This window comes from Dicentrarchus labrax, unplaced genomic scaffold, assembly GCF_905237075.1.
Source record: "Dicentrarchus labrax unplaced genomic scaffold, dlabrax2021, whole genome shotgun sequence".
Taxonomy (NCBI): domain Eukaryota; kingdom Metazoa; phylum Chordata; class Actinopteri; family Moronidae; genus Dicentrarchus; species Dicentrarchus labrax.
In genome coordinates this window covers 23833783-23977961 of record NW_026136715.1, presented here as the reverse complement: position 1 = coordinate 23977961, position 144179 = coordinate 23833783, and the positions used below count along the sequence as shown (strand labels likewise).

Below are 144179 nucleotides of genomic sequence, written 5' to 3'. Positions count from 1 at the left end.
AACAAGCCAGATTAATGACTAACAGTGGCCCTGAAGGCAACACACTAATGTACTGAACACACAATCGCTTACAAAAACACACCCATTACAGGAACATGGAAAACTACTAAGTAAACTATTGACAATCCAGTTAAAATCTGTTTTACATATTTAAATTGTTTGTGGGCCTGAAGAGTAAGTATAGCTTTGACAAACTTGGGTGAAGTTGTCTTTGTGTTTGTGAGTATCATTATAATGTTGCATTGTAACATTGTAACATGATAATGTTATTTCATTTATTTCGTCACAAACTATTAAAAAGGAACACTATGACATTTTGGGAAAAATACATAGTTGCTTTCATCCTGAGAGTTAGATGAGGAGATCAAAACTATTAGTGGTTTTGATCTTCTCATCTAATGTTTGGCAAAGAAAGAGAATAGATGTCAAATTATTCCTTTAAATTTGTCATTACATAATAATGTGTAGAGTTTTAGTTTTTTTTCCCAAATATATAGCAGGCTGCGAGACACACACTATGTCTATTGGCATATAGAAGAGAAACTATTTCCCACCATGGGTCATTTCAGCTGACTGTTGCCAGTTGTGCAATGCTACAATATCCTTACTTTACTTTTGGGGAAGTGTGGTGGTGAGTGTCTCTGCAGAGATCACCTGTCAATCAAACTGTTTGCAGCAATGTGACATCTTTCTTTCTGTTTGATGACATTTCAGCTTCTGTAGATGGTGCTGTTTGTTTTTTTTGTCTGTTCAACAGTGGTGGGTGTTGCAGCTCATGCTCATACCGACATCTTGCTCTATTTGTTCAAGACAATGATCTAGGCTTCTGGAAATCAAAAAAATCCTGTGAACCAAAGCAATTTTCCCAGGAAACCCCAATAAGACAACTATAGTTTAGAAAAACTATTTTATTGATATAGTTTGATTCACTCTTGCTTTGTGTTTAGTGTAGGGCCAAATACATTCATCAGTATAGAAGTGATTATTGCTCAGATAGAGTAAAAGGTGCAGGAGGTGAGGGTGTATTCACTAAAAAAAACTCTACAGAGTTGCTTAATGAGCCTTGTGAAACACAGGATCTCTATGAATAGTCTGGTACTGACAGTTAGGATCACATGTTCTTTACTCTGGGAGCTCTCTGTCTCATCAGACCTCAATACTACTTCCCCCTCAATAAGTACCAACTACCATGGGAATATTCTTCAGTCATTCTTAAATCACATATTGATGTATTCAATTAATCATTGTGTTCATTTTATTCATAATTTAAGATACTTAATTTAGGAAAAGCAAAAGTTTTTGTCGACAGACTGTCAGTGAAGTAAGGGGAAAGTATAATTGTGGTATTGCTCAATACTGAAAGTTACGGTTTCAGGTTCTATACTTTGTTATTCCAATCTGCTTTATTGCAAAAGAAAAGTCAAGCTGATGTACCTAAATCTGGTTGAATAGAAAGGAAATCATTATATCATTAATAAATCAGTCATAAGTGTTCCTGACGCACTAAACCTCTTTTCATTCCTCCTCGTCTGCGTCTTTCTTTGCCATTCAGGCTCCGCTCTCTCTCCAGCTCCCGCTCCCGCTCCCACTGACACACACTAATTTCTCCTCCAACTTATCTCCCTCTCTTGCTTTCTTTCTCCTATCGCTCTCTTTCTCCCTCCTTCATCCTGAGGAATCCACAGCTGTCACTCCCATTCAAAACCTCTCGTCTTCCCATAGCAGCTGGCCAGACTTTGGTTTGTGTGTGTGTGTGTGTGTGTGTGTGTGTGTGTGTGTGTGTGTGTGTGTAGGCCTGCCTGCCTAAAACTGTCAGCCAAACTATTTCTATATTTATGGTGTTGCTCTGTTGGTGCATACTTGAGTGTTCAAGTGTAAATGCTAGTGTGTGTGGCTGTCGACAAGTTTAAGAACTACCCTCTGCTGTGTGTGTGTGTGTGTGTGTGTGTGTGTGTGTGTGTGTGTGTGTGTGTGTGTGTGTGTGTGTGTGTGTGTGTGTGAGAGAGAGAGTGTCTGATGAGGACGACCCTCTTGAGTGAGAACATTTTGCTGGTGCTCACATCTATAGAAGGTTAAGTTAGGACACCAGAAGAGCCTAAATCATCCATGTGTCTCTGGTAGATCTCTGGCTCCAGGATTCAATGTGAGCCTTCTCTTGTTGGATGATTTTACGTTCTCATCATGCACAGAAAGAAATCAACACTCCTCAAACTCACCTTTCATGTTCAATATGGAAGTACTGTATTCATGAATGTTTATCTGACTTACTTTTAGGGTTGCAAATGGGCGGACATTTTCCAGTAAATTTCCGGAAACTTTCCGGAAACTTTCCATGGAAAGATAAGCTGGGCAATTTTGGAAACATTCCAATTTGGAAACTTTCAGGGAATTAATGGGAAATTATGGGAATTAACGGGAAATTATGGGAATTAACTGGAAAAGTTGAGTAATTCATACAACATTGAAATGTATTTTCTTTGTATTTGTACAACGTTGGTCGTTTTAATGTCGATTTTAAATGCTCTTACACACTTGTTTACATTGCTGCTTTAGTCCGGTCACCAATTTATGCATTGCACGGTGTTGTTGTGCGTGCAATACAATGTAAAGTTTTGTTTTCGAGCTGGTTTGCCAAATAGGCTAATGTAGCTAACAATAACACTAGCCTGCCACTGCCCCTGGTGGCTCGAGACGAACGCCACAGCACTTGTTGAAATTGAAATAGGCGAAAATGGCAAAATATTATTGAAATGTAAGACTTGCAATAACGGAATTACTTGAAATGTTAGTGTTTCTGTAGAAAAACATTATTATTTCACATTGAGCTTGTTTAGATGAGCCACAAGCAATAACAACACAGCTGCTGCACTGGTGGCGTCCATGTTCTTTCCGACTCGTAATTCGTAAGACAAATGGAACGCTATAAGTGGTACAAGCCAGGCAATTACGTCACGTTCTCGCTTCAGAGCAACTCGGGCAGGGGATTTACGAAACAAATGGATAGCACCATAAGTAGTAGCCCAAACCATTGACCTTTAGCTTAACATATGATGGTAGCTAGCATGCTGCCTTTGATTTACTTGCTATGGTTATGGTTATGGTTATATGCGTACAATACCATTAAGTCAAATAGGTTAACAGCGATAGGTTATGTATTAACCCCCCCAAAAAAAAGAAAGAAAAAAAAATGTTGGCAAGTATGTAGTAGCCTATGCTGATTACTGCGTGTGTTCATGTCATTGACGAATATAGGGAGAACATTCAACTGAAGTTGCATCCTGCAAGATGTTTCTTTTCAACTACATATAAGTTCCCTGTTATAGAATAACAGTATTATAACAAGCAATATTAAAAATATCCAGTTTATTCCCATTAATTCCTGTTTATTCCCGTTAATTCCCATGGAAAGTTTCCAACTTTGAAAATTCCCAGAATTTTGCAACCCTTCTTACTTTGACTGCTGGTTACTTACATTTTGCAGAATTCCTTTTGACAGTGAGTGTCAACGTGTTGCATTCAGGAAAAAGTGGAATAAAGTATTCTAATAATGCATTATTTATTGGTTACTTAGAGATTAACTTTTATAACCAACATCAGCACTGTTATACTAGTTTTTTCATTGTTTCAATAGCCACAGCTGCCTCAAACATACAGCATACAGCAGTATTAGCATACTAATGTTTAGCAGGTATAAATGTTCAACATGTTCTGCAATGCATTCTGGTCTGCTGAGGCTACAGTGAGTGCAGTGGTTCTCAAACTTTTTCGGTCATTCCCCACTTTGGACAAGGGGGAATTTTCAAGCACCACCTGCCCCCATCGCCCCAACACAATGCTAATGAAATACACAAACAAGCTTAAAATGTTCCAATTTATTGAGGTAACAAGTAGTATCAGTATAGTAACAAGATGTATCTAAATACAAACTATCTACATCAAATAACAGCTAAAGTTCAAAAATAAAGAAAATAAAAGTGCAGCTGTGTCATAACTTACATGAAATTCAAAAATAGAGAAAATAAAAGTGCAGCTGTGTCAAAATTTGTATCAAGTTCAAAAATAGATTATAATACATACATACATTTTTCTTAGGGTCTCATATCTAATGTTCTTTTAATTTAGACTGCATGTAGGCTAGTAATGATTACTTTGTTTGTGGGTGTTTTGTTTTGAATGTATGATCTTTGCTGTCATTAAAGAAAGGCATTGATAAAGCAGACATCCCAACCTGCAAAAAGTCATTTCAGGGAGGTTCGTTGCGGGGGGGTGGGGGTGGGGAGGGGAATTCCTGTTACACTTGGTGCCGCCCCCCGAGGGTGATCGGTCTAATAAGCGGCAACATACAGGTATAAGGACGGTTTGCTCTCACACGCGCTGCATTTATAGTCACACAAACACACACACACACGCACAGTCACTCTCTAGTCTAGTGCGCGGTCTTGCTCCATATTCTGGGAGATTGGATCTCATTTGCGGGCGTCAAGGAGCCGCTATCAATATGCGGGAGACTCCCGGAACTTCCAGGACAGTTGGGATGTCTGGATAAAGACATAAAAGGCATGAAAAGGAAAATTTCCTCCCGTTTGGCACGCCCCACCTGTCACATCTCTATTCCCCAGCAGTGGGGCGCACCCCACACTTTGAGAACCCCGGGTGCAGAAGCTGGTCTCTTTTTATCATCTACAATGGATGTACCTATTTGACTGCTTAATGTCAGATTCTGAAGAGTCAATCTTACTCCTTAGCGTGTTGTTTATACCTATGTTAGGAACAAGAAAACACAATAAAAAGCACTGTCTGTACTAAGGATGGGGCCGATCCAATCCAGTATCAGTATCGGTACCGATACCAGCGTAATTCACGTATCGGAATTTCCCGATCCAACCTGCGCAGATTACCGATATCCATGAGCCATGTCTGCACTTTAACGTTGTCTCCTGAAATGACTCCACGGGTGATTTCTGCCGGCCAGTCTGCTAGCTGGCTGCAAACTGTGGAATGGATTTTCTGAACGGAGGCACAGCTCAATGAGACAGAGTTATGAGACTCGCCCCCGCTCTGGAAATCCATTCCGCAGTTTGCAGCCAGCTAGCAGGATAGCATTGAGCAGCATTGTGGCTAGCCAACATGTCCGCTGTGTGGAAATACTTTACACTGGAAACACCGCGGAGCAAGACAGCAAAATGCAATGTTTGCAAAGCCGTAATTCAGAGACGTGGAAGTTCCCTCACGTCGTACAACACTACGAATGCAATCAAACAAGCACTACACGAAACAGCACGAGGATTTTTCAGGCGAGCTGTCAGGAATCACTTCTGGAGTCATTCCAAAAACAAGTTAAACTCCAGGCAGACAACGTGAAAGCTAAAGGGATTACTGAATGTGTGTGTGTGTGTGTGTGTGTGTGTGTGTGTGTGTGTGTGTGTGTGTGTGTGTGTGTGTGTGTGTGTGCAGTTATTGCACTTTTCTTATATTTCAGATAATTGACATTTAAAACCTTGATTTGTTGATGCTACACGAGCCAGTGTACTTGATTTGTGCTGTTCAGATGCACACTGTTTTATTGATAGTGTGTGTGTGTGTGTAAGATGTTTACACTTATTGCACTTTTCTTATATTTCAAGACTCAAATATTTGACATTTGGGGAATTTAATAAATATTGACATGACAATAAATTTGAAACCCTTACAGTTGCATATTTGTTTTCAGGATGGGATTTTTCCTGTTAACAGGATTTCCTGTTTTTCTGATTTCCTTTTCTGATCTTATACTTGCCTCAAATTGCCTTTTGGGACATACATGCATACATACATATACTTGCCTGTTAAGAGGAGTTTATTTCAGCCTCATATAAAATCAACAATAATGATAATAATATTCTCTCTCTCTCTCTCTCTCTCCCTCTCCCTCTCCCTCCCTCTCTCTCCCTCTCCCTCCCCTCTCCCCCTCCCCCTCCCCCTGTCATGTTTTGCTTGACTAAGTGTTGCAATTCGCCTGAAGCTGGAAACTTTACAACAATTCATTCATTACACACCTACACACACACAAACAGACATGAAGTAATGAACGTGGATGCCTCTGCCTGTCAGAGAGAAGACACCAGGTGTGCTGTCCGGTTTGACAAATGACTGCTGCACACACAACAGAGGCAAAGCCTTTTTTTACAGTCTCAGGTCTGTTTCCTGTCTTTGACACTCTCTGCTGTGTGCTACTGAACGCAATACACCAGAAGATAAATCTGATTGTACTCTGGTGTAATTCAACCTTTCCAGGTCATGAATGATTCTCCTCGGTTCTAAACACTGTCGGGTAGGTTTTTCCTGAGAAAAAAAACAACAACAAAAAACTAAATTCCTTTCAGTCATGCTTTGAATCAGCTGCTGATAGAAGCAAATATCTTTGTTGCTTCTTGTGGGTGAATTCTTTTTTTTCAACTGGTGCCGTCCTCCATGGGGAGGTCAGAGGTCATGAGCGGTCAGAAACAGATGTCCTGAGACTGGAAGGTGTTTGCTGCTTTGCCTGTGGCACTGAGAACATTTGTCAACAAGGAGGCAGCATAAGTATCTAATCATTTTGCTGAATGTTTAACCTATCAGGAATGTGGAGTCTTATGGAACTACTGACAGGAATAAATACTGTGGAAACGCACTTTGGCAAAGCAATGTTTCCTCCAGCCGCTGCAATACAGCTGCTCGACAGCCAACAGTAACACTGGCCATACTGGGCAGCTCCCAGCGCAACATGAGGAAACCTGTCCTCATCCAGTTAATACAGGTTATACATAGGGTGTACACATCAGGTTAGAAATACACCTACACAGCCCCACTTCACAGATCTCAAGAAACTAATTCTTTCATAATCACTGCAGTTTTAGCTGCACTAGACCTAAAAGTCAAGAACTTCAAGGTTTGATCTTCAAAAATTTAAGATGACAAATTAACTTCAATATTTCTACACATCTGTCAAAGCTCTCTCTCTCTCACACACACACACTCATACTCCTGCTTTCCGTAACATCAAACACATTCCCCACATTTCCCAACAGAGATAAAGCCACTCAACACAGCAGCTCACTCAAAGGGATCTCCCCCTTTATCTTTTATAACACACACACACACACACACACACACACACAGATATCAGTCCACCTTTATCATCACAACCCACAATACACTCACACGGTACTCACACTTCCAACTTAGAAACACAATGCCTGATCAGGCAAACAAACACTAATGCAACACAACTCAAGTCGCTCAAGTGTCCATTGTTTAATCTCCTCTAACAAATACTTTGCAATGTCGTGAGGGAAATTATTTCAAGTGAACGGAGTGATCTTGTTGGATATCAGTGGTGAAAACAGTGGTGACTGATACACTGATAGCCTGTGGTAGTGGTGGAGAGATTGGCAGCTACAAAAGAACTACAATCTGCAGCAAAGGCTTTTGTGCTGATAAGAACGCGATCTGCTTATACTGCTCAGTCAACCCCACAAGTGGGAGACAATTTGATTTAACTCAGAATTGGACATAAACTCATGTTCAAACATAGTTCATTTGATTATGTTGTCTGCTGGATAAAGAAAGGGGCAGTCAAGGTTCTCCATCCACTTTCAGTTCAATAACTTGTTTCAAATATTAAAAAAAGGGAAATTAATAAATGCTGTAGACTGAGTTCTGTGAGTAAAGACAAAGACTTAGTGCCAGAGCAACTACAGTAGCATAGAAAAAAAAAACAACTTTGGCTGAAAAACATTAATGAACTGAAGTGTATGTGTGAAACAGGATTTGCTGAGAGGACTTTTGACATCTGCCTCCATCTCTTACTTCATGTTCTTATTTTGATCTCTCTCTCTCTCTCTCTCTCTCTCTCTCTCTCTCTCTCTCTCTCTCTCTCTCTCTCTCTCTCTCTCTCTCTCTCCAATTTCTTCATCTTATTTTTTATCTACTTTCTTTTCTTGGTAAAAGTTAACGTGTTCCAGGAAGGCAGCTTCATGAATATGCACAGTCACACTCGGCTGTCTGCACGGACAACAAAGGAAGAAGACATTAACATTCCTGCACATGCTCTGCTCTCTGGTCAGGGATGAACACACTCACATACACTCACATATACACATAGAAACAGACAAAAAATCCATACATAGCCACAGTCCTGGACGGGTGTCCCTTTTTTTTTTTTTTTTTTTTAAAATTCAGCCACAAGGTCCAGTTTAGAGTCATTAATCGATCGGCAGAAAAGTAACAACTATTTGATAACGGATTCATTGTTTGTCATTTTCTTAAGAAAAACAAATTCATCGATAATGATCATTACTTGCACTTAACTTGATTGGATTCCAGTGAGAAATGGCAGGAGTAGCAGAAATTACACTAATGCTCACTACACAACTACCTTAATTCTGCAAGTGGTCAGATTTGACCTGGTTTATAACAAGTCTCAGACCACAAAAAGCACAAAGTATTCACTGCTACTGGTAGAATATTTGAATTTCATTCTATTTGCCAAGCAGACATTAGGTTAGACATATGCCAGATGTTGAATATGGGATACCTTCAGTCTATTACAGCAACTTTTTAGCTGTGTCAATACAGGATGTAGAAGTATTTATTAGCAATGGGGAAACAGTAAGAGAAAGAGCCTGCTTAAAAAAAAAAAAATCACTGCATGCGTATTATTATGCATCTTGTGTACTTCCCCCTTGTGATATTGGACATATTCCACCGATCACATCTGTGATTTGCACAGTTTAGTGCACAACATATTCAACTACTCCCCAACTATTATCACCTTTGCTCCCTGCAGCACTGTTGACAGGTTTCTGTGCCGTCTATGTATGTATCTCAAAAGGGCGTCTCTGAGAATCCTGTCCACACACACACACACACACACACACACACACACACACACACACACACACACACACACACAACACACACACACACACACACACACACACACACAGTCAGATGTAAAGTCAGGAGTCCATCCAGATGGGAGGAGATCCTATTGCATCTGCTCTAACAACAGGCTATCTGATCCGAGGTCAGTGTCAGTCACCTCGGTGATCTGGAGTGAATGTGAGCCGTCCATTACTCTCTGATGCACTTTAGGTCGAACTATATCAAAATACAGCGAGGAGGAGTCTGGTTTGGAAACCTTGTGATTAGGGGTAGACTGATATATGGGGTCTGTATTGGCCTTTTATCAGATATCACATATTAGTCACATCATCTATGTGCAAGATGATCAGCATTCCTGAGAGCTACATATGTAACACAGCAGGATTTGAATTTAACAGATGTTAGATGTAAATATAATCTTTTCATGATGTCACCCAATAATTTTATCACTGAATCAGAAGGGTTTCAGAGCCTTAATGAGCTACTAACAAAACACCTGATTGAATACGGGCAGAAATATTCAGTATGAATGGTTTCAGTATGAATTTTCACAAGCCTATGAGCCTGGAGCCCAAGCTGTGATCAAGATAAATGTAGTTGTTTTTGACAGAAGCAAATCACAAATCACTGGAGGCTGAAACATGTTTTTTAGATCCAAGGCTTCTTGTCTGGAGCAGTGGGTGGCACTGAGGTGAAAAGGTCTCTTTTTTTTTCCCCAAATGGCACAGGAATAAATCTTTCTGAGAATAATTCCATTGATTTAAGGAAATTTCAATGGGATTAAGTGTGTCTACGTGTATGTGCTTGTGTATATGGAAGAGAGAGAGACGTCCCGAAGGGGATACAGACTGCGGCTGGAGGCCAACAACAGACCAATTACCCAGCTGACCACAGCAAGGAGCCTTTAGCTCAAAGGTTTATACAACATGAATTGATTTGACACACTAATAAAATGTTAAGAACAATGTTACCTCAGGCCACGACACACACACTTACACACAGCCTCTCTGTCCTATTTACAAAATATGTGCAGGGTGATACAGAGAAGCAGAAAAATACACACAATTAACAGGCATGAAAAGTAGAAAACTGCACACACACGCACACACAGTGCCATGGGGCCCCTTGGAGGGTATTATATAACATTACCCCTGACATATCAAGTGATTTCACGCACCTAGAGGCAGGACAATCGAGCCATTTGTTCAGCAGGTCAAAAATAGCCGTCTCCGTCATTGCCGTCTACTATTACTACCATTACTACCACAACTAGTATCTACACTGCAGTTTGGCTTTAAGGGGACCCAGAGCTCAGAATGACCATAATATATCTGCAGAGGTTAATATGGCTGTTGATCAGTACAAATAGGTCAATTTTGGGGGGCAGCTGCTGGGATTTAATGACTTTACAGTGTTTTCTAACAAAAACGCCACACACAGGAAATTCAAGATGGTGCACAATTTAGTGTTATATAAATAGTGTAGTAGCTGCAGCCGTATTACCATTCCAGTATGTTGTTTAGTGATATATTACCTCTATACCAATGAACTCTAAACCGGCTGATTAAATGTTAAAGTGAGGTCAGGTTACTCAGACGTATAAAGAAGTGAGGAAGATTAGTTGCAAGGGGAAAAAAGAGCATTAAATCAGAGTTAATGCTCAACAGAAGCTCATTCACTCTCTCTAATTACTGCAGTTTAATGTAGAAATGTATAATATATGAAAGAATGTATTTGTATATTAACCTATAGAAATATAAAATAAACATTTAAATGTAAAAATACAAATCCAACTCTCACACGCATATACAAATAATCTATTGTAACAAACTCTTCCTCTATCAGCTCTCCCATTCTGCAGAAACCAGTGACACAAAGAAGAAAAGCCCTTACATCAGCTGACCTGAGTGTTTGAAAACCAGGACCAGGAAGAGGATATGTCCTCTCTGCTGCAGCTATTACAATCATGCCTGTTGTTATCTGTCCCTGAAGTGTCTCCCTTTAGTTTAGTGAACCAGACAGGACAGAATACAAGACATAGGAACATTTATAGAAGAAAAAGAGTGTACATGTGAGAGTGAGTCTGTCTGTACGGTGAAGCAATTTGTTCCAAAAATATTATCATTTTATTCTATTTCTATTTTGTGGATATGATAGAGATGGCTTGATTTGTTTCAATGCAACATCTGTTGATTCAGAAAAACACTGAAAACAAAAGCTACTTTCTCAACCTATTAAAAGATTCTTTTCACTTGTTATGAGGAAAACAACCTTTAAAACACTAGATCTTATTACTTGTCAAAACTTCAACAACTGTTTGTATCTGTTGCTGGAAGGACTGGAATGTGACTCAGATGTGGAAGTTTTGGTTTCATGGTATTATAGAAGATTTATTAGGAGTGTCCAACTTGTCTGCATCATGCATTGTCCCTGCACCCGTGGTCTCTTCAGGTACTGTTTCCACCTGTTGATTTCATTTTTGTGTATGTAAAAAAACTGAAACAAGAAGAACATGCTACAGTATAAGTAAGAAGTAAGCCTGGAGGCCTGCAGGTCTATTATAGCAGTCCTCTGTAGTTTAAAGGGCTGTTTGAGCTCTAGAGGCTTTTAAAATGGTGGTGTCACGTCTTACACACATCTGGTGCAGACTGCTGCCACCTTAGGCTGCTAACCAGTCTCTAACTTCAGAGACGCCTGGCATCGGGGTGATATGCTCAACAGTAAAAAAGGTTTAAAGTGAGGTTGTGTGTCTGTATGTGTGTGTAGGGGTGTGTGTGTGTTAGTAAGGAGATGGAGATTAGAGAGGAAGACAAAGGAGAGAGAGCCAGTGTCAGTTGCCCTGTGTGGACAACACACGTGTAACCAGACCCTACAGCCATGGCCATGACCTCACCGGGTTTTTCCACAGGCACGTACACACACACACACACACACACACACACACACACACACACACACACACACACACACACACACACAATATACAAACACACATAGCGAGTCCTTGGTTAGCATACAGTCAGCGGAGCCTGGCACAGCGAGGGCAAGCTTCCATTCAGAGAGTCATGCATTGTAATCCTACACAGTGTGATCACAGAGGCATGCTTCACAGAGGAGAATGCTAATCTAAACTAAAAGGCAGGAAACAAAGAAACAGCCGGGTGACTCGTTTCTGACGGGTGGAGCAGTGGATCAAATTCATTTTGATCTCAGGTTGAAGAAAAAAACCTTTGAGTGTTTCCCATGTGAGTCAGCACTTAGCGCAGCTGGCTTGTGGTGATGTTTCTAAAGTTCTTTACACAGAGAAGAGAAGCAAAATGGGGAGAAATTTGCCAGACATATACATGACTGCTGCTATTAGGATGGGAATTGATTGTGGGGTAAAGGCAATCCTAACATGCCCATCGTGGTCATAGATTCTCCTGAAAGCGGAGCGAGATAAGTGCAGGGTTAGCTCAGGTTCACATCCTGTATCGCACTAGCAGTCACTGTTGACATTTTCATTGTTGTCATTCACCATGACCACATTCACATGCGAATGCAGCAATTATGTGATGAATGAAAAACAGTTGAAAATCCGTTGGAAAATGTCTGTAGAAAATAAATTTAGATAATTCCAGATCTTTGTTTCAATTGCATCTAAGATTAAGGTTCGGACCACTCCACTGCTAAGACAAAATAACACAATTAGGGAAGGGATATTGAAAAAAGTAAACTAAATCCTACAAGTGTATATTGGCACCATATGCAGATTTTTAAAATATCCTTCAAGACTAATTTGAACTCAGGATGGACTGACAGATAACTTTTTTTAGAAAAAAAGAACTGCAACTGGATATTGTTCACAAAAGGTAGCCAAAGCCGTGCAGCAGAACAATGAATGCTGAATTTAACTTGCACACATTTTGTAGGACATTTTGACACATAATAAACTACACTGCTGCATGACCTGCAGCAAACCCACACATGAAAAACACAGCGGCCAGACTACGTGTTTCCAACTAGGCCAACAACACCTCAACACCTGTTCTGTACTTTACTGCACTTCTCTGAGAAAATCAAACAGCTTAGATCATTCTACACTGGAAAATCTGCTGTCACCCAAGCTGTTTAATGTGTGTGTACGCTGTAAAAATAAAATGTTGTAAAGAGGACAAGATGTAGACCTGAGGGGAGTTGACAGGCATTTTTCCACATGAATGTTTCAGTGTTGATGACTGTGGTCTAACTTTAACACACTTAAGTGAAATATTACCAAGCCACAACACAACTACTTATTAAGTCCCAGTTGGTATTTAGTCAAATTTCTTTAGAAGTTGAAAGTTCTACCTGCCACCGTATGAAATATGTTGTCCTGTCTGTCAGTCTCTATGATGTTTCCAGAGGTGCTGATTCCATCTGTGGAGACAAACAGAAAATAAATGAGTGAAAAGCAGCTCAGACACACAATATAAAAAACAATAAGAAGTTATCAAAACAAGTACAATTGGCAAGTGGCAGCTCATGAGCTGGATCAAAATGCTGAAATTCTCCTTTCTATTGTGAAAAATGTCAACTGCAGGCTGCCATAAACTGTCCCAGAAAAGTTGTTGCAATCCCTGCTGGCAGCCGACACAGATGACTTAATGCTCCTTAAAGGTTTGTATTAGCAGACTTGGCCACCTGATGGGTGCGGCTGGGCACAATCTGAGCTGCCCTTGTGATGTAAGCCCCGCCTGTCATGTTTAATATTTGACCCAGAGCTGGATATAAAGATCACAGAATGAATATGGCAGTGCTGGTTGGGCCAGCCGAAATAACACACACACACACACACACAAGACAAATAAAGTAGGCAAGTAGTGCGTGTGTGTGTGTGTGTGTGTGTGTGTGTGTGTGTGTGTGTGTGTGTGTGGTGGAAGACCTGTTGAACTCCGCTTGCTGGTTAACATCTGTTGAGCAGCAAAAACCCAATTGGGGTCAAACACAAGGGCCAAAAGTCGGCTAAATAATATTTGAATAACATCTGAGAAATGACTGATAAGACATGGCACGGTTGTAGCTCACAGACCACAAACAATTTCAACAAAACATTCATTTCTCTGTTTACGAAGACAACCAAAAAATGACGACCTTTCTTTGGCGACCCACGGCGTATCTAACTTAGTGACTTTATCCTACTTTGTGACACGTTATGTGTTGGCTTATTTCTATAATATCCCGCAAGGAATATCGTTTCTGAGAGAAAAAAACGAGCTAATAGTGACTTTGTGGTAGTCATGTATCACTAAACGACGGCTAAAATAACACTATAGAGACCAGAAGATGGTATTCATCAGTTTTAATAAGAGGTCTTATTTTCTGACGCGCTTTACTTCTAAGCGCTCGTGGGCAATTAAAACAGAGCAAACACCTGCGCAGGTTAGCTAACCACTCATAGCTTTTCTTAGCATTAGCAATGCAAAACTCCGACACAAACAACAGCACATTTAACAAGTAAAGCACATGAAACAAACTTCCAGCGGTTCCCACATCACACTCTGTCTCCAACAGTGTTTCCTACCTTTGTAAGACAGAATCCGTTAACACCTAACAGCCTCTTGAAACGGTCCAAACCTTTAATGATATAATCCAGCTAAACAAAGTCCCTGTGCAGGAGACCGAAAAACCCTGACGGGAGGTGATGGCGAGAGCCGCTGGTGTTGTCAGTGGAGCAGTACAGAGGAGGAGGAGGAAAAGAAAAGAGACTTATCGGAGGCAAGTTGCAGAAAAAGTCCGGCCCCTCAAGTCCTGCCCCCTCCCCTCCGGTCTCCTGCTGACAGAAATAGCAAGCAAGGCGGGTCCCACCAAAAATAGCCTTGACTTCACACGGACCTTCAGGACTATTGTTTTCCTGCACTGACTGACTCCCATTGGGTGCAAACTGCAGCCAATCCGCGCTTGGCTCCTTATAACTTTGGAAAAGAGTCCTAACTTTGTTTCCACAGTGTGTCAATTCCAATAATGCCCCTACGCTGTGGCTCCATCTGCTGTCAAAACCCTCCAAACCAGCGCTGTAGTAGCAGCAGGCAGAGTGATGTGGTTCTGTGGGTCCCGACACCCTCCTCAACCCCTCGGAGGTCCCCAGACAAATTAGTTTAACTTCACTTCACTTTTGTCGCTCTTGAGTGCTAGGGTTCAATTCCCCATCCCCCTCTTTTTTTTTTTTTACTTGATTCTCCAAAAGTCTGTGCTGACATTTTACGTTTTCAAGAGTAAATGTTTCCAAAAATGATAAATCCTTCACTCAGCACGTTATTTTTGTCTGGGTGAGACAGCATGTGACACTCCAGGTTGAAGCACATGTTACTGAGTCTGCTGCTTAAAAGTAAAGGAACCTCCAACACATTCAGTACTGACTGCCAGCACTCTGATTTGTAATAAACTGCCATTATTTGTCCATTGTATTGAGACTGTATTATATAGTACATGGCATAATGTATACAACAGCACTGAATAGTCCCGACAATTGGCTATTCAGATTTCTGAAGTCTGTTTAGGTACCCAGGGGCGGAAGCAGAGGGGTGGCATAAATGCCTTGCCACCCCAGCTGCCGCCCTAGTTTGGTGTCAAAGGCAGTCAAATTTAACACGTTCATTTAGATTTTCCTTTTTTTAAAATGTGCTAAAAAATGGAAATGAGCACATATAATTTAATGATGTGCCTCACAAGTGATTGGCTAAAGTTAAATGAAATGTGTATTTGGCAAAATGTCTGATTTGGAAATAAAACTATTGGTTTCTAATGCCACCTTTGGATATATCCATTTATTGCTTTACAAATTTGCCACAATAATGTAATGTAATATTGTTAAAATCTTCCTTTGGGGGCTTTTCTAAGAACATTTTGATATATGAGATTGTTTGTGATTAAATCAGACTATATTTTCTGGCACCTCATGAATTTCTCTAGGTCCGCCCTTCCATACCAATTAAGCTATGTCTAGCTAATGTCTAATAAAACCAAAATAGCATTTAACAAACAATTATTTTAGCCGGGGTGCAACTTCAAACTGTATATGATAAAAGTTTCTGCACAAAACCATATCCACCAAGGCTACAGACATTCTCAGGAAACAAAAAATGTATCTTGAACCCAATTTGGTTTCCTGCCAGTAAAACATGTTTTGGTGGATTTGACTGCAGTTACTTTAAACGGTACTCCAAATACATGATTTTACTATATATATATATACAAATAATTCTCATAATAATTATTAAACAAAACCAACAAATGACTAATACACACCCTGCTGACTAATATTGTAATTTTCACGCTAACAGTCATTTCACGAGAGCTTTTAAATTTGATTACAAAGACTGGAGCAGTTTGGATTTCTTTCAATACATTTAACGCCACAGCAATATTATTCCCTTTAATTATATAAAAACTTGCACTTCCATTTAATGAGATCAACCACCCTAAATGACCTCATAACGTATCTGAAGTAGAGACCTAACAGGAGAAAAGACTCTGATAGGACTCCTGAACATTGTTTTCACGTCCTCGCCAACAGTAGAAGAAAGGACCATCATGAGGAAATGTTTGGAATAGTTTCTGTAGGCCTAATAACAATGCCATATATTGTTGAGCTGATTGTATAAATAGCTTTACTCACTACTGTACATTAAATTCATGGAAAGGCCCAAACCATGCCACAATAGAGTTGAAATAGGATTAAAACTGTAACTGTTGTAGGATTAAAGATTATAGTAGAGAATACTAGAGAGTACTGTACTATTGTTACAGATCAGCTGTAAGTATTGCAGGAGGAAAGCTTGGTTAAATAACATGTTATTTAAAGTCAACAAACCTTTATGTGTGCTGTTCTGTCCTATGGAAAACCAGATCTAATCACGGGAGTGGATATTCCTACCATGTGGAAAAAGGCTGTTAGATTTCTGTAAGCATGGTATGCACAATCCCTGAGCACGATCCAAATAAGTAGTTTGTTCCTGTCCAGCTAATAACAATAAAGGATTTTCAAGGACTTACTGCAGTAATTTAGTGAAAATAATGAAAAAAAGGAAAATAGAATTTCTTTTTCAATAGCAGAATATTTTGTATATTTACAGCATTGCAGGAATAACTGATTTAATTCACCGCAATATATCTGTTGTTGTTATCAAGTACACAGTATAACATTACGCACCACTGCAGTAGCAATAGATACAATATCATAAAACAACATTATAAACACACTATGATTAAATCATTGTGGCTCATTGTACATGTAACTATGAAGTCAACTTATTGTAAATGGTTTTACAGTAAATCGAGTGAGAATTGAACATATTGCACTTAATGCATGCTCACAAAAAGACATACTCCTCTGAAGAGACCATACCACAGAATGATGAGAATCAGACAGTACGTAAAGAGGAAGCTCTGAGGTAATATGGTTGGGAAGATTTGCCAGCAGTTACTGTAAAGCCAGCAATGAGGTGGAAGGTAAAGCAACCATCACCACCTTTGTGTGCTGACATAATCCCTTAACAAGGTTCATCATCACATCACATAATGCTTTTGATTACTGCTATAGTGACAGACTGGAGGTTGTATATATAAGTTATAATTCACAGCTGCTGTAACACACTTTTTACATGGAAATAAAGGCAGTTAATTAAATAATGTTCTGACATTGCAGGTACAAATCTTTCCTTGCTGTTGTCAGACCACCTAGTGCAGGGCACCCATGCGGGAGGCACATTCAGGGAGGAAACAGAGCATCCTGTCTGTGTAAGCCTCGATGTTCTAACATACACACATCTGCATACGTTATTGTGGCAGCTTGACGCAGGAGCGTCGTCTCGTCAGTTTTTCTGGTCCAAAGTCTTCCTAGAATCAAGAGGCTGTTTGCTGTCAGCAGCCGCTCACACTGTGTCACGTACATCGTTCAAACGGCGTCACATGGAGTGTGGTCAGCATGACAGGAGCCCTCAGTCTTTTCTCTGTTTCATCAGAGATTCCGTAACATCATGAAAATACATCTATACGTTCTGCAACACAAAACTAAATCCCCAAACTTTCACGAATAAAGATAATAATTGGATCCTAAAATGAAAATGGTCACAATTAGAAGAAATACATAGACAGCCACAGTAATTATTCATGATTATTAATAAGTCTCTACAGAATATCTATTTTTGTACATATGAGAAAAATCTTTTTGGAGGTACTTTTTTTGCCCACCTCTATGTCTTCCCTACTGTTCTTACTTTTTCTGAAATTAGCTCTATCTGCATGTAACTGTAGGCTACAGTTTCTAAATGTTTTGATGCAGAAACTGACATTTATTATGGGTTTCACTAGCACTTCTCAGTGTTTTTCCCCACTTTCAACCGTCCTTTTGTTTCCACAGTGCACAAGCGTTTGTACGTTTTATCCTTTTTTCCGATCTCAGCGTCAGCCAGGTCAACAACCGATGTTTCAGACCAATATTGAAACCAAGAAGCGTGCGTCTGTCTACTGCTGGTGGTGCTCCATCGTCCGCTCGCTCACCCTCGGGTGCCTCTGTGAACGGGGGGAGCCCAGCACCGTTCCCAGAAACCCTCACTGTGTGGGTGTACAGAGCTACAAAACTGTGTGTGTGTGTGTGTGTGTGTGTGTGTGTGTGTGTGTGCACGCGTACGTTTTCTGTGTGTTGTCTGACTGCATGTGTCTCTGTGTGCTGACATAAAATGTGTGTGCAAGTGTATATAGGCCTATGTGTATGTGTGTGTGTGTGTCTTTGAGCACATGTGTGTGTATGTGGTTAGTCCATTCAATTACACAATCTACCATGCAGTCTGAATCACATCCGGTTTCGAGCTGAAAATAACAAAACCACAGGGTGACAGAAAAGCAGCGCAGCAGGCAACCGCCCACAGGGAGAGAGGAATACATACATATACAAACTCACGCAGTCCAGCACTGGTCAGTTAGTATTTTCCACAAACAACATCTATCTATCTAAAGAAGAGCTTTACTTTACAGAGCTGACTTTCTTGTTTTTTACTCTGATTACAGAAATTTTAAAGATTTACTAAAAACTGCTTTTCAAATTATTGTAAAAGCCTCCCTATGTAACTTTATAAAGTAACTGCAAAATGTAATTATTTCAAGATATATTGGTGAGTCCAAATGTGAGAATAATATGGAATAATCCAATACTGGACAGTCTTCACAGTCTAAAGACAAAGGAAATCACTGATTTAAATCTCCAGTGCAGGTTAAGTGCAAAAAAATTTTGGAATCTGTATTTTTACAAACATGATGAGTCAAACCTTAATATAAATTATACTGAAATGACACAGTTAAAAACAGTCACTCTGACGTATGTACCATTTTTGTCAGTATACACGGAGCAGGATGTGGTCAACTGTGTGCTACATAGTTGCCTCCCACCTGCAGAGACATGCTCTTGCTTCAACACAACATCTAAAGTGATCCGTCACAAAATACAAAAAGCATCTGCAAAACTTGGTTGAAATCCTCACAGAACCATGGTCAGAAGAACGTACGTATAAATATATATATAAATAAATATATTTATACGTATAAATATAAAAAACTGTTAAGTAATGAATTAATGTTTTTGAAAGTACTCTTTCATCAGGGAGATCTTTATTTAAAGGCTTCTTGTAGGTCTAGCTTTGTTCAACATTTAAAGGAACTTTACTTTTTTTGTTTAATGATAAAAAAAAAATATTTTGGAAGACAACAATATTTACTGTAAAGCTTAATTTAAAAGCAGGGTTCCAAATAGACACAGGTCTCTTTTACTAGCCTGGTGAGGATTTTACAGAAATTATCCGGATGTATAAAACCTCTTAGAGCCCACCGGGTCGCCCGCTTGAGTGAGTTCCAAGCTGCTTAGATCACCTACACAAAGATAAATGTTTAAACTTTTGTCAATATGGACATGTTACAAATTTAGATCAGTTAGATTCTCCACAGTTCAACCATTTTATTGAAACCATGAGCATCAAACGTGCAAAACGAACAAAACGCCTGTCCCACATAGACGCCTGTTCCAAATATAGGCAGGTTAAAGTTCACTGACTGAAGCAAATAAAAGCCCAGGCTATTTATTTTTCTAAATCTCAGCGTACATTTTCAAATGATACCCAGGCCTACCCATGACATGTATGGACACACATATGCAGATGCACATTCATTCCTGATATCAAATCAGAAATCCACTATTCTTCTTTCTCTATTTCACTACACTGCACATCAAACTAAAGCAACTGGCTTACTGCTTTCATTTCGAATCTGTTGTTTCAGTTCTCCTTAGTGACGGTGTATCTCTGTGTGTAACATAATGAGGTAATAAAACCTGAGCACAATTCAGGCTCATCTAGCTAAAACTAAAATGTTTAACGTTAATTTGTGGTGCATTCAAATACATGCAGACACAGGGAAATATTCTCGAAACCTCACTTAATTGAGAAAACTGACGGGGCTTTGTAAGTGCGGGGGGTGTGTGTTGAGCCTACTCTGTGTGTCTGATACTTTATCTCCCATGTGCGGACAGTGTGTCGTTGTTAAAAAACACAGCACATGCGCTTGTATAAACATGAATGAGCCTGTTTTACGTAACAGAGGAGGGTATGACCCTTATTTCCACTAATTATGAAACACAGCGGTCTCAGTAAGCTGTTTTAACACAGTTAAAGTACAAGCATAAAGCAACTATCTGTAAAATGGAATTAGCAGGGATGAAGAAAAAAAAAAGAGAGCGAAAGAACAAGGGAAGGGATTTGAAAGATAAAGTGACTGAGGAGGAACAGAAGAAAGTCAGAAAGAGAATAAGAGAGGTAGGATCAGTGGGAGAGGGAGAGAAGAAGAGAGATAGGATGAAGAAACAGAGAGAGAGGCTGAGAGCACTGTAATAATGTTTGGCCTTGGTCTGCCAGCGGGGTCCTTCCCCCTAAGAAGCCAAGAGGAATGTGAGGAATGCTGCATGAGAAGAAAAAGAAGGAAGGAGCGGAGGAGAGGGGGAGAAACGGAGTTGGTGATGTGAAAGAAAGAAAGAAAAGCAGAGGAGAAGGAGGAGGGAGGAAAGTGGGGGAACGGAGAGCAAGATGAGGATAGAAAGAGGGAGACAGGAAGATGAAGAGGGAGAGAAATGTGTGTGTGTGGGGGGGGGGGGATCTGGGGGGTAGACACTGAGGAAAAGACTTATTATCTTTAGTGGGCTGAGTAAACACAAGAACAAAGAAGATGAAAATAATAAGGCTGGAAAATATTTGGAAGGAAAACTTGAGCTCCATTTGTGTATTTCTTTTTTTTTTTTTTTTTTTTGAGCTATTCATGTATGCACACGACCATGTGTTTGTGTGTGTTTACGTGTGTTTCGTGTGTGTATGTGTGCGAGAGAGTATCAGGGTGTGGTCAGCTACAGCACTGAACTATACTCAAACGTTTTCTAAATGCAGCTGGGTTTCCTTTCAGAGTTTCTCTTTGCCAGTAATCTCAGTGCCAGAAACTTCACACCTGCAATATTCTACAGAAAATATTTCTTTCCGTGTGTGATTGCTCTTTCAGCGAGAGTCTGCTTCAGTCTTGCGGCGGTCAGTTGATAATCATGAGATACAGACAGACAGAGACTTTGTACATCAAGCACGTACACGCTCAAATCGTGTGTGTGACCCTCCCGCTTCATGGAAGATAACGTGGAGGCTACGGGGTTATTTAAAGCGGCGAATACGCAGAATTGAAGAAAATTACACATTTGGTCTCCAGAGACTGAGCTCACTGAAGACATATTTACAGAGCTGCCCTGTACACCAAAATGCAGAAACTACCAATGGAGCTAGGACCAGAAGCTTTTTTTTTTTGCATTTGATTTACCATACCAAACATTATTATCTCATGGGACTGTATCATTTCCGTTAAAACAGTCAAATCTGCGCTCTTGTTTAGTAATCTCAGCTCTAGGACCACACCCGTCACTCTTACTGCGCTCTCCTTCACAGAAAAAAAACACAACAGCATTTCCATCGCTGTTGTCCCGAGGAAATAAAATAGTGGCTAATTTGATTCATGATGAGCCAAACCTGCTAAAACTAGCCTTGCTTAGCAGAGTATAGCAGCAACTCACATCTCTGCTTTTACTGTAACTTTATTGAAATTCACACAATTTGTGTTTAATTTACATCTAAATTACAGATTAAAAATATTTATAATATAATTCAATTCAATTCAATTCAATTTTATTTGTATAGCGCCAATTCATAACAGAAGTTATCTCAGGACACTTTTCAAATAGAGCAGGTCTAGACCGAACTCTTTAAAACATTAATTACAGAGAATATAATATAATATAACTGTAGATTAATTCATTTTATCCATTTCAATATAGTAATTAACAGTAGACGGACAGGAAACAGGAAAACCTCCCGTCGGTTAATCCGACTTGTGATCACTAATTTATTCAATATGGTTAACCCCACTGCTAGCCTTGCATTCGCATCATTTAATTAGCCCAAATTGGTTGCTTTTGCTGTGATAATGTATTTGGAGCTCTTAGTTAAAAACGGTCTAGAAAATGTGTGTAAAGCCCAGTTTAAATTAGATGAATCGATTGTATTAGTGTTGGATTTGTGTGCTAACATTACATAGTTGCCACAGCAGAGATGCGGTCCAGCTACAACACGACATTTGACTGTGTGGTGATCCACACAGAAGTGAAATCCTCACAGAATGACAACCAGAAGGACAGATGAAGGCTTCTTGAACATCAATATCGCTTTTATATCTTTCATTTCATATCTCTATATCTCTCCGTTTTGTAAGATAATGTTGACACACTTAAGCATGTTTAAATAAAATAAATAAAGGTGTGATCCAACATCTGTCAAAAAAGTTTCACACACATCATACATGCCTAAATAAATAAATAGCCTACATAAATCTATACAGCACAGACCTTAATGGAAGCCCAAAGAAGACACAATCATATATTCCCTCAATGTACACTGTTTAAAAAAACACAATGTACAAAGAAAAAAAACAATGTACAAAAGTTTCCACGGCGTGTGAAAAAAAAAAGGAGACAGCGGATTTCTGAAAAGACGAGGCACATCGAAAGCCTTGTGTGCTCTAACACAATAGATCGCTGACAGACATTTTCCACAACATAGCAATGGTGTTGTGTGTGCAGTCATCACTAACCACTGTTGACAGGTATAATAAAAACTTAATGTGAGAAGAACAGTAAATATTATAATGAATTTGAGAAAAACCTTAGCAGCTTTGCCGCCTAAAGCCAACTGACACAAGATCTCTGGGAAGTGTAGTGCAAAAACACCACAGCAAAGAAGAAGATAGAGAAAAATGTAAAGATGGTCGTTTGATCTGGTTAAATTGAAAGTGAACTGAGGTCAACCCCGGCAACAGCACAAGTGGAGTGTATAATGAAGGGCTGAAGATCCTTTACACCCTAAGGATGTTTGGAGTTATGGCAAGTTGTTCAAAACACAGCAAGAAACCATAGCAACCACAGGAAAATCCCAAGGATATCAACAAGCACACACACACACACACACACACACACACACGACAATGCGCACACACACATACGCATACGAACCCTCAAAACACAAAGTCAAATCAAATCAAAACTCACCCTTTTAACACCCACCATTCTGAACAACAACAAGCCTGAGAAGCGTGAGTGTGTGTGTAGGAAACACCCAGACAGGCCAAAAATAGCTCTACACTCTCGTTCCCCATCTCTCGCTCTCGATCCCTCGCTCTTTCTCTCTCTCTCTCTCTCTATGTCTCTCACTTGTGTCACTATAAACCATTCATAGGAAAAAAATAAGTTAATGTTCCCATACGGAAAATATCACCCACTTAAGAGCGAGCTTGAATGTGAGAATATCAGACTGAGTATATGATTGAGTGTATGGAGAGAGTAATGACTATTTTGGCGTAACTGTTGCACAAGGGGAAACATAAAGCTCCTCACAAGAGGAAAACATTAGTAGGTTGAAATTTGTCTGACACATCGAGCCGACGAGGGAGAAGTCAGACATTCCTTGAGAATACCGTAGAAAATGATCAATGAAAGCTGGTATCTTTATTTTTTTCTTGTGTCAAAATCAAGCTGGTTCAGGATAAAATAAAATAAGCCACACAGATCTCCATCGGGCTCCATATTCCTGCTGCATCTTTTTCACATTTTGAGGATGCTGTTACACCCACAGATATGTTGCTTTGGTCCAAACCATGGTGGCAACGTTGTCAGTTTGTTTAGCTTTAGGATATCCAATTACAAGTGAGGCAGGGCTCGTAAACAAAAGTCACATGGACTCACAAGTAGCGTGTTTACCGGACCGTTTTAGTAACCTGTCATCCTGCAAGGTTAGAGATTTTTAAACAAATGTAATTGCAGTCTTTGTTAAAAGCAAAGCAAGTTGGCATGTACTTGCTTCTCCGGTAATGTCAACCTAAGCTATTTTAAGCCAACGGAGTGTGTGCTTTAAGGATAATTCTGATTTATTACGACCTGGACCTTATTTTCTAAGTTTTGGACACAATATCTTTCAGTTACAATAACACTGGATTCTCAAGTAATTGTGAGATCTGGGAATGTGTCGACATCCCTACAACAAAGTCTGATGGGGAAAAACGCACACTCAGACGGCCAGACAGGTTGTAAACAATAAACAATCAACATTTTACGATTATTTTTTTCTACACCTATATTACACAAAGACCCACTGCCACTCTGCCTCTGATTGGCTCCCTAACCCTAACTGTCTTATGCCAGTGGGGGAGAAAAGTCACTGGTTTGGGTAATAATTTTACTGTTCATCTTTGTTTTCTCGTCTAAATAGGTTTGGATGACCTGGAAGTTTCTTTACAACCTGTCTGATGATCTGACTGCTCCTGTCTGACTTCTTTTTAGTGATACAGCCGCATTGCCAGATCTCAGCAAAGAACCTGGTAAGTACAAATTATTATCTTAGTGTAATTACTGGAGTTTAAATGTTATTGTTCGCACAGGTTTAACACAGGAAATTCTTGTGGCTATGATTCTTTGATCCGAAGGCATCCCCCTTTACTACACAGGACACAAACACATCTAATAAAAAACTGATCTATTTGATAATGATAATAACCCCTAACCCTAACACAGGTAAGGCGGGGATTAGGTTCGACCATAGTGTAGGCAGGGATTTAGTACCTTGCAATAAAGAAGAGAGGCTTACACCAGAGGCTCTGAAACTTTTAGGCAACCTGAACCTGAACCACATGCAACATCATTCTAGGATAATGCTAATTGTAGCATTCAGTATCTCACAAAAGACATACAATTTTCAATACCACAACTGGATGGCAGCATTTACCAGGGTCCAGCATGCTGATATATCCCTTAGTATATTTAAAATAAAACGGGGATGTTTCATAATTGTTTTACACACTGTCTGCCTGGCTAAGATAAGATACAGTAAGATAAACTTTATTGTCCCTGCAGGGAAATTTATCTTGGCTGTTGTAGCCACTGCAGTGAGTGGATGAAAACAGCAACAAACATCAGCACAGGATGGGAACATCACACCGTTATCATCACACCATAAAACACTTCATACACTCTCAGTTTGTCAGCGCAAGACACATCAGGCGTGCATATCTTGCTATCTGTCTTTGTCACCGATGATGGATGCAAGTGAAGCCCCTCAGTTGGGAACTTGTGTTTTCTCTGGTGTTTTCAGTGAAAGGTTACACCTCTCCTCTCCGCTGTGCCCTCTGTGGGAATTTAAGACACAGAACGAGAGAGAGAGAGAGAGAGAGAGAGAGAGAGAGAGAGAGAGAGAGAGAGAGAGAGAGAGAGAGAGAGACAGATGGGTTTTCCTCGCAGGATATCCTGTTCTAAGTAGAGCTGCTGGGCCCACTCTGACCTCTTCGCCCCTCTTGACCCCTGACCTGCTCATAGTTTAGGCTCACATCTCCAACGTTTCCTAATCGCCCCAAATCTCTTCATATTCTTGCAGTTTTGCTTTGCTTTGTCTCCTTCCTAACTCCTCTGTCACACTCACAGGTGTCACTTGAATATTCCCTTCTTCCTTTTCCTCTTTGTTCCTTTCTCTGCTCCCACTCAATCTCTTGCCAGCCTTCTTCTCCCTCCTCATATTTAACTAACAGCCACCACTACAAAACCACAGGCAATACATGCAGCAATAACCATTAGCCTACATAAAATGCAAACTTAGTCAGGAATGCTGTCGTTCAATTTAAAAACTAGTCATAAAGTCTAGTTCTTCTGAAAAGAAAAGAAAGTCTTTATGGTTTTAGTTGTACTAAACAAAACATTTGACACATTACTTTTTGTGGTATTTTCCACTATTTTCTGATGTTTTATAGACTAAACAAGTCTAATAAAATAATTAATTGATTATGAAAATAATTCTTAGCAGCAGCCCTGCTTCCAGTGCTTCCAGATTGATTTGATTTTCATGATAATGAAATAAGGTGGGGGACTGGTATTTGAAGGCAAATTAAAGCTCACCGTATTGGAAACTATGCAAACTCTCATCCTGTTAATTTGCTTAAACAAAAACAAAAATATTTGCTGTCTTCACCTTTTGGCAATAGGTGACTAATGCACCAATGACCTATGTATATTCTGCAAGACCAGTCTGGCCTAAATGACTTTAGTCAGTTCATTGACCATCTGTGAAGTGTAGATCATCACATCACACTCAGAGGAATGAACTTTAAATGTATTGTACGGTTGGTCAGTGACTATTTTCACCTGTTTTGATCTGTTTTCTTGTCACTGACTCCTCTTCTACCATACAAGATGTTACTTTATTGATCCCACGTAGGGGAAATTCAGATTTGGCACAGCAGCACAGTGGACATTTTGTGCAAAGAGATGGATTAAAAATATAATATATAAAACATATATATACTATATACAATAAAGTGGAGTATGGTCCAGATGGATAACTGGATGGATACCTGTTACATGTGCAATGTTTCATGGTATTGTACAAAAAAACAGAGGTTAGAAGTCAAACTGATGTAGAAGCCACAGCCTTAAAAAAGACTGGAAAAGAATTGTGTTCAGAAAACTCTATTTGTCCTTGTTCTCATAGTCTCAAAGTTCCCGCTTTTTTAGGTTTCTCTTCTAAATCCCTCTATTTTAAACACTGATCCATCCACTTGTTTTTCTGAACATGCTGGAGTTCGTGTGCGTCATGTGCTGAAATCGAATACCCTCCTAATACTATCTTGGAAGAAGTGAACGAAAATCTGTCAATGAACTTGAAATTATTTGTTGGAAACATTTTCCGGAATAATGTGCAATTTTTCTCTGTGCTTTTGGTGTGTTCTGCCTTGTTTTAAATGTTTTGTTTCCTGAACTTATTTATAACAGCAGATTTCTCAAAAAAGGGATGATGTCACTGCTTTGGCTCTAAAAAAAAATTGAAAATCACACACAAGGAAACCACCACCACAATTATAAAAATCTTAATTTGACTACAAATGGGAGTAAGGCTCTTGCTTAGAAATAAAATCCATCAGGTAGCGTTTGGTGCCCTCAGACGCCCTATTCTTTGTCTTCCTCCACTTTCTCTTTATGTCAGCTTCCCTCCCTCCCTCCCTCTTTCTCTCTCACTCACACCCAGCCCTCCCACCCTGCAGTATAACTGGAATCCATTAGCTGATGAATGGTTGTTTGTGTTTTTTTAAGCTCGACAGCGCCACCCCGCCTGCGTGGCCAAAGAGGGAGATAGCAAAACATTTGCTGTGATTAGAGGAATAATTAGCCAATCATCCCCTGACCTGCAAGCCAACCCTGAGGCCAAACAGACACAGAGTGGACGGCTTCCCAGGTGGTTTCCCATGAAAACCATCAGGCAGGAAAATATATAGTGGAGTCATTGTCTGCAGAACAGGTGACACACACAGAACTCATGCATTTCTATGTCAATATCCCAACTTCACTGCATGTTGGAGTGTGTGCAGTTTGAATTTGAGTGTGTGTGCATCAGAATCCCAGCGGACCTAGCGCAGAGTTTGCCCAGAGAGGCTGTGTTGGAAATCAACACTTCCTGCTTCCTGTGGCGAGAGGAAGTGCTACCGTCGCTGTCCCCTTATCGCTGGATACACAGGCAGCGCGGAGGGAGGAAGGCAGGGAGGGAAGGGGAAGAGGAGAAGGAGACGGAGAGTGGTCAAGCAGGCCAGACAAAGGGAGAGCACAAGCGAGCCAGATATGGCTGTGTAAGTTGTTTTGTGTGTGGGGTTTTTTTTTTTTGGGTTTCTGGTAGTAAATGATAATAGAAGGAGGATGAAGGGGGGGAGGAGGAGGAGGAGGAGGAGGAGAACCTGTGTAAAATGTATTCTTGTAGTGCATTTGCAATGATTATGTAAATGATTTTTTCGGCTTTTTAGCTGCTTGGTTAACTTCACCTCTCACTCTGGTAGACCACAATTGCATTTGGCTACAGCTTGCTTTATTAGCCACTGAGCTGCGAGAAAACATAGCATTTGACATGCATTAAAGCCTACAGCTTATAACATATAGGCCTACATCTTAGCTGTCCATGCAAACCATGATACAAATTACCCAGAACTTTATTCTGCCGGTGTGTGACACCATCAACACTTTTGCATGTCAGTAGGAATGTGGGAGAACAAAAAAAGCAGCTAAGGCGAGACTGTTTATAGTTTAAATCACACAGAAATACAGATTTATCTTGCATTACGTTGCAGGCCATAATATACTACAAATATTATATAAAAATATAGTCTACACTGAAAAGAAGAGCATCCCCATACTCGATACAAATGAGCTGCAGGCAAGGAGAGAAGAGGAAAGACAGTGACAAAGATTATCAGGAAAAGAAAATAAAGAAAGGCAGTAAGGCAGCATGTGTCTGTCAAAAGAAAATATGCAGCAAGTTGAATGCTTTTTGCAGGTTGCAACCAAAATGTACCCACATGCACCTCATTGTGAGGAAGCAACAGAGAGACAATGAGAAAGACAGAGGGAGAGAGGGGGGAAAGAGATGTTTGGGATCAGGGTGGGGAAGCTTTCAGCACTTGGGATTGTCCCAGATGGACACAAGCCGCTCCCTCCCTTTATAAACAGCCTCTGGCTTTACCTCTCCTCCCCTCTCCTCTCTGTCAATCTCTTCTTCTTTCATTTAATGCCTGCTGCAGCTCAGCTCCCACTTTGCAGGGATTCTAAGACCCTCAGCAGAAAATATGACGCTTTCTGTTTGTTCCTCTTTTCTTCTGACAATTTCATCTGTCCCCCAGCACCAGCACCCCCACCCCCCCACCCCCAATCCCTGCCATTTCCAAAGTCAACACACCACTAAATGCCGGGCTGACTCACTTCCACTGTGGGTGGTTCTGTTTCCAATTTTCTCACCACCTCAGCCACCCCACCACCTCAGAAGGAAAGAGAAAACTTTTGTCCAGAAAACAAAAAAACAAAAAATAGCCAACCAGACATGCAAAAGACAGAGATATTTTTCCAAGTTTCTTAGAATTAAAGGGACAAAAGCGTGCATGTTGATGCCCAGGGGAGACATGGGGCAAAACCATGCATGCTTCTCCCCACTTCTTTTGTGGCTCTGAAATGGTTATCGCTGTTTTCCTTCCTTTCTTTCTCTTTGGGAGAGCGTGGGAGCGCCCTCAGAGTGCTGCATAGAAACCACGGGGCTCATAACAACAGGAGGAAGCCGGTAACTTGAGTAACTTGGGCCGGGTGGAGAGGGGGGATAAGGGGAAGAAGTGGGAATGGGGGAGCGGAGCAAAGGAGAAAGACAGGGACAGAGAAGCGTTTCACATCTTTACATGTCTCCATATTTTGGAAATTTGAGCTCACACAAATATGGAAACAAAACCCGCATTTACAAATAACCTGTTGCATTCCAAACAAGCATTTCCCTCATGCACACACACACACACACACACACACACACACACACACACACACACACAAAAGTGGCATTCTCCCACACACTCATCCCTCTACGACCCCAAACACACTCTGCATGAATATATATATAATATAAGACAACTTTCCCGACCAGAGCGCTGCCTTACCAGTCTGTGGTGTGAACATTCAGCATGAGGAGTGTGTTAGAAAGTCCCGTCAGTCATGTTCACGTACAGTTCAGTCCAGAGAGATCGCGAGTGGTGAGAAGGACACCCAAACTACACACACACACACACACACACACACACAGGCACAGTATCAGTTCCCTCTGTCCAAGTGTTGAGAAAGTGAGGGGCCGCAACAAAAGGCAACAGAGGGAGGGAGGGAGAGATCGAGGTAGAGAGAGAGAGAGAGAGAGAGAGAGAGAGAGAGAGAGAGAGAGAGGCAGAGAAAGAGACAGAGACAGAGAGAGAGAGAGATTAACCCCTCTGAACTGACTGGCGGACACTCTCCCTCCCTCTCATACACACACACACATACACAGTTGGTTTGCCGTATCACTGACTTCTTGTGTTTTCTCTCAAGTGCCAAGAGGAGGAAGGGAGAGCAGTGTCTGTGTGTGTGTGTGTGTGTGTGTGTGTGTGTGTGTGTGTGTGTGTGTGTGTGTGTCTGTGTCTGTGTATTGTAGTGTGTGTGTGTGTGTGTGTGTGTGTGTGTGTGTGTGTGTGTGTGTGTGTGTATTTTTAAGGTAGGAGGGACTGGCTGGCTCAAGTCCAGAGTCAGCCAGCCTGGTAGAAAAAGACAATAGCAGGAAACACTATATCAGGAGGAGGCAAAATACCAGCTCAAAAATAATGAACAGACAGTGAAAAACAATGACATGCACCGTGGAAAACACAGCCTGCAGCCTGCGCCCAACAATGATAGTTGTTGTTATTGTTGTTGTTGTTGTTACCACAGGATATAGAAATGCCAAATCCAGAAAGATCTGAGGGGTTAGTGGCGATGAATGTCAGAAATGTTGGTGTTATTTTTGTATGCACAAAAACTTCATCACCATTTCAAATATTTTTTTAGAAATGACTCTCATACTCACTGATGCACAATCACAAGCATGTAGACGTACATTCCCCATGCAATCAGTCAGCCATGACTCCCACACAAATCTCACCACCACCCACACACACACACACACATTCCCCCAGCTGTAATCATATCTAGTGATAAGGGCAGCTTCCCCCAGCGGTCGCTGGCTCTCCGGCTCCGACCACAGTGACTTACAATGGCTCTGTATTCTGAGCCCGCTCTGATTACACACACAAGGAGCTGCATTACACCCTGCTAATTCAATTTCCTCCCCCCCGGGTCAACCTTTGTGTGTGTGCGTATGTGTGTGAGTGCATAGGGAGGAACTGATTAAGCAGTTGTTGAACGGAACAAGCTGCTTGCACAAAAACTGACTGTAATAATCTGTGGGGGGTTGATAGGGTTGTTGATCAATACCATAGCTCTTCAATTCCTGAGATTTCTGCTTATTCTGTGGTGGAAGTAAAGCTGGAACACTGAAACACTGAAAGTCAGGTGCTCAGTGGTGCCATTAGCAATTAACTGATGTAGCAACATATTTCTACTAATGTACAAACTGTATTGTCTTTTAGAGTAATTTAAAACTACAAAAGCATCAAATTGTGCCACATCAACTTTTGTTGCTTCTGTTGGATCCAATAAACTCTCTTCCCATTTTCTCTTAATCTGGTTTAAGAGTAGGTCAAGTTTTTGACCACTAGTAGTGCTACAGAACAGAAGAAGACAACTAGATTAAACAGGATGCAAAGTAGAGAGAGACCATCAGCTGGAGAAGCCTGCATATCAAATCACCCAGTTGTACTAGATTCAATAATGCAAACCAATTAAACGCCAAAACCCATTGTAAGTTATTTCCCTCTAAACCATACGAATGAGTGTCCGTTCCTCTCAAAACTTAAAAAAAAAAAAAACAGATTCATATGTTTTCTGATCTTACATATCTATAGTTAAGGTATGGTTACTTTTATCCACAAAGATAACGTGGTAGCTATTCGGACCAGGAGTCTGCAGCGATGGTAGACGCTCAGTGAGGCGTCACTTAGGTGCAGTGTTGCTCTGAGGTAAATGCTAACAGCGTGGTAACATGCACACAATGACAATGCTAACATGCTGATGTTTAGCAGGGATAGTGTTTACCATGCTCACAATCGTGTATTTGCTTGTTAGAATGCTAACAATTTCTAATTAGCACTAAACAGGAAGAACAGCTGGTGTAGTCAAGAAGACCACCTTTGTGGAGTCCAAGTACAGGACTAGGCCAGACCGAGTGCGAAGAGCTTTGAACCCAAGTCAAGACTGAGTGCAAATGAGAGAGACAGAGACACCATATAACAATACTATTCAGCTGCAAATGTCTTTAAAGTCCACTCTTGTTCAAGTAGGGTGGACGTGCCAGACATTCACTGTTGTTGCCAAAAGAGTTTAAAGTCTATAAATATTACTGTAACAGCACTATGATACAGTACAGATTTAATTGCAAAGCAGTGAAACGTCTTTTTTTACTTAAAATAGAGAAAGACTGAGTATGGTTTGGTTTGGTGTTTAAGATTATGACAGATCACTTTGTGTTCAACTGACTGGGCCCTTATTTATGCAAGCTCTCTTGTGACAAGTTAAGTATGGAGGGTATTGAATAGCCATATGAGCTGGGAATGAAAACCATCCAACAACATCTATTTTTTTAATGACATCAACACTTCTAATTTATAGCTTTACAGTCCAGTTGAAAAAAAAGCACTGAACACTAATTAAAGCTGAACCTTTTTTTCTCTCTGTGGAGGTTTCTCTGACAGCCTCCAAAGAAAATGATGGTTGATGAGTCAAAATCACTAACATCGGGGTGGAGATGCAGAATGCAGAGCTACATCAGCTTATATGATGAGAATCAGTTGTTGGTCTGACTTTGTTCCCCTCCCAGGTTTCTTAAACTGGGGTTACGGACCCAAAACAGGTTGCAGGCCTGCTTCTGGCATGTCCCACCAGAACACAAACTAGAAAAATGTAATCCTGGGTCTCACAGTAAGACACTCAAGTCTCATTTGGAAATATTTTAATAAAAATCCTTGCCTTAATTTAAAACAATAGGTCAGATCTGCAGGCTTTTCCGCTGATTCTGTGTAATGCAGGCTGATGAAGCGGCTGGCTCGCTGCAGGTTGTTTATCAGACTTCTTCAACACATCTGAGTCTCATTTTGGCCAAATAAAACAATGCCGTGCATCACTGTCAAATGCATGGCAAACATAAGGAGTGTGTGTGTCCACGTGCATGCGTGTGAATATGAATGTGTGTATTGAAAAAGAGAATGAAAGTGTGTGTGTCTCCAAAAGCTGAGAATGTGTTTGTCATTAAAATGACTGAATACAAGGGCGAGGTCCCTCTGGAGGGGTGGGTAGCAACATATCTATACGCACTCACACGGATTTGCACTTTGACGTTAGATGTCACTTTTGCCAACGTCATTTGCAGGAATCAAACCAGCAACGCCTCTGACCTCCGTGCAACCTCAACACATCACAGACACAATAATCTTTGTCCTTATCACACACACAAACCGTCATAGACCTTTTCTGTCAGTCTCTCTGACTAAACTCCTGTTCGCACTTGTCTCTCACTCACAGACATGGAAAGATGACTCCAGATGTGGGTGTGATGCTTGTACGGAGTGATTAGTGAGTGAGTGCGCTGCTGTGTTGTGTATTTCCACCTCCCCTCCTCTGTTTTGGTTACCAGCCTTGTCTGCTAAGCCTCACTAATCAGTCCCACTGTCAGGAAAAGAAACACAAGATACCGACGCCCCGATCGTTCAGAACAATTCACACACAATAGGCCGTCTTGTCAATCACAAAATTCCCCATACACCATAATGACCTTCATACAGTAATTCACTACATGTACACTCATTTTTCATAGTAACAAGAGTGTCTGATCATTTAAGTCACAGATGAGCTGCTGCTCTGGATACAGGTTGACAATGGGACTCCAGTAAATCCAATCAGATACAATAAGAAATGTATGGTCACACTCACCAGCTTAAGACAATAGGGCAGTGTATTGGCAAGAATTTGGCAATATGATATGCATAACAATACAGGGGTTACGATTCATTATATTGCAATACTATAAACAAGGCAATATACAGCACATTTTAAATCTAATTTTAGAAAGAAATAAAAGAACACACCAGCATATTCATAAAATCTGATTAAAAGAAAGTTTACTTTTCACACTTCAGCTTCGGTCAATCAGTCGTGTAGAGCTGCTGAAAACTGTGGCCTTGCATGTGTTGATTTGTTTAAAAATGTTCTGGGAAAATTATCAAATATAATTTGGCTCACTGGTCAAAACCAAAAATTTGGGCTAGGGCTTAATTTTTGACAGAAATGTATCATTTTATCAAATTGAAACATGTGAAGTCTCAAGTCCAAATGTCTATCTCGTATGATGCTCCAGCATCCAAACACCAATTAGCTGGTTTAGGTTCCTCACAGCTGATAACCATGTTGGCAGAAAACAATTCATTCTGAGAGAACAAAGTGATGCTGAATGCAGAAAAATCATAAATACAAGAATATGACATGGAAATATCAGAGACTGAAAACAGGCCATCGCTCTGCAAATATCAGCCTGGTATAACTTATTTATCATATGTCACATATGGTGAAGTAACTTACATACTTAACTGACATAACTGATGTACTGTACTGTACTGTAATGTAATTATTTATAACATAAATGTTAAAATCATGTTCAGTTTCCTTGATAGAGGTTGATTTGCATCCTTACTACAACGAGCCCTGTGCTTTACTGCCTTATCTTTGACTGAAGTTATATTCTAGCTTGTTTTTCAGATAATATTGACTGTAACTTGAAATACATAACTCCCTTCAGTCTCCATACTGCTCCAACAACCTCTAGCATTAAGTCAGGGCAGGCTGAGTTCTGTGAGTTGAAACCCAGGGCAAAAAAAGTCCATCAGTCACAGCTGCTTGTTTTGTTGCAGACCAAAATCTGCGTGGTGAAACTGACTCACGTGGTGTGGCCAAAAGCAGGAGGGGACAGCCAGGAAATAGTGTGTGCTTTGAACACATGTTAATAACTGAAGGTGATTCAGATAATTATATCAACATTTGTATCCCTATTCCTTAACCCCTCTCTTCTCTCATCTGGACTAACAGTGGCCTGACTGTTGGAGGACAATGATGAGAGAGATTTCATAGCATGGGAGTTGACTGTACCGCCTGACACACAACATTAAAGCTGCTATTCAATCATTTTATACCAACAATGGATCAAATGGCTAAAATATGTGTAATGTAAAAGGGGTCATTTGTATGTAGACTTATCTGCAGTTCCCTTTAGCTCTATGAAGCTTTTTATCCTCTTTTAGCCTTATTGTTTTGGTTTTCTGGCCTGCAAACCGGCTAATAAACTTAGTGGAGCATTTAGCAGCTGAAGAGGAAGGAGAGTCGATATTGTACTTGCATTCATGGTATGGCCAGACACATGACTCCAAGTTAATGCTTATGTTGCTTTGTGTCCATTCGATGCATAAATAAACAACCTGCCACTTGCCTCCGAAGTAGAGCTTTGATCGGGCCCTAACGGGCCCTAACCCTAGCCCTAACCCAAAAAGTCAGGTCCAACCCAACCAAAGCTGAGGGAGCCCGAATTTCTGCTTTAAATATATGAATAATTTAAATTGTTTATAACGGACTAAACTACGTTGTCCATAGTGCAAAACCTATTATCAAAACAAATCAATAACAAATTCACTTGCATGCATTATTAATAAAATCTTACATATATAGTTTTCAATCTAACTCTGTCTGAGCCTGACCCGAGCCTGACCTAAGGCAGCAGTTTGGTGCAGAGAATCAAAGCTCTACTCAGAAGCGTACAGAGCGCTTTAATCTTTCAAAACCTTGCTTTGGTTTTACTTTACTGTTTTGGTTCACTCTCACCAGACCAGAACAGGGCTAAAGGAAAGTGAATACTGGACTAACATTCACCAGGTGGCCGACAGCACGACTCCAGATAAATGCTAGAGCTGTGCTGTTTTTACTGGATGTGTAAGCAGGCAAACGTTTGCCAGCACGTTCACCACAAGAACTTTACAGCTCGACAACGTCCATATTGTGTTTTAATCAGCCCTGAAGTGAGCAAAACAATCTATTAATGCAGCTTTAAGAGAGATCAAGCTCCTCACCTGTTGCCCGGCGCGTCCACTGTTGCTGTCGTCACCTGGAACACCTGTGTCTCAGTCCATCCATCAAATGAAGGGGTGGGAACTTCCTCTACAAGCCAATGCAATGAAACCCTGATGTAAACAGTGTGGCCCAGTTATGTAAACCTAAAAATCAAGATTTTCCACACACCTTTAAAGGTAATAACTTCAGTCAACACAGTCTGCCCAGTCCAATAACACACTCTGCATGAGAGAAATAATGAAGGCAAACTAATCCATGTTTGTTTGCAGGGAAACGATGCAGGTAAAGTTTAGACAAGTGAACAGCTGTGGTTATGGATAGGTTAGGCAACCAAAACTATTTAGTTAATGTTAGGATTAAGGTAATACTATGTTGACAGCAGTACTGACAGAGAATGATGTAATGATGTGGATGAATTCAAGCTGAATAAAGAAAAGGAGCAGCAGGACAAAGAGATGGAGACGCAGGAGGAGGAGGAAGGAGGGGATAAGATGGGGTCCAGACCCCTGATCCCAGCAGCTGCTGCTGTTTTGTAGGTCAGCATTACATCAGTAGGTTTATGGAAAAGGCTGGGAATCACTTCTCTACTTGACCTACTTAAAGAATGTTAGTGTTAGATGACATGCAATACTCCCCGGCCTCCCAGCACTCACTCACTCGCTCACTTCCTACCCAACACACACATTGTTTTGTCATCTTGTTTTATTAGCAGTTGCTGAAAGACTGCATAATCTAGGAAGCAGGGCCTTAAAATGTCTCTAAAACTTTGGCTATGTGAATTGTTTTGAATTTTGAACTATTATTTTCATCGCTTTTATGTCCACATTAAGTTGTGCTGATGGTTTTTAATGCGGCGCTTGTCAACTGAGCTTATGGTACAACATCTGCGCAGTTCATTATTGTTATTAGTAAAGAATCAAGTGCAACGACAAGAACATAATCATTCATAAAAAATAAAATTTGACCAGCTTATTTTTGCTCTTTAGCAAAAGTGCTAGCACAGTCACTCAGCCCACACTTTCTCACTTCTTATCGAAAATGCAACAGAGCTGTTTGAACCCCTGGAGTGTACGGCTCGTCAATATCATGGTCGATTTAACATGCCAGCTGTCTTTTTGGTCTTTTTTGGAGAGAGTTATGGTTTAAACTTCTTATAAAAAACAGCATCAAACCCAAAGGAGCCAGAACAATTCTGCTGAAAAAAAAAACTGAAATGTGTTGCTCAAGAATTTATAGGTCTGTTTGAATTTATAGCATCCATATGTTGGGGGATTTTACTGTGAATGGATGTGGCGAGGACTCTGTGTGCATACGTGTGTGTGTGTTGCAGAGGTTAAGTGGTGTGGTTCTGGCCTCTCAGGCAGCAGCCTTCCAACACGGGTCATGTCTTTTTCATCACTGCTAGTGAACCCGTATAGCTCTCTCTCAGACACACACACACACACACACACACACACACACACAAACACACTACACACTCGCTCTGAACCTATAGCACCTACGTAGTCATCAGGAAAGTAGAGCTGCTGCACTGTAAATATTTGACTGACAGTGTGAATTATGAAGCAGAGGATGTGGCCAAAATCACCCATGGGTGCTGATGCCGTGACAACAAAGCCGCCATACACTCGTTCATACACGTCTAATGAGGCGTATCCAGGATTTACTTTTTGACATCATGAAGTCAGTGCTGTCTCTGAGGAAACATTGTTGATATTCTCAAATCTAGCTTCCAATGTGCCATACAATAAAATACTTTAAAGCAAAGCAGCTTGCGCACCAGTTGTGTAACAGTATGATCTGATGACCAATGTGATAAAAACAGATATTAATCAGCCCCTAACAACAGCACACTATTAGGAGTGCACAGTCTGCACAAACAGTCATTTTTCAGTGTGTTTAACAGCTTGTTGTTAGGGCCTAACTTGAATGTAAATAAACCCTGGTTTCATCTAAACATCAGTGTGTACATGATGCTGCCAGTGATGTACACAAGCTTCGTGGAGGCAGCGAAGACAGTTCATTCTGTCCAGCCCATTACAACTGTTTATAACAGCCACAGAGTCATAAAGCAGTGCTGGAAATTACTGAATGGACATAAAACCTCATTTGCTCATAAAAAAAACAAAATGAAAAAGAAATGAACTCATTGACTATTTAAAGCCCCCCTCCACTCAAAAACATGTTGTTATTCTTCTTCCTACAGTTGGATGTTTGGAGTTCACTGTGCAGAATGCTGTCAGTGCAGAGTTTGACACTAGAAGGATGTTTTCACATTCATCTGCTGAAAGTGGAAAGTTTCTCTGTGCTCATTGACAGTCTAATTTTAAGGGCCAGGGCCTACAAGCATGTCAGCTGACTGGTCGCTGGGTATTTGTTAACCAGCCTAAAATCCCGTCGATGAGAAATTAACATTAAAGTGTGTCATTGCATGTGCGCTCTATGTGCACAAAGTGATGTGTGTGTAATTTAGGGTCTATGGTGAGATAGCAAGTGTGAATTCAGACATCTGGATATGACATGCATATTTGATATAGTCCATTAAAATGACACTAGGTTATATGGCACCTCTGTGGATACAATGACAGCACCTGCATGAGATTTATATAGAGAAAGAAAACTATGCAATGATATTCTGAGCCTGGAAGCCATTTAGTTTCTTCACCACTAGAAAACTGGGGCAGAAAACAGAAGTTTTAGGTAATTTTTACCAGCTGGAATCAGAGGTGCTTAAGACACTATGGAGATCAAAACCACGAAGATCACTACCGAATGCAATGCAATCCGTCACATGACAAACGGAGATAGGCTATGGTTAGCCTTGCTAATCTGAGCTAGTGGAGAAGCTCACTAGCACTGGTGCTAGCTCAGCTTACACCTCGCAGCCTTCCCCTGAGAGTCTCCCAGAGTGATGCTGCTGTATGGGTTCTACTCTCTCTCTCTTTACCTCCTGATGTGGTCTGGCTAATCTGTTGGCATTCCAATTGCAATGCGTTTTGCATGCATATACACTGATTTTATCCAGATACAAATCATGTGTTAATACCAGGTGTGAATTGAGTCTTTGTCCCAAGTATGGGTCAAGCTCCAACAACACTGGATCCTACATCTCCCATAATGCAACACAACAGCATCTAGTCTGGACAACATGTTGTCTGACCACATCGGAGGGGAAAAGTGTGTATAGGGGCTACACTCCAAGGCGGGGTAAAACGTGTGCTTTCATACAGAGGGAGGAGACAATGCGGGATAACGTTGTACATTTTCAGACTGTCTCTTGGGCGGCATTCATAATGTTGCACTTAAACACTAAAAGTGACAGAAATGGTTGTGTCACAAATCAAAAAGGAAAGCTGAAGTTCGGAACGCGGTTCCTCACCTCTGTACAGCTGGCCAATCACAGCGTGAAGTGGGTGTGAATGTCAGATTGTTGGTTTTGGAAAGTTATTAAAACTGATTCCGACGTGGGAAAGGTGTGAGTGGAGGGGGGTTTCCCAAGCTGTTCGAGCATCCAATAAGCAGTTCCAGCCAGTGTACTGGCACCTGTAGTGGCTGTGAATGGCAAAAAGTAAAAAACAATTGCTTTATGTTCTGTTTTTGAGCCAGAAACAAAACATTTTTCAGAGAAAAGAAACCAAAATGGAAAAGAGAGCGATTAAAAAGAGATTTCCTGTGTCACTGTGTCTTAATTTGGAAACAAATCTACTTTATCAGACTGTTCACTTAGAACACGACAGAAATGAACTCCGTCCAAACCACAGCCGTCTTTTCAGAGACATAATATCCCTGTTATATATTTAGCTATTATTTGCACACAGCCAACTCTCCACTCGACATCCATGATGAAGCCAGATGGGGCTGATAGATTTGTGATATCCGAAAGCAGAGCGCATATTTGCCGAGGATGTGGAGATGGATGGACGGAGGAAGGAGGTGAAGAGGGAACACAATGGGTCTGGGAGAAAAGGAGGACGGAGGCTCTCTCAGGGGAAAATTGGAGGGGAATTTTTCTCCCACCTCTCCATCTCCCATCCTCTCATTCAGATCTCACCCACCTCCTTCATTCAGAATCTAGCTCTCCCTATCTGTATCTCCGTCTCTCTTTCTCTTTCTCCCCCCCTCTCTCTCTCACACACACACACACATACACACAGATGAGGTTTTGTCTGGAGGAGGCAGCAGTGTGAGTAAGAGCAACAGCTGCAGGGATTAGAGACAAGGGAGGGAAAAGGAAGGGGGATGTGTGTGTGTGTGTGTGTGTGTGTGTGCGTGTGTTTGCATGCGTGGGCGGGTGAGAGTGAAAATGTTGTAAAGTGAGGTGTGTGTGTATTTATATGTGTGTGTGAAGAGAAGACTTGTGGGTGTGAAAGACAAATGTGCAAATTGACGGAAAGAGAAGAAAATAAACATGTCTGTGTCTTCTTGCATGTCGTGCGCAGATTCAGAATGCAGATAATGTGAGCAGCAGCACACACTCTGTACATACCACAGCTCTTTAGGGTCTATATGTTGGTTTCTCTTAGTGGGGGGGTCGTGGTTTAGAGGCAGTGGGTGGGAGGTGTGTATGTGATTGTAAACTTTGTTGTTGGAAACACCTGTAACCTCACCGAGCCAGAAGTCAGCAATGTGTAGAGATGTAATCAGCGCTCGTCTCCAGCAGCTCACTTCTTTCTGCAGGAGTTAATGTTTTCTTTGGTTTGTCAGCAGAACGTCTGAAAAACTTACGAGAAGTTTTGGGCAGATAACTGTGGGGATTTGGCCAAAAATCACATGATTAGACATCTGGGTCTGGGATTTCTGCCACGAGACGATTATCTGTTTTTTATCATATCTATGGAACGAATGAAGATAACGGCTTGATTGCAAATCTTAAACAAAGGGAGGTTTGCATGGTTAATAGAGCTGAGAGTGAGAGGACCGAACCTCTGATTATGTAACGTTTCTATGATTGTTAATTGTGTTGTTGCATAAAATAAAAGATTTAGAAAAAAAATGATTAAGTAGATATTCTGGAGCATATTATATGATCTTCATCAGTAGATGCAGTTACCCAATCATCGTGGAACTTTAAGGACTTCGAATCCAATTAAAGGGCTAGTGTGTAGGATTTAGTGACCTCTAGCAGTGTAGTTGCTGCCTTGCGGTCAACATGGTGGCCTCGAAAGGTCCACAACAACAACTAAATAGACCTTGTGATGAGACTGTCTTTTCAACCCCCGTTCCATAAGTGAAGAATGAGTTTCTCTATTGATTTATATGCCGATACTTTTCTTGATTGTTTGAATAACTGCTTTTGTATTCATTGATTTTTAAAATAGTTGCAGATTCATTTTCTTGGATTAATCGAGATTAATCGTTTACAATGTCAAGAAAGAACTAATGTATGCTGCTTCCATGACTTTGAACTCTCTTCTAACTATTTCTTTTTGGAAAAGTTGATCATTGTCTCTTCCAGCACTCGTCACTGACACTCAGAAGCTGTATTCACTCACGGCTGGGACCTGCCAGCACAACTGGCCACTCTGCAGCTGTATTGGAGCAGGTGGAGGTTCAAGCTTGCTTCTGTAACCTCCCTACCATTACACTGCCACATACAACTGGCTGACAAAAACAACACGCTCAAGTGCCATATGACGAGCTGTTGCACCACCAGCCATCAAGAACAGCTTCAATTCTCCTTGACAGAGCCTCCAGGGTCTGCTGGGGGGGGGGTTAGATTTCGTTCCCAATTATACATTTCACAAAAAAAAACATATGCCTACAGTAAGATCACCCCCTGAGTGTTGTTTTGTTGACTCAGGAGACTCACTCGAGTACCCAGCAGGAGTGGGACCTGCAGTCTAAATGTGGGTCCTGACCTGCGATTTGAGAAAATATATCATACTGAAGAAATACTGGAGTTTGAGGGTATTATTTTAAGAGCATCTGCTGAAAGTAAACGAAGTGGCAACGAGAGTCCGGTACCATAAAAGTGTCCGTACAGAGATACACTTCAAATAAAGCAGAGTGCTTTCTTCCTGTTCTTGTGGTGACACAACTGTACACACACACACACACACAAATAAGAGAGACAAGCAACAATGCAACACAAACAAGAGGCCATCCACCACTGTGCACACAAGCGAGCAGACTGCTGGGGAAAATGTGAAATAACACATACACAAAGAGGATAAACTGGAGTCAATGTACACAGTTTATTTAGACACAAACACACACATTTTTCCTGTGTGTCAGACTGTCATTATTACGTGGTGCTCTGGGACTATTTAGCTGAGGGAACCGCTCAGCGAGGGGGTCGTCAAAACAGGAAGTGTTTTATGTAGCTGAAACATTCCATTTTTAACTCTCACAGGCCAGCTAAAATAAATAACACACTCAGCACCCGACCTGGGGTGACAGGCCAGAGTGTGTGTGTGTGTGTGTGTGTGTGTGTGTGTGTGTGTGTCTAGGTGTGCGTGCATGCGTGCATGTATTTAAAGAGCCAATATGTGTGTTCCTGCCATGTTTTGTTTGCTTGTCTGTTTACACTTGCAATTGTTAACTTATGTGACGAAGCCTGCACATTCATGCATGCTTGCATGGGTTTGCAGGTGTGTATGTGTGTGTGTGTGTGTGTGTGTGTGTGTGTGTGTGTGTGTGTGTGTCTGAGCGCACGCATTCCAGCCCTCCCCCCTGGCACTGCAGAGGCCTCAGAGTCTCGTGAAGTCATTTCCTCTTTGATGGAGGACCTTGACTCTGTGGCTGCACACACACAGACTTACAGCCCTCTAGACCAGGACTCACTGTGGCATCTGGGTAGTTTTAAGATGTATAGACACGTATAGACCGGTGGAGCCCAAAACCAGTCCAGTCTGTATTGTGATGATGGATATGATGCAGTTAGATCGTAGTAGGCTGCAGCCGGGGTGTTTTTAAACGTTTAAAGGTAATTGGTTCGTACTCACAATTTAAAAACCCCACATCTGTCCAGCAGTAGTTCTCACCAACTCAGTATCTGAGGTGACATGTCGCTTTTAAAAACGCATTAATCCTCGGACCAGGTCGGAGGCCAGAGACCTTGTCCCGACCTGCAGAAAAGGAACTCCAAGAATGCTCTCCACTCTGTTTCGGGGATTAAAGGTTGTGGTCAGTTATAGATGATGAAAACAGCTAAATAAACAATCTTGAAACATCTTTCATTCATATTTTTCCAATCATATCCTTTCCTTTCATATCCAAAGCCAGTGATTCCTAAGCCTGGTACCTTTAAGCTTCATTTAGTTTGATTACATTTCAGCTGCACCGTACTGTTTTCACTAATGTGTGGTCTCCCTCCTTTAAGACAGGTTGTGATACTCTGGATGTCATATTTCATAAAAGAGTCTGGCTGGTTCCAGAATTTTGGGAAAAAGATTTCTGATATCGCTCACGTGTTTGTACAGTAAAGTTGTAGCCAGAACCAGCCCCTGGTTAGCTTAGCTTAGCATTAAGACTGGAAAACAGCTAGCCTGGCTCTGCTGTCTTTTTAACCTCAGGAGGCTAGCTTTGCTCCCCCTGTTTCCAGTCGTGATGCAAAGCTAAGTTATCTTTCCCCCTGCCCCAGCTTCATACTGAACATAGAGTGGTATCGATCTTCTCGTCCAAAGTCAATGAATAAGTGAACCTCCCCAAAATGTCAAACTATTCCTTTCATGTGAAACTTAACCAAAAACATAAATATTCATATATACACCATCAGATGGATTTTCTTGTCCAGAATTTTTTCAAAATTAGTGAGATTTGGTATATTGTATCATTTTGACAAATAAACAGCCATTAGATGTGTGTAATAAAAAATAAGAATATTTTATGTACTTTATATACTTTATATATACATATACTTTACTTTGTATCTATTTTAAAATGATTAACAAACATCAGATCTTACTGTAAGTACGATAAAATGTCATTATAACAACACTTGGTACCATACAAGCTTCAAGTCTTTAATGGACTCATTCTAGGTGTTTTGTTTCTGTGTGCTCCTGGTTTCTGGTTCCAATCACTGCTGCAGCCTTCACACAACCACTTTGTATACCAAACAGAATACAAACTATGTTTTGAATATGAATTTCTCCTGCAAAGACTTGCGAATGCACTGTGCAGCCTCCTCTTTAAGGACCTGTGTATATGAGTCAGCCCTAGCACTTGTGCAATATATAACGGTCTGTACATTTGTTTATGTTTTTGTGCGTGCACATGTTTCTTATTAGTCACAGTGACAGCAGTCTGCTAAGTCCCAACCACACCCAAGTGACCGGCTGAGTGAAGAAAGCTGTGGTCAGTGCTGACGTGGACATAAAACTGCTTACAGACAGTGTGCTATAGAAAAGTAAGCCGTCGTTATACGAACGATAAAATATATCAATAATCTATAGACAGACAAAACCTGAAGCAGTGACCAGTAAGAAGAATTAAGTTGTGCATTGCTTGTCTTCATAGTGATGTCGTGTTCCTATAGTTTGTACATTTAAACTGCAGTTTTCCCAGAGTTTTTACTGCATCACACTTCTCCCTTAGTTCACCACATCTCTGCTCTGCATGATACTAATATCTGCTGATGGCAACAGAACAACTGCTGCCAACCACAGACATCCCCTTTTTGGTTCCAACTAAATTTCTGTTCACAAGACTTACTAGCACATATCTGTCAATTACAAGACAAGGTAAGATGAGATGGGAAATGATCCTTTTAATACTATTGTTACTAAAAATAACTGAATTTAGCTGTTTCACCTTCCCACTTGCTGCTGTTACTTGTGCAATATGTACTGACTGGTCCCTAGCATGTTTACATTTTGTATATACAGAAAACGCCCCAGTTTGTCAAATATTGACGCTGTTTTTAATCACATAAGCACAAGTTTCCTTTTATGAAACGCCTTTTTCAACACGTGGTTAATGTTGCGAAACGGTCGCAGTTTGTTTAGGTCAGATTAACACCATGATTTAGGTTAAAATAAGTACATGACATGACACAACTCACGTTTTCATTACTGTGGTCACTTAATGCAAGTCATTTACATGTTATAAAACGTCAAACTTAAAGTGAGTTGTGGTTACACACAGGACACAAACTACAGTCTACTGCATGAATGTCCTGTGTTTGTCAATCCACCCCAACCACAACCACCACGACTTTCTAGTTCTTTACACTACGTCACCTGATGTGGATGGGTTACACTGGATTTAGATGACAGCTCCCTGCATCGCAAACAGGTACCCTGTGTGTCTGTATGGACCAAGGGGTGTGACAAAACGTCGACGAGCTGGTATATAACCATCCACATGATAATGAAAAAATAATTATTGTCAGAAATGGAATATAATATTCATAGGTGTGTAATCACCTGAATATAGAAATCATTCTGGGTTTTTTTTACCTTAGAATGAGACGTTTTTATCTACAGGTCGCCTTCCATGGAGGCCGCCATGTTGAACCGCCATGTTTCTACAGTAGCCAAGAAGGGACAAACCAAACACTGGCTGTAGATAGGGGTGTTTATGTGTTTTAATGCATGAGATTTACCCTAGTGACATCACTATGACATCATTAGATGTTTTTGTTGTTATTCTTTGTATTTTTTTTGTCTGTTTGTTTTTCTAGGTATGTCCTTCAGTAAATACATTATGTAACTGTTTTCACAGGCTGAGTAGTACTCCTTGTGACTAGTACACTGACTTTTATAGACTATGTAAAATGTATCCCTTTATACAATTTTTCTGGATTTTTTAAATGCTTTTAAAATAAATGCACCACCTAAGCACAATGGATATAAAGAGTTATGGTGAAGACAATAAGTGAAGAGGGATATGGTTAGGGATACGGGAAATAGGGATGTAATTTAATGATTTTTTTTTAGGTTGAATAATTGCAAATATTCAGTGTTTAGTTGCAGGATTTAGAGCAACGCGGGCACTAAAAATCTCCCTGAAAACCAGAGAACTAACATTCTTTTCTAGTGTGCTGACAGCTTCATGGCAAGGAAAGCTTCATATTAATTCACTGCTTGGAAAACTCACATCCCTGCCTTTAAGTGAAGAATGAATTATCAAAGGTCAAAGGTCTGCAGGGAGGAACCTCCATCATATCGATGACAGGTCTGGACGAAGGCCAATATCTGCAAAGTGAGCTATTATAAAGACTTCCGCAGGTTAGCTGCAGTGAAAATCTGGGTGAACAAAACTATTTACTCGCCCACCATCCCCCTTGATGCAATCTGAGCGGGTCGCCCACCCGGCAAAGGAGCAGCTCCAATGAATGCAGCAGCAGCAGCAGCAGCAGCAGCAGTAGTAGTAGATTGCCGTAGCAGACAGCATGTTAAACACAGGTCAAACCAAGAAGTCAGAGCGGAGGAGGCTTTTTCCTATCCCAGAATTCCTCACAACCCACACACACATCCTACAGTGACAGCCATCGAGTTCAGCTGAAAGAAAAGAAAGAGGGAAAGTGCAGAAGAGTCTCTGAAAAGGATGACAGAGATTAATCCTCCCGGGGAGTAGATTTACATACAGCAGGAGGAGGAGGAGGAGACGGGGAGTGATTCATTTAATCTGTTAAAAAAAAGTGTTTTGTGCAAAGTAATTATGTGATGTTTTGGTGCTAATTGGTCTGAGAAATTACAGAGATATTAAAAATGGCGAACGGCTGCTGTGGTGTTTTTCTATTGTGTCTAAAACAAGACCCAAATTGCTGTTTTCACATGCTCTGCGGAATGGAAAGAGGGGAACAAAAAAGACAAACAAACAAAGGAATAAATGAGTGATGATCTCTCCCGTCCTGTACCGGCTTCGAGAGAGTGGGACCCTCGGGAAGCACTCACCAATCCTTAATTCCATTTCCCAAAAAAGACTTTCCTATTTTTACCCTGCGCCGTGATGATCCCCAGAGGGAAAGCACCCGCTCCGGGCCGTTTGGTTTTCCCGCAGATATGTCGTCCCTCAAGAAAACCCAAAATAAACACGCGGAAAACCACAAGGATAAATTTGGCTGCTTGTGCGGAAAAGCTTGGAGTCTCCGTGATTGCGCTCTCACATACTTCTTAAAGAAATAAAAAAAATATATATATATAACAGAAGAAAGATAGCTGAGAGGCAGCGAGTTGGAGATGAGGGGAACAAACACAGGAATGGAGAAAGTTGTGAACAGATGGAACTGGATGACATGAAAAGAAAAAACAGAGGCTGATGGGGCGATGTGAGGACTCCTGTCAAAAGTTTGTGACTCACAGTAAACTACAATAAACAGATTCAGGATGAACACTGGAAAAGTACACTCGGGACTGCAATATAAAGATGATAAATGCACCATATCATGTTTTGGTCAACAACTTCCCCCGAGGCTCAAACATCACATGCTTTAAATATCTTGATAAGTTGACATAAAGGAAGGAAAAGATGATACCGACCCAAGTATAAAAAAATACATCTTTACTGTGCCAAAACAAGAAAGGTTACCTCATGTCACTGGAAGATTTCCATCACCTGTTTCTGGAAAACATGAGAAAGATGTAAGTCCTTATATTGAGCTACAAATAGGCCCTCCTGCAGAGCAATTCTTCCTTCCATTCCTGTTTATATGACCTCTGATCTGTTGTATATCTGCCTCGGCAGGAAATCAACCACATGCTTTCCCGCAATGACACACATACCAACCCGGTTAGGACGAGAGGAAGAGCTGGGTGGAATTTATGATTTGAAATGTAGATACAACCATAGAATCAAACAACAACTAAACAAAAATAAATAAACAAAATCTGGAAACTGAATTTAGATGGTGTGAGAGTTTAAGGACGGAATCACTCTGATGAGGAAAAGAGAAAATAAGGAGTTCTGCATTTGGTAAGTAAAAAAAGATGTTTACTGTATGGTATGAATCCCTCCATCTGTCAGCTCCACCCAAAACTTGAACTTCTCTTCCCCAACGAGAAAGCATAATGTAGCTCGATGCCAGACGACTCAAACTGCAGTCAGAGGAATGAAGTGCTATACTTTATAGCAACGTTTTCATCTCAAGAACCGAAATGCATGAATTAGACAAAGATGATAAGATGTTGACTCTCATGAGGAAGGTTTTTTTTGTTTTTAGGTTTGACTCCAGAGTAGGTGGGACATACTGTAAGAATGAATGTGCAAATGAAAATAGTGCTCGTCATTTTCGGTCAAACAATATCTCTAATATGTTCGGTGAAATTCTGGGAAACTATTAAGGGCCCCTGTGGAACTCTGAGTTCACATTTTGGACAGATAGATGAAGCAAAACGATGATGCTCTCCTCAGCTGGAGTGACTCAACAATCTAATTTAACATGGCGGGTATCTTGTAGAGATACCAATGTAGAGCAGGGAGGATCAGATTAACACTTCTTACTCTGCTTATCACTGTCAAAACTGCTCTGGTCTCAGCACTCCCGTTTCTGTTCTGACTACCAACACATCACCAGACTGTCTGGTTTCTCAGATGACTTTAACTCCCTCTGTGATTCACAGGACTGAAGCTAGCAGGCCATCATGTGATGAACTAAAATTGATGGAAAGACTCAAGAATAAACGCATTAAAAACCCCCTCTACAGGATGGTTAGTGTGTATCCTACTGTAGCAGCCTGATGAGCTGGTGATACTCATACACTCAAATGCCATTAAGATGTACACTATGGGGACCATAAATCCTTCCACTAGTTGTCCTGATAGTTAACTCTGGACAAACCATGGGCCGACAGACGGATATTTCATTCTTTGAGTCACGCCACTAGTTTGGATAAAAAATATATCTGCTCACATTAAGGACAATAGTGTCCCCAATAGCCGATACAAGAGCGGTCCTAGCATTCACCCCACTAGTAGATGCAATAAATGGTTTTGTCATGATGGTCATTTTTCAATTTCAGGCAATCACTGATTAGCTACTCAATGCTATTAAGCCACAGTGGGATCTACCACCTGCCTGCGGTGGCCATAAACAACATTATGAAAGAAGTGGGAGTGAACCAAAACAGTTAAGTTTTTTGACAGCTAAACAATGAGCGGAAATGAAACTACAAAACCTGCCAGCAGAACTGAATATTCAGGTTACAAGTCTCTATAGGTTCATCTCCACAAGCGTCTCCTCTCACATTGTTTTCACATTGTCATTTAATATATTGTTATTATATAAAGTTTCGATTATAGCTATTTTAGGGTGTAGCCCGATCAGAATTTGCAAGGTGAAATTTATTTGCAGGCTGTGGTAAAAAGCGAGACAAGAAAACAATGTGGAAAGGTTTGTTAGTGTACTCAGAGTAAGGAGCAAGGTTAGCGCAAAGTCTCAAGTTCTGTGTGAGGCAAAGGAGGCAGTATCTGTTCATAATAGTGAATGCATCTTACCATGTTCCTCATTGAAATGAATGTGGGGAGAGACGCACACTTTTGAACTTCAATTACTAACTCAGCAAAGCACAAATCCATTGAAATGTTTCAAATCAGTCAAAGTATGAGGCTACAGTGCAAGTTTTTCTTGCTTTTTTATTATTTTACACAGAGCTGGTCCGCTGCGTAGGGCCCCGCAAATTTGCAAGGGCCCCATCTCCCCCTCATGCCAAAGAGGGTGTCAGTGTTTACAACTTTGATGAGAGGATGAACGGATTATCTGTCACAAAAAGAGAAATAACACAGTGGGAGTGAATTGTGGGAACAGGAATCAGGTAAAAAATTTAAGCTTGCAATGAATCTCTCCACTCTGTCTGTCTGTCTGTCTGTCTGTCTCCCTAACAGCTAACAGTGCAGCTCTCTGTCTGTCTGTGCCTTCTCGGGCTGTTCTGTGTCTTTGTGTCTGATTAAAGTGAGAGTGAATTACAAATATCTGATAAACGCCAACGGGCAGCAGTGTTTATATGCGTGTGCACAGGATGAAACTCGTGCTTTCCAGCAGCTGTAACGTCTGAGGGCACACAGAGTCCAGACAATATACAGGCGTGATGGCATTCCTCACAGTCATACATCATTTTAAAATAAGATAATGATTATAGTCTCTCAGTCAAGGTTTAGTTGCAACTCTGTAATGCGAGTTTTAAAGCAATGAATTGACATTGACTATTGAATTTAAATGTTGATTAGCTCTGCATACTGGGCAATATTCAATCAAGCCATTGTATAAAAGGAAATCTGTGGGAGCCATTTTGAAGGACCTGATGTGCTTAATCTGAGACGTAAAGCTGCAGTCAGAGCCTGTAGGCGTATGTTCACACTGTATAGACAAAGCTAATTGTACGACAAAACTCTTCCTTAACATGTAAATATGGTCATTAGCCATTCATGATGTAATAACACATCTTCCTGGACAATCAGTTATCCGTCAGTGAATCACTGAAGCACACCAGAGCGGTATTCACACTCCCAATTCAAAAGTAATAAAGGAAAGTGATCCTAACAGAATTTTAATCTCAGTGATTGGAAGTTGCAATGCACCTTGGGAATCCTCCAAAGTTGTTTGACCTTCAACCTTTTAATCAAAGAAACAGATACTTGTGCTGATGATTCAACCATCCACAATCCATCCACAGAAGTGCTTCAACTGGGAGTTACGTAACACTACTTATGGGAAAACTGTTTTGGAACTTCAGGGCCCGGGGAGCATCCGACTTCATAACTCCATGTTGAGTGATTTGTTCGCTTCCATTTGGTCTTCACCATCAGTCTCAATCAACGCCTTTCAGACACCTGTCATGGCATGGTTGTCCATCTCTCCTTTATAGCCTGTTGTTCATCATATTAATGTCTCCACCTGCTGCTGCTGCTGCTGTGTGTGTCACTCCGTTTTCCAGAGTTAGGAAGTAGCAGTAGGTTGGCCTTCTTGTGTTACTCTGGTTATTTTGACTTTTCTACCCCTGCCATAGTTTGGTTCTAACTTAGTTTGTTTGGCCTTTTCCTTAAGTGTCAGATTTATTTAAACCAAGTGGTGAGTCTTTTTGGTTTCATTGTTATTTGAGGAGGAGGAGGAGAAAAAGGAGGAGGAGGAGGAGCAGAGGAGGAGTGTCTGGGGTTTGGTCATGGTCCCTTGTGGTAATATTTAATAACAAACATTAAAAATACCACAGAAATCCTTCACCACATTCCCACGCTCCAACTGGCCAGAACACACACACACACATGTTCACATCAGCATGCAACCACACACACATACTGTACATACCCTGTATACATACCGATGAGGCCGTCTATCTGTCTCACTTGCACGGATACTGTACACACAGACGCACAGATGCATTTATTCACATTCCCATGCAAAAATAAAAACACTTGTAGGGTCACGCAAGCATCCACACACACACACACTCACATGCATTTGCACGTGTACACGTGCTGTTGGAAGAATCAGAACACATACACAACATAAAACAGTGTGTGTGTGTGTGTGTGTGTGTGTGTGTGTGTGTGTGTGTGTGTGTGTGTGTGTGTGTGACATTTATAGTGAAAAACTGCACAATAGAAACTCTCAGCAAAACTGTCAAACACAGCTACACAAAACATAAACCATTCAACACACTGGCTAATGTCAAAATGCATGTGCACACACACACACACACACACACACACACACACACACGCACACAGGAAAGGAAGGAGTATTGACAGAGGGCTGTCGCAGTCACCCTACTTTTTGAAATAAAGTCTTCAAAGAGGAAAAGTGTATGAGTGAGATGAGAGAGTGTGTGAATATGAGAGAGAGAGAGAGAGAGAGAGAGAGAGAGAGAGGAGAGAGAGAGAAATAAAGAGAGATACAGAAAGAGAGATACAGAAAGAGAGAGGGGTTTTGGGTTCACCACTCCGCTCCCTCGCTCCTCTGGGTTTTCACGATCATAACCCCAACAATGATTATCACCTATTAAAGTACTATTTACTGTTATTATTACTCTAGTGTGAGTGTGTGTGTGTGTGTGTGTGTGTGTGTGTGTGTGTGTGTGTGTGTGTGTGTGTGTGTGTGTGTGTGTGTGTGTGTGTGTGTGTGTGTGTGTGTGTGTGCCTGTGTGTTCGTCATGTCGCCAGTGGCTTTCTGACCTCGTCTCGAGGTTTGGTGATCCCTGCCAGAGATTCCTTTCCATCCCTCCCCCCCCCTCCATGTTTCACATGTGCGTCAGCAATGTTACCGCAACTTCTCTCGTCCCCTCTCTCTCTCTCTGTAACCCCATGATCCTTCTTGTTTTAAACACCCCACCCTCTTGCTTTCAACCGTCACCTCTTCAGTCTCTCTGCATCTCCCTTTTTTCCTCTTTTTTCCTCCCCGTCATCTTCCTCGCCTCTTCCTCTTTTTGACCCTTTCTTTGCTTCCATCTTGTGTTTTTCCTCTCCCTCTACTTCTGCTGTAGTAGAACCCATTATTCCCTTCTTCAGCTCCAAAAGAGTCCCAGTCAGCTGGGTCCAAATACAGCCTGTAGTCTGCCCTCAAACTTTCAGTTTCATATTCATAACATTTAGCTGAAGCTCTTATTCAGACTGGAAATTCCAAAAGTACCATAAATCTGTCTTGATTGGGGAAATGTAGTCTAGAATGTTTCATTTTAAAAAGACATCTGCATCACCTGCAGCCACAATATATATGCTGCAGGGATGATGTATTTTTGAACCAAGAAGTTATCATCACTGTAGTTTCCTTTGACAAAAGGCCAATGTGATTTCTTTATGGGATTTTGGATTATTGCATAAAAAAAGCGAACAAAGTTTTATGATACTCACACATTATGTTTAGCAAGATAATCTTCATAAATGATTACCGCTTTTATGATTTTTCATAAAATTCACCGTTACATGACTTCACGTCACCACCACTAAACTTTAACTGTCTGGCATGATGGCATTTAATGTCTGTGACAACCTCTGTATTCTCATAATCGCCTTTTTTATGACCTGTAAAGCTTCCACAGGTGGGGTATTTGGAGATGGAAGTTTAGGAAATATGGAATCATAGAGACTTGTATGGTTTTACTGATGTAGATAGAGATCAGAAGGTTGCTGAGTTGATACTATAACAATCAAAAACAAGGAAGCTGTAAAAGCATGTAAAAGCAGCTGCTTTTACATGAGGTTAGAATTTGACACAGACAAACATCTAAAGAGGTTTTGACAGTAAAGAAGTGAGGGACAGTGATCTGCCTGTTTCACAGCTTCCCTGAACGGCCTGTTTGAAATCACACCAACAAAGCAACATGAGGAATGAGAGCAAGCAAGAGTCCTGAGTGGAGCATTGTGTGTGTGAAGCAGTCGGTCACACTGTGTTACATTTATTGTGTAAAGGTGGCAGGCGATGTGAACCCAATCCACTGTGAGAAACAAGGGGTGTAAATATAATATTGAAGACTTAACTCCTTCTCTCCGATCGTCTGCCACCACAGCTGTGGATGTCGGACACTTGGCTGGAGGAACAAGAAACTTATTGAGTAAAACTCCTCCTCTGCACTCCACTGGGAAAAGCTGCATAGCACTCCGTGATGGTGATGTGAAAATGAGAAATGAGTAAGAAATACTGGAGGTGACTCCCTTCTGGGGTTGTTCTACAGTTCTACATAAACTGTCCTCGGGCCAGAAATACAATGTATTATTCCGCTGTTGAAAATAGTCCCAAACAAACGCACTCCTGTTTGAGTGATGTTGGCTGAAAACTACAATGGCCAGCAGTTTAAGGCTCTAAAAATGACACTACACATTTGGGACTTGCTTTTTAAGAGTTTTGTCTTTATTAGGAACTAATGAGCTTGAGTTCCACGGACAGGCTAGGGAAGAAAGTCCAGCCTTGTCCTTTAACAAGAAATAATATTTTAGATTTCAGAGGATAAAGCAGCAACAAGGAACTTACATTTTTTGTTGATTCTGGCGGCCCCTGTGGACAAAAGTGGTAGTGATTCCACCACCTCATTTCAATTGATTTCAAGGGGAATCTGACTGAATCTAACCTGGAGGCAGGCCTTCAGAATAACAATACAGACATGGTCTTCTTGCTGTGTAGGTCATATAGAGACATCAGTATTAAATTGGCTGTTGCATGACCAGTTAAAAACTCCTTGTACAACATTTAAAAGTCTCAGAGGCTCGGTTCTGACAAAAGGAGGAAATACTGTGGTTTGTGTAAAAATGGTCAGATTCTAAGATCATGAATGTGTCTCCTTTCCAAAAACACTGGTTTTGGCGTTCAAAAATCAACATGTGCCCCTCCCTTGTGTATAGGGAATATAACTTCCAAAGTAATTGGTTGAAGAAAAGTGCGCTCATGTCCCTCATGTGTCTGGTTAAGTGGAAGTTCAGCTTACGCCCCTGAATTCATTTTCAAAAGAGAGCTCATCAAGTTCTGATTTGCCACAGTGTTACGACATACATACTGTAACATCGTCGTCAGAGCTGTTTCCCAACACGGCTGCGTGTAGTAATTATGCAGGAATCTGACTGTAAAAACCTTTCAGACGCCTCTCTCATCCATAACCGTAACTTTGGTTTGTACGAGACGCGAAAGCCAGTGAGATAATAGTCAATCAACACCAATGCAGCGTGAGCGATTAGCATCTGGTTGGCGGTCGGTGGAGAACTTAATATGGGAGAAACAGTTATTATGAAAACCGCAATGAGTGCAATATAGTGGAAGTGTTGATGGCAGTTTATTTCAAGCCTGAGAACACAGTCATCCAGCCATGAGGAGCTGTGTCATTAGGAAAATACTCACTAAAGTGATGCGGTCAAATTTGAAGCTGAACAGTAATCACAAAAATATCAGCTAGTCAATCAGTGATGTTCTCCTCTAATCAAAACTCTCTCAGCTTCTTCTCTCTATCCTCTGCTCTCTTCACTATCCCCTGTCTGTCTCTCTTCCCATGCAGGTCCACAGACCTGCATGTGAGGCGTCTCCAGCAGGGTCACATGGAGGAAATTGCCCCTAATGTTGTTTGGATGACTCTCATCACAGACGGGCCAAGCTCTCCATCATCATCATCATCCTCCTGCTGACCAGACCCGGGTCAGGGAAGGGCCTGCGAAGCTAACTCCTGAGCTTGGGCGGGGTTTGTCATAACATGGGTGAAATGGGGAAGTGTCAGATTTGTCTGAAATCAAAGAGAGGTCTAAAATGATGATTACACTTTTAGACGTCCGAGCTTCCCCGGGCTCTTGTTAAATTACTCTAGGTTTAACCCCATGTATCTTGAAGTGTACATCATGTCCAAGAGTCTTCTTCAATTTCCTTTCATCGTGCCGCAGCTGCAAAAAACGAAAAACCAGCAAACCATCAGTAGAAAAGTGAACGCAAAAGCCTTTACAAACAAGGAATGTCCATTAATTTGTGTGTTGTTGAAAGCCTAACAGCACTATGGCTCTGTCAAACACTGCGGATGGGAACATCTGAGTTGACAATATTTAGAGTCTGCTGCATTTACAGTATGATTCAGACAGCATCGGTTTGGTCATCACTCACAGAAAGTCATTGTTTTAGCTGTTTAATCTCAAATTATCAACAGAAACAGCATAAGAATGCTTCCCAGATGGGTCTGTAATAACACAAAGAAGTGAACAGAGAGAACGTCCAAGAAGTTCATCCTCAGAGTAATTTGTCCCTCTCATTGTTCTCTTCATCTGATGGATTTTTAGCAGTTAAAATTCCAGTATTTCACAAGGAAAACCGCAAAAGATGTGATAAGGTTAAGATAAACATGTTTTAGCAGAACAACATGTTTTTTTTTCTTCTCATATCCCATTAAACATCTTAGAGTATTTGAGATTGATAAACAAACAAAACAAAAAAGAGGCTGTTGAATGAAGAAAAATGAAAAAACTTTGCATCCGGATTCTGCCCGAGGAAGAGCACCGAGCTTAATAAAGATTGCAATCGAGGGTAACTGCCAGTCCATTATATTCTGTATTTATGCATATCCTTAGCGTATTTAACTGTCTCATATTACTGCGTTCAACAGCTCTCCTCTGCTTTGTGTTATAAATGACCCCTTTGAAAAGCAATCGTCCACAGCTTTTCAGTTTGGTGTATATTTTAACATAAACCATCTTTTGTATGAGATATTTTGTTACTAATCTGACTCTAGAAATAATGACACGACATTGGTTTGTACGCAAATCCACATCCTGTTTAAAGCAAGAATACATGACCAATAAAGAATCTCGGAATTTTTTACTTTGTGACTTTAAAGAAGTGATAAAACCGGAGAATAGGGGTAGTGTGTCCTTTGTTTGCATCTACATGCATATAACAAGTCTATAAACTGTTCATGACTACGACAGCCTCTTAGCGTCCTCTACTGACCAAAGACGTGTATGTGCACCATAAAACTCCATTCTGAATAAGTGGAGAGCTGATGAAAATACATTTATGCTTTGTGTGTTTTCCTCCATGCCCATTACAAAAAACACTATCCTCTTTTTGAAGTCTTGGCTTTTCTTTTTTTTTTTTTTTTTTACCATTTTAACAATGTTAGAAAAACACAATGGAGGTGAAAGGAATTTCACTTGTGGTGCTCACAGCATCAATAAAAAAGACATTTAAATATTTGAAGAACAATGCGCATTTCCTGGAAGAAATGGTCTCAATTATTCTGAATAACCCACAGACCTCACTGTGAACAAAGTCCCATAAATAGTTCACATTGTGTTCTGTGGATTATTAGGGGACAGTCTTTCTGGAAAGATATTGCTGTTTGAATTTTTTTGAATAGAAATGTCCTTAATCTCCATTCTGAGACAGATATCTCAAAACCTGGGCAAGTAAAACCAGCTTTTTATAAATGCAACTGGTAAGTAAAATGTGTTTCCAGGATTGGGTGAGGAGAAGCACAACAACCCCCTGAGACAAAACAGAAACAGGAACACGAGGGATGCTTTGCATCATTATGTACAGCTGTTTTATTTGTGATTTCCCCAAAACATTATCAGTATTTTACTACATACAATGCATGTAATCAAAGTACAATGGATCAACTTCAAAGACAAGAGCAAAAAGAAAAGAGCAACACAAAAAAAAAAAAAAAAAAAACAGGCGGTGATTTTGACCACGAAGAGAGACATTGGTTAAGGTACTGTATGTATAACACTATTTCTTTTATACACGGTTTAGGGCTATTGATGGTGCCATCAACAGCGACGCCATGGCAACTGTATCTGATAAAAAGGTACGTTTCTGCTAGAAGCACGGAGGTCTGGTGAGTTTTACTGCATGGTGTGCATGTGTGAAGGTAAAGGTACTTATCTTGGGACTCTGCTGAGATCAACTATAAATTTTTAACTAGTTTTTTTCTTTTGTTCTCCTAATGATGAGAATAGTTTATGCTATATGGGAGGCCACAGTCTGCTGGACATTCTTAAAAGAAGAAGAAGAAGAAAAAAAAAGCTTAAATTAGGTCAAATTAAAATTTCATGAAGTTTCAGAAGTGCATCAGCACAAGTCATCTAAATGATTTTTTAGGCTTTAGAAATCATTGATAAATCAACTGAGGGGAATAAATAGAAGTACTGAATGAAACAAAAGAACAAACCAGCAGAAAAACACTGACGTAGCACATCCTACACAGGACACGCACATCCCACGAGCAAGCTACCGTTGACTCACACAACCAATACAACTGCAGAAACTAACGAATGCGTGGATATAAAGAGGAAAAAACAGCTACTGAAACTAAATGAAACTGTCTTATCAGCAATACGAAGACAGGTCCTCCTGTATTCTGGTTTAAAACCCCTGATATTGTCCCAAAATAAGGCTGTGGGTTCTAGGCACACCAAGGTACAACTGAGCTGAGCAATATGTGCATTTGTTTTTTTTCTTTTAAAAGACATGAAACTTTCTGTATGTACTGGATTAATTAATATTCAATTTATTTCTAAGCACCTGGCTAGCCCAGACGTTCACTATCGAGATTAGACTCTTTTTTTTTTTAAAAAGAAGAAAAACAAAGATGATGACAACAAATCATTTTCAGACGTCACACGTTTTGCTGAGAATTAAGAGACAAATACACAAGTGCATCATTGGCAAAAACTGCTGGTGAGGGAGAAACAAGTGCACACTAGTGTGCGTTGTGTGTGTGTGTGTGTGTGTGTGTGTGTGTGTGTGTTTGCTGTGTTCAGTGTCTTGTCTTTTTCAGTCAGTATGAGTGTATGTTTGAGTGCCGTTGTTTAAGCGCATGTGTGTGAGGAAGCGCATATTTAAAGAGGTAGCAGAGAAATGCAATCAGAGCAACAGATGACAATCCGTCTCGATTGACAACCATCTGTCTGTTACGACAGTAGAAAAGACGACTCTCTCCTCGGCGATTATATTTCATTGCGAGCCACAGACCTTAACCGAGACCACTCCGAACAGAGATCTATTCAAGAGTCGAAAAACAGCTAAAGTTCAATATCCAGTCCGTTGATTTTCATTTCATTTTTCAGGATGCAGATAATTTAAGTGTAAACATTTAATCAACAAAGAAGCTTCCTAATACGTTTCAAATGGCTTTTTTTTGCTATCAGTCAGTAGACAAATTGGGTGTCACCCTTTCCAAGTGAAACATTTCATCCTTTTCCCAAAAGGCTATGAAACAGATATCGTGTTGATGCAATAAACCGATTGCAGTCAATCTCAGAATTTCCATATCTGCCCAAAGCTTTCCATCAACAGCAGCTGGTAGTAAGAAAGGAAACCTAGGAGAGCGTTAACTTCCACATGCTGTGAGCCGAGTCGTGATTCATTAGTCGATATAATACAAGAGTGATTACTAAAGGCTTGGTGTGTCATTCACAGCATATCTTTTTGAAGGCCTTATTTTCTAAAAAGCAGATGTGAAAGCAGCAGATAACCAGAGAAAGCAGTAAAATAGCGTTAAAACAGTTAGAAGAAGGCAGAGTGCTGAGATCGGGCTGGAGCGGGTGTGTGAGGCCTGGCTGGCTGCAGAGTAGAAAAAAAAAAAAAACCCCAACAAACACGCACACTGTTTGTATCTAGAGTATCTAGATCTAAAAAGGGATCCCAATGTATCAAACCCTTATCAGACGTTTGAGGAAAGCTACAGCTAGAGACAAACACAGAGGAAACCTGCAATACCAAAGCGAAGCAGATGGAGGGACACCAATGCGTTGGGTGTTAGGTTCAGGCCACTACTTTTTACATTTTAGGACAGAGCGGTTGTCTAACTCCCGCTCTCCCTTTTATCTGAGGCGGTATGAATCGATTCCCGAGACCTCCATCCCTTGTCTTTGATTAGCTGTGTGGAGCTGAAAGCCTTTCGCACAAGCCTGATCGAGAACAACTGGCAGCCCTGTGGAGTCCCATCGGACAAACACAACAAGTCTTCTGGCCAAAATCAGGTAAACACCTGGTAGTTTAGTAGCATCAGAGTATTTCCAAGGCTTTGCTTAATTCAAGCAGGAGCCGAGTCTCTGAAAAGTGCACTGATGAGCACATCCCCTCATCGCCTCCGTGGTTTTATGCTACATTCACACAGCAGGCTGTCAGGCTCAAACTGCCCATCATATCTGAGATTTGTATTCTAGGATTCTCTACATTAGCCAGCTTAATAACACCAGCAGTCAGTGTTTTTTTTATGGCTTTGCTAATAGAAAGAAAAGGTCAGATTTTGGAAAATATGCTTTCTTGCTGAGAATTCCCGAAGAAAAGAAGATACCACTCTCATATCTGTATGCTGATTATGAAGCTACAGCCAGGAGGCGGTTAGCTTAGCTTAGCATAAAGACTTGAATCAGGGGAAAACAGCTAGCCTGGCTCTTTCTTTCTGTTGTTTCCAACTGTCCTGCATGGTAAAGCTAACTCAGCCATGCTAAAACTCCACAGATCCAAGTTGTCCCGAGGGAAATTTAACATATTAGATCTGTGTCACATATGAAATGGTGAAAAGAATATGGGCACTTTCAGCTGCTATGTGAATGTAGCCTTACCTAAATGCGTGTTTGTTACAATAATTGTAACATGCATTTACACACTAAAGAGGCCTCAGATTTACGGACTTTAAGATTTGTAGGCTTATATTGAGATTTGAGGTAAAAATCATCCAGCATTTGAAAAGAGAAACGAGCTAAAGAGGAATATACTGTACACATATACACAAAAAAAAAACCTTCTACATTAGTGTTAAAATAAGAATGGATGCTTCATCATAAACACAATCATGCTGCAACAACAACAACAACAAAAAAAAAAAAATATATATATATATTTATATATATGTGCGGAAGGGAGAGGTAGTATGTTTGGTTAAACGCAGCGCCAAAGCTTAGCGGCACGTCATCTTTTTGTAGAGACAACAAAGACAGAAAATACAGAATGAGGCAGAGATGAGGATCAAGTGAGTAAAGCAGGAAAAACAGAGTTGACAGTTAACATTTAGAAACATTGGGATCCGCTCATATTGACTGGTCTACTGGCAAAGAGGATTCTACTGGACAACCTTCTTCTTTATACAACTGGCAACTAGTTTACTGTACGTCTAAAAACGTAAAAACACTGCAAAGGTTGCTGAGGAGAGAGTTGTGGCGTTGTCTGTGTGAGTGTGTGTCTGTGTGAGTTTATGTCTGGTTCCCTTAAAGGCTATTGTGAAAGGTCATCCTGTAAATCACTGAGGTATCTGTTAAATGTTTTCCAGCTGAGTGAGGTTTCTGTACGTAAGGCTACTGAGGTGGAGCTGCTGACCTGGGTTGAGGGGACGAACGGGTGAGAGGGGAGAGGCTGCTGCCTTGTTTGGGTTCGTTTGAGCGCCGACGACCTCTCGCATCATGCTCATGCCAACGAACGGCGTGCAGATCCTGATCAAGGTCTGTCTTGCATGATGTTCTCTATGTATGACCCGAAAAGCATCCAATTATCCACGTTTCGCTCTCGGAACCCTTAAAGCTGAGCAGACCCTCACCCCCATCCCCCTCCCTGACCATTAAGAAACGAATGATGTAGATGTTGGTGTTAAATGTAAAAAGTCCACTTTTTGTATGTTTTCATTTCACTATTCTTAAACAAACAATCTTTTAAAAATCTGAATATCAAGAGCTGCGACGCGACACACACAGAGTAGTGAGAAAGGTAATGTCACACTTTGGGTTTAGGAGGCGACATCTCGTCAGTCACTGCACACTCTGGCTGTACAGCACATCACTACATATCTCATTTTAAAAAATACTTTATCTCCTAAGATCTTCTATACAGATTCTACACAGTCTTCTGGAGGTCCAATCCGAACGTTGTCTGCGTCAAACAGGACAAAGGAGCCATTTCTGCATTGTCTGTTTCACAGTTAAGTGACACGTCCCAATTCCACATTAGCTGTTCCACCAAATCTCCCGACTCCCATCAGCCCTTGGTGCACCAGTTTTTTGTTTTTTTTTTCCCGAAAGCAGAGCCTTGACTGGCTGCTGAGTTAAAGCTATGAAGAGTAATCCTGCTGTAACTGGCAGAAGAAGAGGCGGTTAGATGGTTGGATGATGGGTGATGAATGAAGAGGCACGCCCATGCTGTCGCTGCGACTCCTTGCCATTGGCTAAATCCTGTGTCAGTCAGTTGAGGCAGTGTTAGTTCATGATCACTTGATTGTGTTTGACATCGTACGTCTGGAAAAGTAGATGTAGCTTTTTTTTCTCCTTTTTCTATTTATTTATCTATTTTTTAAATATAGAGCTGCGGACTGCCTTTCCATTAACAAAGAAAAGATTTAGCTCCACCGAGTTCCTTTCCCTCAGGTCACAGCTCCAGGTGTAAGACGGCTGCAATGACAAGTCGTTCTTCATTCCATTAGAAAAAGTAAGGAGAACGGGGCCAGTGTCCCCCCCCCCCCCCTCCTTGCCCAAACAAGAGAGTGAAGCCACGTCACTGGTTGAACGGGGCTGTTCTGTATTCACTCCCTTGAAATGAAGGGAACAAGGGAAGGTGAGCTGGTTCATTTGCACTTGGTAAAGGCTCCAGGAGTCCACTCACACTCATCTCTGCTTCATTAAAACAACGTCCCAGCGCAGCAAGCTAAAGCGCTAGCTAGACAGCAAACTGACACGCATTAAAATTGACAATCTTGAAAAGAACAAAAAAAAAAAAGAAAATTTTCACCAAAATGAAAACATTATGGATATACTGTATAATTGTCAAAAGCTTATCGATAGACTTTAGAAAGAGAGAGATAGAGAAAAGATGTACATCCATAAGCTTGGAATGGACAGAGAGGACACTTCCTGCTGGTACTGAGTTGCTGGGTGCCTTTAGAAGGCTGTTGGAGATTTAACCATGCTCACACTCACGGTTTAAGTGTTGATGGTGCACGAGACTCGGCCGGTTGGAATGCTCAACATGACCACCACTGGGAATGTTCAGTCACAAGACGCCTTTGCAATTATAAAAACACACCAGATTTCCGAGTCCCATCATTACACTAATAAGAGCGTCATCCAAAGCAGGGCTGGACTATTACTGGCCCTTTTGTTGGGGACTTTATTGGCCAGTTTGATAGGATAATAAGAACGTTCTTTCCGAATGTTCTTCCAGGTGTGTTGGTCTGTCCTATTTTGTTGTTATGAAATTGATAACTTTTGATTTTGCTGAATTATTGGCCATGCTGGTTAAACCCAAATCCGGCAGCCTTCTTCACTGCAACCTGAAACAACTCTGTAACTCTGCCAAGACTGCCCCCTCTGTCCATTCTAGTTGAATACAACACAAGAATCCATCTCCTAATTGCATATAGTGCTGTATCTCCAGAGCATCTTGCCATCAACAATTGAATTCTCTTACTATTTTGCCTACATTAATGTCTAACTATGTACAGACTTAGCAAGTGGTATTTACAAAGTTTGTCCACAAGGGGGTGATCCAGGCCTGCATGAGGGGTGAGCATGCACTGTGTGTCGACACAAACGTGATATGATATGTAGTGATGTCCTAAAGTAAAATCCTAAACCTCGCTTATGTGGCTGGTGTTGAAATGATATAAATGTGACAAAAAGGTATGAGGCTTGATTTTATATTTAATATAAAAAAAAGGTTCTTTCTCATGTTTTATAGGTCTGCTCTGCTGTCAAGAGCATCTTAGGGATATTATTCCAAAAAATCTTTATCTTGTTTAACTACTGTACATTGCTACCCTCTGTAGAATATTCACTTTGCCCTGAAAAAACAAGCCAAACTAAAGTTAAACCTGATATTAATCGCTTGATGTTTTAACACAGATGACTCTGTATTTTAAAATGTCGCCATTCAATTGGTATGTCAACTTTAACACTGATCTCCAATGGATTGTACAATCATGCAAACCATACCATGAGAGGAGTATTTAATTGAACAGATAAGCTAAGGAATGAAAAAAATCTTGTAGTATTTGAAAAAGTTTCACTTTTAGCTTACTTACGCTGTTATTTAGTATGATTAGAAATCACAGTGATGCCTAGAGCTTCAAAAACAATCTCTGTCTTATGATTGTAAGCTTACGCCACACACACCATAAACACCAGGTACACAATATCATCAGACAAACTTTTCCCTGAGGCAACAGCCGGTAGTCGGTTTCTGTCCAACTATCTAGCTCTAACTGTCTTAGCAGCAATCTAACCAGCCGAAAAATTGTTTTTGGATAACTATCCATGAAACATGACGTTTTGTTTGCGTATGTCAGTCTACAAACTTCACAGGTCCAAAAACGACGACATCCAACGGAGAAGTGCTTCCCAGCACTGAACCCCCAAGCTACAGCCTGTACACACACCCCCTTGTGGTCCATCAGTATTCTCGTATTCTGTACACACATCAAAAAAATAGAAGGACTCCTCACACACTTCTCAGTGCTTTCTTATGTGTGTGTGTGTGTGTGTACATTTGTCATTTTTGAAAGATGACACATACACACACACAACTGAGGAGGCGCCTTCAAATCCTCTACATTAAACAACACTCAGAACCATTTGCTTCCATGGAAGCAACCATGTTTCACTCCCTTAAATATATATATTTATATATATCAGCTTATACGTATCATTTATATTTATATAGCATTATACATACATTCTTGTTTTGTGAAATTCCCTTTTGTCTTGTGAACAGGGAATTCCAACTGTAGCATCTCCCTCCATCTATCCAACCTCCTTTACTCATTCCTCCACATCTCACATTTCTTCCCACCGTTCCCATACTGAAACATTCCTATTTAAGCTTCCTGTCTTCACTTCAGCTGAGACCTCACTTTGCACATACACAGATAAACAGGGCTAAGCAGGAAAATGCACCTGCCAGACTCCATCTTAACCAAGTATTAAACTAGTAAACTAAGTATATCCAGTACATTACATTAAGCTTGCCTATGGCTGACCATGCTGATGTTTAATATATTTGGATACCTTTGCTGTCAACAAACTGTAACTCAACAATAGTTCATAGCTATCTAACACTAGTGTAGTAACATTGCTAGCGATTTATCTGTACCTCACAAGTGCTGGCATGGTTAATAGGATGTAAATCTGTGTATCTATTCCTGTTCCATCACTGCGCTGATGTGAACATGGAACAATGTTATGAGGATGATAGTAAAAAGGGATGCGACAGTCAGTGATGTCTGGGGGAAAAGGTGGTGATGAGAAAAGGCTGTTTTTTTTTGAGTTTGTGGATGTGGAGAGAATCGGGATGTCTGTCTTTTCCATATGTCTATGAGTCAGGACATCTGCCTGATGTAATGATATTTAATGCTGTACGGGGTTTGAGAATCCAGATGTCAAAATATAATCTGGTTATCCAGGTGCTGCAGAAATCCACAGCATGTTCAGGTATCTTAAATCGATAAATCCAGAGGTCCAGGCATCTGAGTTTTGCTGCTTGAGGTCCGGAGGAGGAGGAGAATGGGCAGATGATGATGGTTACTGTCTACCTATCTTATTATCCATCTTTCTCCCACGTGTCCAGGTATATCAGGGCTGGGGTTTTCTTGGGGAAAAGGCGGTAAGGGTTGGTTAGTCATCCTTGGTGTGATGAGTGTGTCTATGTATGCGAGTGTGTCCCCTTCCTCCTCTGCTATGACACCTCACTGCCAAACACCTCCAGCACGAGCGGGGTGAGCTGCATGCTGTGCTCAGGCTGGAAGGAGAGCGAGCGGTACTGCTTGGAGTGCTCCTCGTTCAGACTGCGCAGGTCGGCCAGCTTCTGGATCATCTTGGCGTAGAGGAGGCGTCCGCCTGGGTGGTTGACCCGGATGTAGGCCTGCAGTGTCTCTGACATATGGTCCTGGAGCTGCTCGATGCGCCTGTGGTCCTGGACACCGGGACGATCTGCCACAAGAGAACGGCGAGGGTGAAGTGGAGGGAAGTCACAAAGAAAAAGGAGGAAGGCAAGTGGGTGGGCAAGCAGAGTCAGGGAGGGGCACAGGGAGGAAGTAGAGGAGAGGGAAGGTGGAGGAATGGAAAGAGAAAATCAGTCAGTAGAAAGAAAAAGGATTGTAATCATGGTCTACGGACATGTTTACTGATCGCACAACAATACCCTTAAAAAGGTATCGAGCAAAATAACCCAGTAACAAGAAGTATTGAAACTTCTCTAAACAAACGATATCTACGTTCCACCCCTTTTTGTACCCATATCTAGAATCTTGTATTCGTCCAGAGAACCATTGAAGGAATTGTCTCAACATCTGATCTCAAATGAGCCTCTTTTTATATGATTTCTATTCATGGACATCTATATGGCGACACTAGAGATATATTTCTTATACTGATGACTGACTTATGACTGAGATTGACACAAATTGCTTGATTGATGATTCATTCATGCTTTCATTTATTTTTAAGGTTTTGGTGCTTAGACAGCAGTGTAATAATGTTCCTACGACTTGAGATAGAAGGCCATAAAATTAAAATGTGGATATCACATTTATTAAAATGTCTCATTAACTCACAACAGTGTTAGATAGTGGAAATAAACAAGCAATGTCTGAGATAGCCTGTATAATCTATTGTTGAACAGGCCTAGCCACCCCATGGCCTCATTCATTGATTATGTTCCTTTGCTGTTTTCACCTTGTCACTGCAAGCTCACAAATGTGAATTCCCGACGTAACTTCATACTTTAATCTGCTGAACAGGACGTCTTCCAGGAGAAGCTTTTTTCAACCGTTACTGGCAGCATCAAAAGAGCACTGATGCCTGGGTGAATCGAGGTCAGCGAGCAACACAAACTCTGTGCTTAGCAGTCAGTCAATCTGCTAACAATCTCACTCTTAAAAAACAAAAATGGCTCAGCTGGAAATACACCTACACCGCGAACACGCAAACGAACACACAAACACAGGCAGTACCTGGGGAGAGCAGGCAGATGGCCATGAGCAGCACGTGTTCCTCCTCGTGCAGGTTGAGTTTCTTCAGTCCAACCTGGAACTTCACCAGCGGCTCCAGCAGCTCCAGAGTGTGACCCGCTGTGGAGGACGACACAAACATAGCGTCAGGTCTCCAGAAGCATCTTCTCACGCTAAGACAGGACTTATGAATGCAAACACAATTTATGCAGCGGTGGGCTTCGAGGAAGAGCCATTACTCTCTGTGTGTGTTTATACACTGTGGACAGAGAGCATTACTTCCTGCCCTGCATGTGTGTGTTTGTGGCCGCTTTATTGCTTCCATGAAAATACCTGAAGTCAAAACCTCCTAGTAATGTGAAAGTGTGCGTAGAAAAGCAACGTGTGTGGGTGATCCTTGTAGGACCGTTATATAAGGTGGGAGGAAAGAAAATAATCACAGCTGTGTCATCAGCTCCAACAATGAAAACTTCTCTCTCCTTGAGTGTGTGTACTTTTGTGGTTTACACACACGGTACAGTAGTATATCAGTTCTTCACAGCATGGGGATCCTCATGTTTCCTGGAGACAAGATTTAAAAAAGCTCCACAATTCATCCGGCCTATTATCGATAAAAACTCCATGAAGTCCTTGCGCCAGTTCTCCATACTAAAACAATTTGGCTTACGTTGTTTCCAGTTCATTAAAATTATCTGTTTAGCTGATAGAAAAGCCAGGACAATAATACTTTGTACAGTTTTGGGTTTCCATATTCGCACCTAATACACAGGTTATCGGGCAGGGTTTTATATCTATGTTAAGGACACGTGACAAGCTTTCAATAACATTCAACCAAAACCTCTTAACAGGAGGGCAGTACCACAGTAAGTGCATTAGTGTACCCTCCACCTCACAGCCATGCCAGCAAGATTTGGATAATGTGTTATCAAATTTATTCAGATTGCAAGGTGTAATGTAAACTCTGTGTAATATCTGTATCTGTATAATTTTGTATCTGACACACTTTGACACTTTTGTACACCCATATCACGTTCCCATTGTAATTTAGTTTTGGAGTTTCTGTCAGGAGCAGCAGAACATAATAATGTATACATTGCTGAGACTGTACCTTAGCAATTCCCCTTAATTTGTTTTCTTGTTTTTTTATTCCCTATCTCTTTGGAGAGTAAAGGTTTCATGACGGTAGATATGACAGAAATTCTGTATCTATCAGTCCAAATTGTAATTTTAAGTCATTAAACAGGATCATTTTGCCATCACTAATTACTTGGCCCAACTGACAACTTACTTTATTCTTAAGAGGTTTACCTCCTATGTTAAACAAGGGATTATTCCACAGTGGACATGATGGTAACGATGTTCCACTAAAGTTCAAACACTTCTGGAGAATTTTGACTACATCACATGAGAGCTGTAAGGCTGGATTATTAATTCTGGAAATGGCTCTGGGATTATACCATACAACTGTTAAGGTTATGCCTTTGTTATAAGCTTTGAAAATATTTTCCTCAAGCCACTCCCAACTGCCAATCTCTCTAACACCGGCATAGGCCCACTGCAGGGGATATCTAGAGTTAAATGCTATATAATATTGGTATATATCTGGAAGTCCTAATCCTCTTTTAATTCTTGGGTTGTTTAATTTTTTATTACTAATCCTAGGTTTTTTGTCATTCCAAAGAAAACCAGAGAATCATTTATTTATTTCCTTAAACCAGCTAGGGGGAATTTGAGCGGTATAGAAGACATGAGAAAAGCCAACCTTGGTAATATGTTCGTTTTTATGACTTCTGATCTTCCCCAGAGGGATAGAGGTCCACCTTTTAATGTCTTCCCTGACTGTTTTAAGAAGTTCTGGTGCATTTATATCAACAATTTTGCTAATTGGAGATCGCATTTTAATTCCTAGACATTTTATACCTTGGGGGGTCCAAGTGCTTTTATCCAATTTATACATACCAGGCCAAAGCCATATTTAGACAACACATAAAAAAGATACTTCCATTCCACTCTTATTATTATTATATTTATTAATATTATTATTACTCTTACTATTGAAGGCTTTCTCAGCATCCAGCGACACAGCTATGGCTGGGTGCTAATAAGTCTCTGCCCTAGCCATTACATGTAGAAGCCTCCTTATATTATTTGATGCCATGCGACTTCGTATAAAGCCTGCTTGGTCAATATGTATCAAAGAAGTTATGACATTATCCATTCGCTTTGCAAGGATCTTTGCAAATCATTTGTAATCACTATTTAAAATACTCAAGGGTCTGTAATAACTCATTTGCAAATGGTCCTTGCCTGGCTTAGGAATTAAAGAGATAGTTGCTTGGCGCATGGTTAATGGCATGGATTGACTGATTAGTATGTAATTGAAAAGCAGCGTTAAAAGTGGTATTAGCCTGTCTTGGAAACATTTATAAAACTCAGCTGAATAACCATCGTCCCCTGGTGTCTTACCAGTTGACACAGATTTAACAGCAACTCCTTTGATTCCCTTCCTTCCTCACTGAGGGTTGGTAAAAATATGTTTCTGGAAAAGTCTTCCATGTCATTTTCACTAGTGGAGCAGTCTGATTTATAAAGCTTACTATAGAACTTTTTAAAGACTTGATTAATTTGGTTTTGGTAACAAACTAAAGACCCATCCTCATCTTTAATACTTGTAAGTGACCGGCAGTTTTCTTGCCGAGTAATTTACCAGTAATTTACCAGCCTTGTCACCGGCCTCAAAGTGTCTTCGGCGTAGTTGAAAAAGAGCAAATGCATTTTCTTCATGTAAAATTGTTTCTAATTCTGTTTTTATAATCATCATTGAGTTCTTTAATTGAGAGTTATCTAGGTCCAACATATGTCTTGATTCTAGGGATTTAAGTTCCTTACTCAGACCATGCTTCCTTGCGTTTTTTTCCTTTTTCCTAGCTGTTGAATAGCTTACAATCCAGCCTCTGCAAGTTGCCTTAAAGGCTTCCCATACAGTCTGAACTGACTGGACTGATTTAAGATTAATCTCTATATACTCCTGTATTTTTTCATTTATCATAGACACAACATTTTTATCTTTCAGCAAAGAGTTATTAAATCTCCATTGTTTAATTTTATTGTAAGTGACGGCAGGGGTAAAGAGTACTGACAGGGGAGCATGATCTGAGAGAATAATATTATGTATTTTACAATCAATTACATTGCTAACCAAGGACTGAGAGAGAAGCAAGTAATCAATCGGGGAATATGAGTTATGAGCGTGGGAATAAAAAGTATATTGATGTTTGTCAGGGTTAACAACACGCCAAATATCAGCTAGCGCAAGGGAGTTCCGTACTTCTGTTAAGGCATTTGACTATGCTCCATCTGTTGGGAGGGGACGTCCAGACCTGTCCAGCAGAGCATTACTGACCATGTTAAGATCCCCGCCCAGTAGGATGGGGTCACTTGCCATTTCTGACAGCACCAAGTTCTATTTAGATTAAAAGGTATTTTGTCCAGTATAGAGCATTACTTCCTGCCCTGCATGTGTGTGTTTGTGGCCCCTTTATTGCTTCCATGAAAATACCTGAAGTCAAAACCTCCTAGTAATGTGAAAGTGTGCGTAGAAAAGCAATGTGTGTGGGTGATCCTTGTAGGACTGTTATATAAGGTGGGAGGAAAGAAAATAATCACAGCTGTGTCATCAGCTCCAGCAATGAAAACTTCTCTCTCCTTGAGTGTGTGTACCTTTGTGTTTTATCACTGCACTGTGGCCTTCATGGAAACTGAGGGAGGACACGACGAAAGAGAGGAATGGGTGTATTGAAGAGGATGTGTGATCAATAAGCAAGGTCTCTGACGTGCTCTGTGTGCTCAGTCCTTGTGTACGTCTAAACATGTTGCTAATGTGTTAATGTACTGATTCTGCAGTTAATTTGTTTCACCAACCCTTTGTAACATCATTGATGCAGTATTTAAAGTCGGGTCCTCCGCAGCTCCAGGACATGTCCTCCAGACTGAACGACTGGTTTGAACGCAGCATGATGATCTCAATGGCACTCGACTTCAACAGAGCGATCTGGTCTTCTGCTGTCAGCTCTCTGGAAGGCAGTCACAGATACAGTGTGTTACTGTATTGTAACCGTATTAATGCTTATAGTCAGACACTGGCATTGTCAGTTTAGCGCTCTGTTCACAGATAGGATTTAAGAGAGTCATGGAAGGTGTCTTTACTTCCGCTTCTTTATTTTGCTTTTCAAGTTCATGGACAACTGCAAAATTGTTATTGTTATATTGCACAATACTGTAACAAGACACTGAAGTACAGAAATACCAATGATATATTGGAGGTAGTATTGCAACAGTGTAACCATTATACTGTCTCTCCACCAGAGAGCACTGACAAGTTTAGTTACATTCTATACATATCTTGGCCATCTTAAAATTAAAAAAAACTAAATAACCGAAGGGATTCTTATCAAAAGCATTTGTTACATCATGTGTTTACGTTAAAAGATGAATATTGGCTGATGTTGTTAACAGACTATTTCTTTTTTTTTTTGTCAAAAAGTTCCACATGACCAACATAAACACAGCATGCACAATGATGAATATATTATACAGTTACTGTAGCAACAGAGTGTCCAACTCAGGCTGTGTGACCATTAAAGCGCACACACAAGGACAGCACACATTCAGACATTCTGTGTCATCAGCATGCTTAATACTCCAAACATTTAAGCCCCCTATATTTAGTTTAATATTTAGTTTACACAGAACTACAGTCTGTGAATCTCCACACAGCGACAGGTAACTTTAGGAAGAGCATAAGTCTTCACCAACACTATCATGGAAAAAACTCTAATGCACTTAAAATGAACTCATCACTTCACAATTTATATACTCAGGTTATATGCTTTTTTTTTCTTTTTGTCATCTCAGCTCATTATTTTGTGCTAAACAGAATGTCCTGTCCTACCTTTAATTTTTTTGTTTCATTTAAACAAGTTACAAATGTGTAAGAACATGCAAACATGGAGTTATTCCAGGGAAGAACTGAATATAGTTTGAATCACAGTTACAGTATATGAGGCACAGATAGAAAGTAGCTGTCATTTTCATAATATTTATCAAATGCAAAGACCTGACTTAAAAAAAAAATTATGACAATTACCCGGCAGTAAATGTGCTGCTATTAAAGGCCACAAATGCTGTTGAAAGAATTTATTAAGAAAGAGTGGAACACAATTTTCAAGAAGTGCTTTTTCAAATTAGGACCCAGAGATAATTCCCTGAGGGTCAGAGGTCGGAGTTAATCTAGAGATCTGGGATGGGAAACACCTCTAAATCAATGCAGACCTGCATGTTGTCATATCTTTGCAGTAGCTTGTAGAAGAACAAAAAATCCCAGTCTCTTTTATATCCTCATGGAAACCCCCTTAACACACAGCTGAGACTCAGCTCCAAACACGCATGTAAATATTAAGCTGTCTGCACATCAACAATTATTGTCCTCATTTCCATTTCTGTTACAGAACATGCAAACACACGTCTGCATTATGTATATCCATACTGCAGATATGTCTTCCCTATTATTTTATAATACAGTCTCTGTGTGTGCATACATTTATAAACTTAGCTCTCAGCTCAGCGTGTCTTCATAAAGCTGCAGTCTGTTCCAGCATATTCTTGGAAGAGCTTGTTTGTTTGGGAGTGATAATAGCATCTCACTTTACCCAATAATCTCCCTCATACGTGTAGGCAGCAAATCAATGTGCTCTGCACGTGGGTGGGGAGCTCGCTCAGGCTGCTAGCCTTTGGGTCTGTACGTGCTAGTGGTTGAATGCAGCAGAATTTTACCAGTGAACAGAGGTAAGAGAGTTGAATGTTCATCAGGAAAGGAATATGATTTATGGCATGGGAGGATTTTAATGTATATTGCATATCAATATGAGAGCCCTTCTGAGTCAATGAAAGGTGTTCCTGCTCAACTCTAGGTCGAAGTAGGACACTCACAACAGACCATTAAAACTATTTATTTATTTAAAGTTGCATTACTTTTTTAACCGATTCATCTGCACAAATGCGCAATTTATTTATTTGTAAAACATCAGAAAATAGTGAAAAATGTCCATCACGAGTTTGCAGAGCCATCATCAAACAATATTATTAAAGACAAACAAAAGCAGCAAATCCTCACATTTTAGAAGCTCGAACCAGCAAATGTTTGGCATTTCTTATCGACGAATGACTCAAACGATTAATCTATAATGATTTATTTTTCCTGTCTATCCACTTATCATTTCAGCTCAAAATTAAATTTGATCAAATCTTTCATTTGAGATGCATTAACACTAAAACTGTCTTGATATTGTGATAAGTGATTTATTGCTGGTAAATTAAAATGGAGGTCTACCAATACTAGTTACAAGTCATTTATTCTTAACGCCCCACTGTGACATATTCAATTCTGACCTTGTTAACTCCTTGGATAAACAAAGACACCGTGCCAGACAGGAACGCATGCTGGTGCACTGTTTCGAAAGTCAAACTCAATCACTGTGGTGTGTGTAGTTTGTACCTAAAGCCTGGGATCATCTTGGCAAAGCCTATGACTTTCTGGATGCTGTAGGAGACAAGGTCAGCCAGGTGGGGCAGCATGGAAAGCTTTGTGTCCTCCTCACTGGAGTCTGGACTGCTAGCGCCGTCTTGGTACATCATCAACAGGCTGCTGAAGTTCATTTTGGTCTCCACCGACTCTGTTTTAGGAGGGGAGGAAAGCGAGGAGAGGGGAGAGGTAGAATAAGGAAGTGATTACTGTGAAAGGAAGTATTTCCTTGCACTCATATACTCTACTCCTGGGTTCCCTGGGTCCATTAACAATGAAGATTTAGTTTTGAAGCTAAAATGAGCAATATTAGATATGAGAAAAATGAAATCTAAATTTAAAACAAACTCAGACGAGTAGAAATATAAACAGTATGGTGCAGTGTCTGAATTGGACCAGCACCCTAATTCAGTACAACCCTAACCCTAAACACAGACAGTGCTGTTTTCTTAGCGTTAAGCTAGCTATGTGTTTACATGGAGACTCAAATATGCCGGCATTTAGGAGTACCTCAACAGCATTGCTGTACACAGACTACACACACTGTAAAGGGATGTTCTTTTTAGGCCATTATTTCACAACTTATATTATATTGTCTACACTGAAATGGTGGAACAAATGTGACATTTTTGTATGAAAGGCAATTTAAAAGCCTTTGGTTTGGCAACCACAGATCTTTTCAGACCTTTTTAGGCCTATTAATATTCTGCCGCATTCACAAGTAACAACATAAAATACGTTTTTAAAATTGCATTAAGCAGTCCCAATCCTGGCAAACTAAGTTGGATATCAGACCGTTCCTGACCTGAGCACGGCAAAGAAAATACACTAAGCTCTTAGCAAACACATAACAAAACAAATTAATTTCATGGGATAAGTTCATCAAGTATGCATAGACATGTGCTTGTTGCTCAAGAACACAAGTTGAATGGGTTGTCATTGGTACACTAAAACTGAATGAAAGCAGAGGCACACAGTGGGAGCAGAGTTACTGCCTATTTTTGTTTGTGTGTGTGTGTGTGTGTGTGTGTGTGTGTGTGTGTGTGTGTGTGTGTTTTTTTTGTTTGTTTTTTTTAAATCAATGGATCTCTTCATGACTGTGTCCTCGGTAAAGTTAACCCTGAAGCATGAAAATGGAACAAGGACATGAAGAGAAAGACTCTTTGTGTATCTTACCAGGTGAGTGGTTGAATGAGTCAGAGGAGGCATCAGACAGAGAGTGAAGGGAGGCGGCTCTGCTGGCGCTGCGTGTTACTGGGCCTTCACGTACTGGAGGCTGCGGATACACACAGAGAAACAAACATTAATATACTCACTGTAATACTTTGACAGCTCAGCGCACTGCCGGGCTCTTCCTCCTCCTCTTGGGGGCCAACTGGAGCTTAGGAATCAAATCCTGTACGAATAGTCACCACACACCAGGAGCCTCACCAAGTTGCTGGATATGTTCTCTTTACTTTAGCTGATGTTACACATTTGAAGGGGTTGTTTGAGAAACATGAGTTAAAAAGTTAACATTTAGGGAGCTCCATAAAACCAGAAGTAATTACTGTAAATGTATTGGATTATTCTTATCCTTATCCAAAGATTCAAGTTAAAAAAAAGGTATGATATTGTGTGTTTTTTTTCTTAAATAGAACAATTGCTAATAATTTCCAAAGTTTGTTTCTTAGTAAGTTAGTTCCTTAGTTTTTTTTAGACAAACTTGAGTTCAGTTTTTCAGTTCGAGTTTTGGTTTATTTTTAGGATTACTTCATCTGGCCAGGTTCACACTCAGACGCCCACAGCTCAATATCTGGGAAACTGAGTTATTACGTATCTACTACTCAACTGGAGTGTGGTTATGGCTGTCTGCATAGTGTCTGCTAAATCACAGACACATGGAGAAGTGTTTTGAGACTTTCTCAGATGTTCCATCCAATCAGTACCCCCCTCCCCCCAATCTAATTTACTCTGGAAGACCCAATTGTTGTGGTCGGCAGAGAGAACGTGGTCTAAAAGTATCAAGTTCATGATGTGGAGGAAGAAAATACGACGCCGCTGTCGGACAGATAAACGCCTCTGGTGACTCGTGTTACGGGTGTCAAGTAAATTGAAAACACACACAGGAGATGGTGGCTGACGTGTTGGTCTGCAGTAAATATGTCTGTGGTTACAGACATTATTTACAGCTATCCCAAGATAAGTGATAGACCGATTAATCGGGCCAGTTATCTGGTAATTTGAGATAATCTGCATCAGCCGCTCATGAGGCCGATAAACAAAAAATGTCTGTAGACACATCTGCTTTGTCTGTGGCTGCTGTGGAACAATGTGAGTTTTGGGAAGTAGTGACAAAAGTTAGTTTCAAGCCCTTCAACTCTCATGCATCCTGCTGTAATCTAATCTAAAACCATTACTGGCTAGGATTAAATATATATATTTGTGTAGAATAATGCAGTTGAGTGATGTTTCTGACATACTGTACCCTGTTCTACCTTAAATAGCATGTTCTGAAAATCTGATTGTAATGTGTTATACCATGGCCACTGGTTAATTTACACATAACTAACCCTGATCTCTTTCTGATTTAAAGATCATAAAATATAGATCCTGAGCCACAGGGACTAAAGGTCATTTGGATTGCTAGGCAACATCTAGCTGGACAGGAAGGGGTTCACAAGGCTGGGCTCAGTGAGTTAAAATCCTGAAGTTTTGGAGAGAAAGCTAAATGAACTGATCATTGTCAGAAAAAGGAGAATAACATTACATTCTGCTAGATTATATTAAAACTAGAGAAGGTGCATCCCTGTCTTTCTCATGGCGTGTCTACACAGGAGGTGGTGTTTCAGCTGCGTTTTTTAGTCATCTGTCTCACATGTGTCTGTGGGAACAGATCTGCTCCTGTTTCAATCAGTAGTCTAGAGTCTACAGTCTACACTTTTTATGCTATAGGAGTATAAATTTGAGTAAATAAATGCGGATGTCACTCACTATTTGTGACTTCTGCACATCTCCTTATTCTCTGTGCTGTCTAGTCCCCTCCTGTCTCTCCTTTCTTGTGCAGCTGTCCCTCGGACTCAAGTTATTAACTTCACCATGGCTAACATGATTTCGGTTCTCTATTTAAGTCTCCTAAAAACCTGTGGTTATGGGCGCCTGGATAGCTCAGTGGGTAGAGCTGGCGACCCTCGACCGAGGCTGAATCCTTGCAGCAGTGGCCCAGGGTTCGAATCCGACCTGCGGTCTTTTGCTGCGTGTCATCCCCTCTCTCTGCCCCGATTTCTTGTCTGTCTTCAGCTGTCACTATCATAAAAGCCCCAAAAATATACTTAAAAAAACCCCAAAAACCTGCAGTTAGTTGGTTTGGACAAATAATGCGAAGCCTCATTGTTGCCGTCTTTGCTTATAGTTTAAAACTGATGCAACAATTTTAAAGTACAAACAAAACCCCTACATCATAGGTGTGCATTTATACTGTGTGCTAAAAGTTAATATGCACCTTCCAGTCAATCTCAATTCTCATTGGCCACGGTATAAAGTAACTGCTAGAAAAATCAAACATGAAGAAGTGGCAGTCTTTCCTGGTGTTTAAGCTATAATTGTAGCCTACTTCAGCCAATTACAGTCATGGGTACAAACTAAAAGAGAGAATCCCAATGTCTGTAGTGTTGTGGTAAACCAGTGCAGATGTTATCCATATCCTATTATTACATTTTTATTTGTTTGAACATCAGTATTTAACTTCCAAGGAATTTAGTTTCTCAGGTGGCAGGCTGTTGACTTGTAACTACACTCTTTCAAGTAAGCTGCCACCATAGAAACTAAATGTACAAGTGCGTTTCGTTTCTGTATCAATTTGCTTTTTACTGAAGAATGCAGTAATATGGCCTGATGCGGTGCTTCAGGGAGCCTTCCCTTCTGTTGCATGACATCATGACCAGCTCCACCCATCTTCATGGTGGAGAACAAAGTGATTTTGGCTGCACCACTGCCAGTGTGGTTTTGGTAAAGGGTGAAACTTTGTACTGAACTAACCCTGAAGCGGGAGAAGTCAGAATAGGAGGCATCATAGGTCTTGTGGTGAGCTTCCACCAGGGAGGAGATGATCCTGGCCTGCTCGTCGTTCAGACGTGGCCTCATGGCCTCCCGGGCTGCCTCCTCCTCTTTCCTCTTCATTATCATGTCCTTCTTCCTCTGAACCTCCTCGTCTGTCAGGATGACTACAATAGAGGATAAAATAGGGGATTAGTAAAAAACGTTGCAATACATTTTGAATGTGTTTGTGTGCAGGTTATTTATTTTAGTCAAAGATTGTGCAGCCCAAAGAGAAGAATGAAAAAAATAAACAGTCAAACAAATAAAAATTAGCATTGAATACACCTGATATAAACATTAAAATCTGTATTTTGGAATTCTGGAATGAGAAATTTGACTTTTTACTTGTTGTAATTTATCAAAAAGAAAGGATTTAAAGGAAGAGGTAACTCTATTAACGTCCCAAATATCACTAAGATTTGTAATTGTACTGGGTTCCTCTCACTGTGTCTAATTTAGTGAAAGTACAAAGTATACACATGGTGTCAGACACTGTCATGGCAACACACTCTTTACAACATCAGCATCACAGTAGTGTTACACTAAGGTAACAATTTCAGCAATTAGAGGAGCGTGTGAAGTGTGTTGTTGTTTGGGCCATAATAAGGCAAAGGCAGGCGAGAAGGTTTTCAAGCTCATAATAAAATATTAGGGATGCACGATAATTATCGGGCCCAATACATTATGGGCCGATAATGGGAAATTTCTATCATTAGAAATTATCCAAAAACAAAATAAATTACAGCCAATAACTTATATTTTATTTTGAATTATTGATGGCCTTTATGTTCTATGAAAGCCTATGTTTTTGAGCTTTTTAATGAACGACTAGAAAAATAAATGAACATTGAAGAGTCAGAACTGTTGTTTGTTGTTGTGTTAACAATAGTGATGTCAGTTGTATTTGGTTAGAACAGAACTATGGAATATTAAATGATCCATCTTTGCTCAAAACATGTCAATCTTTCCTACCCTGGGGTGTGTAAAAACTACAGGTAATAAGCTACTTCTCTTTTAAATACCAAAATATAAAATTATCGGTTATCAACCATGAGAAGCAGGTATCGGTTATCGTATTGGCTGGGGAAAAAAATAAATCATATTGTCTATCCCTATAAAATATTAACATTGTTGCATCAAATCCTTTAGTCCATTTGTAATAGAGTGTCTCATACTGCTTGTTGTCCTCTCCTCAAGGTATTTTCTTTTGATTAAACCAGGTACTTCAGTTTGAAGAAAAAAAAGGAAAGAGGGAAAGTGAAACTATGAGCCTCACAGAAAGGAGAGCAGATGTTGTACCACTTGAAGTATTGAGGTCAAGACAATTATTAAAAGCAGTTTTATTAAAATATATGTTCTATATAATAGTCTTTGTTCAGTCACAGCATAATAGGAGGAATGTTCAAATCCCAAAATATGTCCTGAACTGGCTACGATGACAGGAATAATGAATTCAGTTTTAGGATGGATTGTGGAAGTGCTACTTGTCAACAGTAAAACAAAGTTAGCTTTCAAAAGGCAAGGGAGCTGTAATGTAAGCTCCAAACATTTCCATCCCAGGTTACATGAACTATACATCTTCCCAGTTTGGCACGCAGAAAAGGCCTGTCATGTCTGCTTCCTTCTCATACAGCTGATGCGGCGAGTGTTGGATGTTTAAGTGCCTTTTGCCTTATTCATGCTGCAGAGTGGCACAGTGGTGCAGAATGGATTATACATACTGTTTATAGTAACTCTTTTAGGTTTGACTAGAGGAGGGGTTCTTTTGGGAATTCCTGGGTTTGCGTGCCACTTCCACATGTCTTGGAGCATTACATTACTTTGTAATCTTATATTCACAACACTCATTATTTATTACAGATCACAAAAGATTTATATCTCTCTCTTTTGGATTCAAACCACAATCCACTTCGAGACAAAGAAAAATTATTGTGCATTTATGTTTTTATATTTTTCAATAATTTACCACTTTGGCCATAATAAAATGTCACTGTTGTAATGAAATCTATTACATCTTTAAAGTTGGTTTGAATAATTTAAAGACAAACAATGCTAAAACAATGTCTCCATCTTTAAGGCACACGGAGTAGGATTTGTCAGTTGATGTTTGAAGTTAAACCGTCCTCCCCGGCTTACTGAGAGAGAGAGAGAGGGTGCAAAGGAGGTCGAGCAAGCTACAGAGTGAATGAAAAGGGGGACTTTTGGCAATATTATAGTACAGGCAAACCTCTGCCCTCACATTAAGATGCCGTTATTGGGAAGAATTCATGCTGAATTAGTGTCAACCCGTCCTGTCGCTTTACACATCGACATTAACAACAGACCAGAATGGAGCAGAACTGGAAAACACTGGCATCCCTGCAGTGAAAATAGGGTGTGAATGACAGAATGACTGACGCCAAGCAGTGATAAGTAGCAATTTAATATGCACTGAAAATTCAGCTGTGGTGGGTCTGCCATGAGTGGGTGAATACAGCAGCAGCACCGAGTAAGTCATATTAGCTACAGCACCTCAGTCTATTGGCTTTCTAAAATGTCTATTTTAACTCACACTGCAGGCCGAGTCCCAGGAGGTCTTTTTATGGCTGGTATCTCAGAGCCCCCATGAGATCTACCAAACCCTAAACCAGACAGCCACTGTTAGTCTAACTGCTCTACTTTAAACCGTTGATGTGGTGAAGCTATTTTCAGCACGCAGGCTGGCATCACACCATTGCACTCCGTACACTATTTTGACAATATTTTTCTTTTCAGCAAAAGACTGAGCGACAAACATCTGGATGTGTGTTGTTGAGTGGCCACTGATGGTGTGAAACAGGAAATGTGCTTTGCCTTAAGAGACTTTATAAAATGAAAAACAGGCGGCTCAAATGTGTGGATGTGACATCTGTAATGAGGTGGTCTATAAAAAGTAATTCTATGTTACATTTACATACACAGCCAGTTTACTACTTATACTGAAACATCTTTAAGCACTATGTTACTGTCATGGTTTTAATTGAGTTTAAGTAGAGCCCGAGCCAATAACTGAAATATTCTTTAAATAAGTTATTTGTTTCAGAACACAGACTTCTGGATGCCTCTGCATATTCATAGTGGTGCACAATCCACATAGAAAAAGTTTAATTCATTCCAGCTCAAAAATTAAATATATCAGTCGGTCTGTAGTTATAAGATTATACAAATCCAGAAATACAAATCATGCATGTAAAAAAAGCCTGTAAATGGTCGTTATAAAGGCACAAACTGAACAAACCCAACCACATACATGGCCATATATTAAACTTTCAAATGTTCTGTTCAGGTATGCAGTTGTCAGCTGTATGTTTTAGAACACAATGTTTCTGTTGAGCACAGAGAAAGAAGCAGGAAGAGTGTTATGTCATCAGTGTTTGATGTCATTGCAGACAATAAGAACACATACAATCCCAGCATGCACAGGAAACTGTACAGTTATCACCAGAACAAATATTCACCACAAAAGCAAACAAAGACACAATATCTGCTAAACCACATTTCATACCTTCGTCGCAGCATCTAGCAAGTTAATTAAAGAACAGCACTGAATGTCAAAATACAGTTTAATAACATAACAGAAAATTAGGCACTTCAGTGGTATTTTAAAATGTGTAATCTTGTCATCAAGATCTGAGACCTGGCTCTGTGGGTCACTGTAGTTACTGCTGGAGTAATGCACTGACCCCTGAATGCCTCGGCCCATATTATCCTTTTTACTCTCTGCCGCAGTGACCGATTACCCATGAAGCGCTCAACTGTGCAGACAGACAGACAGCATGACTGCCAGACAGACCGCAACTGCCAAAGAGAGACAGGCCCAGAGTCATGAGGTCACAGCACGCGCAGATACGACGGCAAGTCTGACACTCTGGCAGCTACAGAGAAACTATCTCACTATTCATGCTTTACTGACATTAAATTTAGCTTCATCAAATGATGCTATTTGCTTAGGGTTGTAGGCATGGCATGTACCGTTTTTAAGAGATAGAGACCTTGTTCATGCAAGCTGAATGCAAAAAAGCTCCTTACACTCTTTTTTTTTGTCTTATACTGAAAAAGCTGTAAATCTCTTTAAATGATCTTTTAACTTGTTGAACTGTCTTCATCAGTTAATACAGCAATGTCTGTATAGTTTACCTGTTACCTATTCCTAAAGTTTCAAGTGGCAAACTACAACGTTATGCCTTTACAATGGCAAGCACACATTTGAATCAAAGGAATAAACACACCAAATAAATACATACTTTGTCAGTAACTGCTAAATTTAAGAGACCAATGAGCACTTCATACTAAATACTGGTTGTTTTCCTGGAAGCTGTAAACAACTATATTTGAAGTGGATTTTCGGTGATTGCACCCTGGATTGCAACCACAGAAGTGGCGTTACATAACCGCATAATGTGGTGAGTACGACAACAACAACAACAACAACAGTTTGGCTACACAGGCTTAAGAAGGCAACTAAATGAATTTGACTGCTTAGCTAACCAAAGGATTTACTTGGCTTTCATCTCTTTTGACCCACCGTCATTAATTAGGCCTTGGCTGTGCTCCAATGTCCATCCAGTCCCAAGCCAGGAGCGGACTGCCCATAACCACTCCTTGTGGTGAGGACATCCAAGTATGCAGCCTGAAGACCAATCATGAATGGGCACAGTTTGGTCAAAGTTTGGCACAGGCCGTCAAAGCAGCTATTCTGAGGCCGGGACATGATTGAACCAGTCAGCATCCAGCCAAGTTTGGGCGCTGGATGGCATCATTAAGGCAGAAAAAAAACAAAAAAAACAACAGACCATCAAAGGAACATCTTGACCACCCCACAGTGCTTGGCAGACGAACAGCAGTTCACCAAAAAGAAGGTTTGCTGTTTGGAAAGCGACTGATTGAATGTGGTGATGTGGTGCCCTGCATGGCAGAAAGGAGCAAAGAAAGAAAGGCAGAAATAAAGGCAAACAGAAAGGGTTTGGCCAACACCAGTGATGCCAGAGACACTGACAAAGAGGGAAAGGCAGAGTCTCCCTGTTGTGGAGGCCAGAGGTTCACAGCGGGCTTACTCATTAACCAGCCGACCGACCAGTTAAACACAATGGAGGTAGCTAACACTCAGATTTGGTGTGATATATGTCAAGCCGGATTTGGTGTGTAGCCAATACTTTTCACAGTGCTGCCCTGGGCCTGTGATGTTCAAGAGGTAAAATCAGGTCAGCCAGGCATCAAGGCACCCACACATGCCGAGTTTGACGCAAATATGGCTTATCAATAGATCAAAATGGAAGTGCACATGGTGGCAGGAGGGTGTAGAGTATAAACACATTAGGTGGTACTTATTGTGTCTACTCAGTATTTTTAAAAACATTTCTATAATTCATGTGGGCTTTTTCTAACCGCTCACGCACCTGTGTGTCTTATCAGTTAACATGTCAGGATCTTTCTCTCATTTGAAATTAATTTGCTGGCTGAGTTGCTGTTAAAACAACTACTTCACGAGGGTGCAATGAGTAAAAAATGTGTCCACATAAGATGCAGAGAGCTTATTTATAACTGCAACTTTCTTACAAATATGACATCAAAAGAAGCACACAACATTTGATTCTGAGCCATCAATGCTTAATATTCTGGATCAAGACCAAGCCTTTGTTTTCTGGATGCCTACACACCCTCACTTGACATGTTTTTACACTACCTAACTATAAATTCACATCTGGCACTTATGGTAATGCAGGTGTAAAGGTGGCCAAAGAGAAAGAATACCAAAGACTCGGAGGGACGACGAAGAATATGAATTAGGGAGGCAAATAGAGGCCAGCACAGCAGGAGAAGCTCTGCTGCTAAGAGGCACTGAGGGCGGGAATTCATTCATCTAAAAAGGCTGAAACGTTTCAGACACTCTCCTGTGATTCTAATCCTGTTACAAATACACACCGGCGCAAACAGACAAACACAGCAAGCAAATACATACACTCACACTCACACACACACACACACACACACACACACACACACCTCTCTAACCTCTGTCAAATGAGGACAGCGTAGGGGTGTTTACTACGAACTCAGCTGGCACAGCTCACAGAAGGCACACACATACCAACAAACCAACACACAGTTCTGATCTGTAGGTGGTGAAGCTTAGACAAAGGCGCCAATTTAAAGAAGGGCTAGCACAAAGGCCGACACATGCATAAGCACAAAAAGTTTAAATAAATTGTTAATTAATCTTCAGAGATGTTCATGAATATAATATCTCTTCCATTAAAAATAAATAATTAAACTGGGAAAACAAGGTATGAATACATCTTGAAAATCATAATAGCAATGGACTTTAAATCAGTCTCATCAAGCCACAAAAAAATTATAATCCAAGAAAGATGCATTATTCCAGTATGAGTACTTGTCTGCCAGTGCCGGAAGATACTGTGATTGATGACAATATCTATTTCCTCAGGGTACAGGAGAAAATCCCTTTCCAAGCTAGTCAGAGTCTTGTTTGTCATTGCTGTCACAAGATTTACAGTGAGACAGATTAATGAAACACATATAATTAACTGTTGACTCATAGGAACAACACCAAGAGATATACACAAAACATTCAATGTCAGGAGTCCGTCATATGAGCAGCTTATACGGGTCACAGGACTTAAGGCATAACAGAAACTAACCCAAACAACAACAACACGGGGATCAATCATGCCCCATGTCATCATTATTATCTCCACATGCTGGTCTGTGTATGTGCACCCATGTGTGGGTACCGTATACTGTATACTTGATACTGGCCTCTATTTGTATTTTATTTGTTAGACACTGCGTTACTTTGTCCACATAACCAAAACCCAAAAGAAATGTAGAACAAAACGAGGATGCACACAAAGTAGACACAGGTGACCTAGTGATCCTGGATTTACTTATTTTAAACAGGAAAATAGACCCAAACATGGGCCAGGTCATGGCCAGATGCACAAAGCCACATCTACACAGAGGGAGTGGAGGGGCGAGCTGCAGTCAACACTGTCCATGCGCCAGTTATCCACATGGTCACAGCCCCTTTTCCAGTCCATAAAGATTGTCTGTGTTACAGCTATAAATGCAGGTGTAATAAGGCACTGTTCATTTTGCTTTACATTCTCAATGCTGTCTTTCTACTACACATGTGGCTGTGCAGAAGGGAATCTGTACATTTTTCAGGGAAGAAAGTACATTTCACATCACAGTAAAGCCATATTAAGTGCCAATGCATTTCTGGAATAGACTGAATCCTTTTTTTTAGTAAAATAATAATGATTTGTACTGCTTAAAGTGGGTAACACACAGTAGTATGTGAAGCTGCCTGGTTTTGGATTTCCGGATCTGAAGTGCATAATAACATTTTGACTATTTACATCACACAAATCACATAATGCAGATGAACACATACCTGCTGCCTTCAGGCGACTGTGATGGGAATTAATCAGATTTAATAATGTGAATTATGCTTCTAATGTCAAGCACTAATTGCTAGAGTAACACTCTGCTTTCTTCTCAGCGCTACCCTGGAGTTACTGTCTCTGAAATTATAGTTGGCATTAAATAAATCACATTCTTGAAACAGGTTTATTATTATTGCATACGGTCAGGTTTTGTACAGGCAGTGCAGCATCTGAACAATGCTGCTGCCTTTAAGTTCTGCACACTGTAGAGCCAAGCAGAAGAGCGGCTAACACTCCTTCCACTCCCTCCACCCCATGAACCCGTATACAAGCTGTGAGAAACAAAGAGAACATTATACACTAATAAAGTGTCTTTCTCCTCCCGCTTGTTCCTCTCTCATCTTTCCTCAATAAAACGCAGACACTTTAGTGTCATGTGGTTATTTATGGTCAACCCTGCCCTGCATCATCTCTGTTTCACACACGTACAATCTGCTTGTGAATGAAATGTGGGCCAGACCATTGTGTGTCTCTTTGAAGAAAGAGAGCCATTGTTGATCAGGACTTTAACCCCCCCTACGGCTTTCTTCCTTCCTTGCCTTTCTCTCATTCTCCCGTTGTCATCTACTACTTGTCATGGTTATGCTGATGCACTGCTGTTGGTCTACTTCCTATAGCTTTTTTGTAGTTACTGATGACGCAATTAATGGATAATGTGATAATCTGCCCATCAAGCAGAATAAAGACACCCCTCTATAGTCATTATGAATTAGTTGTGACAAGGTGTCACATTCTGTTAACATGGGGTGAGGTGATGTCTTACTTTCCCTTTGCAGCGTGGTCTACTTGTATTACACCCTGCTACTGTATGAATAAACAACATGGACTGTCAAACAGCCTTTCAAACATACAAGACCATTTCAGTCCAGTTAAGCTACAATACTACACTTTGATTGATCCCATCAAACTGCACTGATGGAAACCCCATCTGGTAGGATAAAAGCAGGATTAAATAGATATTATTTTAATATTATTTTCTGCTATTATTTGTCCCAAGCCTGAGTTTGCCATATGGTACAGCATTCCTTTTGCATATTCACTAGTGCCTGTGTCTTTGTTGCAAATCAGATCAATTTACACCCTCCCATTGATTCTATTGGCTGCTGCTTCCTGAATGTCTTTAAATATTAGATTAAATGCTATGCAAGCAGGAAACCCATTTACCGCTTGCACCAGCTAACTTATAGCTAACCTCCCCAGGCAGTTGGTATTCATCTAGAATCCATTGCCTGTATTACCTTTATTTGCTTTGTAATGCTCTGTGTGAGGACAGAAAAGCACAATGTATATTAGATGTAATTGTAATAATGATGATGATAGCCAGACAAATAGCTTCAATAAAACAGTAAAGGATAATAACAATGAAGTAATATGGCTTGCAATACAATAGAGCTATTATAACGAATGATTAGACAATTAATACATTAGTTATCATTATTAAATCAATTGCCTAACTATTTTTTAAAATGATTCATTCTTTTGAGCCATTTTTTAAGATTTATTTATTTTTTCCAAATTCTCTGACTTCGGCTTCTAAATTGAATAGAGGATGTCACCTTGGGCATTAGCAAACAGTTATCAACATTTTTCACAATTTTCTGACCTTTTATTGACCAAACAACTAATCGCCCTACAATACATTGCTTTAATGAGAGTTACAGTTTTTTATTTTGGGTTGACACATATGTGTTAATATTGCACTGATTAAAATACTGGATTATAATGGACGATTTTTTTACTTTACTGTCCTGACTGAAGTCACAAAATGGGGGGAAAAAAAACACTATGTGATCCAAACACAACACAGTTATTGCTGTCCGTACTGCAGGCTGCTCTCCTCCAACTGGATTTATGTGTTAAAAGTTGGGGAGTGAGTTGAAATTTGGCACTGGCTAAAGTAATGTTTAAAATAAATAACCAAAAAAAACAAAAAAAAGCTGTATACACTGTATTTCAGGCAGCAATGACTATGGTTTTGAAGTTAAGCAGTGATCCTGAAGCAGCATCAGAAGCTGCTCTACTTCAAGCCTAAATGAATATTACATCAAAGGCATGTCAAGAGGAGCCAAAGATGTTAAGTCCTGCCTTAATATCACCTCAGTATCAACAGTAAGAAATCTTATCTATTGTACGTGTCAACTTCATGATTATATTGTGTATTATCTCATCCTTTGATCTGGTAATGAACCTTTAAATCTAAAGTTTCTTTAAACAATTTAAAATATGTCTATAGGGTAAGAATTTAAAGAGTTAGTTTCAATCATTTTCTCAAATCATGCAGTGCAACCTCGATATTACTGGAGCTGTCTCAAGCATTGTCACTTGTCTCCAGGAAAGGGAGAAATTGGAAATAAGTCAACTCATCGCATTAGTCTGCGTTTGCCAGAACAGTGTTAATGCACAGCTAACAGACACATTACAGTATAACATCAAAACAGTAAAGACAAGTCACAGCTTAAGTTGTTTTTCCATCTCGAACTGTGACTCCAAAATTTTTTTTAAAAATAATAAAAAAATCAGGAGCAGCCAGAAAGTCAGAAAAAAGTCAACTCACACTCTTTCATCATGCCGATGTCAATGCAGCGTTTGAGACGACAGGCCTGGCAGTGACGCCGGTTGTCCTTTGTGATGGTGCAGCTTCCGTTGAACGGACAGGTGAAGGAGGCTTTACGCTTCATACTGCGCCTGTGGGATGACCTCATTAATTAGTCAAATTCTCATTTAGAACCATTTATTCTCTGTGGTGGTTCAAATACTCCATTGCAGGGACCAAAGGTGGTGACTTGATGCTTCGTGCTGCACGCTAAAGGACTTTACTACAAATCAAGATGCAACATATACATATGTGTATATATACACACATATATATATATATATATATATATATATACATATATATATATATACACACATATATATATATATATAAAAAATATATATATATATATATATATATAACACACACACACACACACACACACACACACACACACACATTTTACTTAAAACTGTTTTGTAATTACCAATTAAACTCTACCTGAACCATTCATAATAAGGTCTTTATTCCTTTCCCTTTGGCTGCTGAGACTTAATTATAATACTTCATTATTTTAGAATCCTTGACGGATAAAATAAATGCTGTGCGTTGTGTGTCTGTTTATGTGTGAGTGAATGTGAGAGAGCGAGCAAGAAAGAGGGTGAAAGGAAAAAATACAGAAGGATTATGGACTCCACTGAATAATGTATAGTGTTCTGACTGCATGATTGTTCATGCAGTCAGAAAGAAAATCATACTGTACCATAACAGACACACTGTATACTGGCTGTCATACACGCATCGTATGTTTGTTTGCTGTTATTGCTGTCATTTACTGCAGATATTCAACAAAAACATTCATTTCATTAATACATCAATTATTTAGGAATAACAAAAAATAATGAATTGGTGTCCATTTGTTATGCAATACTGATTTAAAAAAAATGCGAAACTGAGACGACCAGAAAAAGGTGTCCACTGTGTTGCAAACAGACGGTCAGTGTGAAATAACGCCTAGCGTAGGGAAAAAACAGAGTAAAAATGAACTGAATGTAACTAATGACAGTTTTGAAATTTGATTTGTACCGATTCAGTTAAACGTTGGCAGGAAAAACACTGTTACAGTATGATGCCCAATCTAAAGCAAACAGGGTGTATACTGAGAGCACCTCCTTCACAATGAAAGGCTGATAATCACACCTCAGATTCAACAAAGACGATACTAATCCCATCATCAGACACACTTAAAAACTCTTAAGAACACACAAAGCAAAATAGACAACATGAACACAACTCAAGGATAACACGCACCTGAAGAACCCCTTGCAGCCCTCGCACGTCATGGCGTTGAAGTGGAAGCCAGTGGCCTTGTCGCCGCACACGCCGCAGATCCGCGGGGCGTTGCGGTCGAACTCCTCCGGTCCGACCACCGACGTCGTCACCGTCATGGGCTCCATCACTGCCAATAAAAGGGAAACAAAGAGATTAGAGCCAGTTTCACTGCTCCTCGAATGAAACACAAACAGGAGAGGACTGACTGTGTGCTTCAATGAGTTTCACCAACCTACGACAAAGCTTTCCAAATCAGTTTGTTTCCTCTGCTCTGGTGTTGTGTGGGAGTGTTGGAGTGTGTGTGCACGATGGGGAGGGGTGTGTTTTCCACTTCTTATACTAACAGGTGTCAGGCAATTAGCATATTTAGCAAAAGGCATTGACAGCCATGCTTGCAGCTATTGGCTGAATGACTCAGCAGACACAGGTACACACACACACACACACACACACACACACACACACACACAATATTAAGAATCGTGAAATTACAATGTAAATTGTAAAAGAGAATTAATGAAAGAAAGAAGGCCATTTGCCAAAGGCTAAGAAATGACTGATACATTTAATACTGCCAAGATGAAATATTCTCTTCAGTGCTCATTTTACCGCGTACACACACACACACACACACACACACACACACACACACACACACACACCATCTGGCCGTCCCCAATGAAATAAACAGCAGCAGAGTAACACACACCGACAGGGCAACTGTGAGCAAACTAATCCATGTCAATCTGTACAGAAAGATCCTCTGTCTCAAGTCTGACTGAAGAGATGGAGATACTTTAAGGAAGTCAAAAAGGAGAGGGGAGAAATTATGGAGGATGAAAGGAACAGTGTACACTCTATAACAGTAGGTTTGATCAGTGGGTTCAAGTGGGGTGGGGGGGGGACCATACGGTAAAGGCAATGGGATGTGGAGTGAATTATTTTTGGCAATGCAGATTATATTAATGTTGTACAACTAACTTAGGTCTGGGTCTCAAGGGTGGTAAAAACACAACATCACATTGTACTACCTAGGGCTGGGCGATAAATCGATTGTATCGATTAATTCGAATTCGTAGTTAAACACAATTTATTTTTAGTTAAAATCTGGTTTCTCTTGAACTTCCACAACACCGGCGCTCCCGTAGGTCAGAGTGCGCTGACCCCTCCCCCCGCCTCTCCATAGATAAACACAACATGGCAGCAAGCCAGGATGAGCTCGTCCCCAAAAAAGTGTTGTCGGTTGTTTGGAACTGGTTTGATTTTGTGGCGTCCGACAGCGAACAAACCACGACCCACTGCAAAGTTTGTTTGAAAGCTGTTGCAACCAAAGGTAGCAGTACGACGGATTTATTCCAGCACCTCAAGCAGAGGCATGCAGCCGAGTGGGAGAAATGTTGCTTTCTGCGAGATATACAAGACCGCAGCCCACAAACACCCGCTAAAAAACAGTCTACAAAAAAAACGATTAAAATCGTAAATCGGGTTTGGTGTGAAAAAATCTGAGATTTTATTTTTAAGCCATATCGCCCAGCCCTAGTACTACCTTTAATATTATTTTTAAAAAGGCCCAATAAAGTGCCATCTTTACTTCCCGAATATGGTGTAATTTCACAATTCACTGTTTTACACAATGTTTTCCGGGAAGTTAATGTCCATTTCATTGTGTCTTTAAAGACTTAAAAATTCAGACTTCAGTTCAATTTGTCTGGAAGCTTTTCAGACTCCAACACCGGGGAACACTAAACCAATACGATCTTCTGTATTTGCTTTCATGTCAGTGCTAAAATTCAAAATGTGCTGAATGGAAATTTGTTTGAATTTAATACAAGCAAAAGACTCAATCTGTAACAAAGAGACCCGATGCAACAAACACTTGGTTAGTAGGTTTATGGTATTGTTACTTAAATAAAGAGATCTTCGCCTGTAGACAAACAACACTACGAAGTAAGAGAGGGAGACAATCAAATGAGGACAAAGAGAGGAGGGGGTACATGCAATGAACTCAGGCTCAGCGGGGGGAAACAGGTCACGTGGCAGCAGAATATAGCCTATGGGGAGTTGACGTGCATTGAAGTAGGACTCGGATGATGTCAAACGAGGACAAGGAGATGGGAGGAATTGGCGGGTGGCGAGAGAGAAATAAGAAGGGGAGAGGGGAGGCAGGTGAGAGCAGGAGCGAAGGATGGAGACAAACATAGTCAGACTCCATTAGCTCTCATTACGTTTTGGCTAGTTGAAGCCTCGGCACCAGTTCCCAGGAAAACATAACATATGAGTGAGCCAGGAGCTGCTGGCTGTGAAGCATCAATACTCGGAACGCAGCGCAGCACACATGCACGCACACTTCATTACAGCTGGAGTATCACTTTAATGCATGCTGAGTATGTATGCTGTTGGTTGGTGCGTGTGTATATATGGATATCATTTAAGCACAGGGAGTTCTCTCATGTAAATCATCGTAAACATATCGGGTGAGGTTCGGGTGAGGAGTGCGCTGACAGGACAGATGTGCCCACAAAAACAAGACACACAACATTAGTCATCGTGTCACGTAACAGCTTTTGTTTTCCCGATGCAGCAGCAGGTGAATAATAATAATAATAATAATGGAGAGACAGCGTGTCAAACATATCTGCAAAAACAACCCCAAAACAACCCACGGTTTCATTAGTGGTGCTGATTAACAACAGGGCGAGTAGGCTCCAGGTCTGTAATTAACAACTCTGGTGTTATTTCTCCTTTAATCACTCCTCTGTCACTTCTTTCCTCTCTTTATGTGTTTTCTCTCACTTGTTTCTCATTTGTAACACTGCTTAATAATTAGCATTTTTATTAATTTATAGACAGGATGATTAGTTGGTAGCGAAAAGGGGGCAGACTTTTTAGCTGCCAGTCTGACGGGTAATTGTATCTTTCCTCCTTTCTCTCTGTCTCTCTCTCTCCCCACCACTTTAACAATCTTTGTTCTGTTTTCTCATGCACACAGCAGAGGAGAGACGGGGGGGATGACACGCAGCAAAGGGCCACAGGTCAGAGTGGAACTCATCATTGTTTTTCTCTTTAAGAGGCAGCAGTCAGGTATAGAACATATTACAGAGAAGGAGAGAATGTCCTGGTTAATCATTTTTTCATGTTACATAGGTTTGATTAGTTTTTTTTAATTCCTTATGCAACAGTATTTTAGTAGAACAGTCAACCCCAAACATGTTATAGGAGATACAGAGATTAGTTTATCCAAGTCTTAAAACAAGTAGTTGCCCCCAGCCGACCGGGCACTGGCCTTTCTTTACTGTTTTTTGCTGTTTTGTCCATCTCAGCCCTGGTAGTGTTGCAGTGCTGAGCTCCTTTACAGCAGCTGGGCTCTACGGTGCGAGCATTTCGCTGCACATCCAAATAAAAATATAAGTTTATAATTGTGAGAAAAAATTCCAACAGGAGTTGGCAAAATTTGCTTAACTCAGATGCTAACAAATCTCCTCCTCCTTTCTTATTAGTAAAGAGCAGTGCACAAAACACATATGTTTCTTTTGCAGGTTAAAAAGACAAATGTCGGCAGGAGGTCAGTGTAACGCCAATTATGTGAGTAACTTGATGGCAGGCCACAATAAAATTGGCCAATGCCTGGTTGAAGTGCTTTCTGCACACTGGTGTCTGTACTCTGCCAAAGACTGTTTAACTCTCCAACACCACTGTAGAATCAGAGAGGGCTGAGAGTTTCCATTAGAGTCTTCTCTATAGCGGATCACATCAGTTTAAAGAGTCACATTCTCCCAGTTAATCTTAATCAGTCATATCAATAAATAAGGCTTATAATCTTTATAGTTTTGGACCAGGACCTTTAGTATTTGGATTGAGTAATGTCAGTCACATACATTTTTAATTAACATTTAAGTAAATATAAGCATGGGATTGGAAATACAACTAATCTAAAAGGACTCGTTTGGGATCAGGGCCAAAAAACCTGGTTGGGACATCCCTAGTTAAAACTGATTAAATCTCACTAAACCAGGTTGTGCTGTTTATTTGTATTCATTTATTAAATTTCCATGTTTACTTGGATGCTTAGGCACCAGTTATTAATTTGACAACCATGTCAACAAAACAAATTGAATTAGGAGAGACAAGAGATGCAATGCTGCTGTACAAAACAAAACTCCACTGTGTATAAAGAATATAGTGTGTGTCTGTGTGTGTGTGTGTGTGTGAAAACATCTGTGTATGGCGAGGACAACAACTTAATATTACAAGCACTTGAGATTACTTGTATGCAGCTTCAGTCAGTAAAAGTTGACAGTAATTTCTAATAACTATATTACTTCTGTATACTCTAGTATATGTATGTACAGTGTGGCAGTGAGGCTAGTTCTATAGTCTAGTTAATGCAGGAAAGCAGACGTTATAGTGAAAATTGAACTAGGACTCTATACATGGTACCATAGCTGTGCACCTTTAGGCTCCCCATCTCAGAAGAACTAGGTATAACTGTATTAAAGGGCTACAGTTACTTTAAAAAGGCATTTATGCAAATAAGTAAATAAATATGTGATATAATTACAGAGAAGTCTTTGCCAGAATAATTTTAGTGTCAGTATGATATGTGTAATTTTGTGCATCTTACACCAGCTGACCCAAGGATGGCTTGTTTACAATGTAGAAGTGGAACTGTGTTGTTTCGTCAAGCTTGCGCCGCCGCTGTTCACCTCGTATCCCCTGTCCACAGCTGTCTGACTCCTATCACTCACAGTCCTTGCTGGTGTTGACACAACAAAATTCAATGCTACGTCAATAGTGTTGCGAAAGACCGAACACTGAAAACTGGCTTTTGCAAAACTTTCAGAGTTTTACCAACTTTGACAAAATGCAATCCACAAGATGAATTCCCCCCTTCAAAGTTGTGTCCTGAGGGTGTACATGTGCAGACTGATATAAGCAAAACAGAGAAGGCTTAAATACACAAATTGTGGCTGTTAACCGTGTACTACAACATTTGGAATCAAATGACTGAAAACATAACAAAAGCATCAAACAGTCATCCTCACTTTTACCAGGACAGTCCAGGACAATCATTTTTTCCCTTGTTAACCACTGCACTGCAGTAGTATTCAATTCTCAGCTATGAAACACGTCAAATTTCCGGTGCCATGGCAACAACAGTTTTTGCATCCTTGCCTGTCATTCCATCCCAAATATCTGTTTGATTCCTCTTTCTTCCCTTTACTGTATGTTTCACTTTGCAGTTCATCTCTCCCTCCCTTCCTCACTAACCTCACTCTCCATCCTAAGCTGTAAACACATTTGTCCATGTTGCTTCTGAGAGCTACGCAGAGTCGGCTACAAGTGACATCTAATGTCAACAGATGAAACATTTAGCGAGAGGGATAATCAGGCCGGATTACAGCAGAGCCACTCTGTCTGTTTTAGCTGATGCTTATGCTATTTTCCTCCCCGAAGCGGTGATCTGTGCAGCTGAGGACCATCTCGCCGAGTAAAATTCATAAAATCCCCCGAAGCATGTAAACATTAACTCCCATGAGCCAGACCATTAAGACCCCTTCACCACACAGTATGAGATATTCCGAACAGATTCACTCAGCACAATAGTTTGTTTTTCTGTTTCCACACAAATGACACATGTATTTAATTTAGAAAATGAATCAAAACATGGTCAAAGTCCGTTTCAAAGTAGCACTCTCGAATGTAAGCCATTACAGGACCAGCATGTAATGACCAATACAATGCTGCAGTATACCTGTAAAGGTCACTGGAGGGGTGCTTGTTGCAAAACATGTGAAAACATGTTTTTAGTTATTTTGGGTTCTTGAATTGTGCAATGCATTATATACTTGAAAACACATTAAAAAAAAAAAAAACAAGATACAGGTTGCCACTGGGAAAATATTTATTTTTAAACACTGTGGAAGGCTATTGCTTTTACTGCCTGTTTTTGTGCAAATATTGGTCAACAAACAAGAGATTCCATTCTTTGAAAGGTTTTTAAGACTTTTCTTAAGTTTGTTGCACAGAACCATCTGGAAAGTCATTGTTAGAAAATGTTGAACAAAGCAGGCAATTTCAAAAACTACTCGGCCAAATAAACCATCTGTCTATCACGGATGAACTTCAACCAATCAGATTAATGAACCCTATAACATAGTCAAAGTTACCGAAAGTCAGTCGGGAGAAGAGCGAAAACTCATCTTTCAATGAAGAAATACTGTGCAGTTCTGATAGGACCTCTTTAGCAGCAGCTATGCTAACCTCTTTAGCAGCAACCATTGTTGTTTCTGAGCACACAGTCCCTTCTTCCACATTCCACACACCTAGCATTAAACCACGCCCCAAAGCTCATGCCGTAAATGAGGACGCTGACTGGTCAGAACAACTGTGGTTTGGACAGAAGTGCACAGCTTGAAAGCTGGCAAAATGGATTCTCACATGATGTCATGGTTGTGTGATCTCGCAAGTCTTGCTGCCTGACAAGGTTATAGCATCAGTGCATGAGAATGTTCATATTTAAAATATATGAAAAACCCTCAGCTGTGCACTTCAAAGCAAACATATTCATTAGTATGTATACCAATTGCCACATTGATGCCCAATAAATACTCCCAACTGAAGCCACCAGGCCACTGTACAAACTGTCGTGCCTCCTTCAAAAGCTCAATGTAGCTCTCTTGTGCTTTTCTGTCTGCGCTTTTTTTTACTCTCCGGCCCCTTCTGTGGCCCTTGGAGGCCAGTCAAACTAACTGAGCTGCGTTTGTCTTCCCTCCTATCATAAATCTGATGTTCCAGTTAGCAAAACCTATACAGCCCATGAGCTGGTAAAACAACAAGACCACCTGACTGCAGAGAATGAAAGAGAAACATATCCCATGCTATATAATAAGAATTACAATGTACTCTATATACTATACCATAAACTTTATGGAGGCTTGGACTTCCACTCTGTGTGTCTGGCTTTCCATTAAATGGAGCGTGACGTGGACTTTTCAATGTATTGATTTACCTGCACCAGTACCATCAAATATCATCACCATGATTGAGCATTTTGTCACTACAACACTGAGGCCGAGGCTGATAATTAATGACAATTTGGTGGCCTTTACCAGAATGTGCTGTTGAGCTGGGAACTGCTTTCAGAAACCACAGGCTGACAGAACTCATTATTGTGGATTTTGTTGTGAGGAAGTGTTGAAGTTGATAAACAAAAGACTGGATGAAATCAGCATGAATAAAATGGATAACTTTTGACCATTTCTACTTAATTTGACTCAATAACTGCAGTAGAAGAACAACTAAACATGGATGTAAAAGGAGGCTTAACATTGAGTCCCACATCCCCTGTTAAAATATCCTCTAGATGGTAGACTAGAATACCTACATTGCTAAAATTCAAATTTTATTTTTAATTTTAATACATGCTGAGCAGAGAGAAAAACATTTAATACGATTTCTTGACAAAATCCTGTACCATAAATGCACTAAACAAATGTTTAGCAGTCTTGTTTGACTGGTGCCTTCTCCACCTTTCCTAACACATGTTTACAGAGTGGCCACGTGCTGCTGAAGTGGTTTGAACTTGGCGACAGGGAAGCATAGAGGTTAAAGAGATTGTCTACAGATGTTATACACCAAGGACTGGAGTTCACGCCACCATACCAGCCAGCAAGCATCAGCACTGCAAAAGCGTCCCTGAACTACTGCACCCAAACCCCCTACCAGCTGTAGGGCTGCTGCTCTGTGGCTGACCCTGACCTCTGAGACAGCAAGACAAAAGGCAATTTCCCCACAGGGATCAATAAAGTATCACACCATTGACTGAAAGAGGGGCCTCTTTGTTTATATCGGCGATGTTGACTTTTGTTCTACAAACTATGGAAATTTTGCATTTTGGAATTCTGAGAAGATGACAAAATCTATCGGACCTGCTATGAGGCAACATGTTGATGAGTCAAAGAAGAAGTTTAAACCCAGCAAGTGATATTTTGAAGGGAAGCAAAGTAAGCATTTTGTCAACTGAAAACCTACTTGAACTGATTGCATGTTACTTTCCCATTCAGCTCTCTCAGGTGGGCTGTACTTCATAAGGCCGAGGAGTTCAAAAATTTGTTCCACCAACATTTCCTTGTTGTGGTGAAGTTGTTAAGACTTGAACCCTCATGCTCAAGCTCTCCCCTCCGCATAGTTTCTCTTCAAAGCTCAGCAAACCTAGAACTGCCCAGTCCTGTATACGGCTCAGTATAGGAGGGTACCATAAAAAATGGAATCTGTTGCGTATAGAGGGGTTCACTCTATAGGCGGCACAACAGGGAACATGGCCTACTTTTACCACCAGCTGCCTCATAGTGGGCCTCACTAACAGCTAACAGCCATAAACTTCAGTCCAGTACAATACAACAAAGCGGCAGCCGGGCCAGAGCTTAACACGCTCAAAATCCCATCAAATCTAGTGGCGGCTCCTTGTGTTTCTCAATTTGACTTTATTTTGAATTGATTTTAGTTGGACAGTCAAAAATCACAAGTGGGATTCTGTTGGACCGGGTTGAGGTTTTCTTTTAAAATGGTCAGTCCCCAGGTATTTGGTTTCCGTTTGGCTCCATACTGTAAATCCTCAAAGGTAAGTTAAGAAATCACAGAGGAGTAGCAGCATATGAACCCCAACCTCAATGTGGGACACATAGATGAAGCAAGAGTTTTTTTTTCTCTGAGTTTGTAGCCAAGTGTGGTCCCTGTAGTCTCAGGTAGGCTGAACATAATGCATTTGGAGTTCCTGTAATCAATCTACTAGTTTATTATTTTGTCCACCACAATTAAAATCAATGAAAAAAAAATCAAATAATAGGTTCTCTGTATAATGCAATACAGTTCAACGGCAAACTACTTCCTCCAAAATGATCTTACAGATCTACACCTCTCTAAAGCAGTTTCAACAAAAACTGAACATTCTAACCTTCAAGTATGGAGGATTTATTGCATGACTGTTGTACTTAATAAACAGAGTGTATAGTCATAAGACCATGAAAAAGTACTGCAAAAAACAATTAAATATTCGAGATAATAACGTGAGCCAAACAGTATTATAAGCACTGAAACATACAAGAAATGTTTGTTTGTAACATTACACAGTCTGTGTCACATAGCAATTGCATAATGTAAACTGAGTAAACTGAAATCCAGGAGACAACTTAACACAGCATGAGTAGCAGTATCAATAGGCTACAATGTGGTACTTTGGTACAGACCCATACTGTACGATACAGCAAGGAGAAAACACATGAAACATGGATGAGACATAAAGGGAGAGCTCCAATTTTATACAAACAGATGCCTGCACTTCCAACAAATGAGTCTGAGGCCATTAAAAAGAAGGAGGGGTTTTGAACGTGTATGTATGTGTGTGTGCATGGACTGTGTGTGTGCATGGACTCCATTTGTGGACTCCGTTTGAAAGATAATAATGAAGTGTCCCAATTGGCTGCAGAAGTATGCTGCACAGAGAGATTGAGACTGTGATTGGCCGGACAATACAGACCTTTGAGGATGCATCTCAACGCTAAAATATATTCTCACTGTATTAACTTCTGTGCATTAACAGTAATATACTTTAAATCTAATTCTTAATGGTGAGTAATCAATCATCAATAAATAATTAACATCTCTAATATTCTCTGATACACATGTTGCATTAACTATAAATACAGGCTCTACTCAGATATGCTGATCCTTCATTTTTCCCCCAAGTACAACCACACTCCCCACACACAGCAAAACCGAAGCAGGTTTTTATCTCCTTCACACACGCCCACTCACCAGCAGGAAAAGTGCTGAAGATGCTGCTAATTGTCTGTATGGTGTGCCAGTGTATGTAGAGGGAGGGTGTTTTATACAGGCGCTATAATAACAGGGGCTGGAGAAAGCTGAGCTGGGAGTTATACAGGTGGGCACCCCGGCTCGCTCTCTCGCTCTCTCTCCCTCTTTCTCTCCATTAATAGTGCAGGTGGAGGCACACAAACACAAACCTCTGTCTCAAACACACACACGTATTCTAGCCTGGAACAACCCAGCTGTGCAAACAGATGATATGTTAATGAAATTAAAATCACACACACACACACACACACACACACACACACACACACACACACACACACACACACACACACACACACACACACACACACACACACACACACACACAAAAACACACACACACACACACACACACACACACACACACACACACACACACACACACACACACACACACACAAAATTGACCAGACGTGGGAATATGAAAATGACTAGCCCATTCACTCATCAGATTAAAAGCACCAAACAGTGCGCGCGCACACATACACACACACACACTATATTTATGGCATCTCACACAAGGGTTCCTTCCCGAGGCTTTAAGCCAAAAAACACGTCAGACCAAACGCTCTTGATTTGCTCTCCCTACTCCTTTAACAACACCTCCATCTACTCCTCTCCCTCCATCTATTCCTCCAGCACGGTCAACATGGTGTCTGGCACACACACATAAATATGTGCGGTGCACTGTTTGTCAATATACCTGACCAATCCTCTATCAATGATGGTCTAAAGGCTGTTTGCAGCACATTGCCACACTTCTCTTCTGTCATATGTGTAATCAATCCTATTTTATTCATCTAATTCACAAGCAATTACGTGTACTGAAATTGAAAAGCGGTGTCTGATCAGATTAAAATTCCATCTATTTAAGACTATATTTAAATCTGTTTCGACCCGGTCCCGGCCTCCTTCTGTGTTCCCTCTCCTGCCGCAAATCCACAACAGCAGCTTTGAACTTTAGACCTTGTTTTCTAGGCAGAGGATGAAAACGAACAGGCCGTCGGGCTGTTGGCAGGCTGACAAGGAGACGGAGAGAGGGAGGAGCGAGGGTAAGAGAGGGAGAGACAGAGAGGAGCTTGTAAAGAAAGGAATGAAGTAATGAAAAAAAAATTAAGGCGGGAACGAGGGAATGAAAGGAGAACGCGAACGAGAGGGGGAAAGAGAGGGACTGAGGGAGTAAAGGAGGACAGAAGAAGAAGATACGTAGAAATACACACAGTTGGAAGAAATATAGGTATAAGAACATAAAGAGGCAAGCAAGTGAGGATAGAGGGAAGAAAAGCTCTTTCCATCACACACCACGTGAGCTTTCTTCTGGTGCCACCCTTGGACCCAAAATGTCCCGTTTTACACACAACTTACAGTTTTTCAAGTGTGATAGTCAGGAAATGGTTTCATTGTTTACAGCTGTTGCTTTGTAATGGATGTGTATGGGAGAAAGTCTGCTGGGCCCGAGGGTGTCAACTGATCCGCCCAGCGCTGTTCCTGACAGCTTCATTGTGGTGGCTTAAGAACTGAGGTTGTAATGTACTAAGTACAAAGTACATACACTGAGAGACAGACAACATATTTCCATCACAGAGCCCATTCATCTCCTGAGTGCGTTTCATTCTGTTTTGTTTTGTAAGTATTAAAAGGACACAGAGGCGTGTGAGGTGTAACACACTCTGCTCTGGGCAGGAGTCCAACCACAGGAGAGTTTATGTAATACTGCACAGCATGATAGAAAGCTAAAATACCTGTTTACATCATTTGGAGTTTATACCTTCAGTGTGTTGACGTTGTCTTTAATTATGCTTCCAAATCTCTCTCTCTCTCTCTCTCTCTCTCTCTCTCTCTCTCTCTCTCTCTCTCTCTCTCTCTCTCTCTCTCTCTCTCTCTCTCTCTCTCTCTCTCTCTCTCTCTCTCTCTCTCTCTCTCTCTCTCTCTCTCTCTCTCTCTCTCTCTCTCTCTCTCTCAGGAATGCAGATAAGCTGAGGCTCACTCATGGGTCATCAGTACATTCTTGTCAATTGCTGACCTACAATATGTGAATAAAGGCAAAATAAGGGCAGCTCATTGACTAAACATCATGTCATCCAGAGTCAAAGTAGGAATCCGCAGCGCACAACAGAGCCACGCACAGACAGACTGACAATGATGCAAGCCAGGAATCCAACGCAAATTTCTGCCAATATAATATATATAATAGAGATGAAACATTTCTGAAATACATTCAATACTGGCTACAAAATGCCATTTTCCAACTGTTCCTAATGTACCTTGTGCCCCCTGCCAAAGCAATTTACCCAACACTGTATAGCAATGTAAAAATGTGTCATTTTCTATAGTAGATGAAAGTATCTAGCATAACTGTAACAGTTATGATGACAGTTTGACTTAAAAACCTCACAGAGGAGCCATTGTCAAGTTGTTGAGGGGCTGAATATTTGATTAATTAGATTTTTTATCCTGTATAACACCATTAGCCATTGTTTCTTTGCTAGATTTTGCCATATAACAATGGCTGACTCTGAAGGTGTCCTGCCTTCACACAGAGGTGGGCCAAGTAAAACAAATGACACATTAACAGGGCCTGTAACTCAGGCCAGATCTCTGATGACGTAAACTGATCTGGTGGACAGCAGGCAGAGGTTGTAGTGAGCACTGGAGACACCAGCACCAGTGGTCATTTCATTGTCACATTTGTATATGTCCACATAGGTAAAAATGTTTCTGAATACATTTTCCATTTCTATTTAAATATATAACAAAAAACATCAAATGTGACCTTGTCCTTCCTGAGAAGCCCACCCACTACTTCCACAGAGAAACATTTCCATTACATAAAATATGGCCTAAGCACACAGTCAAACTTATTCAAAGTCAAACTCCAAGCTAAATATGTACTGTCAACATTAGGATAAATTATTAGTTGTTTTCTCTAAAATATCTGTACAAGCCTCCATTTCCCTGTTTCTTGCTACGACTCGTTAACATCCGAAGGGAAAGGCGAGGGTCGTGGCAGACTCATTCAGGCGAGAGAAGAAGCTGTCTGAGCATTCATCCAGTGAAGCATCAGGACAGAGAGGTTCTGTGTGGTCTCTGTGTGCGTGCGTGTGCGCGTGTGGTACAACAGCAGCCCAGCAAAAGTAACTGGATGTGTGTCTTCATCTTTTCACCAGCAAATATTACTCTAACTATTTGCTTGTGAAAAGATGTTCTAATTACACTTAACGACAATAAAATGAGGAAAAGAGAAACGCTTGTTTTCAAAAAAGTATGTTAGTGTATATTACCATTTGATCGAGGCCTGATGATACAAAAGAAAGCATTATGCAACATCCACTTCATGTTACACTGCACAACACCACAAACACATAATGTTTAGTAGAGCATTTTCGTCATTCGCATACAGTATTACTGTAACTCAGCTGGCAGACTTCTGTGCAACTTGTAGCCCACTTATTGTCAGACTGGGTTTTAATATTTGGTTTCATATCATACCAAATTAGTTACAGCTTATCTGAAACTTGTTTTTATAGTGTTTGCTTGAATTTTAATGGCACCTTTTAAAGGAGGCATTTTATTGTTTTATTAGTTCACTCAATGCCAACAGTTATCGTTGGAAAATTATTTATTGCTTACATTTCCATTGCTGTTGTTGTTCCATTGTCCAACACGTAATGATTTGGGAGGTCAGTCTCCTACACACCAGACATGTGGACTGAGACAGGCCACACAGTGACATATCACAGTAATTCTGCATTCAGCTCTGGTCATGGCTGCTACGGGGAGTATACATACTGTATACAAAAGATTACATTAAATTGTTCTTCAATGCATTTTTTGATAAATTTACTGCATACGATGTGAAAGGTCTAGAAGAAACTAAAAAGGGTGCTTTCCTTGTCAGGTAATTGATTGCACCTAATTCATAGATGACTCCATAAAAACCCTCAAAAATACCATATATTGTACCATTATGGTGAAAAGTAATGACAAATGCTCATATGTTAGCAGAAAGGAGTCTACAAACTGCTTAGTTACTATTACCAAAAAATCTATTCTTCAAACTGAACTTTTAAAAACAAAAAGGGACAAAATTATGACAGTACCAGCATAGGCCGGACTAATACTGCCAACATGAAGTCCAAAACAAAGTAAACTGTTTTCTGTTTGTTAGCTTCTACCCACCTCTATTTTATTTGTTTGGAATGTCTAGTTTGGTTCTCGTCTGGTTTGGTTTTGGTGAACTCTGTGTTTCTTCAAGATGCATGCTGATTTAATTGCAAAAGAGACTAATCATAAACGAACATGGCCATTAAAGTACACCAGATTCATTTGTTGGAATATCCTGTCGTGAGTCATACATTACTCACGAAGGTTTATGACTATTAAAAACAAAACAATACTTTCAGAAGAAAATACTTTCACTTTCCATATTATATTACATATCACATCTTTTTTCCATCTTGCAGGTGACATCCTAATGTCCATCCTAGAATAAAAACAATGTTGTATATTATCAATGCGTATATCAGTACTATTAACAAACAATGAGTCATAACATTTGCCTGATGCAAAATACACTGACACTGATTGAAATCAAACCTTCAGCTGCCTTTTGGTGGAAACCCAGAGGAATAAACCTGGATTAAATAACAAAGATAAATAATATCCGATGTAAGGGAAAGACACCTTGCCCAACGCAGCAGCACTGGCAGCTACCACTGACCTTTTACTACGATGAGAGAGCTTCCTCCATTTTCTGCCAGCAGCCAAACACAGTAGCTTATACAGTCAAAACTCCTCCAGACAAAATCTCCCAGGAGCAGAGGTATAAATCCCACTTGAGGCTCTTCCTCTGCCTTCCTTCCTCTGGTTTAACTCTTTAGCTGCTTCAATGATTCGGATATTCATTGATACTCCCTGCGCTCCCACGCCTCGCCTCTTCCTTTGCACCTTTCCTCCCACTACTCCCACCACACCACTAACTTCCTCGTAATTCTCTTCCTCTCTCTTCCACCAGAAGCTTGCACATTTGATGCGGCAAAAACGAATGCAGCCTGTAGCTGTGTCAGTGATGACAACGACTGAGGGGCAAAGGGCCAACAAGGTGAAAACCTGAAAGTTTAATGGTTAACCCGATAATTGGAGTCAGCAGGGTGAGGGCAAACTCCACAAATATAACACAAGCCATCACTGACATGAGGAAAGAGTTTAATGAAGGGGATGAGAGGAGGGGGAGACAAGGGGTGACAGAGGGACAAATAATAAGGAAGCTTAAGAGCAAAACAAAAAGTGAAATTTAAAGATGCAAATGTGATTAAACAAAGAAATATAAAAAGAAGGGGTATACAGAGGGAGGACAGAAGCAAGTGAAGGAGATATGCAGGTTCAAAAATAAAAGGGAACAAAACAAGGTGCAGGCAGAGAAAGGAAACCAGGAAAGGAGAGAGTGAAAGGAAGCAGAAATGAGGAAGTAAAACAAAAACAAAAAGACTGAAGAAGGATTCCCTGAAATCAGAGGGAACCTGACAAAAAGAAACCTCTGGGAAAACTGCTACAATTTGCAATAATCTCAGTAAATGTACCACTGCAGTATAGGACGTCATTAAATCAAGGGAACACGATTAAAGGTTATAATAGTTAAATGAGACCAACTCTGCTTTACAACCCATAATTCGCTTAATTTTCTAAAGAATGCAAAATTAGAAAAATGTGTTTGACATCAAACACAATGGCTCCATTCAGATGCCTAGATGCAGATGGAGGTCTTTGATGTAGCATTTATTACAGCCATTTTGATTTTTTGAGATGAATAAACTAACGACTCCTGCATCTTTGCAATACCAAATCCCATAGATTAAAGCCAGGCATAAATGCCAGTTTAAAGTGAGGTTGGAAATAAAACAGTGCTCTTCTTTTCTTTTGAACTATACCAGAGATAAACAACATAAAAACAATCCAATATGGAGGTATTATAAGATGGTATGAATCCAAATTAAAATATTTTGTATATTTTGAATAGCCCTTTGTTGATCAAGGCTTTGACTAAATTAAACTCTTCTGTCGGTGTTTAGTAGACCTTTAGTAGACTAATGGACTCGACAAATGGACTCGACAAATGTACATTATGTGCAATATTCACTCTGCTTCTGTTTTGGTATCCACCAACTACTGAGGTAATTGTCACGCTCTTTAGTTTCTGAATGTTCCACTATGTAACAGCTAGTTGCTTAGTGCACAGTGGGATTTCTTAGAGCTTTTTTGCTGAAAACAATTGCAGCTGGAAACAAACATAAAACTAAAAAAAGATGCTAAAATGCTTTTGTAGAGCTCAGAGGACTCAGGTGGTGATAATTCTGTGGATTTGTGACTCCAAGCGACACCTCTCACATTACACATTGGTAAAATATAAATTAGTGCAGCTTTAGAACCATTTCTTTTAATACGGGAAATATGACTTTCTGTAGGTAGGTAGGTATGTCACTATGGTTAATAGCATACCAACATGAGACTAAATATTATCAGACAAGCAACACAGGTTCCCAGAATCTCATTTGTAGCCATATGACCTAAATAATCACAGTGGATGACATGTCTGGTGACTCTTTTATGTTAGTTAAACTGGCCTTATAAGCTAAGGGTGCAACCACATGACGTTGGAATGCTATAGGGCAGTGAACTTTAGGTACTGGGGATTTCCTAAGCCTCAAAAATAGCCTGAGGAAGTCCATGTCAAGATCAGCCATTTTAAATGAACACATACTGAAGGGAATATAGAACAAGGGTTAATTGAGAGCTGTATACTTCTAGATATATGATGTGCAACTGACATCAATGGACAGATTCCTCCAGAATATCCTGCTGCATCCTCCTCTTCTTAAGAAGAAATTGGTTTTGAATAATTTGGCAAATCCCCAATTCAGGTTGAATTAAATTCAACTATATAGTGTGAGAGAGAGAGAGAGAGAGAGAGAGAGAGAGAGAGAGAGAGAGAGAGAGAGAGAGAGAGAGAGAGAGAGAGAATGTTAATATTTGACTACTGTATATCAAGTTTGTGCACACTTACTTTATAGAGCTAGTGATTCCGTTAATGGAAGGGTTAAGTGTTGCCTTAAGTCTGACATGATGACATCTGACATGACGGGAAAGCCAGTAGAAACATAAGCGTGTTGCTTTTTTCAGAAATTTAATGTATTATACATCATACATTGAAGTGGATTGTGAAACTGAGTGAAACAGCATGCAAGTTTTATTAAAGAAAAGCTGAAAACTAAAACTTAATCAAAATGGCTATTCATCTATTGACTTTTTTAAACACCTTTACTTTCAAGATGCTCATGTTTAAGAGGATGCAATCGTCTTTATTTTGTAAATATTAAATGATGAACTTAAAGTAATACATTTTCCTACACTGGCATACCATTATGGTGTAAAATCAAACCCCATTTGCTGATCAGACTTGCAGCAAAGTCTACAAAGCAGAGTCCCTGGGATTTCATCAGCACTTTGTTGCAGTCCCAAAAAAAGGTTAAAAAAAAAAAGTGTTCTGCCTCTGCCAAACTCTGTCAAAATTTAAAAAAGGCAACAGGCCAAAACTAACATATTAGCTCATTGAGAAATAAGGTGCTTAATATGGCCAGACAGCACACAGAGGGAACTTTCTCTCACTTTACCAGTAGAGGAACAATCTTTTTAGCATCCGAAACAAACCCATCAGAAAATAGTTTCCTCTCAGTAATATCAAATGGGCAATTGCTCCATTAGCCGAGGTTTGTGTGGCATGACTGAAATATTTTAAATGTGTAGTCTGCTGCTCTGCTAAGACGAAGGCCTACAGAGCACATCACATAAAAAAGCTCTTCTTGAGGGCATCTCTTGCTGTTAATTTCCTTTAAAAAACAAAATAGTAACAGGTTTTGTTTGTGTGAGCTCAATGAATCACAAAACATGTTTTCAGTTAACAGAGAGCAAGAACCAGTTACCTTGATGAACTATAAAGCATGAACGTCTGATGTCCTCTGTTATTCCACAGCATGTTCTATTTGTCACTTTGTTCTTACTTTAATTTTGGTTAAAATGAAAGGTAAAATCACTCTGAAGATCCAGTGAGGAAGCAGTCAACCGGTCCTAAAAAAATAAATCAAAATAAATAACTATTACTCTTTTCTTGGAATCAAAACCACATCTCATTCTTCCATTTTGTGTTAGGACTTACTACAAGGATCCTTTAATTTCACATTTCTAACTTGGACTTGGAAATCCAACTCTGTTCTTTCCTAAATTGAAAGCTTAGTGCACAGTGTGTGTGGGGAGGTCATTCGTGTAGGGACCACTAACAGCCAAAAGTACAGGATAAGCCCGCCCGGTATGCAACTCTAGTCCATAGCTGCCTTCATCCTCTCTGAAGGCAGAAAGGTGAATTCCTTTGTATATTATTTCCACGTGTTAACGGGAGCAGGCAGTGGATTGACGAGAAAGATGTACACGGTGTAAAACTCAGTGTTATGTCACAACCACCTCCCAAAGATCCACGCAACTCAACATGCAGCAAAGGGCCACGGCTCGGAGTTGAACCCGCTGCAGTTAGGACTCAGCCTTGGTACGTAGGGCAGCATCTCTTCCAGATGAGCTACCAGGACACCCCCAGTGTTTCCCCTCTTCTGACATTCTGACACACAGAGCACGGTGATGGCCCAGTGTACAGCTGCTAGTACCTTTGTTGTGAAGATAATAATAGTTATAATAGCAACATTAAGCCAAGTATCAGTTTATCTTCTACTGAGGCATTGTGAGGGGGGCTCCTCCCAGCTTGTCTAGACTGCCAAGTATGCAGGTGTAAATCAATACACCCCTCCGTCCCCTCCATCCACCAACAACACACACATTCAAAGTTCACATTTAAACTTCAGTGGAATTTGAAGTGTACTTAACAGCATGCTCTCAGCAAGTTTTACAATAGTAAAACAAACTCTGTTCAACAAGAAAATAAACAAACAGATTACACAGAATAAACCGAAACCTATCGGATGTGAGAGCCCCGCCTCATAAAAAGCAGGTATTTGTGATAGCGGACATGGTTCAGGGTCAGGGCAGGGGCTACGATATAACAAGTTGAAGTGATGGATCTTGAGTCTGTGCTTGAAAACAGACTCTTTCACATTCCCTGATGTGGCTTGGCAAGCTGTTAAAAGGAGAGGAGCTCTGAAGGAGAAGGGCCTGGCACTCAGTGAAGCAGAAGGGCCTCTTACTGAAGGAGAAGAGCCTGACTTTTTCAAGATTATAGGAAGTGCTGATAAATGCGGCCGTTCTCCGGACTAGATTTTTTGTCAGTTATAGCCACAATTTGTTTCCAGTTTTATAGTCACTGACAAAATGGTCATGTGGTGTGTGATGGATAAATAATAGTCCCAGTTAAAAATGTAGGCTCCAAAGAACTTGTTGTGGGATTTTTAGAAAACTGATGTCAAACCATCTCTCTGAGGTGTTCAATAAATCAATAAAAATGTAAACAAAGATGTTGAAAAGAAATTTGGCTTGCATCCTAGGACATGAAAAGGCTAAACATTAACTGTACGTGACATACTGAAGAATGTACCTCATAATAAAAACCCAACATAGAATATAGGGCATGGCTGTAAATGGGATGCAGGATGAAGGACAGTGGAATGTGGGATGTAGGACACAGAATATAGGTTTTGTGACGTAGATGTAGCAGATAGAGTTACACTGCAACCTCTTCCCCGTGTTGGAGAAATAAAGGACAGCGGCTTTGTGTTGTGGAGAAGTCAGAATCAAGTGTCACTTTCAGATTTCCCACAACACCCATGGGGTGTAACCACACAGGCCTCAATTTTTAATGCCACTAATCCAAGCAAGGTATCACAGCTAAGCACATGGATACCTGATCATTAACAGGCACGCTCATGCACATATGAGCCCTATGGGGACGGAGGATCAACCAGCCACACTATTTTTTACTTTCTATCCATGTGAAGTCAAACACTGTATTTAATATTACTTGTTTTTAAAATCGCAAATGAATGGGCCGAGTCCTCAATGAGCCGCCAGCTTGTTTACATCTGTAAAAACATTTTAATCAACCTCTATATCCTCAGTTAACAGGTGAGAGCAGAAATAGTACACAGACTTATATAATATAAGCTGTTTGAGATATGTGTGTTTATATTTCTCCGTAGAGGTCCTGTCAAATTAAGGCATGTTTGTGTGACTGTGACTGTGCGTGTGTGCGTGTGCGTGTGATGAATGAGCATTAAAGAACACGCAATACCATTTGCTCTGTAGGCATTAAATAAAGGGGGTTTTGATGAGATGCTAAGGATAGGCTGAGGGGGAAAAAAATACTTCATAAATAATGGCATCCTATATAAATGTATATCAAAACATACATGACAGTATGTCACTCACGATGACCGTGAGCCTGAACAATGTTATTAGTTTAAGTGTGTGTGGTCGCCAGGGGAAGCAAGGATAACTGATAGTAGTAGTACATTAGAAACGTAGTCCTAGAGATAAAGGATGGATGCCATTCTCTACAATGGCTTTCACTGTGAAGGGCCGGCACATAATCTTAGACGAGTCATGGCGGGAAAGAAGTGGTTACAGTGTAGCGGCCAGGCCAGAGATTAGCCACTGTGATAAAAAGAGAAACTCTCACAGGCAGCTTAACGGAGTGCAAATGGCCTCTTGAAAGAGCTACTTCAGACCCAAACACAGACATAAGCTTCCATTCAAAACCCAATTATCTTATTCAATTCCATTCCATCGGCCTTTTGATTTTAACACATTTTGCTGCTGATCTAATACTGCTCGGTTCTTTCCTATTCAGCCATAGAGAAGTATTCAAAGGAGGTTTCAAGGCTGGCATCTTCACCACCACAGTCCGTCAGTCAAGCACAGACCGGCGGGGCTCTGGGAAATATTCACTTCTTCCATGAGATCATAAAGTTAACGTTTCTGGTGCTACCCCAGAGCTCGGTTAAACTGATTACTGCGAAATTACGATCTTTACAAGGAGACATGTCCCACCATGTCTGTGACCGGTTAAGCAGCAGTTAGTCTTTTCTTCAGATTGGGCATTCCTTTTCTGAACGTCATAATTATGAATGGGTCTTAAGGACTCTAAGGTTATAAAACTTGCTCTACCTCAAAACAACAATATACAGTTACGACATGATAATGATGTTCTTTCAAAGAGTTTCAACACTGATTACTAATCTGAACTTGTACATTCAGAAACGAGCATTGGTCTTAATGTTACATTTTTAAAAAATCCAAATTAGGTGCACATCATGAAATGGAAAATTTGAAAGTCCCTACGCACCCATGGTCCACCCGCACCAGACTTTTTTTTTAATGAACTTATTTTGCCTGATTATACCTAGATTGTATGGGTGTGTACAGACTGCGCTTGATTGATATCTCCCCCACTCTGCTGTTGACGACTTGCACCTTATTATTAGATGATGAGTTTGATGACCTTAGGATGCGCGCCACAACCTGTGCAGCAAAGTGCCGGTTTATAACGTGCAGCTGTGGTTTCCACTCCATTTCAGTTTGGCACATGCCAACTTGAATGTGCGACACCATACTTACATAATAAATACTGACATATTTCACATGACTTGACATGAATGCCAATGGAAATGGGAATGATATTACATAGGGTTGCACAATATGGTAAAAACATCACATTGTGATTATTTTAAGATATTGCAATTAGTGGGGAGGATCATTTTTGTATCAAATTTATTTTCACTGAAAAAAAACAAAAAAACAATTCAAATCATGATGACATTTTTTGGGGTGTGTACCAAACAAAAAAGTTCTCTTAAATCTGGAGAACAAGATTTGTATGCCAGAGTCACATATTTTACCTAAAAACAATTGTAGCTTCTGTGATTTGTATATTGCGATTTTTATAATATTTCAATTAATGATGCAGCTCTATTATACTGTCTCTACTCTTAAACCCTTAAGCTTACCACAGCATCTTCACTAGCGGCTGCAGTTGATTATCAATCAATATATTGAATTGTAACCACTGTATGGTGATACACATCGTATTGCCAGATTCTTGCCAATACGCAGCCTTATTTCCAACAGCAAAGTGAGGCCATTCTATCCATCTACAGTATACTCTCTTCAAAGCCACTGCACTCTTTTGACAAAAACAGTAACTGTACCTCACAGATCGCACGAGTTGCTGGCCCACTGCCGCCTCGATCAGCAAGTTTGTTTGTGTTATTCTGTGACTTTGGTGTTTTCAAAGGGTTAGTTTGGATTCACCATTTGCGCTACAAGTGGACAACTTTTAAGAACTAACAACAACTAGGAGCATAACAGACCACTTATTTTAATCTTATGCCAAGTAATTTCACAATACATGTTTCAGTCTATATAAAGACAGAGAGGAAGGCAACACTGGGACAAATCCATGCAAATGTTTCAAGTTTAACCACAGTCTGTCTCCATTATAAAATTACACCAAATGTGAAAACAAAAAAAGAGACTTTTTCCACCCACTACCTGGCATCGGTTTATGAGCGAAAATAACAGGGCTTAGTGGAAAACAACAGTGTCTGACAGAGAAAATGACTCATCTCTCGCTTCATCCCTCCATCTCTCGCTCTCTCCCTTCCTCTTTTCTAGTTACCAGCTCTAGCACATCCTGTACATAAAAACAGCTCTGGACTTCAATGAGAACATCTAGACACCAATGCTTACAGCCCTGTTCCAAGAACTGATGGGGCAGACTGACAAAAAGTTAAGGAAATAAACAGTGTCCAAATGAGATATAATATGGTACATGAGCAAGTTGTTTTATGTTCTCTTAAAATTGAAACATGAAAAAAGGGGGAAAAGAGGAGCACAGAAAGAAAATGGAAGGACACCAAGGTTTAACTAGAGGTTATTGCTCATGTCAATGCTGAGGCAAGTTAGTGTGAAAAAAAACTGTGGGAGGCTTAACATTTGTTAAATGATAAATATAACAATGGTGACAGATAAAATAACTATTGAGGACAGGTTTCTATGAACTTTTGCAATGTTAGTTTATGGCTGGAAAAGTAATAACATATTATCTGCTGTGGTTATGATTGATAATATAAAATCTACAGTATCAGGAAGGAGGTTAGTTCATTATTTCATCTGAGTATCTCAGCAGAAATGCCTACTGTCATGTCGATGAATACGATAAAACCTCAGGCTGACCAGGTAAACATGCTGCGTTTGTCAGGAGGTCTTGCACAATGCATACTGGCATGCATAGTCATGGTGGGAGGGTGCTGAGCATGAAACTAAAGTGTGCAACAAAACATGTATTTCTCTGTCTGTATGAAGACCACCAGCAACAATTGGATACCCAAACAGTAGGAGCAAACTTTCCATTAAGCTGGATCTATATGATCTGTATCTGATGTATCCATATTTACCCAAAGCTGCATTACAATTTTCCTTCTAACTAGGTTTAGAAAACTTTTTAATTTCGCAGTATTTGTTATTTTAACAATACAAGTGGCACTGAGGTACTAAGAGGTAAGAGGCAATGACCATCATATAACTTTATGATTAAGCTAAATAATATCATGACTTAACTGGCAAATGTTATGAAGACTGACTGTTTTGTGAGGAAGAAAGAAGACATAATATGTATATATTTATTTATTCCCATCACCATTTGCTCTTGCTTTAGGGGACAGACCTTGAAGGCAGCATAAAAGCCACTTTAATAAGTGGTCTTTTCAAAACTAGATGTAATGGTATAGGAGAGTCCACAGATGGAAAAATTTATATAGAAGTATGCATGTAAAGACTACTTGCAAGATGCTTGTATATCTTCATTCACCACTTAGATTCGAGGAGTTACTGCAGACTTCAAACAGTAGGATATTACCGAATAAGTTTGTGTATGCCTGTGTGTGTGTGTGTGTGTGTGTGTGTGTGTGTGTGTGTGTGTGTGTGTGGTGTGTGTGTGTGTGTGTGTGGCTGTGGGTGCGTTTACAAGCACATGTATGTGTGAGAGGCCCCTGTAGAGAAAACTGCCAGAAACATGACTCGAGCCTCAGCTAGTGTGATAAGTCCTACTTTGGCCTTGTCAGCACCCTTGCCTGTTGCCCAACTGGCATGCAGTTTTCTGGTTTAAAAAGGGAACGACAGAATTGTCTTGCTTTTTTAAAACGGAGAAAACTCTTTAAAAACAGAGTGGGGAAGAAACAGGATTTGCTACACCACATGCAGGCTTACGAGGATTTATAGACGCAGGTTTTTCCATCATTTGGATCCTTGTCTGTGAGCAGGGCAAAATCAAAGAGAACATGATAGGAGACAGGCAGGAAAAACAGGAAAAGGAAACAAATTGTGTGCTTGAGTAGAAAAGCACATCCTTGAGTAATTTTGACTTCTCTCAAGCAGGAAAATAAAGACCTCATAGTTACCAGGAATGTCTTTCAGTATTTAACAACAACTTTAACTTGGTCCAGGGATAATTATCTTTGGAGATGCATTAATTAATGTATGCATGTATGCACTGTTTATCACAGTGCATCTGAATTTCAACCTCAACACCAAGAAATCCTACAATGTGCTGTCAGTAAACCCACCATGTTTTGCCAACCAGGCTAAAATAAAATTTTAAACATTTTCGATGAAAAATAAAAAATATTTTAATGTGGTACAACTGCATCTATTTTTACTCTAGTTCTCTATATTTATCAATGATTTTGAGGGTTGTTAAAAGAATTGCTTAGTCTCGTTTCAAATAAATTATTTCCTGTGTATAAAAATAAATATCTCAGGCATTATCTTCACATTCTCTTTAATAGATGTCATTGTCCTGTCTACCACTGCTTTGACGGTTTTCTCGACATTTCTGTTGTTCTTGAAAGCAGAGGAAAGAAAAACAAAAGCGGAGGGGAAAAATGGGGGCATTGCAGACAACGACACACCCTTGAAGAGCCTCACCAACCAAAACATTCACATTTTCACTAATAGACAACGAACACATATAGCGAGGAGAGCGACTGTCAAAATAGGATTTGTGAATCAAGTCTCTGTTGAAGCCATAAAGTACACATCTGTCAAACATGATGGCTGTTTTTTAAACAGGCGGTCTGAATCACCACATGTGAAAGGAGAATTTGATTCTGAGTGACAGTTTCAACTCTGCGGTGACCAGAGCAACTGTAAACAAGTGGGATAAGAGAGTTATCGGGCAGAGCAAAATGTGTGTGTGTGCAGACGTTTAGTCGCGCTTTCGTCGGTTTTCTTCTGCAAACGTGCCTGAATGAACAGATTTATGTCTGTGATCGCATTCGTGCGTGTGCATGTCCGCGTGCGAGCATTTCCCAGCCAGGCATGAGGTCTTCACCAAATCACTACATACACACAGAGCTGCAGAATACAAAAACCACAAGCAACCAACACCATATGGAGAGCAAAGAGAGAGAGTGTGGAGGAGGGGGGGGGGGTCTGTTTAGACTTATTGTGGCTGTTGTTTGTTGCTTGGTTTTTCCTCTCTGGGTAAACCAGCATACATCGTCAGAAAAACATAACCACTTTCTCCTGGTTTTAGCGACTGTGTATACATACACACATTTACACAAACATGCACACACAGAGAGAGAGAGAATTATGCTCATTGAACTGAAACTGCATGTTGTCTTAGGAAGACAAACAAAACACCATTCCTGGCATCTGCTGTACAGCTAAATTCAGTCGGTACTCGGTGATTCACTTTTTGTCAGTAGCCAAAGTTACCAGTTTCAGATAAAGTAGACAGAGTAACTCAGGAAGCCGTTTACAATTCACACTAGCTGGAAACTTTTGGCTCTGTGGTGACAGGCCCAGAATTAGGACTCAATGTGCATCACCAGGCGGCTGCTAATTGCACTGGCCTGGATCCACAAATTTGTATCACTGCCACGAGTCCTGATGTTAATAACTCACATGCCACCTATGAATATTGACAAAGGGTTTTCAGTGGCCTAGAGGATTTAGTACTATACAAGAGAGAGCTACTGGGATCACTGTGGAGGAAAACTATTAATGAATACTGCTCTAGCTAGCTAGCTAGCTACATCATTGTTTACCAGTTAGAGCAGTGTCATATGACTCCCTCTACTTTGTATGAAAATGTAAACAATGCATGGTGATAACAGCCCTGAATGACAATGGCTCTCAGGGACGGTGGTCACACTGAGACCATACTGGCAAAGAAGTACAAAGGATATTTAGTAAAACTGGTCTTGGTTCCATGTCGGTTTCGTTTTGTTGTTGTTAAAGCATGATCAATACAAACCTTTCCCAAAAACACATTTAAAAAGTGACTGAAAAATTTAACTTTAGAGAAGTAACGTTAATATTAATCCACTCAATTTTTAAGACCTGACCAAATCGTTCAAATTCACATTTTAAAAAGGCCCAATGTTCAGACTATTGGATATAGACTTTAAGACCCAGCGGACACCCTGAATGAGGACTACAATGAACTCTTATCAGCCGGGACAGACAGCAAGCTGATTCATCAGAGCATCAACACACTAAATGGCCAGTACATCCTCAAAATAAAAGGACTAAACCTTTGATTCAAAGACAAATGTGTCAGGAAAACAAATCAGCCGAGTTACAACAAGGTATTCATGGAATGACAGCGTTATGTAACGTGATGCTGAATCCAGTCAAAGCTGCCAGCAGGGAGGCTGGATAGAAAAGAAAATCAGAGGCTGTCTTGGGTTCTTCATCAGTTTCTACTTCAGTTCAGTTTATTTCTGATCAGTCCATATCAAAACAGTTACATACGTACACACACTTGTACAATGAAAAAAACCATACATACATTATACAATAGAAAAAAACCATACATACATTATACAATAGAAAAAAACAACATACATTATACAATAGAAAAAAACCATACATACATTATACAATAGAAAAAAAACATACATACATGTGGTCACAATAAAATTAAAAAATTGTATTAATAAAAAAAAAGTGTGCACCAGGGTTCCCACTTTTCTGTAATAGTATAGCACAATACAGTACAGGATAGTAAAATGGTATGTTGTGTGCAGCCTGCTCTTTTCATACCTAAACCAGTAACAGCAAGCCCTGAACAACCAGAACATCACATCCATTCAGCACTTGTGAGTATATTAAGACATATTTACATACTTTCCATAATGTTGTTTGTAAAATGATGACTAAAATGTCTGACCTCACTGCTTACTCCAAGAACCTCTGCTTAAGTAGAGCTCAGGAAATACTCATTTTCCAACCTCTTCATATACAATCAGAATTGTATTCCTCTTTTTGGCATTGACTCTGATGTCAGCACCACATATGGAGCATACGCTCAACATAACGGCATCACAAGCAAAATATAACTAATTAATCTGCTCACATTAAATGATTAATTATGAGATCACTAGAAACACAACCTGTTTTCAATTTAACTGAACGGACAAGACATCCAGGCAGACAATATTCAAACTTGCCTAACCTAAGTACTGTAATACAGCAAGGTTTTTCATAATTTATCTACATGAACGCCTTCAAGGGGTCGAGAAGGAACCAACAGCACTGAAATCATAAAATCAGGCAGCTGAGCAAGACATAGCAGAGCACAATGCCCTGATTTTCCAATAGGTCTTGCAGTCAAAGTTCAAATAAGGTGACCTTTGATCCCAAATATACTGACTTCCACAATGGGCATGGGATTCTAGCATTGCCAGGGGGTGAAAGTTACACTTATACTGTAGAGATAAATAGAGGAAAAGTTGATTTATGTTGTCCTGGAAATTTTGTATCGTATTTTGGCCCTTCACGCAGAGCTACGCCTGAGATTGCCTACATATTTAGTTTGAACCTAGACTGGTAGGATAGCCTGTGTGGTATGACACCAAGGCGGGATTTACCAGACATAGAAGGTAAGAAATGTAATATAGTTATTTTTTTCATTACAATGTACTCCGTAGCATCCTAGTCAGCTGCTTTTGTGGGATTATTTGCTGCACTGCACTTCATTCACCATTAACTCCTTTCACTGCAGACTACAGTGAGTAGCCAAATGACAACTGCCAAATGACAGCCCGGACTGTTTTTGTTTTATTAGATTAGCTCTCTTCGATGGCGTCTGTACTGTCACAAAAAATTGTTTCCATTGTTTGATTCACTCTGGTGCAAACAATTTCCTTTCCTGGCTAAGGTGAATTAAAATACCTCACCTCCCTGCTGCCCCTGGCTTCTAGCCAGTTGAGGGGCCTCTCAGCCAGGATGACGGGGGCCGACCTGACTGGGTATCACCAGGGAAAGGACCTTTGCTTAAATTCAGGTGCATAGCATTAAAAAAGTAAGAAATAAAGAAACACGTGGAAATTGACATTTTGACTAACTTTACATGACAACAGTTTTAGGCTTGCTGTATGTTTTTGTTGATATATAAGAATGCTTCTTATATAGGAAATGTAAAGTAGTCTGTGTAATACATCCTCACAGTGTTAATCCTTTAAGTGATCAATACTGTGGATGTGAGGAGTGTGACTTTGTCTTCAGTCAGGGAGTGAAAAACATGTTCAGCTGGACTGAAATCAGGCGACCTAACTTGACCAGTCAAAAACATTCCACTGTTTGGCCACAGAAAAAAAAAAGTAATTGGTTGTTTTTGCTGTGTGCCGAGTATCATTGTCCTGCTGTCATAAAATTCAGAACCATGCATAATTAAAGGGATACAAGTCCTACACTGCTAACCCAATATGGAGGCCTCAAACATTGTTAAAACTGAAACTTCAGCTTATTGTATCAATTCAATAGCAACATGCTAGAGCAAAAAGCCAAAACTATGAAAAATGTGTCATTGTCCTACTACTTCACCCACACTGTATATATATTAAAAAAACTCCTCATTTCCTGCCTAGTGAAACCAATTGATTTATATTCTTGTTTTTGTAACATTTCAAATGTTTGCTCAAGAAATTCACAGTGGGCTAGAAATGTAGCGGACAGTATTTACAGCACTGTCTCCTGGCACACTGGAGCTGATAAACTGTCTTTGAGGACTTTTTTCCTTCCATATCATCGTCACGCCCACAGTCTCCACAGTGTCCAGTCTTTGTCCCGCTTGCCATTTTGTACCCACTTGGTTTGAATGCTGCTTCAAATTGTAAATGGTTGACGAAGGACATTAAGAGCTGTGGAATTGTCTATTACAATATTTTGTTTCCACCACAGCAGCCTATGGCATTAAGCTCTAAAGTTTTGATAAACTGAAAATGGAAGGTTTGGCTAGAAATGACTGCTGTCTTCCTGTGCAGTAAAATATCACAGTGAAACGCTGGGAACAAGCTCCAGAGGCTTTTCTCCTCATCCCTCTCAAACCCAGACTATCCAGTGAAAACAAACAAATTGTGCCACTATGGTGCCACCTATTTACTGAATCAAGACATGAGGGGTGTAAGAAAATATCTTGACACTTGAGTATCGTGATTTTGTTTTAGGATATTGTATAGATTCTCAAAAAATTCAGATTTTCTTCCTAAAATTTGATTTTTATCTTTTATTGCCATATAACACCTTGCTTATAGTATTGCAATATATTGAATCGTTACGATACATGATACATATCTATCTGACATAGGTGACATTCATTCCTGAGGCTATAATGCACAGCTATTTGTGTGGATTACACGCATAAAGAAACACATTTAAATAAATAATAAATATATTACACATTACAGGCTGACAATAATGGCCATGTGAAAATACCAAAAGTCTCCAAACACACTCGCAGTAAATCTGTGCAACAGAGTGGGAGGACAGAACGAAAAGAGAAAATCTAAGAAAGTGAGAGGGAGAAAATAGCAATAGAGGGAAGTTGATTGGAGAACAGCCATGGAGGGAAACTGTAGATAGTGTGCAGAAACAGTGTGGTTACTGTGAAACAGCTGTGTCAGCTTTCAGCATACACTCTGGACAAAGTCAAACACGTATGCATTCCCTATGATACACAAGTTACGGGCATAGAGTGACACACACACACACACACACAGACACAAACTCGATCGCGCTGTAGCGTTGCTGCCAGACCCTAGCACGTAACATCTCGCACATGCCTAGAACATCGACAGAAGCGTCGTCCACATGCACTTCCATCTGACGGCTGCAGGTTTGTTTTGACAGCTCCGCAGAGGACATCACACACACACACACACACACACACACACACACACACACACACACACACACACACACACACACACACACACACACACACACACACACACACACACACACACACACACACACACGGAAGACATGGGGCAGACAGCACAGTATATTCACCTATCCATCCAAATCTGACTAAACACTCTGAATGTGCCACATAAACAAAGGATGGATGGTAGATGAATGAAAGTGAGTGTTGTGAGAGGCAGCCCGGTAAATAGGTCATCTCCACTGCTCAGGTCTAATTTTGGAAAGGCAAGGAATGAGCTGAAACGACTAGTGTCAAAACTCCTTTGAGTAGCCAGAGGGACAAGCATGAGATATGACCTGACACAAATAGTAGGTGGAAGCAGGTAGCCCTTTGTTACAATCATTTACATGATTTAAAAACAAACCAGCTATACTTTTCTGCTTCATAACAGTAACAGAAACAAAATATGACTTTACATGCTGCATGAATACAGCTATTCAAATATCCTAGATTGTATTGTCTTGCGGCCTGAAAGGTAATCCAGTAATGCCACCATTCTAGCCAAAGAATGTAATAACAGCACATAGTCGCTTTAGAGATGTGTGGGTTGATACAATGATAGCAGGGCCTGTGGTTTTACCTGTCGATCCCCTGGGCACAGGCCAAAACATAATCTTGTCTGTGGGGTGGTTGCCAGGCTAATAAAAAGAAACAATCTAGAGATTTGGTTGATTAAATTCTTTGTGCTACTTGGTTTCTTTTTGTCGTTTATTTGTTTCTTTGTTTGTGTGGACCGGGGAAGATCAATGCTTATGACGGCATCCTTCCGAACCAGAGAGCGGGCTACACACACCAGAAAGACCGTCTGCAAATGGAGCATTTCATAGACTCTTAAGACGATGGTCAGCATGAGTTTTAGTTTATGAGATCAGCCTCAGTGGCCCGAACAACCCTGTGTGTGCATGCTTGTGTGTGTACTCCACTTATCTCGGAGGTGCTGACTGATTTTTGATCCTTTATGCTCACAGCAAACGTTGAAGCCACAGTTTAGAGCAACAACCAATTCCAGTGAGTTTCATTAACATTTTTGAAGGATTATTTTTGAGTTTTATTCTGTGCTTGATTTAGAAGATACACTCAACTCATAATACAATTCACAATACTAGATTTGCGATAGGATTTTCTCGCAATTTAACAAAGTAAGAATGTAGAAAAAATATGACTAAAAAAAATTCAATGTCAAAAACATGGCACTCAATTTAATTTAAGCCGATGTTGCGTAGAAAGATGTTTCACCATATTCCTGGTGTTTTCATCCTTACTTGAACTTACTTATTTTACAGACATTACAAACTAGTAATGTTGTCATCTTTCTTTGTGAAATGAAGCCACGCTTGGGGCGGTTCCTCTCAGCCACTGACACCCTCATGCTGCAAGTTTCCAAAATGGTTTGATAAAATATATTGATAAGCTTGGAGGCATACGATTCTATGAATCAGACAACTTGGACACGGTTTTCAGCAATCTCCCATCCCTATTTACATTATAAACTACTGCCCCTCTCCACTGGAGCTATTGGGCGGAGCGATCACACAGTCAAAACATGCAAATTATGAAATCAGAAAGCTACAAACGAGTGACACCCCACCATTACCACTCTGTTAAATAAATCTGACTCTACTTATGTCTAAAATGTTCTATATAAAATATCAAAAGGCTATTCGTTTCTGTCCATTGTGAGAGCCAAATGCTTTCAATTAATAACTGGTGTGCAAAAGACGGCAGGTCTGGTCTAAAGAAAGGGAAACATCGACACACACACACACACACACACACACACACACACACACACACACATACACACACACACACAAACTAGACCTATTTAATCTCTTTTATGGTCTCCAAGTTGCGTCATTTTCCCGAATGATTCAGTCAAAAGGGCAAGGCAGCTTACAGTGTGCATATGTTGGAGAGAGACGAACTACGTATAAATGCATGTGCGGCAGGGTTTTCTCCTGCTGCAAACTCTGGGGCATATACTACACACCACAATCAGAGTAGCACTGAAACAAATCTGACCCAAGCTGACTCCAGCTCCTGCCAAAAGCAAATAGAGTCTTAAACGCTACATAATACAGCACACAGCAGGAGTAAAAAAGGGAAGGGGATAGAGCAACACAGAAAAACCATAACAAGGAGGAAAAAAAACACAGTATGAAAAAAGGACAGAGAGGGGGAGAGAATGGAGCAGAGAAGGAGAATAACAAGCGTAAAATGCTGGCGGTGGAGGAGAGGAAGAAGGGCAAACGACAACAGAAGGAAATGAGGCAGAGACAGTCTGTAAGAAGAACGAGACAGAGCATGTTTAAAGGCAAATTAAGACTTTACTGCTACCAGGAATTTGATTTAAGAGCAATTTAGTAACCAAAACAAAAAACAGTGAAAGCTGTGTTGCATTAAACCCATTCCGTATTCATTTAACAGTGGACTAGTATGCAGATAAAGCTTACTTTGACCACCTGAGTAACAAAGAGAACATCAACACAAGGAAACAAACACTGATGCAAACCCATTTCCATTATTTTTGTGAAATTCAGTCTTATTTCATTTGTTTTTAATTCTAAATAAATATCGATGCCTGCCAAAATTTAATGTTCTATTTCTAATAAGATGAAACTTAAAATATTTCAATATAAATATATATATATATATATATATATATATATAAATATATAAATAATTTCGGTGTGACATAACAGTATAATCAATATTGTTGACCCTAACATCACCTTGACTGTGGATTTCAATGAATATGGGAGAGATTGATCTCAGCCTTTCTGCTACACTACTGTACATGCTGTACACACCACACAGAAATAAACTCGCCATGCATCCAAGCACTAAAACGTTAATCAAGGACTATCGATTGAGTCAAGCTTTATTTTCCTGCATTTTTCATGATAATGTTCTTGTGTTCCCTGATAATGCAAAGTGGAGGGGAGCAGGACACATTCATCAAAAAGAGGAGCAGGAGGTTAGACTGAATTAATAATCATACAGTCCAAACACACAGAGCTTGGGTTTGGGTACTACACTAGATGAACAAACGAACGACAAGCACAGTGAGAAAAAGAGATGAGAGAGAAGGAGGTGAGGTAAAGAGCAGAGGGAGTACTGAGGTACCGATGTATAATTATCATAAAGTGAAGAGATCAAAAAGATGGGAAGCAAAGGAAAAAAGGTATAACATTCAAATGACATTAACCTCTTAAACCCTTTTAATTTCCCACAAAGGCCCACTTCATTTAAGGTACACATAACCTGTGGAAATTCATATCCCACTTTGTCGGCTTCACCAAGACCTAACAGATATCAGATTTTTTACACAACTCTTTGGAAACATCCGATAGTCTTTATGTTTGAATACATTTGTTTTGTATTTGTAATGATGAACATGCTGGTAGGTCCAGCAGACTAGAAGGGCTGAAATGCATAAAAGCAGAAACTGAGATGTAAAGACCGTGTCAGGCTCTCTCCTAGTTTAATAGATTTACAGAAAAGGATAAAGAAACCAGCTTTCAGGAAGCCAATTTTAAGACTTTCCAAGACATTTGTAATTCTACCGGGACCTGACTTTAGGACCAATTATAAATCCAAATCCAGACATAAAGCTGTCAAATCTAGCTTGTCTGCAGGATAAGAAGACAGACGAGAGGTTGTTAACAGATCTCCAGACTGCCACCCTTTAGTGACATTTTTACCCATTTTAGACAGTTTTAAGTGTGTTTAAAAAGGTACCATGGAGATAAAAAAAGAGACATTTATACAGTGAGTAAATGTTAAATATCTTACCCCCAATTCTGAAGTTGGCACTGCTTTTGAGGCAAGTTAGTCTGCCGTCATGTGTTAGGGGACATGAAGTCCTGCGGTGTTTAGTAGCAGACTGGATACAAAATGTACAAGTAACTGTGTAAAATCCAACTCTAAAAAGTCTGTGGAGATCATAATATGAGACGCTAACAATATATCCAAGATAGCATGTGTGTGTGAGAGCGAAAGTGATAGAGCTCTAAGCCAAAACATGCTTCGTCCTGTTCTGTCCTGTCTGCTTTAACCTACTGTTGTGCATTTACACTGGGTCCACGGTGTGTATGTACACGTGTCAGAAAGATGCAGGCAGGAAGAAGTAGTAGTGAGAGAAAGACAGTGAGGCATGAAAAATGTATGCCAATAGTAATAAAGGATATTGACTTTAACCGCATTCAGAGCGTGTGTGTGCATGTGGCCGGGTGCCCGGTCATCCACAACACTTTAGGATGACTAATTGTCCCACAAACAGGATGAGGTGGGTGGAGCCTTATGTGGGGGGCCTGTTGAGTTACAACCAATCGCCCTCAGTGGGCTTGTCTTTCCCTCTCTGTGCTACAGTAGCATCAGGAAAGAGAAAATGAGGAATGGAGGGGGGGAAAAAAACTTGAGCTCACTGAAAGCCCCTTACACTGGGCCTCAACAGACAGACACAGAAAGAGTGAGCAAGAAGGAGAAAGAAGCTGAATCTCATTTGCGAGTGTTTTATGTTTCCTCTTTACTCTGGGACAATTCCCTGCAATATCCAGAAATGTTAACACCCCCTTTTTTTGGAAAATATTATGAAATGATGACAGTCACAAGATGATGTTATTTCCTTCCCATTTTTAAGTAAGTAGAAGCAGGGGGGAAACAGCTTGCTGTCAAACTAACAAGATTATTCTTATTTGTCTATTCTACACACAAACATGAATAGAAACAACAATTTGTGGTGTAAGAGAGGGTTCCATTCTCAGAATTTAATTTATGTGCTCTCCAAATGACGCATATGAGAGAATCCAGGGCTTACCACCGAAATATCGATGATTCGAATCAATGTACACTTTTACAAACCGAGTCATGTCTCAAAATGACTTAACCAAAAAGAACTGATGGACACAGGGAGGTGACGGAAGAGTTGGGTCTTGGGCAGCTGTGGTGCAGGTGTGCTGGACCGTACTGTAACTGGCCAGAGGGGTGAAGGATATATTTCTCATAATTGTGGGTAATGTGTATTTAAAAAAAAAAGTCTGGTGATAATTCTCTCCGGGTGCTTCAGTACAAGACACTGCTCTCCTGTTAGTCATTTGATACATAGACAACTTCTATTGATTAGTGCAGCTTAAAGTCATAATCACAATTAGCACAAATATGCTGACTTTGTGCTAATGAAAATCACACAGGCCCTTCCTCGCTGTCACAGCTCCACAGAGCAGACATCTTTAAATACCTGCACTGGTGCAAGTCCATGGGAGACCGCTTCATACATAGCCACACCCGCGCGCAGACACACACACTCCCACTCCCAGGTTTAATGAGTGGCTGCACTAATGAGCCAGTCGTGCCTTTAGTGGGGCAGTAAAACACGTTAAAGTTAACTCTCACATCAGTCTAATTAAAAGGCCTCAGTTTAAATAAATGGAAACTGAGTCTTATTCACCCGCACAGAAGGCAGTGATGGTTACAATAGACTTTTGGCTGCTTACCGAAATATCTTTAGCATGGAGTTTGGTAGTCTGATTCCAATTACACCAAATCCAAGTCAATGAATGAGCTGTACATTTTAGGAAACACAGGCAGACTTTGATTACTTCTTGTTAAAGGTCTGTGTTTGTGTGACATGGAAAACGATGGGGTTTCTGCTCGTTTTTGACAGTAAAATCTCAAGACCTTTTCCCATGACTGTTCCATCACGTCATACAGCAAGTAATAAGTTGTGTGAATAAAATTTGACCGGGTGGTTTTTGGAATACATCAGCGGGAATGGATCTATTGCTGATGGACTGTTTTCCTGCCAATTTAAATAACCGAAATACATCCCTTTACATTTCAGCCTCATCAGCATGTAAACCATAAACTATGATGCAAATAATGAACGTCTATAAGCGGAATTTGAGTGGCATCAGGGGTGGCAATAAGCGGCCTGGAGCAGCAAGGAGGCCTAGGCCTATTCCAGCGAACCACTGTCTTTAAAGAAAACTGAGGAAAATGTGGCTTAGGGTTACAACAGTTTTATGATTGCACAATTTTTTTTGCTTGGCCACTAAAGATTATGAAGCAGGTATCTAGTCTGTATTTACAGAGGTAAAGAAGTATCTGCGGCAATAAGATTTTTTTCACTGTCTCAGGTCTTTACTGTTCCATTTATTATTTTTGTCACCTGAATGCCAATCCAGATCTGCTGTCAGAGTTAGAGACTGATGGCAATTTTAGACTCTTGTTAAGCATTTAAGCTGTTTCCTGGCCACGTTAAGCCCTACATAGTGCTGCTAAAAGAAAAGTGGGCCTGTGCTTTATGTTCATTCAGGCAGGCTGACAGGTAAAATGGATGCTGATGAACATTATGTGAAGGGCTGGCTGGTCTCAGATCTGTGCCTCAAGGGATCGCTTGGTCACCATGGCAAATATTCGGTTGAAGTCAATTTGATTTGTATAGATTTTGGCTGAACCGATTATGGGAAGGGGTCGGGATGGAAAACTTTTCAAAATGTGAACATCTACCAGCCACTGACAGATAAATGTTCAACTTCACCAATCATTAAATCATTATGTTGTGTCTGAACTCTACCAAACCTTTTCATGCTTTGCCAGACTTCGTCTGGTGGCTGGTGCCAATTTCCCCACTCTGGAGGAAGTAGGGAAATAAGAAATCCATACATTTTAGTATTTCGCTATCTCTGGGCACTGTGCATGGATACATTTGACCTAATGTGTATAAAACTGCCTACAACCCCATGTTTCTATACACATCAACATAAAGTAAATGGGCAAATGGCAAATGAATCTCCACCCTAGTGTTGTGCTGACCGAAGCATGTGATCTCTATGGTCTATTATCCAATGTTGAACTCTGAGAACTTGCAATTCTATAAGCACTACTTGTATGGTTGCCTGTGACCTTAAACTGTGAGGTGAGCTGCTATTGACGTTTATATCGCCAAGCGCCTAAGGGGCATCAAACAAGACATAATGACACCAGCCACAACACCAGAGCCTTTACTACATTTATGTTGTAGCTACACAATTACCTCTCATAAGGAATCCATTAGCCCCGTTCACATTAAGGAGGGAGGTGGAGAGGAGGACACTGTGACTGTAGGAGTAAAGGAATAACAAAAACGGAGTAATCCGTTACATGTGAATGTCACAAGGCAGACATTTTTTTTTTATCCTGGCTACTGCCGATTTATACTTCACAACATTGGTTCAACGTCTGACCAGCTCATGAAAGCTAGTGCATCATTTGTCCACTGCAAACACATGGTGTCTGGTGGGTCTTTCCTGGGGGGAAAACCTCCACCACACAGGGAGCGTTGTGTTTTGTTTGAAATAAGCAGAAGAGAAACTGGTTAGTGCGAACACCACTGTTTAACAGACAAAGAGAAAATTCAAGAGAAAAGACAACAGAGTACTGAGCTGTTTGAATTACAGGACACCTCGGAAGTGCAGGAATACTGCAGCAATCAGCACTTGCAACAAAACGTGGGAGACAAAAAACAAAAATCTAAGAGAGTATTGCTGCTGCCACGCTTCAAATTTAAATCTCTGTGTATCCGTTAGAATCGTAATGAACCAGTATCGGCTAAAGTAAAGACGATCAAACTCTGACGTGGAATGTCCACCTCAACCTGCGAGTCTTGCAGCACTGCTCTCTACAGCTGGGTTCTACGCTGTAAGAGGAGTGCAAATTAAAAGAGTGTGAAGGTGACTGAGTCCTGACACTGAGGTTGGTAAAAAACACCAACAAACCTCTTATCCATCCTCCTTGTTTCTTAGTAGCAAAGAGATCGGCCTCAGCGTCGGCAGATACTAGTATTAAAACACTCAGTTTGGAATCATCCAAAAAAAAATTTAAAACGTCATCGGCACATCCCTACACATTACCAGCTGTTTGAAAACATCCTTCAGCTAAGCCTGAGCTTGTCTATGACAAGGGATTGTGACAAGGGCTCATCTAAATCTGACAGCAGTGCAGATTAAACTGGAATCAGTATCCAAATATTTGTCTGAACTTTGAAAACCCCTATCTACAGTGTTGATTCAGGACAAGACCTAGCCAAACGAGCATCACAGCTTGCCAAATATAAATATATCCCCGACTGGCATCAATACACCCTGAAACGGTTGCAAACTGGACATAGTCAACAGAAAGCAGTATTATCCATCTGTCCAAACCTACCTCTACTATGCTTGGCAATGCTGTACTCTATATCTTACGGAAAGGCTCTACACACTCCACCCCCAAATCATGCTTGAAGAAACAAGTGGAGCAGTTTAAGGGCCAATTACAGGAAAATATCCCTTTAATATCTCTAGACTGTATTAGCCCATTGTGGTTATTGTTGTACATCAATGAGCAGAACTGCTTTATAGTTATACTGAATTTTTGGATCAATGTTAAAAAGAACTTTTTTTTTATTAACAAGGGAATTCATTTATTGGATTATCTATTGTGGGAGGTTATTTTCTTTTTTAGCCTTTTTATACAAACAAATAATTAATTAATTGAGAAAATAATCAGCATATTAATCCATTCTAAAAGAATGATCTAAATGTCCTTCTAAATTTGTACAATATTGCTCAAAACCTAAACTAGGGCTGATTATTTTCATTGTTGATCTTTTCCTTAATTAATTGATTAGTTGTGTGTAATAACGGTGAACAATGTCAATCAGTGTTTCACCATCCTCAATAGTCTTGTTTTGTCCACAATCCAAAGATATTCACTTTACTGTCACAGAGGACCAAAGAAACCAGAAAATATTCTCATTTAAAAAGCTGAACCAGATCACTGTTTTACTGTTTTTTTTTGTTTTTTTTCCTAAATTGCTAAAACCAATTAAATCAATTAACAAAACAGTTGGCAATGTATTAGCTGACAACAGATTGATTAATCAGTTAATCGTTGCAACTCTAACCTATCCATATCAGGGCAGGGACGCAACATCACTTTTTAACACACGTTGACTGAAACAGTCTTAACATTTTTTTTATGCGTGTTGTAATGAGACACCACTGCACAAATTATTTTATAAGCAAATAAACTCCATGAATTGAAAAGAGACACTGGAAACATTTTACTCAAAGCAACAATGTGTGAGTTTTTATGAAAATGTGTGTGTGTGAACGCACACATGCATTCCATATTATCAGGAATTAGCTTACATTTCAAAATAGTGTGCTGCACCTTGAGGCCCCCATGCATCTGTTATCATTTTACAACCTGCCTGTAACTCAGCAGAGAACAAACCTCCTGAGCACAATGTGCTCCACTAAGCACCTCATTACAGAAAAAGGTCCTTTGTATCCCACTGAGGTAATAGGTGGGTGGGAGGAACCTTTTGATGAAGGAATCAACACAGCAATGTGATTGTCCCTTTCAAGACAAAACCTCTCAACTTCCAGCTGTTTCCCGATTTGTAAAACCGTGATAACCTGTGCGTTGACTCCATGGATTTAGTGCAGGCATTGTGAGAAGGTGACACTGAGAAACATACGTCTATATTACTAAAGACAAGAGGCCATGCGCTCAGAAGGTTTTGGTCCAACAGCGACGGGAGGTAAGTGGTCACTGAATCATGTTATTGCAGGGTGTAGTGTGGTGTGTTTACTCACAATGTAGGAGAGCAGCAAGGCAGTATAATCACAATGTGCCAAAAGAAGGCGAAAACAAGCAAACAATACAAACAGCGCAACCAAACCACAACAACACAGCATGCTCTTCAATGAATAAAACATTAACTTTCTAATCTAATGGTCATCAATGCATCAAATCTGCCAAAGGTACATTATCTTTCATCATATTCAGTGGAGTCAACACTACAAAAAAAAGAGACTGGAACAGTCCCTGTAATTCAAGCTCAGCACTACAAGCACAGTCATACAGCTGCAGTGTTTTTACATACTATGCAAACAAAAAGTCCACATAGAAAGGCCAACAGCTTGTGTGGAAAAGAAACATCTCAGATAAAAATTATTTTAATAAAAATCTGTTTACTTTCTCTCCCAGCTCAAGACTCAGAAATCCATTATGTCCATACTTGAAGCTGCTATAGCTACGCTTTCAATGACATCTAAATAGTTATGTATTCTTATTTAAAATGTTTAAAATGTTTTTTGGTTTTTTTTAAAGAAAGTGAATGCAAAAGTGAAACACAAAAGCTAAAAAAATCCAACACAAATACAATGATAATGCTGGGCAATGAGGAGAAAGCTCTGAGATCACAAATGGTATATCCACACAAATTCCACAACAGCAACACAGTTAAGTTCACTGAAATGAACAACAAAAACACAACAGAGTGCTTTTTCCTTCACACTGGATGTGGCACTCCGATAACTTGATAGTTGCTATTACCTGACAATACACATGCATACATACAGAACAGAAAAACTTTTCAGCATACTGTCCAGTCTATTCTACCCGGGTCCACACTCCACTCAGCTCCATGCTAATCTGTCCCTTTGTCTTCCCCGCCTGCAAACAGGAGCAGCCTCCTCCACATCTGACTGACAACATCCAGGACGGAAGGCATGCAACACCCTCCTCGCACTTCTATAACCGCGTCACAACACCCATGCGTAGCACACGAAGGCAGAAATACATCTAATCCTGTGTAATAAACCTCATTTGGGTTTATTTTCCTATCGGCGTTTTTGGCTTTGCAGGGATTTGCGCACTGGCCCTGCTGCAGGCAGGCAGGCAGGCATACACATGTGGAATGTGGAGGGAAGCACCCGCCTTTAACAATAACAGCACACACAAAACATAACCGGGACAGGGCTGGTGTAGAAGTTGTGCTGAAATGCTAAATGAATCTGCGATGTTAAAACTTCCAAACAGCGAGGAAACAAAGAGAAAAGCTGCCAGATTTTTTTTTTTTTCCTCCTTGTTGTTGCTCATGTGCGGCGGCTAGCCCCCAACATTAACATGCTAACCGACTCTCTGGTTCGTTTCTGTCACAGAAGGAAAATAAAAATTCAATAAAAACCAAGCTGGTGAATGTCTCTTACCTGATGTGGCATATCAACCTTCACTTTGTGCAGTAGCAGAGGGAGCCCCAAATGTTGGAGCCAGGTCGCCAATTTTTTTTTTCCCCCCGAGCCAGTGGAGTTGAAGGGCCTTTTAACAATTTTCCCCCACGCTGAAAAACTTTTGCTCCGTATAAAACCAAACTGTCAACAGAGAAGAAAGGAGGAGTGATGAGGCAGGGCTATCTAACGGTCAGTCGGGGGGCTGGGAGTTGGGTAACGTTAGAGCCCCGATGACGTCCCGTTATTTCTCGCATGGACACGCTGTTACGCCAAGCGTCATTTAATAAATCTGGCAATTCAATAGTTGCCTCGCTAACGCGGATGCAAACACCCACTGAGGAGCAAAGACTCCGGACCTTTCGATGCAACACTTCAACCAAACTCAACTTTAAAAAACTGTTCCCACTGCTTGCTACCATCCTCCACTGCGTATTGAGCTGGGGGGGTGGTGGTGGGGAAAGTGGCACTAAACGCAGACCCATAATTTAACATGTTAATGGGAGAGGGGCTTGCTTGGACCCTAAACATTTACATGTCTGAATACAGGTTGTACATAAGCCAACACGCCCGGCCATATTCAATTGGCACATTTTAGTAAAAAGGGGGTTTCGCCCGCTCCCCTTTCTCCACACATGAGCGGACAGAACCTTGACACTGGCTAGCCAAAACGTCAGCAGTACCAGCAATACGAGCATTACTACTCACACACCGTGGGTAATATATTGTGTTACACAGCGGGGTGACTGTGAAATGGCCTCTCTACAATGACACCACGCCAAAGCTGACTGAGTACATTGTTTGTGTCTAAATATTACAGCCCGCTAGAGAGCAATAACAACAGCTAACGCTACGTTAACAGCAGCACACTTTACTGGCCCCAAACGCGCGTGTGCCACTCGGCCTGAAAGCACTTCTCAGCAAAACGAAACGCCAAAGAGCAAAAACTACAGTGCCACTACATTGTGGAGACACCTTTCACTACGCGGGACACTCCAGGAAACAGAAAAATAACTTACATTAGTCCATGCGAAGAGAAACGTAAGCAGACACTCTGTTAGTCCAGTTTTTTAGATCTGTATCAACATAGATGGACTGCACTTCTCCATAGTCCCGCCCCCACGGTTTACAAGCAGGCATATCTATACATATATATAATCCCCCCCGGTGTCCAATCACAGCTCTCCACTCCGGAATAGGGTCTGCTCCCATTGGTCGAGAAACGTATCAGTCTCAAGATGAGTCTCCAGCTGTCTCCTCACCATATAGGGGTGTGTCGTGACGTAGCGGACAGCCTGATTGGTAGTAAACAGTTTCGTAAAAAATTATGGTTAATAAAGCAAATTAAAATATATAATTAAACGTCAAGATTAACTATAAAATAACCTGAAAAATAATCCTGGAGCGTTTGGTGTTCAGGGCTTGTCTGCACTTATCGAAACTGGAGAGATGGTGAGAAATGTCACAAGAATATTCAGGATTTCTTTATACATTTGAGTGTGCAAGTTTGTGTTCTTGCAAAGCTGGAATTTAAAATGTTAAATGTACTTTAACTGCACATTTTTCATGATGAATTATTAATGATTTACCTATACATAATATATGAAAGTTCCAGCACGCTCTTCTCTCCCTTTCTGATGTCTCTGTCCTGGAAACTGGCGGTAACTGATAGTATACATATACCAAGAACACAAGAACTTAGTGATCAACGTGGTCTTTGTCCATGGTGTATATATGGAGATGTAGCAGAGCTAATTTGTCTTCTTGGTGAGAGAATTCAGTGGGAATGATAGGGCCCTGAGGTGCTATACTATGTCACCCCTGGGAGGTTTTATTATAGCACTTCAATCACCACATTACCCACCCTGTAATTAGGAGTTATTCCCCTCTTATAACCATGTCTTGTCATTTTCCTAGACGAGCCATGCAGTGCACAGTGCCAGCCTGGAGGAGCTGGACTGCTGTGTCTTTTTTTATCAAGGGCACACCAACTGGACTTTAGGCCATTTGGTCGTTACAAGCATCTTTTATAAGGAGTACGGTCTACGGTCTGCTCTATTTTAAAAGTGTCCTTAGATAAATTCAGTTTTGATTTGGCGCTGTACAAATATCCAACCCGTGACCTTTCAGTAAGGTCCAAGATGGCAACATTACAGTGAGACAGAAGGAACAAAGCAACTTGAAGCTTGCTTATCAGAGGTTTTGAGTTCTCTTGGAAAGGATTAGGGTGCTTTAAAGTTGTCTTTCTGCGCTGTGTTAAAGGAAGCCATTCTTCTCATTCTTCATGTGATACATGGCGTGTTGTTATTACATGTTAAGAAACAACTACTTCACCATGTAAGTCTAAAAGCAGTGTGAATGAGTTCAGAACGAATACTGTTGCATGTCTAAAATATATGATACTATACTATATTATACTGTACTGTACTGTACTATGCTATACTATACTGTACTGTACTGTACTGTACTGTACTATATTGTACTATACCAAGGCTGCCTCCTCTCTATTCATTTCTTTTATGAATACCACAATAACATCAATACCAACAACAAGAATTTCAGTCTGGCTCTCCACAGCACAGAACTGCTCTAAGATATTAAATGACTTGCTGCTCACTGTCGATTCCAGAGACTGCTCAATTTTAATCCTCCTCAGTCTGAGCTTGGCCTTTGATACAGTTGAGCAGTCAATTTTAATCAGTCGTTGGAAGGAATGGGTTGACATTAGGGACTTAGAATGGTTCCACTCTTACCTCACTGATATAAGCTTCTTAATATTAATTGGCAAAACCTTTTCTTCTGTTCCATCCTGTGGCATCCACCAAGGGTCAATTCTGGGCCCCTTACTGTTCTCAGTGTACATGCTTCCCTTGGGTAATATTATCCTAAACCATAACATTAATTTTCAATGCGCTGACGATACTCAGCTTTATGTCCCATCTGTCGGTTCCCATGTCCCGCCTCATCACAAAAGGTGACCGTGCTTTCGCAATAAGGGCCCCTTTTTTGTGGAACTGTAGTGTCCTTAAATCCTGTCTCAAAACCTATACGTTACCTCAAAGGGTGAGTTTGGCCAAATCAAAAAACAACAAAATCAAATCAAACCAAACATATTTTATTATTGTCCGTAGCTCAGTCTGTCACACCCACCATCATTCCTGTCTCCAAGAGAACAAGACCAACCTGTCTGAATGACCACTGCCCAGTGGTACTCACCTCTGTAATGATGAAGTGCTTTGAACGGTTGGCGAAGGATTACATCTGCTCCTCACTACACACCACACAGGACCCACTACAGTTTGCCTACAGTCCTAGCAATGCAGGACGCCATAGCACACATCCTCCACGCCACCCTATCTCACCTGGGAGCTATGTGAGATCGCTATTTGTTGACTACAGTTCAGTGTTTAATAATTAGATTGAACACCTCACTGTGAATGTGGATCCTTGATTTCCTGACAGGCACACCCCAGGTGGCAAGGGTGGGCGGGCACTGCTCATCCAGCCTCATCCTTAACTCCAGAGCTCCCCAGGGCTGCATTTTGAGCCACCTGCTGTACTCCCTGTACAGACACACAACTGTGGAGCCACTTTTGCCTCCAACACCATCGTCAAGTTTGCTCAGGAAGAGCTTCTACCCTCGGGCCACAAGAATCCCAAATCACCCAATTTTCACTGCGATTGTACCATATATGATTACATGTGACAAAAACGGGGACACAAAACTAAAATGATCTGCATGATAATTCTAGTGGGAAATGACAAGTGTGTGTGAGAGATTTGGATGATACGACTATTCCTTTTCTTTCCCCTCTTGCAGTTCTTCCATTAGAGGAATGTTGTCAGGGATCTCTGTCTCTTAAGTAAACTTCCTTGAGGCTAATGCAATTGCTGCACTGATGATGATGCTAATCTTGTAAGATTGTTTAATAAGTACCTAAACATAAATATTTAACGTAAACGGTTATGGACAAGTATGTTATAGTCATACAATGGTAAATATGTGGTTTGGCCAAGAGCCGTTATAGCCTCAAGAAACTTTTGTAACAGCAAATGCATGAATCCTATTTTAAACAGTGTGGTTCTGAACAGCTCACACCTGCCTGTGCCTTCAAGATCCTGTAACATTTTTTCCCTGTGTCCAAAGCCTCCATATGAACATAACCACATACTTTTACACGTGAGCATAAATTGATGTTGATTATGTTGACTGAATACACAAAACGAAGATGTAACTGTGTGTGTACACACGTATAGTCTATTTACTTTCACATGTGTATGCATGCATTATATTTTTCCTTGCCTGTGTGTGCATGTGCTGGAATCTAGGCCATCCCTTGTGGCTTTGTGTCTGAGAGGCGGATCAGTCTATATGAGGGGCAGCCAGGCATATGGGCGTGTTTATGAGGGGGCATGCGCACAGACGACTTCATCTTCCTCTGTATGTGTGTGTGTGTGTGTGTGTGTGAGCCAGAGAGAAAGAGCATATACTGTTATGAGGTGCCTGGGTTGTCTAGGGGTGTTTCCACTGTGCAAACACACTACGGTGTAATAGGAACCTGAGTCACTCTCACTTAAATTGTACACACACACTTTCTTTGTAGCTCCCTCTTCCTCACTATCTTCCTTCCTAGAACTCAGAATCTCTCCACCTCACTTCTACGCCCCCTCTCCACCACCTCCAAACCAACACACACATGCACACACCACTTTCACTCCCACTCACAGGGTGAGTCTAGGAAACAGCTGGAAAAGCAAATAGTCGCAGGCAGGCCGAGCCCCGGCCCACTGGCTCTCACACATGACTGGACCTTTACTTGGATGAATGCAGTCCTCACACTGATTTTTCAGCTGCAGTCAAAGAGCACAAGGAGCAGTTGCAATTGCACAAACCTAAAGGAATTCTGCAGCACTTGGCAAACACACCCTTTGATCAACTTCTCAGTGTGCGGCGAGAAGATTGGTAGCAGCGTCACCCTCGTGTGCCACAAGTTTCTCAGGGAAAGTTTGGCAGCTATGGTCACACAGGGATCACACAGGGACAGGGAGGGAGCCGTCTCAGTAACAAGCAGGCCTCTCCTCTGTCCCCATTTCAAATTTCATGCTTTGCCTCGTCCTCCAACTCCTCAACAATGTCATCATCAGCCTCCAACGTCAATAAACTCAACCCGTATTCACAACAAATCAGCTGCATTCTTTCCGATCAGACATGAGGGAATTTGATAGCTGAGCAAAACTGGAACATGGGGTCAGTAAGTCTGCAAATACTGTACTCTATACCTACATTAAGCCCTGTTTTCAGCTGACATAGTCCCCTTTGATTAAAATCCATTAGATTTGATGCTGTGATGTTATGAGGAGTGTTCCAGTGTAGGTCACATATACATTTTGTAATAGAAACTGAATTAAATAATAAATTATGGAATGCTTGATTTCACCCTTTTAGTTGTCTTAACCTTTTTAACTATCATTCAAGAGGCACAGTCTCTGTCTCCCCCTTTCCTGTCACCCTTCAGCTGTCACTGTTGATTAAAGGCAATAAACACCCCCTATGTATGTATATATCTGTATATATACTGTACATATATATATATATATAACAATGATATTATACATTCTCTCTTTTACCTCTCATCCATTCCCAAATTCCTCACGCACATGCTTCTGCTTATTCGGTTCTTCTGTCTTATATGTGTTCCTGCAGGAGGGAACACATCAAAAAGACAGAAAATGTGTTGGATAGGTTTCAGGAATGTGGATGCATTAGGAATGTAACATATAACACAGGCAGCATATAAGAGAGCACCTTACAGAACCATACATCCTATCATAAACCTGAAGGAGCCACACAGCAGCAGCAGCTGTTCAACTAACACACCCACCTCAACAATCTGGGGCTGAAAAATAAAATCCAAGTAAGTACCGATACATGTTGTGTTACTGTACATCCACTTGGCCGGGAGGGGAGAGGTATTTGATGGATTATTTCCACTCATTTCAGCCCTTCAGGAAGTTTTTAATGTGAAGTGGCTGGGCCGGTGAGAGGATACACACATCAAGCACCGACACTGCCGGACTGAATGCTGCACACTGCATGAAGTCATTAATCAGCTCTATCATAATACACCATCTGTGTATAGCAATTGTCAGCAAAAACAGTTTTTTGTTAAAAGAAGAAATGGAAGAATATATACTCACTTTATTTTATTTCAGAATGAAGAAGTATTTGTGTTCCTTCATTGTGGAAAACACTGTACTGCTGTACCATACTACTATCTGTGGCTAAAAAAGTGGTAGAAGTACAGATGTTTATCAGCAGTACTGGTTATGCAGAAAAATGTCCTCTGTGACTGATATGTTATTACATGTGACAGTATTATATTTATACTGATGCCTCAAGGCGTAAGCAGCTTTTTACTTGTTGCAGCCAGTTGAGATGTAGCTGGTTTAGTTCAGTGGTTTAACTCAAGGGCTGGGCCACCTCAGACGGATCACAAGATCAGAAGACAGAAAGAAAAAACACAAATGCAACACTAATTTATATACATTTGTATAAACCTTTCTCTAATCTTTGCTTTTTTAAATGTAATATAGGAAATGTTACCTCTATGTGCCTCAAACATAAGTTTAGGGAGATCATTCTCCTGTGTAATGGTAACAACCCATGGATCTGTGAAACATGTGACAAAGGGCCCAACGTAGACATATGATTTTATAAAGAGTCACACAATATTTAATGTTTAATGTATAAAAACAAAATAATATAACTCTATTCTATGTAAAATCTTCACTTGAAAAGTAATAACTGTAGCAGTCACATAAAGGTTGTGGAGTAAAACATGTCCCTCTCAAGTGTAGTGGAGCAGAAGTAAATGCAGTAAAGTAAAGTACCTTAAAATTGTACTCAAGTACCTGAGTAAATGTACTTTGCAACATTCCACCAATGCTTTAATCATATTTAGATTCATCTGTATATGCATAATGTTTTTCATGTTTATTCATATCAATATGATTAATATTGAAAATTCATTAGGATTAATTTTTGAAGACAGGTTGTGGAGTTGGAAAAATAAGGTTCATTTAGAGCTGTTACAACAATAATGCACATAACTGACATAATGTCTCTTTTAAGGGCAGCAAATGTTTGAATTTTAATTGATTATGTATCTAAAAATGTGTAGACAAATGAAGTTTAACAGAGCTGACGTAGAGCAGAGAGAAAAGAGAGGCTGCACGCTGCAGACAGATGAGACAATAGACTGCTGCGTCACCATTCGACAGCCCTGATCAATGTCAAGCTGTTGCACAACACCAAACCCCCTCTCCTTTTGTCTTCCTTTATTGCTTCATTTCTGGCTGCCCCACATGCTTTCTCTCCTTCTCTCTCTGCTCAGTCTGCTCAGCAAAAGTAATTCTCTCTGCAGCAAAAACAACAGAAACTGCCACAATGTGGTGGCAATAAGCACAGAGTCATGCACAAATATTGGAAATGGATCATTTCATCAATATTCAAATTGTTTCCAGTTGTCTATTGTGTGTCTCCTCTTGTCTGACCCTGCAACAGAATATTTTTCTTTACACTCTACAGATCACAAATATAGATTTGAGGGGAAATGACAATGCACACAGTGGCTTTCCCTCCTTTCTCTGCTTGCTGTTTTCATTCCTGCCACCCCTCCCTCTCCCACTGCTCCCAGATGACCTCTGCCCTAGTGGGATTCATCACGAGTGCCAAAGAGGAAGCCCAAATCGCAGCTTCAAATGAATCTATCTGTGTTTGCAAACACTGAAGATCTCCCTCCCCACAACAAACAGATAGAAGTCGATTTCTGAAAACGCGGCTGAAATTCCAGTCCCGTATTGTTACGCTCCTCTGCTCTCAAGACTAACTGCTCTCAGTTTCCCCCTCTTTTATTTACCACGTCATCCTCTGAAAACATCCCTCATCACTGGGTTGATTCCATGTTTCATACAACAGTGTAATGTAATGCTCCTCCAGGATTGCGTCAGAACCCAAAATGGATCCTCACATGATCGGGGTGCCAGTGCCCAGGTCCGCCAAAGACACTTTCTCATGAGGATCCCCAGCCAGAACAAGCTCGACAACTGCTGCTATGGTATAAACTCCATGTATAAAAGATGAGGATTGCCTTTTTATAACACAGAGCAAGCAGAGCTGCCTAGCAGGGTAAGACTTTCTTTTTTTCTGAGTGCATTTCTCCCCCCCCTCCTCATTTTAGATTTTTTTCTTGGCATTTTTGTCCCTTTTTGATTCAATTTCAGTGAACTATGAAATCATACACTTTCACTTCTTACTGGCAGTTTCCTTCCACTTTCTGTTTTTAAGAAGTACACCACACATCCCACACTTGTTCCCTACGGCTGGAAACTGGCAGCAGGCTTGAAAGAAGAGGACGCTGGTGCCATTCTCCCTCCAGCTAGTCCATCTTCAACCTACCATTGTTGGTTATTTTATTTTTTGTGAACATAGTGGCTTAGGTTGGTCGGTATTTCCTTCCACTGCATGCTGTGTGGTGTCATTTTCTCTGTATTTATTCTGTGTACTTATTTTCTCGTCTAGTTTCTTGCCTGAAATGCACTTAAAGTATCACCTGTCAGGTTCACGTATCTCTCACTCATTTTCTCTTCCACATTTTTGTTTTGTTTTGTTTGTCAGGGCACCCCACAGCTCCCTATTTGCTAACATATAGTCCCACATGCCCATATGCAAAGCAAGGCCTTGATAGCTTTGATGATTTCTGCAGGATTGTAAAATTGTTCACCATTTTACTGTGATTCCAGATGAGTGCACAAACAAGTTCTTCTAGCTGTCATAAAGAGGCCGTTTCAGTGCAGCCATGTGGATGTCTCAGTGCACACATTCCCACTGTTTGTCATGTGTAACTCTGTTTTCTAGCATGAACATTAGTCCCTTCATGAGCATGTGACACAGATCACAACATCCAGAAGCGCATGCTAAGCTCTAGGGGTTAAAGAGAGCACATAGCATGTGACTGCTGGATCATACGTGACGATAAGCAAGCAATGGAGATGAGATATATTGTTATTGAATGTGTATTTGTGACACACTGCTAACTATGTATTGTATAGCATCTGTCAATATTAAGAATATTGATGTGGCTGTATTGTGTAGTAGCTTTTGACCAGAGCTGAGATTTCACTCTCATGATAACAAATAAACCATATCGGTCACATTGTGCAAACATGTGACTTAACATGTTACTCAATGGTTTGAGGCTGTTTTGTTAACTGCATTGTGCACAGCAGTAATAAAGGCATGTGTGTAATATGGAATTCACATTATTATAGTTGAACTGACAACAGTAATCAACGAGTACTGACCCAGTATGACAAGCTCAAATTTGACCCTAAAACTGTCACAAATGTAATTGCTAGTTGTATTAAACACTTATGTACTTACACACATATAAAACATTAAAAATTGCAAAGGACACACACACATTGTTAACAATCATTAACAAATAGAGACAATAGTGAAGTTTAAAAAAAAGATTATTATCATTTAGTTTGGGATATAACCCAATAATAATAAAGAAAAACAGTGGATCAGAACAACCGCTTGTGTTGGGTGGTCTTCTACCGACGGGGACTGGTTAAGTTAACTTGTGGCTGTTGCTATATTGGTCCAAATTGGATCAATTTTGACCCAGTGATTTTTTGTGCATAATGGTATAAAGATTCTCTCCAGCCATGTATTAAGACATTTATACAAATAGTCTGTTTGGAACAATAATGTATGTCTGGTATGGTTTTTCCCCAAATGAAATGTATTTTCCACATTAAAATCCTTAAAAAGGCATCTACTCCTTCAAACCCATTAAAAATTCCAGAATCTATGAATATGCAAATTGTGTTCACTTCACAGTAAAGTCCATTCTTAGTGTATGTGCACTGGTGGCTTCAGGTTTATGCTGCACACTTGTATAAGTTGCATACTGTTATGTATACAAGTATATTGCTGAGATTAATTTCCCTCCTTTAACTCATACATCTGTAAAGTACAGACTGTCTTAGATGTTTTGCTCTCCCTTCCAAGACAACAGGTTCAAATCTGTATAAGCTCAACTTGTTTTTACATTATCCTGCATAATTTCCCCAGAGGGAAAAAGAGAGTGCAGGAGGATTAAAAGAGGTAGGGGTGACTTGAAAAAGTGTTGTTTTCCTCCAGCTGCATAGCCAAATGGAAATCTATGTGTAATATATACAGTATGTGTTCCCTGAAGTCACATGAGCGTGTATGTTTGTATCCATATGTTTAGAGTTTGCAAGAATCTGTGTATTTCTGCCTTGTGTGTGGTGTGTGTTTCGATCTCATTTTCAAAGAAAAAAGAAAAAAAAAAACATAAACTGGGAACCCTGACCGTAATGCCTCGGAGCCAGAGTTATACATAGAAAATTACACACTGCTGTGCCAACCCCTCCTGACTCAAGCCTGCAACACCGGGATACAAGGAGACACACAAACATAGAGATACTCCACACATAAGCTAAAATACATAAAAGGACACAAATGTATCACACACACACACTTAAACATCACATTCGTCGATGCAATGTCCTTGACTTTCTCTTCTCAAAACACACTCAGCATGAGCAGCACTTTGCCTCTCACATCCTGGCTTCATATTTACACTGATGAAGTTCTGCTGCCGCTACATAACCACCCAGCTGTTTTGCAATGCAAGCTGACTCGCTTTTAATTTTTTAAACATGGAGTTTTAAAATGCTGCGAGGTAGAAGAGGAGAGGCAGTATTGTTGGAGCTCTCCGGGCAAAGCAATAGGCTCCCTGACAGGCCCAGGTTAAATCTTTCATGCGAGATGGGGGAAAGGGAGTTGTTTGTTTGTGTGCGTGTGTCACAGGCAGGGCAGATGAAGCTTGGTCAATCTGTGACAACTAACGTTTGAGGCCATCTTTAAATCGTCATGTTAAGGTGAAAGCAATGAAAAGCTGAGAAGAAATAAAACTTGTGCGCGTAAATATTTGATGCAGACTAATTCAGCATACATTTTAAATGTGGTGGGACAATTTGACTCGGGAGAGAGGATAGAAACAGGGTTGGTGAGGGCCCCCTAGACAGTGCTGTTAGCTCCCTGACCTGCCTTGGGTAAATGTTTGACTAAGAGTGTCCCCGCTCGCTGGATTTGTTGCACGCTAGTGTGCAGAGGAGGCCTGAGAGGGGGAGGAGACGCTGACGTCACCCAGAAATCCAACACGGGGTTACGCACGCACAGAATTAACCTAAACTGAACTTTTCATAGATTCTTATGTTCCATCTATAGCCGTTCAAACTGTGCATACACTCCTATTTAGTTATGTGTACTTATGTGGTTCCTTATTTACTTAATCACTCCTGTATGTACCCACCACCTCACTACACACTTACTCTTTTATGTATTTATTTACTTACTTCTGCACTTAATGTATTACTCACTTACTGTATGTACTTATGCTTGTATTCTCGTATTTACACACTTACATTATGTACTCACTCTCTAGTTACCCACTTTATCAATTTTGTGTTCCAAACCCCTGATACACATGTATTTGCTTACATAACAAGTGTATATCAGATGGCAGCCACCGATGGGGATTTTTTTTATTAATAATGCAGAAACAAACCCTGGAGCGTAGGTTTGTAATTAGTCGGTAATCTAGCATCCCAGAGTTTCTCTTCCTTTGAATGGTTGCAGGGGGTCACCCAACCTGTTTTAAGAAGCTGCCAACCTCAAAGAAACCTCATTAGTCTGGGTTTCAGTGGAAAGTTAATGTCTCACGATGGTCTACATGCTGCTCCAGAGGCTTTTCCACCGCGGCAGGAAACAGTGACTTCTTGTAATTTGGGGGCATAAAAATAGAAAATCTTTAATCTTGGTTAAAATTCTGACATTGCTCAGGGGGTTCACCACAGACTTGTACATGGACCTCTTACAAATCAAGAGCATGAAGTCCAGCGTGTGGTCACACAAGTCTTAAAGTGCTAAAATGAGACCATTAACACTGTTCTTCTGTTAGCAAACCACTTAACCTGCCCTAACCTGAAATGGATTACAGCCCAAGACTTTCTAAGCCAATCAGGAAAGAGGAATCCCAGGAGGTACTGCTAAACCAGCATGCCTTCCAGGGTAGAAATGATTTTGAAACATTGGGAAAGAGTACTCTTATCTCAAGATTTAGATTGTTTTATTCAAACTACTGTTCCCATTGGCAAAAAAAAACATATCAAAATTGCAATCACCACACCTATAGCCAGGTTACATATTATACCTTAAAATGTTATGAATGTTCGGCTTTACTTTACTTTATTGAGTTTAAAAGTGTTTATTTTCTGTCTAATGAAGTCCAGATGTGACATTATCTGAACACTTCACACCATGCTTCCTTACAGCACTTATGGGTGGTTGGAAATACCACAGCTAGGGCCCTTCGGCGTGGAGTTTGCATGTTCTCCCTGCGTCTGTGGGTTTCCTCCAGGTGGTCCAGCTTCCTTACCCAACATCATCAAATACTGAAGTTGCTTTGTCACATCCCTCGGAGTCTCATACAGAAGCTCAAGTTACCCTTAAGTTAGCGTCTGTATGAGACGGCTTTTTATCACATGGTTAACTCTTGAAATGATCACAGTTCAGATCATGTTTAGGCAACAAAACTAGTTGGTTAGGTTTAGGAAAAATGAGGATGTTATGCAAGTCACGTGTCTTTTAAGTATGGAGAATAGGTTAATAGGTTCATAGGTTAATAGGTTAATTGGTGACTCTAAATTGCCTGAAAGTGTGCATGTGAGCATAAATGGTTGTTTGTCTCTATGTGTCAGCCCTGTGATGAACTGGCAAACCTGTCCATGGTGGATATGTGTTAGGATTTGTGTTTGGATGGGTGGAAATAAAGCTGGGGATAACACTAAAAATCACAACTCATGCCCAGTGCTCTGCAGGTCTAACAGTCTAATATACCTCAGCCGCCCTCATTGTTCCAATCTACAGGCTGCAGCACACACTGATGATGGTGTGGTTACAAGGTAGAGAAGGGCAACACTGATTGGCTTCCCTTTCCCAGAAATCAAAAGGTCATGAAGGCTTTCTGAATTATCTTCTGTTCACAAGCTCACTGTGATATCTGTCACTAATCTCAGCACGGCACTCTCCAATGTGAACAAACCCCGCTCTCATCATGTAGTCAAGTATGTCTGTATGTGTGACAATAATAAAATCAACATTATTATTACCTGTGGATCCAGTGAATCATTTTCTATCGGTCTAAGAACCTTCTTGAATCAACTGAGAGCATGTCCAACACATATTATCTGCATCGAGAAATATTTTGTCAGGTATTTGGTAATAAATATTTTAGTTTACTTCATTAACTGAATATTTAGAGGTACATATACATGCATTTTTTTTGCCTTAGATGCTTTCCCTTATGTCTCAGTTTTATTTGTCTGACAGTCTCGCTATTACCTCTTCACACACACACACACACACACACACACACACACACACACACACACACTCACACACACACGGTTATGCTTACAGTATGAGCCTGTCTGTGGGAGTTCTCCTTGGTACAGTATGCAGTCTGTGGGTTTTATCAGAGGTGTCCCACCTGGAGGGAGTCTGGGAGCAAAAACACAGCTTCAGACAGATTTAGAGCTCTTTCTGCTCCGCAGGAATGAATGAGCAGTGTTTGTATTGCGTGGTGTTTGAATAGTGCTCTTTTTGGAGTCAGCCTCCCATTGGTAAGTGGCTCCTGGAGTGTGAGGATGCATAATGATGCTGCTGGATAAAAGTCTTGTAAAATGTCAACACACAAATAAAAAATAGCAGGATAAACACTGATTTGTGTGTATTCTTTTAATGATATTCAATCAAAAGTTGGTGTTAAATAGTCTATGACCCAATATGAGAATGTACCTTATCCTATAAACAATAATGTACTCTCATTGTCATTGTAAAATTTTCTTTGCAGACTACCAGCTTTTAATGGGGTGAGAGAAATGGCCAAAGCCCCATCGAAGTATATTTTTTGTAAAAACATAGTTGGATTCAAGTATGGTTTTGGCCTGGGGGTCATTACTCTTCCCGTGTGTGCTCTTTATTCATGACTTTTGTTTCCTGGGTCTTTAGCATCTAATTTCATGCTGGGAAAATAGGGCACTTGAGAAATGAGGGCCACATAAATGTGTCAGTTTAAGAATCAAAATGAAAACGCTTTAATTTGGAGCTCTAGGCCTATTCTTCTATATTTTCTATATCTATATATATTCTCTAAATGGATGAACTAGCCATGTGTTCAGCAGCTGTTTGTGTTAAAGAGACGTGTGTCTTCTTAAAATATAGTTCAGGACCCAGAATAAGTCACAGGCCTGTTTTTGGGCCTGGTACAGTATGTGACTTGCATTAAATGAAGTCAGGCTGAAACCAAATTTAAAGCAGGTAGAACATAAAAACTACATCTTGTGTTGGTTATTTTTCCTTTTTGACACATGGTTAATATGCTTATACATAGCATGTATATTACACTTTTGGAGTATAGATAATATTACACGTGGTTACAGTTACATGACACTATAG

At 40.4% G+C, this 144179-nt stretch overlaps 2 protein-coding genes and 2 long non-coding RNA genes across 11 annotated transcripts in view; 1 reads left to right on the top strand and 3 right to left on the bottom strand.

Annotated features, from left to right (window-relative positions):
- hdac7a (histone deacetylase 7a) overlaps positions 1-30332 on the bottom strand; it is a 62173-nt gene extending 31841 nt beyond the window's left edge. The window contains exons 1-3 of one of the 5 annotated variants that reach the window (XM_051424808.1): positions 29983-30330; positions 16736-16794; positions 13234-13302 (exon numbers count right to left, since the gene is read on the bottom strand). Coding sequence is in view for 2 of the 5 variants with exons in the window: in XM_051424804.1 (XP_051280764.1) it covers positions 13234-13302; positions 29983-30001 (88 nt within the window). In the remaining 3 variants the exon portion in view is untranslated. Of the gene's footprint in view, positions 1-13233; positions 13303-13388; positions 13506-14446; positions 14711-16735; positions 16795-29982 lie in introns of those variants that run through there. The other 4 variants (XM_051424804.1, XM_051424805.1, XM_051424807.1 and 1 more) reach the window with 4 other exon arrangements.
- Positions 30333-36149: 5817 nt separating this feature from the next.
- Positions 36150-48135, bottom strand: LOC127377411 (uncharacterized). The gene is made up of 3 exons (XR_007887683.1): positions 47991-48135; positions 47585-47617; positions 36150-36196 (listed from the first exon to the last, which is right to left on the bottom strand). It is a non-coding gene; the product is annotated as an uncharacterized LOC127377411 (long non-coding RNA).
- Positions 48136-56962: 8827 nt separating this feature from the next.
- LOC127377316 (vitamin D3 receptor A) lies at positions 56963-130680 on the bottom strand. Of its 4 annotated transcripts, XM_051425068.1 has the most exons (10): positions 130585-130680; positions 129548-129709; positions 88370-88517; positions 87077-87207; positions 76979-77163; positions 74138-74237; positions 72935-73112; positions 70303-70454; positions 66385-66501; positions 56963-65362 (listed from the first exon to the last, which is right to left on the bottom strand). In XM_051425068.1, exons 3-10 carry the CDS (start codon positions 88513-88515, stop codon positions 65109-65111), a joined length of 1263 nt encoding a protein of 420 aa, XP_051281028.1. In that variant the 5' UTR covers positions 88516-88517; positions 129548-129709; positions 130585-130680; the 3' UTR covers positions 56963-65108. The 4 variants fall into 4 exon arrangements, with proteins under 4 accessions (XP_051281028.1, XP_051281029.1, XP_051281030.1 ...); XM_051425069.1 differs by lacking the exon at positions 129548-129709; XM_051425070.1 differs by lacking the exons at positions 129548-129709; positions 130585-130680 and adding an exon at positions 122322-122482.
- Positions 130681-135359: 4679 nt separating this feature from the next.
- LOC127377281 (uncharacterized) lies at positions 135360-138808 on the top strand. Its single transcript, XR_007887658.1, has 3 exons — positions 135360-135480; positions 137154-137753; positions 137913-138808. It is a non-coding gene; the product is annotated as an uncharacterized LOC127377281 (long non-coding RNA).
- The last annotated feature ends 5371 nt before the right edge of the window (positions 138809-144179 follow it).

Excerpts from the sequence above, each read along its gene's own strand:
- LOC127377316 (XM_051425068.1), bottom strand. The coding sequence starts at position 88,515 with ATGGAGCCCATGACGGTGACGACGTCGGTGGTCGGACCGGAGGAGTTC. Across the intron at positions 70,455-72,934 it reads AAGATGATCCCAGGCTTTAG|AGAGCTGACAGCAGAAGACC; the intron begins GTACAAACTACA and ends ACTGCCTTCCAG. Across the intron at positions 65,363-66,384 it reads CATCTGCCTGCTCTCCCCAG|ATCGTCCCGGTGTCCAGGAC; the intron begins GTACTGCCTGTG and ends CTCTTGTGGCAG.